The sequence below is a fragment of the Microcaecilia unicolor genome, chromosome 7 (genome assembly GCF_901765095.1).
Source record: "Microcaecilia unicolor chromosome 7, aMicUni1.1, whole genome shotgun sequence".
NCBI lineage: Eukaryota > Metazoa > Chordata > Amphibia > Gymnophiona > Siphonopidae > Microcaecilia > Microcaecilia unicolor.
In genome coordinates this window covers 121,769,015-121,913,193 of record NC_044037.1, presented here as the reverse complement: position 1 = coordinate 121,913,193, position 144,179 = coordinate 121,769,015, and the positions used below count along the sequence as shown (strand labels likewise).

At 44.7% G+C, this 144,179-nt stretch overlaps 1 protein-coding gene across 3 annotated transcripts; it reads left to right on the top strand.

Moving 5' to 3' along the window:
• The first annotated feature begins 78,522 nt into the window (after positions 1–78,522).
• Positions 78,523–143,920, top strand: HCFC1R1 (host cell factor C1 regulator 1). 3 transcript variants are annotated; one of them, XM_030209524.1, is made up of 6 exons: positions 78,523–78,598; positions 91,852–92,214; positions 94,784–94,846; positions 104,949–105,092; positions 114,438–114,614; positions 140,684–143,920. In XM_030209524.1, exons 2-6 carry the CDS (start codon positions 91,901–91,903, stop codon positions 140,901–140,903), a joined length of 918 nt encoding a protein of 305 aa, XP_030065384.1. In that variant the 5' UTR covers positions 78,523–78,598; positions 91,852–91,900; the 3' UTR covers positions 140,904–143,920. The 3 variants fall into 3 exon arrangements, with proteins under 3 accessions (XP_030065384.1, XP_030065382.1, XP_030065383.1); XM_030209522.1 differs by having other exon boundaries at positions 78,530–78,744; XM_030209523.1 differs by having other exon boundaries at positions 78,530–78,758.
• The last annotated feature ends 259 nt before the right edge of the window (positions 143,921–144,179 follow it).

The window sequence follows — 144,179 nt, the reverse complement described above, 5'->3', positions numbered from 1 at the left end:
TATGGAGGAGGAGAGAGGGGGTGATTTTGGATAGGGAGGAAGAGGGTGAGATGCTGGATAGGGGAAGAGAGAGAGACAGGGAGATAGTGGATGGGATGAGAGATAGATGAGGTGAAGCTGAATTGGGTGGAAGAGAGAGAGAGAGCAATGATGGATGGGGTAGAAGAGAAAAAGACACTAATGCTGAATGGGGGAGGAGAGAGAGATATGGGGCAATTCTGGATAACAGGGAAGAGAAAGAAAGATGGGGCTGTGTAAATCGCCTGTATCAGAGGGAGAATGCCTCAGTGCTTTAAAAATGACCCCGCTGATGGGAGAGAGCGGGTGGAAGAGACAGAAGTAGATGCAAGACGCGCGGGAGGGGGGAAGAGGCAGAGAAAGCTATTGGCAGGCACTTGGCGCTTAGGCGCCATCTCTTCTAAAAATCCATTTGGGGGAGCGACCGCTCCCCCTGTGCCCCTCCTAGCTATGCCACTGCCTGAGATGCCTATGTATGATAACTGTGACAACATGAGAGAATGGTCTACAAGATCAAAGGTGGAAAAATGTCTAGTGAAATTTCTCTACCTCCACTCAGCATGATGCATCTGATGTTTTAAGAGGTGTAGTCCATCATGGAACCATGACCTATATGCTGGTGTGTGGAGGCAGATCAAGAACCATGCAGAGGCAACATGATCCAGTTAGGAGGTTAATGTGACCTACCTGGTATTAACGTGATCTAAAAGGGTGTATTCTGCATAATCAGGGTAAAAAAAAGGAGCAAAATAGGGACAGCAGAACTGCGTTCACAGTGCAAAGATTTCTGAACATCGGGCTTTGTGGTTCATAGCCCCTATGTGGTAAAGGAACCCTTAGGGAGAAAAAAAAACAAGGTAAAGATTGACCAAGGTACTGGGGTACATAGGTGGTTATAAAGAGACAGTGAGCTATCATTGAAGAGGGTAAGAACCAGGTCTGGGATATGCCCATCAATATGTGTTGGGAAAGGAATGTGTTGAGTTAAGCCGAGAGCTAATAGGAGAGAAAGGAAATGCCTATCTTGAGGGTGTTGTGGGTTGTTTATATGGAAGTTTAAGTTGCTTATAATGAGGAAGGATTTAAGTGTGGAGAGCAGGAGATAGGTACCAATTCATGCTCTTCTTTGCTTATGAGGCACCGATAGGCCACCCATGAGATCGGCTAACCCATATGTCAAGTTAACTCTGACAATTTGGGATAGTGCTCGGGTGCAACTTCTACTATTACAGGTAAGGGTTACTCTAGATTGCTGTATATTAAATTAAATTAAGTGTTTAAACCAGACTTTATGTAGTGGCTTTTTAAGCTATGGAGGAAGAAGAGTTTATGTTCCTTGAGTCAGCTTCTTACAAAAGACAAGGAAGAACTTAGATCTGAGCAGTTAAAGGAGGAGAATCAGCTCTCATATAGGGTTTAAGGTGGTATATACATTTAAAAATAAATAAATAAAAATTACCTGGAAGACAAACATTTTATGGTACAACACTTGATGGCAACACTTGATACATTTTGAAGAGTTATACTGTAAGAATATGGGGACTAGGAGCTCAATGTCCAGACTCTGTTTTGCAGCTTTCCTGGCAGATGGGTAAGGTGGCCTTTGTTATGGCAAGGGATGCAGATGTAAAGGAGGAGGTAGGAGAAGAGGGCTGTGGGAGGTCTTTAGAGCCACAGTTGAAGTGACAATGTTTGCCAACCTGCTAAAGAGATAGATATATGGGCTTTATCATATTTTAACCGGTGGTTATCTATCTATCTATCTATCTATCTATCTATCTATCTATCTATCTATCTATCTATCTTTTTTAAATTACCTGGCCAGGGCTGGCGGCCCTGATCAGGTGAGCCAGAGCTGACTTGGACCCAGAGCAGTCCCAGGTTGGATTGGGACATTCCTGGACTGATTCAGGGCTGGTCCAGGTGAATCTAAGCTAAGTTAGGACTCGTTTCGGGTCCAGAAGACTTCTGGGGGCAGCTAGCATCTGAGTCACTGCAGGCATGACTGATTGCACTGCTGTGCCTGCCATGAATGCTGAGGAGCCAGAAGAGGGCTGGCAGGCAAAGGCAAGTCTACAGGAACTCTGATGCATGTGTGGCAATGCACTCTGCAGTACTGGTAGGCTCAAAATGAAACTGGGGCCTAAATTGTTTCAGTGTATCTGGCAGGCTGCCATGAAAGGTGTGGGCAGCAGCCAGCAACGAGGAGGTCCAACTGGACCAAATGTTTTGATGGTGACCACCTGAGGAACATCCTAGGAGCCAGGTAGGTGGTTGCCTGGGCTGCCCAATATTTACGTTAATTTTTATGAGCCACTTTTTTTTAATCTCTAGGGTTGGGATCCAGAAAGCCCTTTTCAGTGATAAACTAGTAAAAACTATGGGCCTCTTTTATCAAACTGCACTAGCGGTTCCTGTACAGCAATGCCAATATGGCCCATTCAAAGCGAATAGGCTTTGTCAGCATTGCTGCACCGGGAACTGCTAGCATGTCCTTTTAAAAGAGGTAAGTCTATGGAAGAAAGGGAATTCAAATTGGAGATTTTGAGGCCTTTTTAGTAAGCCATGCAAAAAGTGACTGGTGCTGTTTTTGCGAGTGGGTTTCCCATGTGCTGAGGCCACTTTTAGTGCGGCAGTAAAATGACTGCAATTTCTATTTTCTCCTTAATGGCCATGTGCTAATTTCCCAATTAGCGTGTGGCCATTAGCACATGAACCCTTACTACCACCTATTTATTAGCTGGTAAGGGCTCCTGTGCTAACCCCCTGCTAATCCGGCAGTCATGGCAATTTACTCTCACTACCTGATTAGCCAGGGCACACCTACTCTCTGTCTCCAAACACACACTCCATGCTAAAAAATATTTTATATTTTTTAGTGCAGGATTGGCACATGCTGATCCCAGAACTACGTGGGTGTCTCGTGGTAGTGCCTTTTTAGCATGCGGTAAGCTCATGTTAGTGCTTACCACTCTTTGTAAAAGGGCACCTTTGTCTGCAAACTAAGTTCCATTCATGCAAAAAATTAAGAGAGATTCCAAGTGCATGCTTCTGATTGGCTGAGGAGGCCAAAGCAGGAGTAGTGATGTCACTTGTGTGACACAATTAGGGAGAAGACCTGAAGATCTGATAGAGGTTAGACATATGCGAACGTGTCTCTGCTGTCTAAGAGAAATAAATAGAAATTGTGTTGGAAAGTCTGGTAAGTGACTTGAAACTGTTGCGCTTGACACAGTTGAGTGATTGTATGAGGAAATCTGGTGAAATTTTTAAAAACATTAATAGAGTTTAGGTATGCTGCTTGTGAGAGTGTTCAAAACTGTTTGAATATTACCTTGTGCTGCCAGAAAGCATACAGGAATTACTGTGAGAAACTGCCTTAGTGAACCTTTGGCTGAGAATCATTTTAAATAGAAAATCCTGTTCTGATAGGGCTGGAGGCTATATGCTAGGCTCAAGGACAATGGAAGCTGCAAGCCTATAAAAGGTTTCAGTCTATAAAAGGGCAGACCTATAAAGGGTTCTCTCTTTTACAGTGAGATAAATCAAATGAACTCTGTGTGACTGGACTCCTGTGAAAGTCTGCATTTGTACTGGTAATCCTAATGAGAAACAAACTGACAAGTGCTCTTCCTTAGTTTAAGGAACAGTTTCTAGCTTAGAAAAATCATGGAAAGGGATTTTTTAATTATATTTGCCTTTTATATAGCTAGCAGGCCCATAACAGTCTCTAATATAAATAATCCCAGACAGTGACCCTGCTTAAATAAGAAAGAAAGGGAGATAGAATTTTTCTCCTTTTTGCTGGTATAGTCAGGAATGGAAGAAGCAACATTGCTGGAACTGAGCCCAAACTCAGGGTTCAAGCAAGGAGCCATTACAAGTGGAGCATAAACACAGAAAAGGGGACTCTGTAATAATAAAATGGGGATTCATACTTACCTGATTTACAATTCTAAGTTATACTTACCTAGGAAGAAGAAATGCAGAAGTTCTGGGGTATTTGTGAGAAACCTGGAAACACAAAAAATAACACAAAAAAATCAACTGTTAGGGAAAGAGAAGTAGGTTGGTAAAAGAAAAAGTGTAAAAGGGAAAAAGAAAGCAATCAGATATTTATCTGACACTGGAGAGTTGTGCTGAGTTATATTGGTTATGAACGAGCAGTTCTGAATAACTCGATCTGCAAGAATTCAATGATATGATATGACACAGTATTCATAATCCATCAACTCCCAACAAAGTTGGTTCACAGCAGATTACAACTCATTAAGAATATCAATAAACTTCAGTAAAAAATGAATTTTCAGGTTTTTGCAAAAAGAAAGATATGTAGGCAATTTTGTGTTTGAAAAGCATTTAGAAATTGTAAAAGAGTTCAGCTGAATTTTATTTTGATATAAAAAAGCTGATTAAAGTAAAACAGTTAATGTATTGTTAATAGTTAAGATTTAATTCATTAAGCAATTTTGGATTTTTGAGTTACAATCGGTATCTCCTTTGGGACTTAATGAGAGCATTGAGTGGAACTCTATCATTTGATTACTGAGAGAGCATCTTTTGACTATGATCACTTTGCTTGTGTCATTGGGTCATATGTTGTTCATGTATTTCTATTCATTCTCACTTGCAGTACTATTATTATTCTTATTTTATATTTTGGTAGATGTAGATAGGATTAGTTAGCAGGTTATGTTTTTCTTTTTTTTTTTCATTTGTTTTCATACATTTTTCATATTCACTTGCATTTAGATTTATTATAGTATTTCATGTATTTTGGTTGAGATTTAGTTTTTTTTATTATTTTTTTATTTTTGCATTTCAATGTAGTTTCAGAATCATTACGCTGTATATTTCAGTCTGCAGATTTGGTTGCGATAAGTATGTTAATAAAGTTTTTATTTCAGTGACGTCATGTCCGTATAGCAATCCAGAGTGACCCTGCCTCTGTGGGAGCCTTTATTAGTTCTGCAGCAGTGGATTCCTAACAAGGCTGGTGGCAAATTCAAGGGAGAGACAGCCCTAACCCAAATCCTTGAGTAAAGTTTTGTCTGAAACCCGTGGCATCGGAGGGGGGGAGCGATGCCAGGCAGGGGGTGGGGTTTTTGTTCCCACCCACTTTAGGATCAGGCCCACCCAAAATTAGGCATCTAGCTACACCCGTGGTATAGAGCTTAATACATTTTATTGTTGGCTAAATCAGACTCTAACATTATGTTTCAGATACGGTTTGATAACAACAGTGTCCCCTCTTTAGACATATAGATTACTTTTCAAGATGGTGTGTTCTCTACAGATATCTACAGGAAACAAGTGATTGGAATATCAAAGTTTCCACAGTAGATCATTAAAAACAAATTTGCCTTTTAGTCAGTTTCTGAGGCTTAAGCATTCATTTTATAATCCTGCATCATATAAAAAGCTACCAAAGGAGATGTGTGACAGGTTCAGAGAAAAGGGTTATCCTGAAAAATGTATTGATATATGCCACCAGAGAACAGCCAATATCAGAGGCAGACTGACCATTCGGGGAACTGGGCAGTGCCCCAGGGGCCAGAGACTCCAGGGGGCCCAGTTGCACTTGCCCAATGCTACCACTGACCAAAGGAGCCCACTCTGTGGGTGCTTGAGCACCCCCAATATTGAGAAAATTCCTTGTATGTGTTCAAGGAAGGGTTATTTCCACTGGGCTTAGCACCCCCAATAACTTTGAAAAGTTGGCTCCTATGCCACTGACGCTACTGCACACTACAGCTGCCCTAGTGGTCTAGTGGCCGCCACTGCTGTACACTCTAAAAAGAAAAAAGATAAAGCTGCCGGTACCGAGCCACTTGCTGCAACACTGACAGCGAGGCTCTGCTGGAACCTCCCCCACTGCAGCAGGAAGTGTGTCACAGGCAAGGTTCCGGCAAGCCTCGCTGTCAGTGTTGTAAGCAGAGCCCCACAGCTTTGTTGTGGGGGAAGGGACTCTTCAGAAGGCCAGGACGGGGATTGTGGGGGGGGGGGGGGGGGGGGGCTTTCAGGGCCAGCAATAGTTATGCAGGTCCCAGTGCCGGAACCTAAGTGGCTTAATTTAGAACAGCTTTTGAGTTGTCCTAAATTAACCCACTTATCTTTGCAGTTGCCGGCATGTGCATAACTCTGGGCTCCTTCCTAACACTGCCCCCAGTACTGCCCCTGACTTGCCCACTTTTTTTTTGGTGGCAGTCAGAGGCGATATTCAGCAGCACTGCCCGCTTTAGTGTCACTGAATATCGGGGGGGGGGGGGGGGGAGGGTAGGCAGTGACAAGCGATTTAAGCAAACAGGAGCCTCTCCTGCCCGCGTAAATCGCTTGAATATTGGCTGGAAAGAAAACAAGAACATTTATATTGCTACTTTTACAGAGCCACCTGAATCATTGAAATCCTGCAAGAAATTGATATGCTTTAATTATATAGCTTGGCTCAATAGCAAACTGTGGTTGTCTGTGGAGGGCAGCACTCATTCAAGTCTTCCTCAGTGCTCTATGATTTTAAAGAGATGAACAAGTGCATTTTCCTAAAAAAAAAAAAAATATTTGAAGGAAGAGGAAGTTAAAATGTACATTGCACAGTATCTTTAAGAGAAGAAGCCAGCATTGCTGTATGAGGCCTTTTCATTAGTTGCTGGGTGAGTACTTCTCATTTTCTAACTTACCATCCTTAGCAGGTGATATCAGGCTCCTTACCACTGGTTCATCTGTACGGTGTTCTGGACTTCATAGACTTTGCAGTTTCATCCTGCTGTTGCTGCTGGGGTGGGGGTGGGGGAATCTGTAGCTATATTTTCTTTGTAAATTTCTGATTACTGGACTTCTTTTAATCCCTGCCTCTACCGTCTGGATTGCAGTTACTGGGTTTTGAAGTTGTCATCATTATCAGATTTTTTTTTTTACACCATGGACTGCTGTGTTTGGACCTTTTCTCCACTGACGTTCTTTGACAGCCTCTATGTTGTTCATTAGTAAAGATGTTGTCCTACTCTTAAGAGATTGGACATTTGTCTTATTAATGTTGCTACTTTATTTTTTTTATAGTTCAAAAAAAGAACCTAACATAAAATTGACTGTGCTTTCTTTTACCTGTGTGGCTACTTGTACTTTCCATGGAAGCCATGGCCTGTAGTGTTGATTCCAGGGCTGTCCATGACAATCCTAAAAACACCACCAGAAAGGCATGTATATCCTGACTAGGGAGCACACATGCCCTAGTTTGGATGCCATCCATGGCCTACACTGGGGCTGCCAAAGGTGCTCAGAAAGCAACAGTAGAAAGACATGCTTGTCCTTTTTAGGGGGCATCCATGACTTCCTGTGGTTCTTCAGGGGTTTCTCAGGACCCAGGCAGAATAACCTGGAAGCAACACCAGTCATGCCATCTGACTGGTGTGGTGGTACTCCAAGGTACCTGTGGGGGCACATTAGGGTAGGTGGGGGGACGGACAACAACAGGGTACCTGTTTCTATTTCTGGTGGTAGAGGCATAACATAGTACCTGATGTTGTATCTGGATGTATCTGCCGGTACGTCAAGATCCATTTCTGGCCATCTTCAAATCTAAGCTAAAAGCCCACCATTTTGATGCTGCTTTTAACTCTTAACCCTTATTCACTTGTTCAGAACTCTTATTTTATCATCCTCACTTTTAATATTCCCTTATCTCTTATTTGTCCTGTTTGTCTGTCCTAATTAGATTGTAAGCTCTGTCGAGCAGGGACTATCTTTTCATGTTCAAGAGTACAGCGCTGCGTACGTCAAGTAGCACTATAGAAATGATAAGTAGTAGTAGTAGATGAGACAGGGGTACAACAGGCACCTGGAGTTATCTCTGGGTAGATGGGGCATACCAGCCCTTTTTAGTGTGCTTCCTATCAATCATCAGACCGATCCTTGCTGTTCTTCCCTTCTGATTTTACAACTCCGAAGGTGAAGTAAAGATTATGTGGTAAACTAGAAGTAAATACCTGTGCTAACATTTAGCACACTTTACTGCGTAGGAAGTCATTCTGTATGCAGATTATTGGCATACATTTCTATTCTCATTGTGCTAAGATTAGCACAGTGATGTACTTTAGTGCCGATATTTTAGCACATATCCTTGTTTCACTGAAAATCATACTAGGACACAAAAAATATGCACTAAAACCCTGTGCTAAGGGTAGTGCACTTTATTACCTCAGCCTGCATAGCCTGGCCATCAAGAGACTGAACCAGGCCTGGGGCAGGGCAGCCACCGCCAGGCCCGGGGCAGGGCCGCTGCTGCCCCCCCAAATCGTCGGCTGCTGCTACTTCCCCGATCGCTGCCACCACCCCACCCCCCAAATTGCAGCCGCTACCAGAACAGAATTGAAGTACCTTGGCTGGCAGGGATCCCGAGGCCCCACCAGCAGAAGACGTCTTCTTCCTCCAGCGCTGACTGCCTGCCCCTGTGGCTGCTTTTCCTCTCAGGGCATGCTCAGTTTCAGCAATGAGCAGAAGAGCAGCGCTGGAGGAAGCTCAACTTGACTGGCTAAGTGCATTGCAAGGACTGAGTTAAGAACCACTGGTCCAGAGGTTTTCATGGTCTCTTTCTCCTCAAGCATTCAGGATTCAAAGGTTGAGTTCCTGGACCTGTGAGAATATCTGGATTGATGACTTAAAACTAGTGGCTCTAAGGAGCAGAACCCAGGAAACTGCTTCAGAACCACTGGCTTGCACACTGCATGGAAGCCATACATGAGAAGAACAGTAGAGAAACCATGCTGGTATACCAGACTCTTGGGATAAATCTTCAATAAATCTACAATGCTTTCCAAACACAGATTGATCTGTTTAAATTTTCTAGGAAATTACAAATTATTCAAACTTTTTCAAAAAATGATATACCATACACAGATGTCTCTATTGCCAAGAGAACCTCAAAATGGATGCCTCCAGGACAACAAGATCCACTTATTCACGCATACATGGAATATGTGCAACGAGATATTGTCCTTTTAGAGAAAAAGAAAGAAAAAAGATTTTACAATCTGTCTAAGGAACAGTGGCGTTCTGTGGTTCACTGCCACCCGGGGCGGATCGCTGCTATGCGCACCCCCCCCCCCCTGGCTGCAGGGCAACATGGCACCCCCCCCTCCCACCGACCCAGTCACCACCTATCTACCAGCTCTGTCCACCTGGCACTTTGCGCGACTCTGCGCTGCTGTAAAAGAAGAAAATCGCCTCGGCCCTTCCCTCACTGTGTCCTGCCCTCTGATGTAACATCCTATTTCCTCGAGGGCGGGACAGAGTGAGGGAAGGGCCGATGAGGCGATTTTCTTCTCTTACACCACACAGCTGCTGGGTGGATAGAGCTGGTAGGGACTCACTAGCAGAGCACCCCCCCCACCCGTTGACACCCAGGGCGGACCGCCACCACCGCCCCGCCCTTGCTACGCCACTGCTAAGGAAGAAAATGAAGCCATTCATTCACTGTTAATGAATCATGCAATTGTGATCAAACCTGCTGATAAAGGTGGGGGGATAGTTATACAGAATAGAACAGAATATGTGACAGAGATTAGAAGGCAGTTAGATGACAGATGTTACTACACTCCACTTGACAAAGATCCAACGGTTACTATTCAGAAGGACATAGATGAAGTGATCACTTTGGTAGCATCAAGAGGTTTTTTGACCAACAAAGAAAAGGATTTTCTAACTGTCAAATATCCAACTATACCTACACTATACACCTTACCTAAAATCAACAAATCTTTAACTGATCCCCCTGGCAGACCCATTATGTCAGGCAATGCATCAGTCCTTGAGCCCTTATCTGTTTTCATTGATTATTTCCTCTATCCTTTGATACCATCCATAGAATCCTATGTTAGAGACTCTGGCCATATGATCCAATTACTTGAAAATTTTGATGGTGATCTCACAGATGTCATATTAGTAACATTAGATATAGACTCCCTCTATACAAATATCCTGCAATTAGAGGCCATACAGATATTTAAAAAATCATTGCAAACTAGAACCTCCAATTTCCACATTCCAAATTGGTTCATCACTACATTAGCAACCATAGCTTTAACAAAAAATTATTTTTGCTTCCTAGGAGAGTTTTATCTCCAAATCTGCGGCACCACGATGGGAGCTGCAATGGCTCCCGATGTAGCAAACCTCTATGTAGCAAATTTTGAAAATATACATTTAAAAGATCATCCATTCTCAGGTAACATCACGTTTTACAAAAGATATATTGTTGATATTTTTCTGCTTTGGAGGGGAGATAGGAATCGTTTAGAACAATTTTTCAATTAGCTTAATAATAGAGATCCACATTTGAAGTTTAAACTCAATACTGACGATCATCAGATTAGTTTTTTAGATTTATTAATTCAGAAAAGAGAATATGGTTTCGTGACTACTTTATACAGGAAAAGTACAGACAGAAATGCATTTTTACAATACACCAGCTTTCATAATTCATCACTCAAATGCAATCTGCCTTACAGTCAATTTTTGAGACTCAAAAGGATATGCACAGAATTTGATGAGTATGAAAAACAATGTGCAATTATGAAACAAAGATTTCTTAAGAGAGGCTACCCTGAGAAACTTATTAAAGATGGTTATACTAAGGCAAGCATTAAGACAAGTGGAGAATTGTTGGAACAACAGAGAGAAAGAAAGAAACCTGACGTAGTATATACCGGCTTGAGATACTCTCACTTAGCCAGTCAAATACAAAGAAGTATTAGAAAGCATTGGCACTTTTTAGAAGGACATGAGAGTTTTAAAACTAAGGACTTGGTGGTTGCTTATTCGAGGAATAAAAACATTAAAGAGAAGCTGGTTCCATCAACACTTCCTGACAACTCAATTGATACATTTCCTGCACTTAGATTTGGCCATAGACCGTGTGGCCGCTGCAGCATTTGCCCACATGCAATGACAAGTTTGGTATTTTACCATCCGCTCACTTTGAAGGAGTACAGATTAAACCACTCCTCGGACTGTAATACCTGTGGAGTGATCTACATCATTGTATGTCCCTGTCCGAGGATATACGTAGGAAAGACTAAGCGAGAGATCAAAACACGAATCATTGAACCCAGAAGCTGCATCAGCCGTCAAGTTGTGAGTGCACCTTTAGTGCAACATTGGAAGGATAACAATCATGTGATTGCTGATTTAAAATTCTTGATGTTTAAAGTTCTAAAAAGCAAATTATAAACAAACTCAAGGAAAATCTCTTTCTAAATTCTCTGAATCATCAACAATCAAGAGTGGAAGAGATGTATGTTGAAAATGTCACCAGCTCCAATTGTGACCAATATATATAATTAATTAATTAGAGTGTTGTTGCCTCAAGAAGCCCTCGGCTCTATTTGAATTTGAGCTCACGGGGGCTGGGTAGCTTCATCATTGGCAACAACACATTGAGTGTAGCGATTTTATCTAGCTGTTATTAAATTGCATACTTCTTTTTTTTGTCTTTTCCTTATTTTTAGATTTTTATATATACAATTTTCAACCTGTGGTAAATCGTCTGTAAATTTAACATAAAACAGCTACTTAGCTTTTTATAAACAGATCCTTCTTACAACTCGCTGCATAAATGACGCGACCTCGACCAACAGTGGCCAGCGTTTCGTTGTCTGCATCAGGGTCTAACGGTCTGCGTGCAGCTAGAGAAAAACAAATTATTAAATCAGAACATGTAGGCAGTATCTTGTATAATCATGCTCTTCACTTTCAGCATATATTCAACCACCTTCGTTGAAGGATCTACCATCTACAACAGATCAGCTGAAAGTGAAGAGCATGATTATACAAGATACTGCCTACATGTTCTGATTTAATAATTTGTTTTTCTCTAGCTGCACACAGACCGTTAGACCCTGATGCAGACAATGAAACGCTGGCCACTGTTGGTCGAGGTCGCGTCATTTATGCAGCGAGTTGTAAGAAGGATCGGTTTATAAAAAGCTAAGTAGCTGTTTTATGTTAAATTTACAGACGATTTACCACAGGTTGAAAATTGTATATATAAAAATCTAAAAATAAGGAAAGACAAAAAAAGAAGTATGCAATTTAATAACAGCTAGATAAAATCGCTACACTCAATGTGTTGTTGCCAATGATGAAGCTACCCAGCCCCCGTGAGCTCAAATTCAAATAGAGCCGAGGGCTTCTTGAGGCAACAACACTCTAATTAATTAATTATATATATTGGTCACAATTGGAGCTGGTGACATTTTCAACATACATCTCTTCCACTCTTGATTGTTAAAGTTCTAAAAAGACCATGGAGAGGTGGCGATTTTGACACCCAGTTGCTTAGAGAGGAGCAGAGAGTCATTTTTGAATTAAATTCATTGAGCCCACAGGGATTAAATGCAGCCTTAGAATTGGTACACTTTCTTTAATCTTCTATTGATTCTAAGAGCTAGGTTTATGGTGTCCACATCCATACGTTTTTTAAAAAAAGAATTTTAAATATATTGTGTGTACAGTCAACCAGTCTAACTTTTAGTTTTTTATAAAGATACCCTTCTAGATCAATCCAACAATATAATCCTCATTATGTAATAGGTTTATGTGATTTTTTAATTTGCTTTTTGTTCACTCTCTATTATCAATGAATGTAACCTTTTCTATATAATCATTGTTCTAGAGGAATATCTATATACGGAGCCAATTTATATTCTGCATTAATAACTATCGGTTGATCATAACAATTGTTTCATCTTTGATGATCTATATGTTTACAAAATTTTATTGATGATAAAAACTCTTTACAAATGAATCTAGTCGTATGCCTTCTACAAAACACACATCACCGTCAAACCACAACCATCTATATATTGATTCCCGGGCCAGCGTTATTATAGTTTCATACTATATATGATAGTGGGGATGGGACGACTTTCCTATGAAGAGAGGCTGAGAAGGCTAGGGCTTTTCAGCTTGGAGAAGAGACGGCTGAGGGGAGATATGATAGAAGTGTATAAAATAATGAGTGGAATGGATCGGGTGGATGTGAAGCGACTGTTCACGCTATCCAAAAATACTAGGACTAGAGGGCATGAGTTGAAGCTACAGTGTGGTAAATTTAAAACGAATCGGAGAAAATTTTTCTTCACCCAACGTGTAATTAGACTCTGGAATTCGTTGCCGGAGAACGTGGTACGGGCGGTTAGCTTGACGGAGTTTAAAAAGGGGTTAGATAGATTCCTAAAGGACAAGTCCATAGACCGCTATTAAATGGACTTGGAAAAATTCCGCATTTTTAGGTATAACTTGTCTGGAATGTTTTTACGTTTGGGGAGCGTGCCAGGTGCCCTTGACCTGGATTGGCCACTGTCGGTGACAGGATGCTGGGCTAGATGGACCTTTGGTCTTTCCCAGTATGGCACTACTTATGTACTTATGTACTTATACATTGATATAATGCTTACTACAGATGTGGATTACATTTCTTCATATAGTTATTGCACTAGATGACTACAGTTTCTCACTGTCACAATGGTGACTATTTTCCTTGGCTGGGCTCACCTCGCCCTCTGGTGGCTAGAACCGGTGGCTGCCATAGACTGTCTTGCTGTCTCCCTACACATTCCAGATTTTCATTCCACTCTGGTCCAGAGATTCTAGCCCTCCAGACTTGGTAGGAAGTTTGCCAGCTAGCCTCACCCTTAGCTGCTTGGAGATTCCTGCAGCTGAGCCTCTGCTGCTGATTGCCTTTATTAGGCACCTGGCCCTTTCAGCAGGGCCTTTGCATCTAAGTGTCGCGTCCGCCGCTCCCTCAGGTGGTTCCTCTGCTGGGCGCGGGAGCCGGGGTCCTTCGCGGCGGGGGCCGGCCCTCTGGAGGCTGCGGCGCGGAGCTGGGACTTGCCGCTGCGGTGGCCGCCGGTCCGGGATCAAGGTCATGGGCCGGCAATCGCGGCTGCCGGGCTCGCGATCACCGGCGATGGGGGCAGGATAACTCCTGGGAGCCAGCTACCAATGTACATGCCCCGGAGTTGGTACGGGCCTTCCATGATCGCTATTCTCAAAAACCAGGACCCAGGAGGAAGGGGGCATCCGGGGGGGATACTGTCGTGTCCGCCGCTCCCTCCGGTGGTTCCTCTGCTGGGCGCGGGAGCCGGGGTCCTTCGCGGCGGGGGCCGGCCCTCTGGAGGCTGTGGTGCGGAGCTGGGACTGGCCACCTGGTCCGGGGTCGAGGTCATGGGCCGGCAATCGCGGCTGCCGGGCTCGCGATCACCGGTGATGGGGGCAGTGCGCGCGCCAGTGGGGAGTTTGGCGCCGAGACGCAATGGCCGGTGTCTCTCTCACTTTCGGGTGTGGGAACCTGTAGCACCTCCTCTGAAGAGTTGGATTGGGGGGCTGGTGCCGTGTTCCCGCCTGGAAGGTCAGAAGGAGCCAATCAGAGGGGTTCTATTAGTGGCCAGGTTCTGATTGGCCGGCCATGTCGGCGGGGGCTGGGCAGCTGAGGCAGACGGTATTTAAGGAATAGGCCTAAGATAGGACCTTGCTTCAGGTTCTGTTTCCCGAGGCCAGTCTCCGTGTGTTCCAGTGTTTGGTTTGTTTTCCTTGCTCACCTGGTTTGACCTTGGCTTTGCTTTTTGGACTTCTCTGCTAGCTGCCTGCCTTGACCTATCGCCTGGTTTGACTACGCTGTGAGCTATCTGCCCTGATCTGTTGCCTGTTTCTCTTCGCTGTGAGCTGCCTGCCTGTCCGGTTGCCTGATTTGGTCTCTTTGGGTTCCTTCCTGCCCTCCTGGCTCCTGGTTCCAGTATTGGGTCAGCTCGTCAACCCCGCGGTTCGAGAAGTCCCGTTGGCCGCCTGCAGCTGGGGGCTCAACCCTCGGTGAACGGCGGTCGCCGCGGGTGAAGACTTGGGGTTGCACGGCTGTCCTCTGAGGTCCTTCGGGGCCTTGCGGGACCTAAGGGCTCACCATCTCGTCAGACAAGACACTAAGGTCCCTGGTATGTTGGTGTGTTCTGTAGCACTTCTGGTTATTCTGTTTCTTGTCTGAAATCCTTGCTTGGTTCTAGTCTAGTCTTTGTGTAGTTAGCTTGTACTTTGTTGCTTGTTTTCTAGTCTTGTTTCTTGTTTGTATTTCCTTGTCTGGTCCCTGGTTAGTCTGTGTGTAGGTTAGCTGTTAGCTTTTTCTACTAGTTCCCTCCTTAGTGGCTGCCTTGGCAGCTTTCAGTCCTTCTGTTATCTGTCTTTGTACCCTTTTCAGTGGCTGCCTGGCAGCTTTCAGTTCTTGTCCTTTAGCCTGTCCACTTCCTGCCTAGTGTTGTATTGTCTGTCTGTGAGTCCTAGCCCAGTATTCTGTCTTGCTTCCAATGTATATTCCTTTCCCCTCTGACCCTCAGTCCCTGTTCAGCCTAGTTAGTATCCAGTTCCTGCCCTGTCCTGTAAGTCCTGCTGGCCACCTGCACCCAGGGGCTCAACTCCTGGGGAAGGACGGTCAAGTGCAGGTGAAGTCTAGCTGTTCCTGTCAGAGTTCTGCCTTGTCTCTGGTGTGGGGTGGTTTTGCCTGCCACTGCCGCTCTATGGCAGTGGTCCAAGGGCTCACAAACCCAGTGTTTCCGTGAGAAGCCTAACACTCACTACCATATGCTTTGAGACATGCACTCCAATGCAGACCGCCGATGTTTTATACACTATTAGTTTTATGAAGTTTGCTTAAATAAATCCCTTCTGATACAAGCAAAGATAAAGTTTCAAATATGTACCTGCAGGTTTGATGTATAAAAATTTTTTTTATATAAAAAAAGTTCAAATTTACATTTTTCTATTTTTCATTTTTAATATTTAATGTTTACTTTTGATATTAGCATGTGGGGCACATTTTTCAGTTGATATGTTTTATAATATTTGGTTTATCTGCCCACATATTTTACCCTGTGTTTATTTATCTATCATTACATTTTTGGCATCAGTGGTATTTTCTGTATTATTAGATATTGATCTAATGTACATCAAAGACTTTTTAACTTTACATACAATTGATGTTCCATATCTACGATTAAGTCTTGGCACTGTCTATACGTTAGGTTACCTCTCGTCCATGTGTTTACTAAAAAACATTTGGACATCTCATATATATATATATTTTTTTTCAAGTATCGTTAGTTATTATTTTACATTTTTTTCTGTTTGATTTATGACGCTATTTGTCCTTCTCATAAATCTTTGCATACCATCTTTATACAATCTTCTATTTTCAGTAGAAATAGATTCTATGTGACGTACACTCTCGTCTGCAGCATGGGTCTCACAGGAAGCCAGTAAATGCATAATTCATTAGCAGCTCATACATATGTAATGTATTGCCTTTAAATCAGGTGATACTGGTGTCACTTCCTCCTTTGCGAGTTCTGTTTCTACAGTCTTTGCAAGTGTTGGTTCACTAGGTAAGTCACCTCTCTATACGCTATATAGATTAGATATTCATCTCTCATTTGGCTGATCTGTTTAAAGTACAAGTTCTTTTTTCTGTTACTCTGATGTTGGTGTTCCTCACCAAGTACTTTGGTGCGCTTTTTCTGCACAGTGCTTTTTAATGTTATATATATGCTTTCAGCATTAACCTACATTCTCGTAAACTAGAGGTATATAAATAATCCAGCACAGTTTTTATAAGCTTGCTTTTAAATGTTTTGTACCTCTACAGTGTTCAGTGCTTAAATACATTGACACTCCGCTCTTTGTATATGCGCAGAGTGAATACCTGTGCCTCCGTCCAGGTAAGAGAAATGGTTGTACTGCTCTTGTTGTTGTTTTTAGATTACATATACCGCCATGGGTTTTCGGTATATTTTTTAAACGCAGAATTGATCATTCAGTTTTAATCTTACATAGTTTTGGTGTCTTTAAATTGATGTTTGAGCTATGGCTAGTCTCTACATAAGTTTTATATTGCTTATGCTTGCTCTCAGTTTGCATTCGTATAGTGCAATACCTCCTCAAACTTTCATCTGGCGGCATTCTTAATATTGCACTTCCTTTGTTTCTTAAAAAAAAACATTCTTTAAAAGATTATTTTACAAGGTTTTAACCACTTTTTTTGTGCTGCAGTTTCCAAGTTCATTATTTAATTTGTATTCACAATTTGTTGAATCGTTCCGTTACTTACTGTCTGCTATTAGCACACATTTTTTTGTACATTTGGCAATACACTAGCAAACATGTTTGTTTTGAATTATTTTATATGTGTTGAGTTTTTTACAACATTGTTTCTGTATAAATATGACATTATTATTTTTCATCAAGGTTTACATTATGTTATGTTTTTATTTTATGCTTTACTAATATAGATTTTACTATTGTTCTTTAACAATATATGTACATGTTTATATACATTTTATATATAATTTTCAATATACTTTTAATTTATGTATATGTTGCCAATTGGTTGCTTTTTATTTTGTCAAATGTTTTCAATCATGTTGTATTTTTGAACAGTATTATATATGTTTTCATTATTTATCTCTTCACTCATAGAGTTCATTACTTGACCCCTGATGTAGGCGCTTACATGCGCCGAAACACGGACCGTGTCGGGTCGTCTCCTTAATTGCTTCAATAAAGACTGTTGGACTATATCTCCAGTGGTGATTCATCTTTGGTCAGCCTCTACTTTTGTCTGCTGTGACTCTTTGTCGTAGAGGGATCCCCTGCTTTGTTCGCTGACACTCTAGGCTGACCACACAGCACCCAAAGGAAAAGGGAAGTCACCTAAAGGAATACACAAGGCTATGCTACACACGCTTCAATTTAAAGATAAATTACATATCTCTAACAGTAGCTCCGCCAGCTCATTTTTTAGTTCTATCAGTACCCTTGGATGAATTCCATCCGGTCCAGGAGATTTGCTACTCTTCAGTTTGCCAAACTGCTCCATTACGTCTTCCAGGTTTACAGATATTTCTTTAAGTTTCTCCGACTCGTCAGCCTCGAATACCTTGTCCGGCACTGGTATCCCACCCAAATCTTCCTTGGTGAAGACCGAAGCAAAGAACTCATTTAATTTTTCTGATATTCCTTTGTCTTCCCTGATCGCCCATCCAGCGGGCCAACCGATTCTTTTGCCGGCTTCCTGCTTTTAATGTATAAAAAATAAATGTTTACTATCAGTTTTCGCCTCTAATGCTTGAAAAAGTGGAAGCCTTCTTAGAAATGGGGCTGAGAAATTTTGTGTTTTAATTTCATTTATTTTAATTTCCTCTATACTGCCTGCAAACACTAAAGTTATCAAAGTGGTACACATGTAAATTAGACTTAACCAGAAAAATCCACAGTGGGAATCATGGTTCCTCATAGGAGGCTCTTGAATAAACTTGTCAGGCTGAAGTTAGGACCCAAAGTGGTGAACTAGATTAGGAACTGGTTGACAGACAGACACCAGAGGGTGGAGGTTAATGGAATTAATTTGGAGAAAGGAAAGGTGAGTAGTTGAGTGCCTCAAGGATCGGTGCTGGGGCCGATTCTGTTCAATATATTTGTGAGCAATATTGCTGAAGGGTTAGAAGGTTAGCTTTGCTTTTTGCAGATAATACCAAGATTTGTAACAGAGTGGACACCCCAGAGGAAGTGGAAAACATGAAAAAAGATCTGCAAAAGTTACAAGAATGGTCTAATGCTTGGCAATTAAAATTCAGTGCAAAGTGAGTAGAAATCCAAGGGAGACATATGTGTTAGGTGGTGAGAGGCTGATATGCACAGACAGGAAGAGGGATCTTGGGGTGATAGTAGCTGAGGATCTGAAGGTGAAAAAACAGTGTGACAAGGTGGTGGCCATAGCCAAAATGATGCTAGGCTATATAGGAAGAGGTGTAACCAGCAGAAGAAAGGAGGTGTTGATGCCCCTGTACAAGTTGTTGGTGGGGCCCCACCTGGAGTATTGTGTTCAGTTGTGGAGGCCATATCTTGCTAAAGATGTAAGAAGACTTGAAGCAACTTAGAGGAAGGCAACAAAAAATATGGGCCTTGTGCCAAAAGTCATATGAGAAGAGACTGGAAGACCTGAATATGTATACCCTAGAGGAGAGAAGGGACAGGGTAGATATGATACAGATGTTTAAATACTTGAAAGGTATTAATATAGAAACAAATATTTTCCAGAGAAGGGAAATGATAAAACTAGAGGAAATTAATTGAGGTTGTGGGGTGGTAGAATTAGGAGTAATGTCAGAAAATTCTTTTTCACGGAGAGGGCAATTGATACCTGGAATGCCTTCCTCAGAGGAAGTGGAGAAAGAACAGTGGTGGAATTCAAAAGGTGTGGGATGAACACAGAGGATCTCTAATTGAAAAATGGATGGTATAATAAACAAAGGGTTGCATGTGGGGGCTCAGCAGACAAGATAAGGTAACAATGGTGAGATGTATACCTGGGTGCATTTTATGAAGTCCACTGCAGTACCCCCTAGGGTGCCCTATTGCTTTCCTGGGATGTCAGGGGGACCAGTCTACTAAAAATGCTAGCTCCTCCTACATCCCAATGGCTTGATTTTGTGTGTTTTGCACTTGGACATTTTTTTTTTTTCAAAAATGGACCAAAAAACAAAACGTCCAAATCACAAAACTTTGTTCAAAACGGTATTTTCGAAAAAAAAAGAGAGACGTTTTTGTTTTTGAAAATGGCCTTCTTTCCTAGTCAGTTGGACTTAGACATCATATCGAAAATGCCCCTCCACCTAACTCTCTTTCTTTGGGGTTAGTACCTTCTACTTGAAAAACCACAGTCATATGTCCAGTTTTAAAGAATTCCTCCCTTGTTGCCGCCACTGTTTGGAACTATAGACTCGTTTTTTACATTCCCTTTCTGGCTAAACTTACTGAAAGAATTGCTTTCTTGCAATTACTACAGCATACTGAATCCTCAAATGTTCTGCACCCTACTGTCAGGTTTCTGTCCTAGCCATTCCACAGAAACAATTCTTAAAGATATTGATTTTGCCTTCAACCACTGTGATACTATCTTGTTGGCTTCCCTTGATCTTTCTGCAGCCTTTGACCTTATTAATCACGCCCTTCTTTTTTCTAAACTGTCATCCCTGAGTATTTCATGAACTGAGCTTTGCTGGATCTTCTTCTTACTCCAGTACATCTGTAAGGTTCTAAGAACTGAGTCCCTTTTCACTCCCTTGTGGTGTCCATCAGAGCTCAGTACTTTCTCAATTACTTTTCAATATCTTTCTCAGCCCTTTGGCAACGTTAATTCAGGAATCCAACATCAGATCCTACATATATGCTGATGATATCCTTCTAGTCATGACACAAGACCCCTACATGTATGAACCTCTTTCCAGTACCGTTTGAACTCAAATTGACCAATGGATTTATGCTATCCGCCTAGTGCTTAACCCATCTAAGTCCACTACCCTCTGGATTACAGGTTGGGCCAACTATCCTCCCATTTCTCCTACACTCCAGGTTTCTACACTAACCCCTGTAGAATCCATAAAATACCTAGGTGTAATTCTGGATATGAGTCTCTCTTTTGGTCCCCAAATCTCCTCTGCTGTCAAATCATGTTTCTTTCCCTTACGGACTATTCGCGCCCTTTGTCTTTACCTTGATGATAAGTCCTGTGTCACACTTCTCTATGCCCTTGTATTATCGTAATTGGACTCAGTTGACCAATTGTAATATCATCTATTCTGGCCCTTAATAAAAAGTATCAGTCAGTTCAGAACATAGCTATATGCCTCCTTTGCCACACATGTCGCTATGATCATATCACTCCTCTTCTTAAGCAACAACGTTGACTCCCGATCCCTTAAAGGATCCAACACAAAATTCTGACAACACCTAGGGTTCTCTATTGTAGGATTCCTTACTTTCTTCCCTTATTGTCCCCTATTGGCCTGCCCGCAACTTATGTTCCTCTTTTGGAAATCAGTTATCAATCCCCTCTGTCCATTTGTCACGATTGGTATCTACCAATCTACCAGGCACTCCACATTTCTCTACCAGGCACTCTCTCTCTCTGCAACTCTTAGAGCAGAGGCTTCCTACCTCCGTTTTAGGACATTCCTGAAATCTCATGTTTTTTCTTTAGCCTCAGTGTATGAGGTACACTGACGCAGGTGGGAACAGCCTTTTCATCTATCTCTTGTTTGATTTTTTTTTCTTTTCTCTTTCTCTCTCCTGTCCTGTCAAAACATTGTAGTTCTTTTCCTCCCTCATAGTTGATGGTTTTATTGATTTGTAAACCGCTTTGTTTCTTGCCCTAAAAAGTGGTATGTCAAGAGCCAAATAAATATAATATAGTGAGTCAGTTGAACTGCTTCTCTCATAAAAATGCATTGTGGACTTCGGGTAGGAGGCTCCATTTTCTTGTCCCCTTCCCCCAAACCACATACAGAAACTTCACTGTACAGTACAGGAACTTCCCCCAGGAGCTCACCTCTTCCCTTCTTGTGACTAGAGCTGCCTTCCAGTGCTCTGCCTCCAGTCCAGTACCTTCTTATTGACTGGTTCCTACTCCCAGTCTCTGCTGTTATTTACAGTGGAAGCAGACAAAGCAGGCTAACTCATACAGAGAAAAAGGATTAGAGAAATGCAAATAGAGATTTTATACTCCTGAAAAATGTCCAGACACATTATACATACTTGTAGCTTCTGGACATTACTGCCAAAATCCATTGAATTCTGAAAAAAACCCAGACACTTGTAAATGCTATCCTCCTGAATCCTGAGCACATCCCTAAACATTCAGTTGCACAAAAGGTAATACACTGGGGATGGGGGCACCCCTACATGTGCATAGATTGCCAGTTCCTTATTCTGGCCCTGCCCACACACCATATATTAGTTGGCAGCATATATATAGCGACCAGTAAGAAAGCAGTATGATTTAGCCAATAGTGGAAGTAACAGCAAAGAAAATGAAATATATATTAGAATGACTAAAAATGCAACCCATTAGGGACAGGGAATTATTTACAACCTGAGCGTCTGTGTTTCTATGGAAGAAGCCAATTTAAGGAACTGCATCTTTCAAACTGCCTCAGATACCCTTTATCTTAGGTCCCCCAGATGAGGGGCTGGATACTTAAGGAGTGGAAAATATTACTAAAGATTGGGGGGGGGGGGGGGGGGGGAACGGGACAATATTTTTCATAAGAAGCTGAAAACCTGGTTATTTTCTGAAATAGAGTAGTTGGATTGGATGGACTGTTCTACTTCCATAATAAGTGAAGTTAAAAATCTACCTTCATTAATAAGAACTGAAAGTTTAAAATAAAGATGTAAATCAGTTCACTAGATTAATTTATTATTTTTTTTAGGGGCCCTTTTACTAAGGTGTGCCGAAAAATGGGTTGCGTTAGTGTAGGCATGTGTTTTGGGCGCACGCAGATCCATTTTGTAATACAGTGTAAGTTGCTTTGGGTGATCTAAATTTTCAATAAGGTAGAATACAAATGTGAAAATAGAATAGAATAGATAAGGGCCATCTTCCAACATCATCTTTCACATACCCTGGTTCCGGTCAGCAGGACACCATATTTTGTGGAACAAATCTCTTTAGTCTTATGCTTTATTTTTAAAGAAAATAAACCCCAAATAATAAAAGAGCACTCAAAGAGACCTTGGAGAACAGATAAACCAAGCCTACTGTTGTATCAAAGATTGGGGTTCAGATAATAGAGATAAAGTATAACTCACATTGCAGCTTTGCAAGTCTCAATTGAAACCAATCTTAGATGGGTACCCAATACAGCCATGGATTTGACATAATGAACCTTAATATAACCATCTAGTATAAGACCTTTTTAAGCAAGACAGGGGAGAATTAATCTGGTATCAAATTAGAAAGTGCCACTGTGGGGGGGGGGGGGGGGGGGACGGACGTGATGCCTGCCTCTGAGTGAGCTGCAACAGGGGCAAGCAGAAATCAGCTATAAAGCTATTATTTGAGCAGTTTAGAGTGGTAGATGGTATGAGTGTTGCTCTTTGTTTTTCTAGGGGTTTTGAGCAAGTAAACTAAAAAAAAAAGCGTTAGGCATGGAGTGGAAGCTGTAAGAGTTGATATTGTGGTTGTTCTTTTGAGCTGTGTCTTCTCTTTTTATGGGCTGCTTCGCCTGTCCACATGCTGTTCTTTCTTGTGCTATTGTGTGACTTGTCTTAGTTTCTTAACCCTTTTGTACCTTTTTTGCACCTGTTTTCTTGACATGTAACTTTTGCTGTAACATTTCAAAATAACTTGTAAATAAAAAAAAAAAATAGTGTCTACTTGGCTGCAACAAGTCCATCCTGTTTGGATCAAATGAAACAAAAAGTTAGGTGGACATTTTGAGGGCTTTAGTCAACTTCAAGTAGAAAGCAAGAGCTGCCTTAAATTCAGACTGTGAAATGCTTGTTCATCTTTGGGTGTATGGAGCTTCAGAAGAAATGTTGGAAGGATGATTGACTAGTTAAGGTGGAAATTCAGCACCACCTTAGGCAGAAGCTTGAGATGTTTGTGCAGTACCACCCTATTATGATGAAATGTAGTATAGGGTGGATACATCACTAGACCCTGGTGCTCACTGACTCTGCAGGCTGAAGTGACTGCCATAAATAAATATGACATTCCAGATAAGGTAACTGAGCTCACAAGAGTTCAGAAGCTCAGCGACATTTTCATCTATTCAGTAAGTACCACATTAAAGTCTCAAGACACAGTGGGTGGCTTAATGGGAGGCTTTAACTGAAAAAGAAAAAGCCTTGTGTGAATCTGATTAGAGCTACAAAAGTGAAGGAGTTTCCTTCTACATACTAGTTATAAATGCCACTTGCACAGAGGTGTATCCTAATGAGAGGCTTTTTTAGGGCAGACTCTCAAAAAGATGTAGAAGGCATTCAAATAGTTTGTGTGTAGATCACGAAAATGGATATAAAGCCTTGCTCTTGCACCGGATGGTAAACCTCCTCCATTTAAGCCCATAAAATTTCTTGGTAAATTCCTTCCTAGAAGCCACAGGTACCCAGGAAGCTCATTGGAGAAAGGAAACAAACTATATTACAATTTAGCATCCAAACTGTGAGAATTAAAGATTGGATGTTATGCTGAAATAGCATTCCCTATTTCTTCATGATTCCCCAACCAGATGGTTTCCTGATGATTAACTTTTAAAAGGGTGGATATCAAATTGTCTCAATCAAGGTGGAGCTACAAGGATCATAGTTTTTTAGTCCCCTCTGACTTTGAGATTTTTACAAACACAGGCAGTGGAGAATATGCATTCAGACTAACCGTTCCTCAAAGAAGGAAAAAGCCTGCAGTTCTGTAACAGAAGCACCAAATCTTCCTGTTTAAAAAGGATACGTGGAGGGACATAATCGAACGGGGCGCCCAAGTTTTCCTGAGGGCATCCTCGCAGGATGTCCCCGCAAAGGGGCAGGGAAACCCATATTATCGAAACAAGATGGGCAGCCATCTTTTGTTTCGATAATACGGTCAGGGACGCCCAAATCTCCACATTTAGGTCGACCTTAGAGATGGTTGTCCCTAGAGATGGCCGTCTTCAATTTTCGGTGATAATGGAACCCGAGGACGCACATCTCAGAAACGACCAATCCAAGCCCTTTGGTTGTAGGAGGAGCCAGCATCCGTAGTGCACTGGTCCCCCTGACATGCCAGGACACCAATCGGGCACCCTAGGGGCACTGCAGTGGACTTCAGAAAAAGCTCCCAGGTGCATAGCTCCCTTACCTTGTGTGCTGAGCCCTCCAACCCCCCCCAAAAAACCCACTCCCACAACTGTAAACCACTACCATAGCCCTTAGGGATGAAGGGGGCACCTAGATGTGGGTACAGTGGGTTTCTGGTGGGTTTTGGAGGGCTCCAATTTACCACCACAAGTTTAAGAGGTAAGGGGGATGGGCCTGGGTCCACCTGCCTGAAGTGCACTGCAATACCCACGGAAACTGCTCCAGGGACCTACATACTGCTGTCATGGAGCTGGGTATGATATTTGAGGCTGGCATAGAGGCTGGAAAAAATATTATAAAATTTTGTTTAGGGTGGGAGGGGGGTTAATGACCACTGGGGAGTAGGGAGAGGTCATCCCCAATTCCCTCCAGTTGTCATCTGTCATTTAGGGCACATTTTTTCAACTTGAGAAAAATCATGTTTATTACATACTGGAATTAGGGACTACTTTTGGGTTAGATTGAACCTGGAATAATTTACGATAAACCCTAGAAACTCTAGCATCTGGATAATGGTGAGCGTGATTTTTGTCTCCATGGGGCTATGTTTCCAAATGACTAAGTTTTGTGCATACTGTAAAAGTAATGAACATCGCTCTGAAGCCAGGGTATGTGAAATACCAATTTCAGTATCTCAAATTTACTGCTATGATTGCTGTAGTTCTTTCATCATGCCAAAGGCAGCTTCCTTTTGGAGTTCATAGATGTTACATGTATAGGCAGTCAGTCCAGATGTGCTTGAAATTTTTTATAAGCCTGTTCACTCCAAACAATGGTAAATGTTGTGTCTTTCTGCCATATTTTCTTGGCCTCAGACTGCATTTCTTGGTACCTGAGTATCTTCTCTTTCTCCACATGATTCACTGAGTAATTGGGACTGATGCAATGCTGTTTATTTATTTATTTTTAAAAATGTATATTCCATCTATCACTAAGCAGCTTACATAATAAAAACATATGTAACATTTTAAAATCAAACAAAACAGATCTAACACTTCTGTTCTGGTATGTTCTCTTTACCACTATATCCAACTTCCTTGTATCCAGCTTTTATTGGTCATTCTCCATAATTTTTATGGTCATGATCCCAATACATTTCTGTCACAGTAATGTAACGCTTATAGAGTTTTCAATGATGAGATGTGCCACCTATTGTGCCTTTTTGTATAGAAATTATCTGCCATAAGAACTTCACAGCCAGCTCGAGATGAGTAACTGTTTCTAGTTCTTTCTTACAGAATCTACAGATGCTGTACAAGATTTTCTATGATTGCTGTAAATCATCTCATTCATAATCTGCTATCCTAGGCTGCAGGTATCAATCACTCATTCATGGGTTTCAATTCACCTCAGCAAACACCACAGAAGGTGAACTCTCCACAGGAAAACCAATGAAAGGCAAAACACACAGTGGATCCAAAAAAGTCCTCTCACAATGAGTGTCTTCCTGAACAAGGTCTTTATTGACAGTAGCAGAAATGACCCGACACGTGACGTGTTCGGCCGTGAGGCCTGCGTCAGGGGGTCTAGTATTATCTGTAGAAAAAGTACCTTGTAGATCAGATGAAAAAAAGCCATACATTTCGTTTCACAAAGCAGCACAGCGTTTTCTTGTGTACGATATCGTTGTTAGCAGCTTTAGTGCTTTTTTTCATCTGCTACTGTCAATAAAGACCTTGTTCAGGAAGACACTCATTGTGAGAGGACTTTTTTGGATCCACTTTCAATTCACCTCTCCATAACCATTTCTGTGTCCAACTTTGATCAATGAATAGCTCATAGTTACTCTTTGCAGCCTTAGATGTTAAAGTCAAGTCGAGCAGCATGCAGGTCCCTGAAGTACACAGTGGAGGACCCAGGTCCCTATCTCCTTCTACCTGTCACACTTGTGGTGGAAACTGTGACCCCTCCCAAACTCACCAAAACTCTACTGTACCCACATACAGGTGCCCCCTTTTTTTGGGTGGGTTTTGGAGGGCACAGGGGACACAGATAAAGAAGCAAAGGTGAGATGTGTACTGGCAGCATTTTTATGAAGTGCACAGAGTGTGCTCTAGGGTGCCCCATTGCTCTCCTGGGATGTTTGGGGGTTAGTCTACTAAAATGCTGGCTCCTCCTATATCCCATTGGCATGAGTCATCTCTACGTTTTGCACTTATTAGTTTTGGTTTTTAAACAGACCAAAAAACAAACCGTCCAAAGCACAAAAACTTTGCTTGAAACAGTATTAAAAAAAAAAAAAGATAGACATTTTCTTTTTCGAAAATGACCTTTTTTCTTATTCGGATTTTGGATGTTTTCTGCAAAACATCCAAAATCGGACATAGACGTCATATTGAAAATGCCCTCATAGTAACTATAGGACTTTGCAAGTCTAAGTGCTTTGAAAATGAGCCCCACAGAGGGGCATTTTCTATACAATGTCTAAGTCTGACTTTGGATGGTCTGAATAGAAAAGAAGGTCATTTTCAAAAAAGAAAAATGTCTATCTTTTTTTTTTTTTTTTTCAAACATACTGTTTTGAACAAAATTTTATGATTTTGGCGTTTTGTTTTTTGGTTCATTTAAAAAAAAAAAAAGAAGTCAACTACAAAATGCACAAAATCAAGCCATTGGGAGTAGGAGGAGCCAGCTTTTTTGTAGACTGGTCCCCCAGACATCCCAGGAAAGCAATAGGGCACCCTAGGGGCACTGCAGTGGACTTCATAAAATGCTCCCAGGTACACATCTCACCATTGCTCCCTTATCTTGTCTGCTGAGCCCCCCAAAACCCATCCAAACCCCCAACTGTACACCACTACCATAGCCCTTACGGGTGAAGGGGGCACCTATATGTGAGTACAGTGGGTTTCTGGTAAGTTTGGGAGGGCTCACAGTTTCATCTACAAGTGTAACAGGTAGGGGGAGGTATGAGCCTAGGTCCACCTGTCTGAGGTGCACCCACCACTAGACTACTCCAGAGACCTGCATGCTATTTTAATGGACCTGAGTATAACATCTGAGGATTGCATAGAGGCAGTCAAGTAATGTTTGTAATCACAATTTTGGGAGGTGGGAAGGGGTTAGTGACTACTGGTGGAGTAAGGGGAGTTCAACCCTGATTCCCTCCAGTGGTCACCTGGTCATTTAGGGCACCTTTTTGTGCCTTATTCGTTATAAAAATAGGTCTAGCTCAAAATGTCTTAATTTTAGTCCTGGACGGTTTGGTTTTGTTCCATTATGGCTGAAAAACATTCAAGTGTTAAGAATGCCCAGATCCCACCCTTAACGCATCCCTGACATGCCCCCTTGTGATTTGAATGCAGTTATGATGGACTTCATAGAAAAACATCTAAAACTTGGTTTTGTGAGAAAAACATCCAAATGCAGATTTATGCCACTTTCTAAACATTTTTCTCTTTTGAATATGAGCTCCAAAGTGTCTAAAGGTGCACAAATCTCATTTATTAAAAAATCTTCAATTGGCTCAACATGGGCTGTGTTTCGGTCAACTGGCTTGCATCAGGAGTCTGAATATTAATTGCTGAAATGATCAGAGCAGGATAAAATCCCAGAAAAATTCCTAATATCTGATTACACCAGACTTATTGTGGAAAAAAATATCACATCTTCATCCACTGAAAAAAAATATTTCCTCCTATTTGTATTAAAAGTATTTCCATGTAACTTCCTTGAGTGTCTCCTAGTCTTTGTACTTTTGGAATGAGTAAAAAATTAATTTATTTCTACTCGCTTTACACCACTCAGGATTTTATAGACCTCAATCATATCTCCCCTCATCCTCTCTTCTTCTTTTCCAAGCTGAAGAGCCTTAACCTCTTTAGCCTTTCCTCATATGAGAGGAGTTCTATCCTGTTTATCATTTTGGTCGCTCTTCCTTGAACCTTTTCTAATTCCGCTATATCTTTTTTGAGATACGGTGACCAGAACTGAATGCAGTATTCAAGGTGCATTATAGTATAGAAAATACTATAATGCACCAGAGGCATTATAGTATTTTCGGTCTTATTCATCATCCCGTTCCAAATAATTCCTGGCATCCTGTTTGCTTTTTTGGCTGCCGCCACACACTGAGCAGGGGATTTCAGCATACTATCTACAATGACACCTAGATCTTTTTCTTGGTTGCTGACCCCCAAGGTGGGCCCTAGCATCAGTTAACTATGATTTGGATTATTCTTTCCAAAGTGCATTACTTTGCATTTGTCCACATTAAATTTCATCTGCCATTTGGATGTCCGGTCTTCCAATTTTCAAAGCTTTTCCTGCAATATTTCACAGTCCGCACATCCTATATAATAATTCTCACCTCCAATGTTCTGAGGCTGCCTGGAACCCTGGCTCCCTCGGAGGTGGTCTGCTATGTGCGGTAGATCAAACTGACATCATGAATCCCACACAGCTCATCGAATCCAATGAAGTGCCACTGATTGGCTGTGTCTCAGGTAAGTCACCAGCCCGACGCCCAGCAACAAACCGCGACCCAGCCAGCAGCAAACAGTGACCCAGGCAGTTTCCCTACTCCACGTGTTTCCCTACTCCTCCCCCTGCCTAGGAATCACTCGAGACTGGCTGCCAACCTCCCGAACCACCCGCGCACACTAACCGCCCTCAAAAAACCGCCGCCGCCCTCCCTCTCCTCTCTAAGTCTGAATTCGGACTGTCAGAGAGGATGAAGAGGGAGGACAGCGAGAGAGCAGCTGCAGTGAGTGTCCAATGTGGAGGAGGCAGGTGAGGGCTCAGGGCGGGGGGCGGGGTCCAGTGGCGACTCGGAAGAGGGGGGAGGGAAAGAGCAGCGGGTCTGACTCCAGCGCAGCCGTCATCCCCATTCACTCAAAACAAAACAAGCAAACCTATGAGATGCTGCAGGACGTTTAATAGACAGGAGTGGAAGTGAGCAAAACAAGTGTACGGTAAGCAAGGAAGCCCATTGGTTAATCTCTGTTTCCACTCCCCTACGCAGCCGTCATTGGTATACACTCAAAAACAAGCAAACCTAGGAGCTGCTGCTTCACATTGTCATTTTAAAATTGTTGTTCCATACAAATAAGTACCTGTATATAATATGTAAGCCGCATTGAACCTGCTATGAGTGGGAAAGTGCGGGGTACAAATGTAAGAAAAAAAAAAAACAAGCATAAAGCTGTTTCAGCTGGATAGACAGTGCCTTAAAACATGGAGGACAAAAGGAGGGGGAAGACAGACAGACCCTGCAACTGGGAAAAGGGAGGGGGGACCCTGCAACTTGGAAAAAGGGAGGACGGAAGGAAGGGAGGGGGACCCCCCTGCAACTGGGAGACAGACCGGGGGGGGCAACGACCCTGGAATTCGGAGGGAGGGGGGACCCTGGCACATACTCTCATTCTCACACATACACACGCACCCAGTCTCACTCTCTCTCTCTCTCACACCCACACTCGCACATTCACTCTCTCTCACACACACTCTCTCAAACATACACACTCCGAGGAAAACCTTGCTAGCGCCCGTTTCCTTTAAAACAGAAACGGGCCTTTTTTTACCAGTGTTTTAATAACTTTTAGTTTTGTGTCATCTTCAAATTTAATCACCTCACTCGACATTCCAATTGCGATATCAATTATAAATATGTTAAATAGCACTGGCCCAGTACTGATCTTTGTGGCACTCCACTGTTCACCTTCCTCCATTGAGAGAAATGACCATTTAACCCTACCCTCTGTTTTCTGTCCAATAACCAATTCCTAATCCACATCAGAACCTTGCCTCCTATCCCATGGCTCTTTAATTTTCTCAGGAGTCTCTCACGAGGAACTTTATCAAAAGCTTTATGAAAATCTAGATACACTACATCAACTGGATGACCTTTACCCACATGTTTATTCAGACTTTCAAAGAAATGAAGCAAATTGGTGAGGCAAGACTTCCCTTGGCTGAACCCTTGCTGACTCTGTCCTATTAAACCATGTTTGTCTATGTATTCCATAATTTTATTCTTTATAATAGTTTCTACTATTTTGCCCAGCTTTGACATTAGGCTTACCAGTCAGTAATTTCCCAGATTACCCCTGGGATCCTTTTTAAAAAATCGGCAGCCAATGCAAGCTCTTTAAAACAGGAGTAATATGTTCTGACTGACTGGTCCCCTGTCAAAACCCTAGCCACTGAGTTCTGTGCAATTTGTAATGCTTTTATTGGAGTTCTCTGAAATCCTAATAACAATACATTTGCATAATCAAAACACAGAGTAATTAGACTCTGTACAATGGTTCTGAAATTATATGGTTTCAACAGATTCTTCAGTCTCCTCACTAACTGGTTAAAATAACATCTTTGACAATTTTACTTACATGAACTTTCATTGTTAAGCCTTCATCGAGCATCACACCCAAATTCCTCAGATTTTATATAATAGGTATTAAATCATTCTCAAATTGAATCTTATTCGCAATGTCATCTGAATCGTAAGTAGCTAACAGCAAAATCTGAGTCTTATTGATATTCAGTTTAAGGCCATTTGCAGACATCCAGCAATTAATAGAACATAATATTAACTTCAGTCTGTTAAATGTATCATCAATACCTTTCTCAAAAGGAACAAGAACACATAGCCTAAACTGAATTCCAAAACAGTTTATCAGTCAACAGAGAGGTACTAGAAAAACATGAAAAAGAACAGCAGACAAGCATGAACCTTATGGAACACCTGTTAACAATAACTGAGATCCTGTCATGATACGTCATTCCCTTCTACAACACTAAAACTCTGTCCTTCGAGGAAAGATTTGAACCATTTTAAAACTACACCACTTATACCCACTGATTGTAATCTATTTATCAGAATAGTATAATTTATAGTGTCAAATGCAGAAGACACATCAAGAATCACCAATAAAAAATGTTGTCTATTACTAAAACCAGTACGTATTACATCAAACAGCGATAATAATAATGTCTCAGTGTCATTATCAGTGAGCGAAAACCAAACTGGTTTGCATCCAATTTTGAAACCATTTTTAAACATTTCAGCAAATTCATTCAATAATAAGGGACAAAATAAAACAGGGAACTTTTCTTAATAAGGGCTCTATACAGCTGCCCATTTCACTCAACAGAGCTTTCACAGGAGCAGATTCCCGCAGTGTTGTATAGTAACTACGTAACTGTAATTAGTTACTGTACTTAAATAAAAAGATTTGTTACTTTTACTTGTAAAGAAGTACAGAAAGCATTTGTTACTTTTACTTAAGTAGTAATTTCACCAATTTTTACCATCTTTAATCAGTTACATCTGATGCTTGCAGTAAAAAGTAACACAAAGGGAGATGTAAATGACATTTCCTCAGTAAACCAAATGAAAAAGCAACACTAGGAACAGGATTTTGTTATTGCAAACCTCATCATGCAAACAGTGGATCATCTCATCTTTTTTCTTTTGTGTACCCCGCGCTTTCCCACTCATGGCAGGCTTAATGCGGCTTACATGGGGCAATAGAGGGTTAAGTGACTTGCCCAGAGTCACAAGGAGCTGCCTGTGCCTGAAGTGGGAATCAAACTCAGTTCCTCAGTTCCCCAGGACCAAAGTCCACCACCCTAACCACTAGGCCACTCCTCCACTTAAATTCTGATGTTCAGTTATATAGCCTATAAGAACAGTGGAGTTGCCTGTGTTTGATGAACTGATTACTGGACTCCAGACAAACAAAACAGTGATGAGTTGGGTCCTTTTAAACCGGAGATGAAGTTGAAGCTAGTAGCAATTCTTGGTGAACAGACCTATGTCTGTACCACAACAGATTGCTGGTCATCCTATGGGAACTTTTACATTGGGGTGACTGTCCATTGGATTGTTAAGAGTCTTTAGAGAAGAAGTTTGCTTGTCTGGCTTTAAGACTGAAAGGTTTCCACACATTTGACATTCTTGCATCAGTTCTTGAAAATATTCAAACAGAGTTTGCCATCAGACGAAAAACTGTTGAAACAACATAATGATTCCAACTTTGTGAAAGCCTTCTCTGTAACTGGACAGCATGACGATGATAACAAAGATTAAAGCTGAAGATGCAAGTGATGAATTAGACAGCGCCAATTCTAATGCCGATGATAATGACAATAATGGTGATAAAATATTCTTTGCTATATAAAAATCAAGTGTTGTAGAGGTTCCCTTGATTGTAACTGCAGATCCAGTCAGAAGACATCAGTAATATTGTAATCTGACCTGTTTGAAGGAACTTTTTATCAGACTGAACAATCCACTTTCTGCTAGTGCAGTTGTTGTACCTTTTTAGCTGTGCTGGATTAATGAGTGTGTCACATCCCTCACCTATCCAGCGACGTGCCTCTGCGGCTCCGCTCTGCCTCGCACCCCTCGCAGACTCCCTTCACCGCCGCCAAACCCCGGGAGGGGAAGTTCAGGCACCAGACTGTGTGGCGGGGCCGCCACTCCCGCCGTTAGACGCTCTGCCGCGGCCCGGGTCCACGGAGTCCGCTCCTGAGCGCGTCCTGGGTTCGGCGCGGGAGCAGCGGCGCCATCTTGGTGGCCTTGAGGGCGGGAGATCTTGCTCTGCCTCCGGCGGCAGGGATTGGACCGCCACACCTGGGATCCGCCCCCTCTCTTGCTGCCAGCCAATCCCAGGTTGCTCTCCCCAGCTGATTCCTGTTGCTTCCGAAGGTGGTAGCTATTTAGGAGCATCTCCCTCTGTGCTCAGTGCTTCGGCTTCTACTTCGATAGAGGGGCTGGTGCTTCATTGTGACTTATCTTCGTCTGCTTCGCCTGACCTGATCTGACCTTGCTTGAACCTGACTACTGCTTTGCTTGCCACCTGCCCAAAGACTTTGCCTTGAACCTGACTAATGCTTTGCTTGCCGCCTGCCCAGAGACTTTGCCTTGAACCTGACTACTGCTTTGCTTGCCGCCTGCCCAGAGACATTGCCTTGAACCCGACTACTGCTTAGCTTGCTGCCTGCCCAGAGACTTTGCCTTGACCCTGACTACTGCTTGGCCTGCCGCCTGCCTAGAGACTTTGCCTTGAACCCGACTCCTGCGGCCACAGCCAGCGCTACCCCACGGTTCCGGAAGTCCTGTTGGTTGCCTGCATCTGGAGGCTCAACTTCCAGGGAACGGCGGCCGCCACAGGTGAAGACTTGGGTTGTTTGGCTGTCCTTTGGAGGGCCGGTGCCTACCTTCTTGCCAACCCTCCAGCTGGACCCAAAGGCTCACGAGATTTCCATACCGGACAGTGTGACAGTCATTTTCAAAAATTTAATTTTACTAAAAGCAAAGTGGATTGAATTGTAGAGCAATAAAGTTGTTGGGATAAAAATGTTAACAATAGCTGCATTCATTGTAGTGGCAGTACTTTTACTTTTTACTCAAAAAGTATTGTATTAGGCAATTACTTTTTACTTTCACTTAAGTAAAATTTTTTAATGTGTCCTTCACTGTACTTTTACTTAATATACATTTTTTAAAACTTTTACTTAAGTACTTTGACCCAGTCAGGCAAGCACTGTGCATGATTTATATGCAAGCAGACTAAAACAGCATCTGGCCCCACTATTCCTCACTACCTTTATACACTAACCACATCAAGAGTGGCCCATCCCAAAGCTGGAGGTTTACCACCACTATGCTGGAAGTTTCTCTCTTAGGCCCCAGCCATGTTTAACACCAGCTCTGGAAGATATACATTCCAAAAATTGGCATACTCTAATCACTAAATAGAAAATACATTTTTTCTACCTTTATGGTCTGGCCATTTTATTTTTCTAATTGTGTTGGTTCCAGTCTCTGGTTTCTCTTTTCCTCTGTCTTCTCTTAACTCTCTTTACAGGGCCTCCTTGTCCATTTGACATTTTTTTCTCTTCATATCCACAATCCATCTTTTCTGTGGTGCTATCTACCCTGTCCAATTATCTCCTCTGTGTCCCTGCCCCTATCCTCCCACCATGTTGAACATCTCCTCTCTCTGTGTCCATATTCTTGCCCTGTCTAACATAATCCTTCTGTGTACCTGTCACATTTGTGACTATTTTCTTGGTTTGTGTTCCTCTCGCACTCTGGTGGCCAGAACCGGTGGCTGCCATAGACTTTCCAGATTCTTTTCGGTCCGGTCCAGATATTGTAGCCCTCCAGTCTTGCTTGGAAGTTTGGCAGCTAGCTTCACCTGTAGCTGCCTTGAGATTGCTGCAGCTGAGCCTCAGCTGCTGATGGGCTTATTAGCCACCTGGAAACTTTCTGCTTTGCCTTTGCAACGCCAAAGGTCCAGGTTGGCGTTTGTGCTTAGTGCACTTCTGCCTTGTCTTGCTTAGCCTTGTTTCTTAGTTAGTGTCCCTAGTCTGTATTCCTTGTCTGTTTGAGACCCTGTACCTTGAACCCTGTTCTAGCCAAGCTTGTGTTTGTTTCCTGCCTGCTTGAGACCCTGTACCTTGAACCCTGTTCTAGCCAAGCTTGTGTTTGTTTCCTGCCTGTTTAAGACCCTGTACCTTGTACCCTGTTCTAGCCAAGATTGTGTTTGTTTCCTGCCTGTTTGAGACCCTATATCCTGTACCCTGTCTAGTCAAGTTTGTCTTGATCCACTCCGTCCAGTAAGTCCTGCTGGCTACCTGCACCTGGGGCTCAACCCCTAGGGAATGGCGGTCAAGCGCAGGTGAAGTATTGTCCAGTCATGCTAGTTCCTGTATCCTGCTTGAGAATCCTGTATCCTGTCCAGTCCTAGTTGGTGGGTTTTTGCCTGCTGCTGCTGCTCCTCGTCAGCAGCCCAAGGGCTCACGATTCCAGACTATCCGTGAGAACCTGACAGTACCTATCCCCCCCTCATATGTCCAGCATCACGCATGTCCCTATGCTCCTACCACTTGCCCTCAGGCCAGCATCTCTCCCTCTCTCTTCCTCCCCCCAGTATCTCCCTCTCTCTTTTCTGCCCATCCTCTCAACTCCCCTCCCCCAGCCAGTATGTCTCCCTCTCTTTTCCCTCCCTCCTGCCCCCCTCCAAGGGGTCTGGCAAGTGTTCCCCTCTCTTCCCTCCCTCCTCTTCTATCTCCCTCCATATGAATCCAGCATCTCTCTCTCTTCCTCCTCCTCCCCCCCCTCCTCTCTCTTCCTCTCTCTCTCTCTCTCTCCATTTCCTTCTCCTACTCCCATGGCCTTCATGGTCGTCCAAACTTGTTTGTGATTGGTAACACTGCACAGATGCTGTTGCTTCCGGCCAGTGCAGAGTTCATTCTTCTACTACATCCCTCCCCCCAGAAACCAGAAGTAGTGTTAGAGGAGGCGGGACAGGGCAGAAAAAAGGCCTTGTGCTGGCTGGAAGGAACAGTGTCTCTGCAGCGCTACTGGTCACAAACAAGTTTGGAGGACCACGGGGCGGAGAAAGTGAGAGAGGCTGGGTCATGGGAGTAAGAAAAGGAAATATTGAAGAGAGAGATACCAAACTGCCTGCTGGGAGCAGAGAGCTGGGAGCCAATGCATGAGATGGTTTATTGTTTATTATGTTTAATATACCAGTCTTCATGGGCAACAGCAGAGCGGTGTACAATAAAACTGTTAAAAACAGGAAACATGAAAGGAACTACAATAATATCAAGAGGGATAGAAAATATAAGGAAGAAAAGAAATGCACTGTGAGGAAATAAAGATAAAAGAGAGAAGAAGGTGGAATAAGAAACGCTGCCAGGCCATAATGGACATAACTGGGGATGGATGGTCAGTTGATTATGTGTCAAAGGCAGCTAAAAACAGTTTGTCTTCAGCCCCAATTTAAATTTGGAGTAGGACAAGTCCATCATAAGTTATTAGGGAGAGAGTTCCAGAGGGATGGTACTAGATAAAATAATGCTGATGACTGGGTAGATTCATGTGAACAGTAGATATAGGAGAAAACAAGATGCCGATTGTCTAGTGACTAAGAGTATGAGAGGGGATATAAGGGATGATATGAATGAGAGATATGATCCACAATAAGAGTCTTATGAGCTAAGGTGAGAACTTTAAAATCTTGTCCAGCAAACAACTGGCAGCCAGTGATGTTGTTTTAATAAAAGACAAAGGTGGTCAAAGCAACCTGCGTGACAGAGATTCTGATAGCTGTATTCTGAACAGATTTCAATCTTCGTAGAAGGAATTAAGACAGGCCAGCATAGATAGTGGTACAATAGTTAAGTCACAAGATTATTAGAGAGAGCAGCAATGTAACTTTGGGATGATTGATCCAGAAATGAACAAATTGCATGGAATCGCTGAAGAGCAAAGAAGTAGGATTTCACCACAGCATTCACCTGGGGGTTCAAAGGTCATCTATTGTCAAGTTGTGACTCCAAGAAATTTGAAGTGAGCTACTAGTGCAAGTGGGTTACCAGAAAGGAGTGGGGATATTCTAGGAATAGCGAAGTGGCCAATTATCCAGCAACCAACTGTTTTGGAGTGGTTGAGTATTAAGAGGTTATCAGATAGACACTTGGAAATCTTAACCAATGAGGATTCTAAGATGGACATATCGGGGGTCAGGGGTTGAGTATAGTGAACTAAGAGAATATTGTCTGCATAGAAATAAACAGAAAGCCCTAAGTCTTGGATAAGAATAGCAAGAGGAATCAAATAGATGTTAAAAAGTAAAGGAGTGAGAACAGATCTCTGGAGGATTCCGCAGAAGAAAGGATGGTTGTGGGAAGCAGAAGTAGCAGTAACTACTGAGAAGGATCTGTTAATCAGAAAGGAGGTAAACCAGTCAAAGACTTTTCCTCTTATATAAATGTCTTGCAGATGAAAAGCATGATCAGTGAGGTTGAATGCTGCTGTCAGATCTAAGGAGACTAGTAGAGCAATCCTTCTTTTATCCAAAGCAAACTGGAGATTAATGAGACGACTGGTGAGAATTGTTTCAGTACTATGTCCTATTCTAAAGCCAGACTGCTGGGGGTGAAGAACATGGGTGTCATCGAGGAATTGTGTGAGATCAGGGTACTTAAGCGTGTGAGCTATAGAAGAAGCTTGAATGCGTGTGTCACACACTGAATGCATGTGACTTGGCATGTCTGTAACCAATTTATTGGGGCATGAACTTTCAAGGACTAGTGTAGTTCAGGAAGTAGGTCAATGTATAGGAAATGGATGGTGGGTGGAGAAGGATACAGAGCATAGAAAAGGCATTGCAAGTGCAGCATGAACCATACCAAGATGAGTGAACAGTTCACACACAATATCCAAACACAAGGAGAGTGAAATGCACCACTGATGGGGGAATTCATCAAGGTGTATTACAAGTTTGCCTTTTGCCGCTCCTTGATTTTCCGCCAGATTCAGCAACCTGCGGGATCCAAGTACTCCAGGTTGCCAAATCCCGTGGTAAATGAATAATGCTACTTGCAAGCCACCTTGCATGCAGCGTTACTCTATGTGCCTGAGAGCATCAGGCCACAAAATTGTATCCTGATGCTCCCGGGATATCAGAGCAGGGTTCCCATCCTAGCTTCTGGGCCACCCCCGGCTTAAGAGTCCCTCCTAACTGAAGACCCCAGTCCCAACCCCTACTCCTGCACGTTAAATTAGTCCTTGCCCCCTCAACATCATTGGTGGTCCAGGGAAGGTCTCCAGGGTGGAGCGATGCCCAGTCACTCTTGCCCAGTCTGGCGCTGCATCCAAAATGGTGCAACTACTGCCAGGGGTCATATTTTCATATAAGCACTTACTGATAGCTAAATAACACATCTACACCTATTCTCCACCCCTGAAACGCCCCCTCCAAAATATAAATACAAAAATATAAATAATGCATGCTTAGCATGTGCAAAAGGTTACTTACTGAAAAATGCTTTAATGTGTTTTGGAGTAAGCATTTCACTTGCGCTAAGCATGCATTAGGGCTTAACGGCCTTTAGTAGACATATCCTCATCTCTACTTTAGGAAGCAGGTGAAAACTTGGGTCTTCTCCTAAGCCTTTATTGGAAGAAGCAACTAGCTAGGTTGCAGCAGAGGGAAGACCCAGGGGATGGCCAGAGGCAGCCTATCATGTTGCTACTGCAGCCGCTGGTGACTGAAGTAAACTTTATAGGACTACAGGGGAGTGAGAGAGGTGAGATAGCAGTGCTGGACCCATGGGGAGTGGGACAGAAGAGGAGAAAAGATTGGACTGGGGGGGGGGGGGAGAAATGCCAGCCTAAAGGAGGGAGAGATGTCAAACATGCGGGGGAGGGGGGCAAGCACACCACCAAAGCAAGCTGGCTCAGAGCGCCATTATTTCTTGAGCCAGCCCTGGTTTACTCTATCTTATCTATATGTCCCACCTTTGCTTACACCTTATAGTGTCTGTTAAGATGTTTTATATGTGTATTGTGTTGACAATTTAAGTAGCATGCTATGCCATAATGTGTACTGTTATTTGAATATTATTTTCTACTGAAATTGCCTATTGCTTATGTCCAGATCACTCTTGCTGTACACCGCTATGGGTGAATCTCTTTAAAAAGGAAGTAAATAAATAAGGGCCCTGTTTACTGTTTACGCTGTAGAAACGATAAGCTTTTAGCACGCGCTAATGCTAGAGATACCCATATATTCCTATGGGTGTCTTTAGTGTTAGCGCACACTAAAATGTTAGCACGCCTACAGCGCGGCTTAGTAAACAGGGCCCACAAAAGGAAATAAAATTAATGTTATAATTTTTGCAAATGCCCTATTTTATAATTCTTATCTTTTGTTTTTATATATAAATTTTTGCCAATAACTATTTAAGTATTTATGTTTATTATTTATGCATGTTGTAATGGTCTTATATTTTATTTTTATATTTTTAGTTGTGTCTTTTGATTTCCCTTGAAGCAGCCCACAGGTGAAATGTGGTCACATTAGGCTTTTTAGTAATTCAATGAAGATTTTAAGGGCCTCTTTACTAAACTGCACTAGCAATTCCCAGTGTGGCAAATGCACCATAGCCATTCATTTTGAATGGGCTGTGCCACATTTGCCGCTGAGGCACGGTTTAGTAAAAGAGGCCCTAGGTGTCCTTGGTGTTTCTCGCTTTCCTTATGATTGAAAAGTGCAGGGCAGGGTGTAGGAAAGGAGTGATAGCAGTATAGTTCAGCTGTCTACTCTGGTGAGTGAAACTAAAGAAAGGATGGTCTGAGAATAGTTACGGTCCATTCACATATGTAGGATTCCATGAGGCTATTGTCTCTATTCAGGCCTAGGGTGATGTGTTAAGCTTTTTGAATAATTCCAGTCTAGGCGGTTTCACCTGCAGTGCTCCTTTGAAATTTCTTTGCAGAAGGATGACAACTTTAACGCCAGATAGAGTGCCCTGGAAGGCTAAAACGTACTCCTGGTAGTTTTTGAATGCTGTCATTTCTAATGTCAGATTTTTTTGTCCATATATGCACACAAAAGGTACTAGGAAAATGTAATGCTACTTTTATGCAATTCCTGAGGTGTTCCTGAGGGTGGATAACAGATGGGATCAGCACTTCTGTATGTATCTTACAAGTGCTGATTCTGACACATAGAGGCACAAAATTATTCCCACCTCAAAGCAGGTTTAACATTATGGAGGACTTTTCAGGGAGGCAATTTTATAAATGCACATCTATTGCCTTTATTTGAAATAATTTTTATTGTAACATGACAGCAAGAGAACAGTTGCACATATTTACAGGTCTCAGATACCTTCTGACCCCCGCTGTCCAAACTGAGAGATCCAAGAGTAACTACAAACATTTTCTCCCTTAACCCCCCTTCCCCTCCCCCCACCCCTATGCTGCACGGAAGCCTGACCATCCTTCAATGGAATATCCGATTTCTAGCAACGGGCTGCAGCAAAGAACCAAAGCGCTCCCAACATTGGCAAAAACGTTTGCCTGCAAATGAGGAGGTCTCTGAAAAGTTCTGAGCCTCCATAACCAGCAAAGAAGTAATTTGTGTCCGCCAAGACGAAAAGGTAGAGGTTGAGGGCTCCCTCCAGTGTTGCAAAATAGTCTTTTTTGCCATCAGCACCAGTCTCCGGAAAAAGTCTAAGAGGCCCAGTGGCGTGGGTGTCGGTAATTGATAATTTCAAACATAATCTGGGGGCCCTTGTGGAGGGTGCATCCCCACAGTGCCTCAGACTCACGCAACACTTTTGCCCAAAAGCCCTGTATTCTGGGACACATCCAAAACATAAGACCTAGTGAGGCCGGGGTACCCAGGCACTGTGGGCACTCTTCTGAGTTCGCAAATCCTACCTTGTGTGCTCGTTGCGGCGAGATATAGAGCCTCAGAAGAAATTTGTAATGTAATTCCCATAGTTGGGCATTGCAGGTGGTTCTATATCTGGTGCAAGCAGGTTTGGATGTGCTGGCTGGACAGTTGTGTTGACAAGTCCAAGTTCCAATTCCTAGCCAGCCATGCATAATCCAACTCTGATGAAGACTCCTGCAGATACTTGTGATGAAAGGCTAAAGGCACCAAGTTCTGAGAGTTCAGTGTGAGTGCTTCACTCAGTGTCTCCTGAACATCTTCGCACAAGTCTTCCCAATGCTGTAGTTGAAAATGGGCAAAAAAGTCTCTGGGGGGCAGTTGATAATGAGTGCTCGGCACCCCAAAGGGTTGTAGTTTACCATCCTCCGTAAGCAGCTGGAACAGGTACTGAATCCCCAGAGTCTCCCAATGAGCAAACACCAATGAATCAGTTCCTGCAAGAAAGTCTGGGTTGTGTCTGATTGCCAAGAAAGGAGTCGCCACTGCCGAGAAGTGGTGGCGTCTGCACAGCCATCTCCAGACTGCTCGTGCTGCACGAATAAACAGGTTATAGCGTAGCTGTGGTGGGGAGCACTTTGGTATTGTGTGTATCTGCCAGCTGAAATGTGCTCTGCAAAAAAGGTTAGGCTCTAGTCCAGAGAAAGAAAAGTCATTTACATTCCTGTACCAGTCTTTAATATGGCTCCTTGTGCAAGCTACTGTTAGGTGTCTTAAATTTAACAGGCTTAATCCCCCATGTGACTTGGGCTTCTGCAAAATTGATATGGGTATCCGAGCCCTCTTCCCCACCACAGATATATCTGCAACATTTTGTTCAGTGCTTTTTCATCCCTAACCCGCAAGAACAGGGGTAGCATCTGAAAAACGTACAACCACCTCGGGGTCCAGATCATATTGAAGAGTGCTATGCGCCCCAGCAATGAGACCGGGTAGGCTCGCCACAGGTTGAGGGTCTTCTGAAGGGAGCTCACCAAGGGACGAATGTTGCAGGCATATAGAGTGGGCAAATTGTTTGGAATAATAACACCTAGATATTGGATCCAGCCATCCGCCCAGGAAAACGGGAAGTCCCCGTGCCACGAGCTTTGTATTGTGGGGGGAAGAAGGAAGGGCCACAGACTTAGTAAAGTTCAGTTTGAATCCCGAGAGAGTGCCATAGTCAGAGATCAATCGGATTAAATGAGGGATGGAGGTTTGGGGGTTCATGAGAGTTAACAATAAGTCATCTGCAAAGGCCATAACTTTGATCTCTTTATGTTGTATTGTGACCTCCTCCAGTGCTGCGGTATTACGTAGGGTTCCGAGAAGTGGTTCAAGCATGAGAAGGAACAATAGGGGAGAAAGAGGGCACCCCTATCTTGTACCACGAAGGATGGGAAATGAGTCAGTGCGGTGCCCATTGACTAGCAAAGCTGCTCTTGGGTCCGTGTACAGTGCTGACACTGCCCTAAAGTACCAGCTTGAAACCCCTAAATAAGTGAGGGTGTCAAACAAGAATTGCCACTGTACCCTATCAAATGCTCGCTCAGCATCCAAATTAGTCACCACCAGAGGAATCTCTTTCCAATGACAGAGGGAGAGGGCCATCAGTAATTTGCAAATATTACGTACAGACTGACGCCATTTAACAAAGCCCACTTGTCTGGGTGAATGTACTCTGGCAGCCCTCTGCCAACCTGTTAGCCAATAGCTTAGATAGTATTTTGACATCTACGTTTATAAGTGAGATTGGGCAATAGCTCCCCGGCACATCCCTGAGATGGTCCGGCTTAAGCAGGAGACAGATTAATGCCGTGTTTTCATGTCTCAGAAATCCCTGTGTTTCAATCACCTCTCCAAGATAGTCTACAAGGGGGCCCAGTATTTGAGTCTGCATCATCTTATAAAACTCTCCTGTGAAACCATCTGGGCCTGCAGCCGAGTTTAATTTTAAGCCTTTAATCACTTTTTGCACTTCCTTGGCAGTGAGCGGTGCATTGAGAGCATTCACAAAGTCTCCTGTAAATCTGGCCAACCCCGACCTCTCTAAGTATGCCTGGATGTCGGACAGTGCCACCCCTGTTGTCTCAGGACTAGCATACAATTCCTGAAAATGGGTTACAAAGGTCTCTGCCATCTCTTTCAAATTGGATGTGACCCGTCCCGAAGAGGTCTTTATAGCTGGTATGTGCCGGGCCCCCCCCCCCCCACTCCCTGACCACCTTAGTGAGCAGTACGCCCATTTTATTCCCAAATTTAAAGAATTTCCGCTTTGCTCGTACTAGCAACTGCGAGGTGTGTTCGTGAATGTGGGAGTTCAAGGCTACCCTAGTGGCCTGTAGGGTGTCAAAAGTGGTGTCAGGGGGGGGGGCCACGTAGGTCCATTTCGCCATCCTCAATTTCTGCTCCAACGTTACTATATCATGCGCTAATCGTTTTTTGCGGGCACTAACATATGCGATGATATGGCCCCTTAGTACAGCTTTACCTGTAGGCCAAAACAATACAGGGTCAGTCATATGCTCTTGATTATGCCGAGCAAATTCATCCCATTGTTGTTGGATGTAGGCTAAGAAGTCTCTGGAGTGATACAAATACAAGGGAAAATGCCATCCCGAGTTTTGTTGCGCAGCTGAGGCTGCCTCCACATCCACCCTTATCAGGGAATGGTCGGAGATCTCCGGGCCAATCACTGCTGACAGTACCTGGGGAAACAGGCCGCTACTCACAAATAAGTAATCCAGGCGAGAAAGGGACTGATATGCCCAAGAGGTGTGCGTATAATCACGTTCCTTGGGGTGTAAAAACCTCCATGGATCTAGCAGGCCTAAAGCCCTGCACAACCCTTGTAATTCACCGCCCCATTTGAGCATGTAGTGCCCTAGAACGATCTAACTCTGGGTCTAATACCATGTTCATGTCCACCGCAACTATCAGTGGGTGGGTCGTGTATTTAAGGCATTCCTTTAGGAGGAGACTGCAAAAAAAAATGGTTTTTAACATATTTATAAATGACCTAGAGATGGGAGTAACTAGTGAGGTAATTACATTTGCTGATGACACAAAGTTATTCAAAGTGGTTAAATCGCGGGAGGATTGTGAAAAATTACAAGAGGATGTTACGAGTCTAGGAGACTGGGTGTCTAAATGGCAGATGATGTTTAATGTGAGCAAGTACAAAGTGATGCATGTGGGAAAGAGGAACCTGAATTATAGCTACGTCATGCAAGGTTCCACGTTAGGAGTCACGGACCAAGAAATGAATCTAGGTGTCGTTGTTCACATTGAAACCTTCTGCTCAGTGTGCTGCTGCGGCTAAGAAAGCAAATAGAATGTTAGGTATTATTAGGAACGGAATGCAAAACAAAATGAGGATGTTATAATGCTTTTGTATCGCTCCATGGTGCAACCGCACCTCAAATATTGTGTTCAATTCTGGTCGCCGTATCTCAAAAAAGATATAGTGGAATTAGAAAAGGTGCAGAGAAGGGCGACAAAAATGATAAAGGGGATGGGACAACTTCCCTAAAACATCTAGGCTCTCCAGCTTGGAGAAGAGGCGGCTGAGGGAGATATGATAGAGGTCTATAAAATAATGAGTGGAGTGGAACGGGTAGATGTGAAGGGTCTGTTCACACTTTCCAAAAATACTAGGACTAGGGGGCATGCGATGAAGCTACAACGTAGTAAATTTAAAATTAATTGGAGAAATGTTTTCTTCACTCGACATGTAATTAAACTCTGGAATTCATTGCCACAGAATGTGGTAAAGGCAGTTAGCTTAGTGGAGTTTAAAAAAGGTTTGGATGGCTTCCTAAAGGAAAAGTCCATAGACCGTTATTAAATGGACTTGGGGAAAATCCACTATTTCTGGGATAAGCAGTATAAAATGTTTTGTACTTTTTTGGGATCTTGCCAAGTATTTGTGATCTGGATTGGCCACTGTTGGAAACAGGATGCTGGGTTTGATGGACCGTTGGTCTTTCCCAGTATGGCAATACTTATGGTTCCCGAGGGACCGGGCTGTATACCCCAACCAGCACCAGTTCTCTACCATGTAAATTCAGCATTATCCCAATGTATCAGCCCTTGTCATCTTGAAATAGTTGTTTAGCTGTGTACTGTAGGGATTTATGTAGTAATATGGCTACACCTCCTCGCCATCCCACAGAGGGGGAGCAGAAAACCTGCCCCACCCACTGGCGCTGCAGTTTGGAATGCTCTGCCCTCAACAACCTGGTCTCCTGTAGACACACTATGTCCGCTTTATGGCGTTTTAGGGCCCCCAGGATTTTAGCTCTCTTTACCGGGGAAGTAATGCCCCCCACATTCCAAGATATTGTGAGGAGTTGGGAAAGAGAGGAGTTGGTAGTGCCAAAACCGGGATAGGGAGAAGTTTTCCCTTTAGACTTAATGAATCTCACTCTCCAATTTCTTCTAGAGGAAAGGTGTGCCCTCTAGTGGCCAAGGTGCCAGTAAGACTACTAGATAAGGGAAGGAACTACCATTCCCAGAAACCATCAGTACACATACAGGACTCCCAGGAAATAGAGGGAGGGGTGAATGATTGGGAAATGAGTTCAGATTAGGGGAATGAGCAGCAGCTGGGGGAACCCTGGGTGGAGGAAGCCATGGAATGGAATAAAGAGGAAGGAGAGGAGGGAGAGTGCATGGAAGTCTCAGGTTTAGCCCGGGCTTTGGTTGAAAAGGTAAAAGGCTTTGTGGCCTCAGTTTTACCCAGACTGTTGAAGGCTGGAGAGAAGAAAATGGTAAACTGGGGAAGGAACTTGTGGAGGAAGCTAACCAATTAACTATCTGAAGACAGAAGATAGTGCTTGTGAGGGTTATGCTATCATTGAAAACATGGAGGGATTCACTGTGTTTTTTTGCCTTGTTGGATTTAAGACTGAACTGTGTTAAAGAGGTGAATGCTGGAAACTGGGACTGTAACTTTCTTTGTTGATTATGGAACTAAACCAAGACTAATGTAAATATAGAAAAAAAAGAAGCCTTTTCCTTGTCCCCCCCCCCCTTTTTTTTTACTGAGAGGGGGGCATCTTGCAGATGACAGGAAGGTACAGAGGTCTCAGGGCAGCCCACAGATGCCAGAGGTGTGCTTTGACTTTCTTTGTTGAAGTTTTAACCATAAAATGTTACAAGTTGTGAGTTTCCTGGTTAGGGTTTAAAAAAACAAAACAAAACGCTTTCACACACACTCTGAAGCAGTAAGAGGGTGTGGTGGGTTGAAGAGTCAGACAAAGGAGCTTACTATTGAAATTCTATGAGTGAAACTGTGGGAGGATGGGCAGTGAAACCTGTTACAAGGCTCCTGATTTGCTGTCTGAGGCCCCAGGGCAAGCTGGGAACTAGAGGATGGGCAGTGAAATCTGTTACAAGGCTCCTGATTTGCTATCTGAGGCCCCAGAGCAAGCTGGGAACTAGAGGATGGGCAGTGTGGAAGGCAGCCAGTAGGAACCAGGATCTGCAAAAGGGCACGGATTTGGACCAATGAGGTGGCAGGAGGCAGTCTGACCCATAGATTGGCGCGAATTTCAAGCCAATCCAGGGGACAGGAGGGGTGGAACAAAGAAAAAGATTTGCAGTCCAGAGGCAGCCTGGGAAGAAGAAAGACGAGCCCAAAGGAGGCTGAAAAAGCATGCTCTGAGAGGGGAAAAATCGGATCCAGGCAGGAGTGTGCAAGCTCAGGGACAGAGAAGGACATGCTCAGGCAGGAAAAGGCAGCTGCAGGCTGGATGAGAAGGAGATCAAACCCAAGCAGGAGTGAGCTGCAGGCTGGAAGGGGAGGACCCACTGACGAGCCCCTGATGAAGAGAGAGAGAACTGGTGAGTCCTGAAAAAGGGCCGGGCACTAAAGCAGACAGGAACAGGGGAGGAGGGAGAGAAGGGATCTGGAGCGAGCCGGGGGCAAAAGAGGAGCAGTAGCAGTAGCCACAGAGGCCATTCTTCAGACAGAGAAGCAGAGGAGGAAGAAGGGAAGTCTACCCAGCGCATCCCTCCGTATGTGTTTTTGCCTGCCCAGAGAGAAGAGAGAGCCGGTCGTGCGACTGCCTGTCCCGTAAAGAAGAGACCTACCCGGAAAGGGAAGAAGCCCCACAAAGAGAGAGAGACAGAGAGACAACCCCCCCCCCTTGCACTGAGTGCCCAGACTCCAAAGGAACTTTTTTTAGAGTGTCTGCCAGCGTGAGTGTCTGCCTCAGGAGGATCCAGACAGAAGCCTGCTGGTTTGAGTGCCCGCACCGAAGACAGCCTGCCCTGGGGGAAGAGCTGCCCAGCCTAAGCCTCGAGCCCTGTGAGGGTCTGCAGTTAAGAGCCTGCTGCCTTTAGGAGATTTAGCTTAGCAGTCCATCAGTGTGAGTAGAGGATGGGTGTATAACAAAGTACAAGAAAAAGGGGTCATGCTTTGGGAGGGCTAGATAGGAATTTCCCCTGCTTATCTTTTTATTTGAATCTAGTTAGCCCACAAGGTCCTTTGCCAAAGAAAATACTGGTTGAGGTTAGTACACACACCGAGCACAGAGAGTCAGGATTTTCATTTTTGGAGTTTTTTGAGTCAGAGCAGTAGGTATCCTGCAGTTCCTGAGCCGGTGAGCTGACCTCGCCAACCGAGGAGACGTGGATGTGAAGAAGACCAAGGCACCCAACGCAAGAGAGCGGCGATGCTAGCGAAGATTTGATATACCGGTAACATTGTTGTGTGCACACAAACTGAAATATATATATATATATATATATATATATATATATATATATATATATATATCTCAGATCTGAGTACACTAATTGGAGCTGTGTGCATGTTTGGGATGTTTTGTGTTATTGCAGAAGTGGGGTCGGGGTCTTGGTAACTGTGATTGTAGTTTTGAATATGTTATTGTCTTTATTTCCTTTGTAACTTATCACAAAGTATTTAACACCTTGCACTATTTTTGTGCAATACTAGCAAACTTTAATAATTGGTACCAACATTAAGGAGCATAACCAACAAGTGTTTCTATTTATTTTATCATTTAATAAACCATTTAATATTTTTTTTCTTGTCAAATCCCTTGGCTGCGTGGAGTTTATTTGGGAACCCTATTTGAAACTGTGACATTCCTATATATTTATTTCTTTAATTATTGTAATTTACCTGCTCCACGACTAGGGGGTTTACACTAAGGCTGTATTAAGGAGAAGGTAACACAGCCCACTAAATAAACCTTTACTTTACTTTAAAAGACGGTGAGCATGCTGAGATTTTGTCTGACCCTGCTGCTGGGCTGTAGAAGGTCAGAACCACAGCAAGGTGGCAAGAGCCGGGACGCCCTGCCCCCTTCACCGAAAGGAGAAGTGGTTTGGATTCAGTATCCCTTGATGAGACAGCCAAGCTAAGCAGGGTTTGCCCTTGCTCCTGGGTGGAAGGAGGACCTGATTACAATATATATCTAACGTGTCTCATTTTCTGGATGTCCGTTATCTAGGGGTCACAAGTCTGAACAATTTACGAAATCCCCGTTCAACATACATCACCAGGTGCCCAGCCTCACCCAGTAGTGTTCCCGCATCCCCCCCTCCCCCCCCCCCACACCAAATACGCAGCTACATTCCAATTCTACGAGATCTAGTCCCCTCCACTCCCATGCAGCACCCCAGTCTCTCCATAACTTCCAATCTCCCTTCCCTGTCTCACCACCCCCCTCCCTCCCATCCCCATCTATTCCCAAAACAATTCCCACCACACGCATGTGATGAAAATAGGAGATCCACTCCGATGTTACGGGGTCCTGCACCCCAATCTGGTATAATAGCCTGCCAACAGTAATCTGTACATTTAGTAGCTATACTTGTCAGTCCAGATCCTGCCCAGATGCTCAGGTAGTGAGGGTCGCAGTCTCCCGAAAGTCATTTAAACATTGCTGTGCTGCCTTAGGTGAATCAAATGCCTTCCACTGTCCCTGATGGAATATCTTTAACAATGCTGGATAAAGAAACATAAAGCGGGCTTTGAGCTCTTGTAGTTTCGTGCAAAGGGGGGGGAAACGGTGTCTTTTCTCCTGCAACGCCCTCGAGTAATCTTGATAAATCTGTACTGAAGCTCTATCATATTTGAGAATATCACGTTTTTGCCGAAAGCCTCGTAGGATCTCCTGTTTGTGTATATAGTTGTGCACTTTCACCAACACCGCCCAAGGCCTGTTACCTCCTTCACGCATACGGCCCACCCGGTGCGCTCTTTCCAGACAGAGAGGGCCCATGCTATCTGAGAATGCAAATTGTGTGTGGAGCCACCTCTCCAACAGTTCTAGAAGGTTCCAGTCCATTAGGGATTCAAGTAGGCCAATCAAGCGCAAATTACTTCTCCATGATCGATTCTCTAAATCGTCTATTTGAGCTTCCAAGGTTTTAACTTGTTTCTCCAGTTGCTCCATTTTTTTTGTTGTCTCTGTCCCCACGTCTTCCGCCACCGAAACTCTGTCCTCCAGCTCTGTGGTTCTTTTGTTGTGTCCACCAACATTGATTCTACTTTAATGAGCTGGTCAAAAAGCTTATTCAAGCGCGGTTCTAGAGCGCGACCTATGGCTTCCGTGATTTGTTGTAGCTGCGTTGTTGAGAAGGCTAAGGCCTCGGAGTGCTCAGCCGGGGCCATCTTGTCTTCACAGGCGCGGAGCTTTCATGCTCGGGCTTTTGGTTTTTAGCAGGCATTTTGCTCACAGGCGCCACCAGGATCTGTCCATCCACTGCCTTGGGGTTTCAGCATGAAATTTTCACTGAATACTTCTGAGGCAGCTTCTAAAACGGATGATCGGGGTGCGGGAACCCCAGAGAGAAACGAGCACACGTCCGCTCCCCTCCACACATCACTTGGACCTCCATCTATTGTCTTTATAAAATAGATAAAAATCAACAAACAGAGAAAACCTCCACTTATAATGGACCAAAACCCAAAACCACCAATAGTGGACAAACAACTCCATTTTATGCAACTGTTGAAATTGGTCAAACAGATACTTGTAACCATACTTCTAAATATGTGCAGCAGGAAAACACTTAACTTTAGCAGCAGAAGTGATCCCTACAGAGATCCATTTCACCTCCCAAGCTTCTTCAGGGGATTTCTACACCCTGCTAGTGTTCTTAACTCATTACAGACATTCTGTGAGTCACAGCAGCTGAGCCGCTCTATGAGACAGAATGTCCGTAATGACTTAAGAGCACTGGCAGGGCGTGGAAATCCCCTGAAGAAGCCTGGAAGTTGAAACGGTCCTTTAGGGTTCACCTCTGCTGCTAAAGTTAAGTGTTTTCCTGCTGCACAAAATTAGAAGTATGGTTACAAGTACGTGTTTGACCAATTTCAACAGTTTTTATATGCAAATGAAAAATATAAAAAGAAAATGTTTAGCACGCAGATATAATTATTTTATAAGAGAGCATAACAAAAGACATTCTACACTAGAGAGTTGCACGGGGACAGAAATCTTACCCATCCCCGCCCGTCCCTGCTAGAATCTCACCCATCCCCACCTGTCCCCACTGGAATCTTACCCATCCCCCGCAAAAATTTAATCCATCCCAACCCGTCCCCGCAAGAATTTAACCCATCCCCATCCATCCCCGCAAGAATTTAATGGTACATAAAAGAAAAGTCTGGTCAGCTCCCTCAGTCTCTCTCTGGATTTGAGCCACATCACTGTAGGCAAGGAAGGAATGGAAGCTGAAACTTAGAACACTCTGGTGTGTAACCTCCGCTCACAGGACAAAGCCCTTCTCTCAGTACCCTTCTCCACCACTGCCAACTCCAGGCTCCGCTCATTCTGCCTTGCCTCACCCCATGCCTGGAACAATCTTCCTTTACCCATACACCATGCCCCCTCCCTACCCATCTTCAAATCTCTGCTTAAAACGCACCTCTTCAATGCTGCCTTCAGCGCCTAACCGCTCGAGAAATATAGAATGCCCCAATCTATCCAGATTAACTGTTCACTCGTCCTCTAGATTGTTCACTTGTCTTTAGATTGTTCTCTTGTCTTTTAGATTGTAAGCTCTTGAGCAGGGACTGTCCTTCTATGTTTAAATTGTACAGCGCTGCGTAACCCTAGTAGCGCTTTAGAAATGTTAGTTAGTAGTAGTAGTAGTAGTGTGCACATGTAAGATTTGTCTCTGATTACTGGTGCTGTATGCTGAGAGGTCACCACTTGCACGCGCCAGTAGGTCAGGTGACATCTGATGCTCATGCCTGTGTCAGAGCTGAGGTCTGCTCATCAGCCTGGGAGCAAAGAGGATTAATTGTAACATAGTGACAGCAAATAAAGACCTGAATGGTCCATCCAGTCTGCCCAATAGTCACATTCATTATCAATTCATGATTAAATCAAGAGTGTGATATTATATACTTGATTATGATCTTTCTTTCGTGTTTCTGGAACATAGACCATAGAAGTCTATCTGGCAGTGCCGTAGCGAGGGCGGCTGACACCTGGGGCGGGTCGCCGCTGCGCACCCTCCCCCGGAGCGTGATCTTACCTCGTTTAGAAGCGAGGGGCGGGTGGGAGGGCCGATCCGCCCCCGAGTCCATGTCGCTGGGAGCTGCATCGGCTCCATTGGTTCCTTGCTCTCTCTGCCCCGGCACAGGAAGTAACCTGTTCCGGGGCAGAGGGAGCAAGGAACCACGGAGACGACACCCCCCCAGTGGTGTGCACCCGGGGCGGACCGCCCCCCCCCTTTCCTACGCCACTGCTATCTGGCCCTATACTTATGTTCCAGCTGCTGGAGTTCTCGCTTAAGCCCACTCCAGTCTATTCGTCTTCTCATTTGTGGGGATACAGACCGTAAAAATCTGTCCAGCACTGTAATTATGTTCCAGCCACTGAAGTTGCTGTCTAAGCCCTTTCTAGCCCATCCTAAACCAGACTGCCATATATTAGACACAGACCATACAAGTCTACCTGGTATCGGCCCTAGTTAATCACAGCAAGAGTCGCCATCTAAGTCAATTGACACATCCACACACATGCAGCCATTTAAGGTTAGGATTTTTATAACTTCCATTTTCTAATTAGAGATCCTCTGTGTTCATCCCAAGCCTTTTTGAATTCCATCATCATTTGTGTGTCTCTACCACCTCCTTAACGGAAGACTTTCCATCCCCGCGGGAACCCCGCAGGACCTGCTTCCGTCCCCACGGGAACCCTGCAGGACCTGCTTCCGTCCCTGCGGGAATCCCGTTCCCGTGCAGCTCTCTATTCTACACTATAAAGGAGGTTTTTTGACCAATGAAAGAAATTGTGAGCTGTGTTGATGATATAGCTGGCATATGTGATAGAGCCAAAAATTATATCGTCACTTGATGACCACAGCCAGCTGAGGTCTTTTTTCCTCATTTCTTTAATATTTTTAGAGTTCAATGCAGAACTGTATTGTTCCTAAGCTGGAAACCTGCATTATATTGGCTCCTCACATATACAATCTGAGTTTTTTTGGTGAGAATAAGGTGTTTCTCCACTATCGGTGGTTTTGGCCCTTTATAAAACAGAAGCAATAAATGTGCCTGTGTGCCTTTATAGCTTAAGCACACTGTTGTAAAATTATCCTCATTATATCATTCTGTTTTTGGTTACTTCCTGCCATTGATATGACTGCCCGTTTTGGGTACCCTTTGCAGCAACCATATCCTACTGTAATGTTTTGTACCAGTTATGTTTTCTCTTTCAATACCTCCCTTCCTTATGTATCTTAGTTATAATTATTATTTATATAGGTAATTATTATATGAATGTTAAATTTGATTTTTTTTCCTTTTAATTTGATTTCTATATTGTTTATATTTATATTATTGACTTTGTAACCTAGGCCATCCTTCCCTTTAATTTCTCTTTGTATCATTTTATTTCAAATTATAAACTGCTTAGCTGTTATGATTTTGCAGTACTGTATATTAAATAAACTTGAACTGTGAACTTTCCTCCCATGATTGAAGCTCTCCTCCTTTTCATCTTCAACCTGTTAAGGAGGCTACTTTTCCTCCTCTCCTGTCATGTTCTCTGTTGCCTCATTCCTTCCTCAAAGGGCATCACTCATATCTTCTTCTCTGCCCATTCCCCCACTGACTGCTTCTCATCCACCCTCCCCTGCCCTACTTACACGGCTACCAACTCATCTTCCTTCCTTCCTTCCCTCACTCACATCCCCCATCCATTCCCACTTTCATGAATGCAGCTACTGCAGTTATTGCCTGTTCCACTTTATTCTCTGCTGCTCCTTCTCCCATTTCAGAGCTGACACTCATCCTCCTCCTCTGATACACTTTCTTTGGTGCTACCCCTACTCTTTCCCGTTTTCTTCTCTGCCCTCCTACCCAATGTCCTCTTCTTCCCTCTCCAAGATTAATACCTCATTTTCTCTCACTCTTTCTTAGCTATCCCCCTCCTCTATATGGACACAGATTCTCTTCCTCTCTCTTTTGGGCAACACCCCACCCTCTTCTCCCAACTTTTGACCAATGCATATTTCCACTGTCACTACTCCTCATATAAATCCTCCCCTGCCATGGCTACTGAACTGCCGTATTTTCTTCCTTATCATCCTACCCTGTGGCCATCTCTTCTCACCTTCCTCATAGCTGCTTCTCTTCTTGCACCTCCCCATTTCCCCTATTCCTATCTCCATTACTCCAGCCCTACTCTTTGTGGAATCCTATCCTGGTGGCATACAGCAAATCCCCTCTCCCCTGTAACAAAGAAGTTCCCCTGAACCCTTCCAAACATCAAGACCCCCTCCTGATCCTTCTTCAAATAAGGATGACTCCCTCCTAATCCCCTCCTAAGAAATATTCCACCTTCCCAAGAAAGATGTGTTCTTCAATCCCCATTTAAATAAGGATGTCCCCCTTCTGATCCCCCTTCAAAAAAAAGATCCCCCCACCCTGGCAGGCCCCCACAATAAAAACCCATTACTCGATCCCTAAATGAAACTCCACTTCCTCCCCCCCCCCCCCCCCCGAGAACTCCCAGGACCTATCTAGAAGCCATCCATGGTTGGCTAGTGGGCCAAGGTGTGAGCGTTACTGCTCCACTCCAGCCTAGTCTGGTTCAGGCTTCAAAACAGTGGCCACTGATGCCCAGCAGTAGTCTCATAGCATGACTGTGAGGGGTCATCCATCCATATAAGGGAGGATCTCCCATATTTGGATAACCCCACAAGGTAGTACCACAAGACTATAATGGCCGCCATTTCGAAACCTGAGACAGACCAGGCAGCAGAGGAGGACTGCTCGCACACAAGCCCACTATGGATGGACCCTGGGTAGGTCCCATGAGTTCTTGGGGGGGGGGGGGGTCAGTTAGGGATCAGGTGATGGGTTTTAGCTGGCAGAGCCTGTCTGGGTGCTGGGTCTGCTTTCTTTTAAGGAGGATAGGGAAGTGTCACGATTGTGACTGTTTTCCTTGGCTGTGCTTACCTCGCCCTCTGGTGGCCAGAACCGGTGGCTGCCATAGACTGTCTTGCTATCTCCCTACACATTCCAGACTTTCTTTCCGGTCCAGTCCAGATATTCTAGCCCTCCAGACTTGGTTTGAAGTTTAGCAGCTAGCCTCACCCTTAGCTGCCTTGAGATTCCTGCAGCTAAGCCTCAGCTGCTGATGGGCTTTATTAACCACCTGGAAACATTCTGCTTTGCCTTTGCAACGCCAAAGGTCGCAGTTAGTTGGTGTGCTGTTAGGATCACTTCTGCCTGCTTTGCTTGAGCTTCCCTGCTTTACTCTTTTGGATTCCCTGCTTTTCCCTTTTGGTGCTGTTAGGAGCACTTCTGTCTTGTTGGTGTGCTGTTAGGAGCACTTCTGCCTCACTTTGTCTGAGCTTCCCTGCCTTTCCCTTTTACCTTCTCTGCTTTTTCCTTTGGCTTCTCTGCTTTTTCCTTTTGGTGCTGTTAGGAGCACTTCCGCCTTACTTTGGTTTGTGCCTGTATGCGTTGTCTTGGTCCCTCTAGTGTTTGCCTGCCTTGTGTTGTTTCTCTAGTCCCCTCTGCCTTTACCTTCAGTCCCTGTTTAATCAAGCTTGTTGCTGTATCGTCACCTGAGGGAGTACCCTCAGTCCTGAGTCCTGGTCCCTGTTTAGTCAAGCTTGCTTTAAAGTCCTATACCCTGTGTGAGTTCCTGCATCCCATAAGTCCTGCCGGCTGCCCGCACCTAGGGGCTCAAACCCCTAGGGAATGGCGGTCAAGTGCAGGTGAAGTCTTGCTCCAGTCCTGTGTTCCAGTCTTATAGTTCTAGTCCTGTGTTCCTGCTTGCTTATCTACATCTGCAGCTTCTGTCTTGTTTGTTTGTTAGTCCAGTTCTGGTTGGGGGTTTTTGCCTGCTGCTGCCGCTCAACGGCAGTAGCCCAAGGACTCACATACCTCTAGTATCTGAGACCGTGACAGGAAGGGGGCATCTTGCTTTGAAGGGGCATTGGAAGGAGGGGTGTCTTTATTTGAAGAGGGCATCCTTATTTGAAGGGGGATCAAGTGGGGAGGCATCTTTCTTTCAAGGGGGATCAGAAGGAGGGGGTTTGAATTTCAGGAGGGGATCAGGTGGGCAAGATCATTGGTAGGGGGAATGGATGGGGGGGGGGCCCGAACAGAGGAGTCCAAGGTAGATGTGCTGCATCCACTGCCTCCTCTTGAAGTGTCGGTATTTGCAAGCAGTGCGTAGTCATGACCTATGTGCTAGATGTCATTGACAGCCCACCTCTGCTCCACCCCTGTCATACTTACTTTCCACCCTTACCAGTGTTATTCAGTTAGTGCAGGATTTTACCTGTACTGGCTGTTTTAACATGTGTTTGAGGCGTGTTTACTAAGTTGCATTATGCAGCTACGTAGCATGGGTTTTTCTGTGCATTAAACTTTAGCACAAACCTGCACTAAGTTTGGTCCTGGGGCAATACAAAGTGAAGTAAGTTAACCAAGGTCACAAACAGCATCTGTGAGACTTGAACCCTGGCTTCCTGGTCCCATGCTAATACTTATTCCCTTACATCCACAGAGCTACTAAGTTACCCATTCCAAGAGAGAGACTTTTTGGCTGGTCCTGATTTTAAACTTACATTCCAAAGCAGAAATCCAGGACCGGCCAAAAAGTCTCCTGGCATGGGTAACTTGACAGCTCTGTATCCATTGCCATATAATGGAAGTGGACTGAAAGTCAGCTGGGTTTTTCTGCAATTCTGCTTCACACCTAAGAGAAGTGTGAAGATTTCCAGTGGGCCCTGAATCTCTACTTATTACAATACTCCACATTCCTCATCTCCTTTGCCCCCCCCCCCCGAACACACTTACTAGAGACCAGGCTTGAGAGCCGCAAACAGGCCAGGTTTTCAGGATTTTCCTAATGAATATGCATAAGAAAGATTTGCATGCCCACCACATCAATTGTATGCATTTCTCTCAGGGATATCCTGAAAACCTGGTCTGCTTGCAGCCCTAGACCTTTCCCTCTCTCCCCCATAGCTTAGCTACCTTTCTCTGTTACCTCACATCCCAAGTAGTGATTCTGTCCACTGAAATCAGTACTGCAGGTCCCATAATGCACCATGATCAGATTGGCAAAATCCAGGAGTGGCCAAAAAATCTCCTTCCTGGAATGGGTAACTCATTCTTTCCTGATTCTGCACAGCTCACTGTGTTTTTCCTCCACCTCCTACCACAACACCACCAGGTCTTACTCAGGGAGGTTTGATTGAGAACAGGAGATGCCATGATGTCAAAAAGTTGAAGCCACTTAGGTTAATCTATGTTTCCCCTTCCTCGCGCAGCCGTTGTTTTGCGTACACTCAAAACAAGCAAACAAACCTATGAGCTGCTGCATCCACAGTCATTCTTTATTGTTGGTAGCATTTTATTTAATCTCACTTATATTTTCAAACATGCCAGTTTGTGCAGCATACAGATGTACACAGAGGAAGTATAACAACAGAATAACTTTTCATAGGTAAAGTAGTAATTTGTTATAAAGTGTAATCAGCGTGTCACTTGGAGGGGCTAGTTATAACGTGTTATATTCATGCAGATATTCTTTTTCTCCTGGTAAAGGGCCACTAAAACAGACATCATGTTATGAGAATCAGGTGGTCAACATTCAGAGTTTCTATCTATTTATTTACTTATTTATGGCAGTTATGATTTATCTTTTTTATTGAAGACAAGTTATCCTGTACGACAAAAATACTAAGCGATAGTTATACACTCAGATTTGTGAGTCCATATCACAACAGGAGTAAAGAACATCAACCATATCCACAACTTAATACAGATTTTAATAAATTCCCCTACCTCCCCAAACAACCCCCTACCACCCCTCTCTTCCCCCCTCCCCCCCAATTACCAAATTTCCCTCCCTCCCTTTACAGACCCTCCCCCTCCCCTTTCTTATGCATTGCCTGGGAACTATTAAGAGTTCAGCAACCTACTCCTGGCAGCTGGGGTCAGTGTGTCTAACAATGGGTGCCAAGTATCTAGAAACCGCAGACCAGGTCCAGAGTTAAAGTCATGCACCCCCCATCCTTTCGACTCTCAACAGCAGGATCATACGAGTCCGCCACTGGGAATAGGATGGGTAAACGTAGGATACCCACTCCGACAGTATCACTTGCATGGCAACTATTATGGTTTTGTGCACAAAAGTTGTAAATCCTTTCGGTATTGGTCGGACGAGCACAGGGTGGCCCAGCAACAAACCTGGGTCATATTTCCATCTGGCCTGCCAAATATGAGATACTTTCAGGCTCATTTTCAAAGCACTTAGCCTCCCAAAGTTCCATAGAAACCTATGGAATTTAGCCTCCCAAAGTACTTTGAAAATATGCCTCATAGTGTATTATCTGCTTCCAATAGCTGACAATACCTCTGTACCTCCAGAGCATATGCCCCAGAGAGGCTCCAGGCTCCTTACATTTGGGACACTCCCCCCACGGAGAGACCCCCATATGGAAAGCCCTCCTAGGAGGAATGTACAATCTAAGTGCCACTTTATACTGAGTTTCCCAGTGCGAAACCATAGAAGTGTGTCTCCTCATAGTCAAAACATGAGTTTTCAACTGTGATATTGTAAAATCCATCGGAATGTCCTGCTTCCACTGGGCTAACAACTTGGCATAATCAGGTTCTTGCACTGTGTATCTAATGTGCCTGTGGTAAAACTTGAGCGGTACTTGCTGTTGTGCTGCTAAGGAAAATGCTGAGGCCAGTTCTTCCTGAACATCTTCCGCTAAATCCTCCCAGGGCAAGGACTGGATATAATGCTTTAACTGACTGTAGTGAAACTCGTCCGAAGGGGCAGACCAAATTCCTCCTGGAGCTCCTGGAATGACTTTATCCGTCCTTCTGGAGAGACTACATGCAGTAAGTATATCATCCCTTTCCGCTTCCACCTTTGGAAAGCTGGATATAAATGCCTGGTGGGAAGGCAGGGTTTTCACAAATCGTAGGAACGGGGTAGTTTTTGCACAGAATTGATGCAATTTACAGACCCATTGCCATACAGCTTTCGCTGACCTCAGAATTCCTGTCGTTTGCAATATATATGGCAAGGGAGGCCCCTGCCGTATGCAGATAGTTACTAAAATGTGTTTCAGGATACAGATGCATTTCTATGGAAGTGGCTGTATAGTCCTGGGATCCACGGAACCAGTCATTGATATGTCGCATTCCACTTGCCACTGTCATATACTTGATATTTAATAGTCCCAGGGCCGCCGTACTCCCACTGGAACACTCAATGCGTAATAAGACAGACGTGGCCTCTTCTTCTTCCATAAAAATTTTTGTACCATTTTTATCAGCTTCTGTTCATCAGATTTTTTTAGAAACAATGGGAGTGACTGAAATGTGTAGAGCCATCTAGGGGCCATAACCATGTTAAACAGTGCAATCCTTCCCATCAGGAGAAGTGGCAACGGCCCCTAGGCCTCCAACTGTCTATTAGTGTCTCGCAATAATCTCTGTACATTTGCACATATAGTTGTGATAAATCCCTAGTGATGGTGATTCCCAAGTATTTCAAGGAGGTCTGTGTCCATTGGATGGGGAAAACTCTCCAGCCAGGTTATTGGTTCTTCTGGCAACACTGGTAAGGCTATAGACTTATGCAGATTTAAACAAAACCCTGAATATCTCCCATACTGCTCAATTAACCGCAGCAAATTTGATAAAGTCTTAGCGGGCTCTCTCAAAATTACTAATAAATCATCTGCCAGATTAACCCCCTGGAGGTCTGGGGCTGAAGAGACCCTCCGCAGCAACGGCTCCAAGGACAATATAAATAATAAAGGGGACAAGGACAACCCTGTCGCGTACCCCGGCTTAATTGGAACTCTGGCTCTCTGACTCCATTTACAACACTCCCGCCTTAGGTTGACAATAAAGTGCCTGAACTGCATGCGTGAACCACCCCTCTGTAACCCATGGCAGCCAGGGTCTGGAGCATGAACTCCCACCCCACCTGGTCAAAAGCCTTTTCAGCATCTAGACTCAGGAGCAGGGTGGAGGCCCCAAGCTGCTGGCTGGCCGCCATAGCCATCAAGGTCTTCCTGATATTATGACCGACTGACGGCCCCTAACAAACCCCAACCTGTTCCTGACTTATCAGGGATGGGAGATATTCTGCCAAACGCTCAGCCATCAGCTTTGCCAATATTTTAGTGTCAACATTTAGCAAAGAAATTGGTCGGTAAGATTCAACATTATCCAAAGGCTTCCCTGGCTTGGGTATTAAGGCTATGAGCGCTGAGTTGGCATGCCTCGGAAATTCTTTTTTCCCCACCACCTCCTGATAATATTCCAGCAAGGATGCTAGGGCCTCCCCTGACAGAATTTTATAGTACTCCCCTGAAAATCCATCTGGGCCTGGGGCAGATCAAAGCTTCAACTTTTTAATCACACCCTGCAGTTCTAACATTGTTATCGGTTTGTTCAGGTTCTCCAATTGCTCCCCTGTTAGTCTTGGGAGCCCAATCTGAGTCAGATATTCCTGCATTTTTTGTGCCGAGGGAGACACTCTGGATTTATATAATGTTTTAAAGTACTCTGTAAAGGCCTGCCCGATCTTTCGACTATCTGTTATCAAGTTCCCTTTTGCATCCCTCAATGTAGTCACTGTCCTTGGGGCTCCCGAATTTCTAATCAGCCTACCTAACATTCTTCCTGCCCGGTTACCAAACCTCTGCAACTTATATTTGTAAAACAGGGCGGACTTCATCTCCTTTCATGTAATAAGCTATTTAACACTGCCTGGGTAGCTTTTAGATTCTCTAAGTTAACTGGTGTGGGGTGGTGAAGATGTAATCTTTTTGCCTTTTGCAACTGGCGCTCCAAATTCAGGATGCCTGCCGCTTTCTTCCTATTTTTCATACTACAGTAGCCTATAATGGCACCCCGCAGGAACGCCTTCGAGGCCATCCAGAACAACTCAGGTTGATGAACTGCATGCCAGTGATTGTCGTCTATATAGTGTTCCCAACTTTGCTGTACGTGTGCCCGTAATTGTAAATCTTGATGGAGGCCCACTGGGTATCTCCACCCCCTACCTCCCCCAGCTGCCGCAGAGTTAACAAGGTCTAACCACACCATAGCATGATCTGCTACTTCCTCTGGGCCTATAGATACTGCAGCTATTAAGTGGAATAAGGAGCGAGCACACAGAATATAGTCAATCCTGGCAAATGTGCCATGGGCCCTCGACCTGTGCGTGTAATCTTTCTCTCCAGGGTGGAGTATCCTCCACGTGTCTACCAGGTCGAGGGTCCTACTAAATGTCTGAAATTCTTTGGCCCACACTCCTCTGTACTGAGAATCTTTTGTACTAGAGCAATCCTGCCTCGGGTCCAAGACCGCATTAAAGTCTCCCACTACAATCAAATCCCCACTATTACTCTGTAAGCATTTCCCAGCTAGGTTGGTAAGGAAGGCCAGATTGTGATTGTTAGGTCCATAGAGGACCAATAGCAAAATGACTCTACCAGATAACCATATTTTTAGCAATATGTGGTCCCCCTGGGCCCCTTTGTCTATTACAGTTGCTTTATATGGGAGCCCCTTTCGAAGCAGCACCGCCACCCCTCCTTTACGACTCTGGGAGGACGCCGCAAATACCTCCCCCACCCAATATTTCTGCAGCTTAGAGTGTTCTAAATCTGTGAGGCGTGTTTCCTGCAAACATGCATTATCAGCTCTATGTCTCTTAAGTGCTGAAAGGATCTTGGATCTTTTGATTGGGGAGCTGATACCACCTACGTTCCAAGATACAATTCTAGTGGTCATCCCTGGAACCTCCCGCTCCCATTGACCCTACAATCCTGGGATGCTGCAAGGCCCTCCAGCCCCAAATCCACCCTCTGCAGATACAACTCCATCAGATCACTTTTTAATTCTGCGTGATACTGCCCCCTACACTGTCAAAACATCCCCCCTAATCCCATAGCAAACAGATATTCCCTCAGAAACCTTAAGCCCTTTACCCCAATCCCCCTCATTCCCCCCCCCCTCAAAACTAACCCATTTGCCATATTCCCAAACCAAAACCGGGAATTAGCACCTAACGTGTCAAGAGCCCTCCACTCCTGCCTGCTGAAAACATTTTATAGCTATTACTGCTACAGAAAGAAAATGAAAACATTTTGAAACCTACTCTCCATAGAGTTTATCATTGTTCTCAGTCTCCTTCCAGGATACCTTGGTCCTGGAGCTTGATTTTTGCATCTTCCAGTGATTTAAACACTTTCCATTGTCCATGCACCAGCACTTTCAGTGCCGCTGGGTATTGTAGAACAAAACGAATTTGTTTCTGGACCAATGCAGTGCATAATGGATGAAATTTACGTCGCCGCTCCTGGACACCTGGTGAGTAGTCCTGAAATATCAGAATTTGGCGGCCTTCATGTTTCAAATCTCCTCTGCGGATCTTGAACCCCTGCAGCACTTCCAATTTATGCCTGTAGTGAGGAGCCGCGCCACCACCACTCTAGGTCTTTCTTGATTTTCCCTGTTACGGCCCACGCGGTGCGCTCGCTCGATTACCAGGGGCCCAAAGCCATCCGACAGGGCCAGCTCCTTTGATAACCACTCCGTGAGCCAGTCAACCAAGTTTTTTTCAGGTACTTTTTCTGAAAGGCCCACGATGCGCACGTTGTTCCTGCGGGAGTGATTTCAAGGTCTTCTAATTTGTCCATGTGCTCTTGGAGCTGTTTTTTAATCTCCCGCAGGTCCGTGCTATAGCCCTGGGAATCATCTTCCAGGGCAGATACCCTGGTCTCCAAATCCTCCGTTCGGGTCCCCAAACCTTCCAGCTTCGTTTGATAAGAGTCCAGCTTTTGATCCAGTGCGTCCCACTTGGGTTGCCAAGCATTTGCCACCGCAAGCATTAACTGCTCGAGCTGCGCCGCTGTGAATATTTGGTTCGCCGAGAGCGGATCGTCCGCCATCTTGGATTCTGTTGTTGGCGTTTTACTCTTTTCCGTTTCTTTCTTCCCAGTACGCAACGCCATTCCAGCAGGGGATTGTTTAAGGTATTTGTCCATATGCTATATAGAGCTCAGGTTTCTTTTTCCTGCTTGCGATTTGCAGTATTTTGAAGAATTATAGAGTGAGGGCTCAGGAGCTGAGGCAAAGCACGTCTGCTCAGCTCATCACGTCACGTGCTCTCCTTTTATGGCAGTTATATCCCACATTAAACATGAATTAGGTTGAAACATGGGAGCATTTAAACTTTTTTATTTCCTGTGCCTGGATCAAAAGAGAAAGATAGTTTGTGGGAATGTGTTCCTTTTATTTTGTGGAATGCAGTGGTATATTATAAAAATGCACTTAATATTGTTTATTATAATTTTTTAAAAGAAAGATATTAAATAACTAGTAAAAGAGGCCCGTTTCTGAGCAAATGAAACGGGCGCTAGCAAGGTTTTCGTCGCCAACACCCCCCCTCCCTGGCCAACCCCTTCGTTGTTCTGCCATTGCTCCGCCCCCAACGTCATGACTTTTGACGCGAGACCGGGGCCCAGAGCGATTTCCCACACCCCGCCTCCCTGGCTCCCTCCCTGCCAACCCCTTCGTTGTTCTGCCATACCTCCGCCCTCGAGGGCGGGGCCCGGAGCGATTTTGGTGGCTTCACCACCACGAACCTTCGAACCTTTTTGAAGGAAGTCAGGGCTTGGCTTCACTGACGTCAGTGTCCTCAGAACGTTGAAGGTGAGTTTTATTATAGTAGATGAGTGCAGAAGTCCAGAGTCAGTCTAAATGTGCCAACATTTTCCAATTCTATTATATTTCTTTCTTCTTCGAATCAGTTTTCAACAGCATTTTCTCAGTTATTACCCAAATGCGAACACAATTATAATGTTAATAAGTTTCGGATGTTACTGAATTATATTATTCTGTCTCATTGTATTAACAGTTTTGTCACAGTGTAAGTCATCATAAGGACAAAATATAAGAAAACCAATGGACTGCATTAGGGGATTATAGCCTATTTAGTTATGGTTAAACAAATGAGAGATCTGCATGAAAGAAAATATTTGTTTATTATTTTGACTTATGAAAACCACGTGTCCCTGAAACATGCTCAAAACAGAATAATCCAGATGAGGTGAAGATGTGATGCCTTGTGTCCTAATGATAGAAGAGTTTAATTTTACTTTCGATATTTATAACACCAGGCTTCCCAAAGCAGATTATAACAGTTAAAATGAACCCATCGACATTCAAGATGGCCGCGGCTGAGGCATGACCAGTCTGTTGTTCTCGGAAACATACCTGACTTTGGATATGCCAAAAAGAAGGGGCCGTCCCGCTTCCATTGCCCCTCAGCAGCATATTCCTTCTACTGGAGGAATTCAATCGCATTTTCAGAGGACTATTGGTCCCGATATCTTCGGTGGAAAGCCCGCTGAGCGGCACCCGAGTGAATGGAGACTCGGGTGCATCTCCAGGGCTAGAGCTTTCGCTCAGCCCCGAAGCAAGAGTACCTCCCCCACAACCTTCGAGATGCAGCACTCCACTGTTGGCGCCCCCTATGTCATTTTCCTTGCCAGGGATGGATGAGGAGAAGCGGGAAGCGGTACAAGTAACCGGAGCAATTCGAGCAGTTGTGGAACAGAGATCCCAGCTGGAGCCTTTATCAACAGCTGGAACGCCAAAGGAAAAGGAGGCTGAAAGTTTGGAAAAGACAGAAAAGACGGCTATGACGGAGGTACAAATATACACAATTTCCTACTACTATACTTAAACCCAAAGAAGTTACACTAGACTCTTTATGGTCTTTAATTCTGGATCTTGGCAAGGCACTAAGCCCTCAAATGCAAAAATTATCACAGGATTTAGTTTTATTGGAACAAAATACAAAAGAAATGGATTTGAAATTAGAAGTGGTAAAGCAACAAGTTAAAGTACATGATGAAGATATTAAAAGTTTACAAAAAATACAGATTTAACTCTCCTTAGGAGAAAGACTGAATTTTTGGAAATTCAATTAGGAGCAACAATCTACGTTTCCTGAATTTTCCGAAGCAATTGATGGTAACCCCAAGAGAAATGCTGAGGAGATATTTAAATGAAGTGCTAGGAGTAGCTGAAGAAATTATACCTCCGTTTTCACAGATCTATTATTTGCCTTCTAAAATTCATGTGGAACGTGATAATCAAGATTTAAATCTATCAGCAGTACTCGAATCTTCAGATAATGAAATAATTCCATCAACACTGATTGCAACAGTAGCTCTAGCCCCTGATAAAAACTGGATAATATCATTGTTTTTTAAAAATAGAGAAAAACTGTTTTTGGGACAAAAATACAAATCTTTCCTGACCTTGCAAAAGAAACACAAAAAAGACGACAACAGTTTTTTCTGATGAAACCTGGTGTTCTTCAATTAGGGGCTACATTTTTTTTAATGTTTCCGTGTAAATGTGTAATTAAACATCAAGCGGTTAAGTACGTCTTTTTTGATCCTGCTCAACTAACAGCTTTTTAACATCTAAAAATAAGTAGTGGGGCTTGATATATTAAATATGGAACCGATTAAGGTAAAATGCTAGCTATTTCCTTTAAAGATGTTTTCAATTTAATTATTAACTCCATTATGTAACACCTTGGATCCAATATAGAGGACTTGAGCAAATAAGGCAAAAAATATTTTCTTTTTTGGTAAAAAAACTCGTGTTGTGATATAATTTCTGCTATTATTTTCTTTTCTGTACAAGTGTATACTTGAAAATAATTTAATAAATTTACAAATAAATAATAATAATAAAAATAAACCCATCAGTAAACAGGATATCTTCACTGAAATTTGGCCATGTATTACTGTACTGTATAGAACAGTGTAGAAAAATGAGCACAAAATACAGTCTTATTAGTGCTGTTTCCAGCAGCTACAAAAATTTTGAAGCTGTTTTAGTGATATTCAGTTTTGATTTCATGATATTTATATCTACATATGGGATGCTGTCAAATAAGTAAAAAACAATCTTTTGTCCACCTTTTAAGGTACTGCCTATCCAACTAGCTTTTGACTTTTCACAGATGGACCACGCATATGCAGTCCATTATTTCTAATAATCTTTTACTATTGCTGTCAATAGTGTATGCTATTGTTTTGGGTGTACTTGTGACTCCGCTTACTAGCTTCAACCCATATAATGGACTAGATAGCCTCATACCTCATCTCCTGTTCTCAATCTAACCTCCTGGTTTCACTCACTCCTACGGAAGCAGAGCCCGTATGGACAGGGCAGGGATGGAGGACAAATCCCATGGAAACAGGGCAGGGGATGGGGCCAAACTTTGTCCCTGTGCCATTTTCTACTTTGAAGCCTGTTAATGAACTGGACAGTTATTTATGTTTGAGTAATGCCTACAATGATATTTTGATTTTTTGGAAACACAAGCAAACATACTGGCCACAACTAGCAAAGTTTACATGGGGGATCCTGTACATCTTCCTGCCAGCATATCTTCTAAGAAGATATCTTCTATTGCAAGAAGGACTGTGGAAGACAGGAGAGCTAGACTGAAGTCTGACATTGTTGATGACTTTAATCATCCACAGATTGACAGATTAAAAACTGTAACAGTGCTTCATAGGGCATATTTTTCCCCTCTAGGGCATACAGAATGGGTTGTATTTTATACCCCTGGACTTTTTAACAGTGTGAATTAGGATTTCTTGGTGTAGTAATCAATAGAAATAAAACATAGAAAGAAAATAAGATGATACCTTTTTTATTGGACATAACTTAATACATTTCTTGATTAGCTTTCGAAGGTTGCCCTTCTTCGTCAGATCAGAATAAGCAAAAGTTGGTAGATGAGAGTATATATAAGTGAAACATCAAAGCATTTCAGTGACAGTCTAACAGGATGGGGTGGATAGGTGAGAGACAGGAAGAGTCGGGTGGATGAGGGACAGGGAGATATGCATGGAGATAGGAGGGTGCCAAAGCAGTAATTTTACGGTTTATAATGGGCTACAAAACCCAGATCTTTGTTATGTTCTGTCTGGTGGGTGTCAAAATATTTAATCATTCTGACTTCAAAGGTCTCACGTTCCTGTATTGTTTTAAAGTTCCCTTTCAGGATTCTTACCATGAAATCACTGGTACAATGTTCCGGTTTTGTAAAGGGCTGCCCCACAGAGGTGACATCCTGATTGGTACTAGCATTTTTCATATGGTGTCTATGTAAATTAAATCTCTTCTTTAGAGATTTAATTTACATAGTAGCCTAGTGGTTAGTACAGTGGACTTTGATCCTGGGGAACTGAGTTTGATTTCCACTGCAGCTCATCATGACTCTGGGCAAGTCACTTAACCCTCCATTGCCCCTGGTACAAATTAAGTACCTGAATATATGTAAACTGCTTTGAATGTAGTTACAAAAACCTCAGAAAGGTGGTATATCAAGTCCCATTTCCCTTTCCCCTTACTCTTGGTGCAGTAGAAATCAGCTATTGTTGGGGTTGGAAGGGCAGAGGGGTGTGCTGGTAAATTTTTAACAACAGGCTCTTTCTCCGGACGTAGCCAGATCTGCAGTTGGAAGGGCCAGGGTGGCGGGGGGGGGGGGGAAGCAACACTTGCCTCTCTCTCCTCCCTCCCTTCGTGCGGGCATGCTAGGCATACCTTTGCTGGCAGCCAATAAATGGACTGCCACCACTCCCAACGTCTTGCTCTGAGCAGCATACTGGAAACAAGGAGCGGGGAGCAGCAGTAGTCTATTTACTTGGCCGGCAGGGCTCAGCATCCCCACCAGCAAAGTAAAAGATAATTCAGCAGGGGGCCCAAGCCCACATTTTGGGAGCCAGTTGTTAAGTAGCCATGGAGGGCCCTACTTTAACAACCGGCTCCAAAAATTCTTAAAAACCGGCTCTTGCGAGCCTGTGAGAGCCTGCTCCAGCACACCACTGGCAGAGGGTGATGGTGGGAAAGAGGGTTATTATAGCTGCTGGTGCCTGGTTGTTATTATTGTTTTCTATTTGTAATTTATACACAACAGTTGCACAACATATTGTTCCTTTTTATACTTTAATAAAAGGACTTAAATATACAATCATAAGTGCTTGAGGCTTCTGCAGATGAGGACGGGGGGGGGGGGGGGGGGGACGGGACGGGACAATATCTGTCCCCGTGTCGTTCTCTACCTTTCTCCAAAGACAAGCAGGCTGATATTCTCACAAGTGGGTGACGCCACGTCGGCCCCGGAGGATTTTAAAGCAAAATCTCAAAATCTCTTTACGGCGTTCCGTCGCGCGAGCGATCGTACTGCGCATGTGCGCACACCTATTCCCGCTCGCCGAGCGGACACGCCCCTCAGTTTTTCTTTTTCCGCGTCTGAGGAGACACGGAGTTCGTTAGGGCTTCGTGTTTTCTTCAGGTCTTCGGAGTAAATCTCTTTTTTATTTTTTCATTTGTACTTTTTATGGCAGGCTCATTGTGGCTTATATATACAGGTATTTTTTGTACCTGAGGCAAGAAAAAATTTAAGTAATTGCCAGAGTCACAAGGGGCTGTGCCCTCAACGAAGCATATAAGCTTCTCTTTTTCTTTTTTCTTCTAGCCAGCAAATAAAACAAGCCCACATTTTTTGATCCATTTATTAAACTTAAACAAATTGCTCTCGAGAGCTGTGAGAGCCTGCTTCAGCACTACTGTCTTTGAGCCTCACAAGTGGTGAAGGTGTATGTCACAGGAAAAACCAGGAACCTAAGCAGGTGCATCCCTGGTTAGCCACTGAATGGGCAGCCTGGTGACACAATATCAGTGGTGTAACCTTTGAAGTGAGTCTCCACCCGTCTCGGCGTCTCCTGCTCTGCAGGTCATTCGGACGCATCGGCGGAAGTGTCTTGGGCCGGATCATCTCCCTGTGAAGCGCAAGTAGTGTCTCAAAGTACCGAGACGTATTCTACTCTGCCAGGGATGCCCAAAGGACCGGATCATCTCCCTGTGAAGCGCAAGTAGTGTCTCAAAGTACCGAGACGTATTCTACTCTGCCAGGGATGTCCAAAGGACCGGATCATCTCCCTGTGAAGCGCAAGTAGTGTCTCAAAGACGAGACTTATGCTACTTGTCAGGGATGCCCAAAGGAGTTTCTGGAGTCCGACAGAGACCGATGCACGCTGGGTATAGTTATGCATCGAGTAGGTCTCCACCTGCCTCGGCGCCTCCTGCTTGGCAGGTCATTCGGGCGCATCAGCGGGTGTCGGTACCATCGGTGCCCAGAGCTTTGCTCCCTCTGTTATGGAGGTATTCGGGCTTCAGACATCAGTCGGTGCCGAGAGCGTTGCTCCCTCTATTATGGAGGTATCCTGGCATTGGACGTCGATACACCGCACCCATGACGCCCGGTGCCGATGGTGCTCGGCGCCGGCAGTGCCCATGGCGCCCGGTGCCGATGCTCCTCGGTGCCGGCGCGCCGGTGGCATTCGGCGCCCGTGGTGCCGATGGTGCTCGGTGCTGACGGTGCCGGGTGTCGTCGGTGCCGGGTGTCGTGGGTGCCGTCGGTGCCGGGTGTCGTCGGTGCCGGGTGTCATGGGTACCGTCGGTGCCGAGTATCGTCGGTGCCGTGGGTGCCGTCGGTACCGAGTATCATCGGTACCATGGGTGCCGTCGGTGCCGAGTGTCACCGGTGCATCGGTACCGAGGAGTATCGGTACCGGGAACATTGGTACCATGGTCGGTGCCATGGGTCCCGTCGGTACCGGTACCATCGGTACCATGGATTCCGTCGGCACCGGGTATCATCGGTACCATGGGTACCATCGGTGCCGAGTGTCTTCGGTGCATGGGCACTGTCGGCACCAGGTATCACCATCGGCATCAGATATCATGGGCACCATCGATCACAGGTATCATCGCCCATCGGTACCGAGTATCACAAGTACCATCGGTATCGGGTATCGTCGGTACCATGGATAGTTATCATGGATACCGTCGGTACATGAGTACCGTCGATACAAAATATCATGACCAGGTACCATCGGTACCATGGGTGCCATTGGTACCAGGTGTCTTGAGCACCGTCGATACCATGTGTACCATAGGTACCGTCGGTGCTGTTGGTGCCGAATATCATGGGTCCCATCGGTACCACATGTCAAGGGTCCCTTCGGTACTAGGGTATCATGGGTACCATCGATACCAGATATCATGACTATCATCGGTACCAAGTACCATGGGTTCCATTGGTACCGGGGGTCATCGGTCCATGTGTATCATCGGCACCGTCGGTGCCATGAGTACTATCAGTACCATCGGTCACATCTCTGTTATGGAAGTCATCTGGCAGTCTGGTTTCGATTCCCTTGCATTGCCAGATGTTGTCCTTGGCTTCGAGACCATGGGTACCATTGGATGCCATGGATGCTACCGCCTCCCGCGGCATCTAGCTTTTCAACTGGTCTCCTTCACCGATGCTGCCTCTGGTATGGGTGTTCGCTCGTAGAACTTACCGTGCCTCCATACCTTGGCTTCCAGGCCCAGAAATGCATGTTAAGAACAGCCATTTTGCTACAGGAGAACATATTTTTCCATAGCTGTTCTGTAGAATTGTATGTATGACAGTTGCTCTATACTGGTCAATGTTTGCATCTGAGCTGCTCTGTTTGAGTAGTTGGCTCAGTTCAATGATGGTTCATCTGATGAACATGAAGGTCATGGGGTTTTCTCTGCTGAGAATCCTCTAGATCCTCTATTTGTCTTGACACATTACAATAGAGATTGTCAATCAGCCCAATGCCAGATGCTCGAGGTCCTGGACTACCATCTTCAACTCAGAACTGATAGCAGTTCTAAGAACTTGCTTCGGCGCCCCCGAGGCCAGAGCATACATCCTTAGCCTCCTTTGGAGAATGGCGTACCAGGCTGGCATGATCGCGTCCAAGACCAAGTCCTGCCAGATCTTTATGAACATTCCCACCGGAGTAGGCTACATCTTTTTTTTTCCAAGTGTCACAAGTTCCTGTCCAATGACGTTTTCATCACTTGTATTGTAACACCTAGATTTCTGCTCTAGGTATGGTGATGCGCAGACTCTCATGACTGTGTGCCTCTCACCTGGAGGAGAAGACTCAGCAGAAAATTGTTGATATGCTGTGCATACACTTCCTCATCTCGGAACTTCTTTAAAGAGATCAGCACGCTCGTTCTAGTCAGCGGCGTGCACCTAATCAGGCTCCTGCAGCTATTCCGCAGGAACCAGAGAGGGGTTTTGGAGTGGCTCCAATTCAGCATAGCCACTATATAAAAAAAAAAAAAAAAAAAACAACAAATGTCCGTACCGGCCAAGCTGCCTGTCGGGGGGGAAGTTCAAATATTCTCCACCACAGGTGACTTCTATATCCTCCAACCGGGGGGTTTTTTCAAATAGTCCGGTTAGGATACATTCTCAATCTGGAATCAAACCCTCCACATTGTTCATTGGAAGTTTAATCCTTTAGCTTCCATCAACAGTGAGTACTTGCAGAGGAACACTCTGCCTTTCTCAGTACCAATGCAGTCGAGCCTGTTCCACAAGGGTAAGAAGGATTGAGTTTCTATCCCAGGTCCTTCCTTGTGGGTTCCGTCCCATCATAGACATAAGGGGCAGGATGATTTCCCTGGGCATCCTTCTTCCCATACTTCAGGAAAACGAATGGTTATGCTCTCTGGGCTTACAAGATACTTCTACTCACTTTGCGTCCAGAGTATGTTTTTCCTAGTGCCTAGCTGTTGTTGCAGCGTATCTTCATGGACTGGGAGTGCAAGTGTTCCCTTAACACGTTGATTGCCCGTCTCAACAGATTACAGCACAGTAATATTGAGACTTCTAGACACATGGCTTCCACAGTTCACGTCACTCCCTTGACACTTTTGCACATCTAGAGGATGTAACCCAACTGTTCGCCGGTCTTCGGGATTCCCCTCAGAGGTGGTTAATTCTCTCCATTTTGATTCTCAGGTGTCCAGTCCACCTTACTCAGTCAAAAGCTGCTGACGAAGGTTGCATCCCTCCTGGCTATCCAACCTAATTATTTTAATCAACCACACAATCGGGTTGTGATGTACTCGATAACAAAGGAGTACTGGATCTTGTCCTCTGCGTCAAGATGCCATGCAGATGTAGCGGTGGGCTCGCCAACGCGGCTTGTTTTCTCCAAGCCATTTATCTAATTGGCGTAAACAGCAGTCTGGCCGACAGGCTGAGCAACTTAGTTCAATCACAAAGTTCCTCAGTTCTGTTCCAGGCTGCAGGTTCACGGCAGACTACCATCGGATGCCTTTCTCCTTCTTTGGGGGACAAGTTTTCTGTATGCGTATCCTACCATACATCTGGTGGAAAAGACTTGCTGATTCTCAAGCAAGATTGTGGAGCCATGATTCTCATTGCTCCTTTCTAGCTACGTCAGATATGATTCCCTCTTCTTCTGGAGTTGGAATGTTTTCCAGCTCTCATTACGCAGAACGAGGGGGCATTTCTACATCCCAACCTCCAATCTATGGCTCACACGGTCTGGATGTTGAGAGTGTAGGTTTCGTTGACTTTTCCAGAAGAGTGTCTCCCGACTCTTGCCTGCTTCCAGAAAAAGATTTCACAAAGAGGTGTTATTCTTTTCATGGAAGAGGTTTACCGTCTGGTGTGACAGCGAGGCCCTAGATCCTGCCTCTAGTCTTATACAGACCTTGCTTGAGTTCTTTCTACACCTGTCTGAATCTGGTCTCATAAGTACATAAGTACATAAGTACATAAGTACATAAGTAGTGCCATACTGGGAAAGACCAAAGGTCCATCTAGCCCAGCATCCTGTCACCGACAGTGGCCAATCCAGGTCAAGGGCACCTGGCACGCTCCCCAAACGTAAAAACATTCCAGACAAGTTATACCTAAAAATGAGGAATTTTTCCAGTCCATTTAATAGCGGTCTATGGACTTGTCCTTTAGGAATCTATCTAACCCCTTTTTAAACTCCGTCAAGCTAACCGCCCGTACCACGTTCTCCGGCAATGAATTCCAGAGTCTAATTACACGTTGGGTGAAGAAAAATTTTCTCCGATTCGTTTAAATTTACCACACTGTAGCTTCAACTCATGCCCTCTAGTCCTAGTATTTTTGGATAGCGTGAACAGTCGCTTCACATCCACCCGATCCATTCCACTCATTATTTTATACACTTCTATCATATCTCCCCTCAGCCGTCTCTTCTCCAAGCTGAAAAGCCCTAGCCTTCTCAGCCTCTCTTCATAGGAAAGTCGTCCCATCCCCACTATCATTTTCGTCGCCCTTCGCTGTACCTTTTCCAATTCTACTATATCTTTTTTGAGATACGGAGACCAGTACTGAACACAATACTCCAGGTGCGGTCGCACCATGGAGCGATACAACGGCATTATAACATCCGCACACCTGGACTCCATACCCTTCTTAATAACACCCAACATTCTATTCGCTTTCCTAGCCGCAGCAGCACACTGAGCAGAAGGTTTCAGCGTATCATCGACGACGACACCCAGATCCCTTTCTTGATCCGTAACTCCTAACGCGGAACCTTGCAAGACGTAGCTATAATTCGGGTTCCTCTTACCCACATGCATCACTTTGCACTTGTCAACATTGAACTTCATCTGCCACTTGCACGCCCATTCTCCCAGTCTCGCAAGGTCCTCCTGTAATCGTTCACATTCCTCCTGCTACTTGACGACCCTGAATAATTTTGTGTCATCGGCGAATTTAATTACCTCACTAGTTATTCCCATCTCTAGGTCATTTATAAATACATTAAAAAGCAACGGACCCAGCACAGACCCCTGCGGGACCCCACTAACTACCCTCCTCCACTGAGAATACTGGCCACGCAATCCTACTCTCTGCTTCCTATCTTTCAACCAGTTCTTAATCCATAATAATACCCTACCTCCGATTCCATGACTCTGCAATTTCTTCAGGAGTCTTTCGTGCGGCACTTTGTCAAACGCCTTCTGAAAATCCAGATATACAATATCAACCGGCTCCCCATTGTCCACATGTTTGCTTACCCCCTCAAAAAAATGCATTAGATTGGTGAGGCAAGACTTCCCTTCACTAAATCCGTGCTGACTTTGTCTCATCAGTCCATGTTTTTGTATATGCTCTGCAATTTTATTCTTAATAATAGCCTCCACCATCTTGCCCGGCACCGACGTCAGACTCACCGGTCTATAATTTCCCGGATCTCCTCTGGAACCTTTCTTAAAAATCGGAGTAACATTGGCTACCCTCCAGTCTTCCGGTATTACACTCGATTTTAGGGACAGATTGCATATTTCTAACAGTAGCTCCGCAAGTTCATTTTTTAGTTCTATTAATACTCTGGGATGAATACCATCAGGTCCCGGTGATTTACTACTCTTCAGCTTGCTGAACTGACCCATTACATCCTCCAAGGTTACAGAGAATTTGTTTAGTTTCTCCGACTCCCCCGCTTCAAATATTCTTTCCGGCACCGGTGTCCCCCCCAAATCCTCCTCGGTGAAGACCGAAGCAAAGAATTCATTTAATTTCTCCGCTACGGCTTTGTCCTCCTTGATCGCCCCTTTAACACCATTTTCGTCCAGCGGCCCAACCGACTCTTTGGCCGGTTTCCTGCTTTTAATGTATCTAAAAAAGTTTTTACTATGTATTTTTGCTTCCAACGCTAATTTCTTCTCAAAGTCCTTTTTTGCCCTCCTTATCTCCGCTTTGCATTTGGCTTGGCATTCCTTATGATCTATCCTGTTACTTGCAGTTGGTTCTCTTCTCCACTTTCTGAAGGATTGTTTTTTGGCTCTAATGATTTCCTTTATCTTACTGTTTAGCCACGCCGGCTGACGTTTAGTCTTTTTTCCCTTTTTTCTAATACGTGGAATATATTTGTCCTGAACCTCCAGGATGGTGTTTTTAAACAGCATCCACGCCTGATGCAAGTTTTTTACTCTGCGAGCTGCTCCTTTCAGTCTTTTTTTCACCATTTTTCTCATTTTGTCGTAATCACCTTTTCTATAGTTAAACGCTAGCGTACTTGATTTCCTAGTTTCACTTCCTTCAATGCCAATATCAAAACCGATCATATTATGATCACTGTTATCAAGCGGCCCTCGTATCGTTACCCCCTGCACTAGATCATGAGCACCACTAAGGACTAAGTCTAGTATTTTTCCTTCTCTTGTCGGCTCCTGAACTAGCTGTTCCATGAAGCTGTCCTTGATTTCATCCAGAAATCTTATGTCCCTTGCGTGTACAGATGTTACATTACCCCAGTCTATATGCGGGTAATTGAAATCCCCCATTATTATTGTGTTGCCCAGTTTGTTTGCGTCCCTGATTTCCTTTAACATTTCCGCATCCGTCTGTTCGTCCTGGCCAGGCGGACGGTAGTACACTCCTATCACTATCCTTTTCCCCTTTGCACATGGAATTTCAATCCACAGTGATTCCAAGGAGTGTTTTGCTTCCTGCAGAATTTTCAATCTATTTGATTCAAGGCTCTCGTTAATATACAATGCTACCCCTCCACCAATCCGATTCACCCTATCACTACGATATAATTTGTACCCCGGTATGACAGTGTCCCACTGGTTATCCTCCTTCCACCAGGTCTCAGAGATGCCTATTATATCTAATTTTTCATTTAGTGCAATATATTCTAACTCCCCCATCTTATTTCTTAGGCTCCTGGCATTCGCATATAGACATTTCAAACTATGTTTGTTGTTCCTAAGTACATCATGCTTAGTACTTGACAGTATTAATTGGCAATCTTTTGTCTGATTTTTATTGTTATTTAAAGATACCCGATCTACTAATATCTCTTTTGCAACCTCACTATCAGGATACTCTATCTTCCCTGTTATGGTGATATCTTTGAAAGATACCTTATCCCGAACCATGCTCTTTTGAGCGACTGTCGGCCTTCCCCCCATTTCTAGTTTAAAAGCTGCTCTATCTCCTTCTTAAACGCCGATGCCAGCAGCCTGGTCCCACTCTGGTTAAGATGGAGCCCATCCTTTCGGAATAGGCTCCCCCTTCCCCAGAATGTTGCCCAGTTCCTAACAAATCTAAAGCCCTCCTCCCTGCACCATCGTCTCATCCACGCATTGAGACTCTGGAGCTCTGCCTGTCTCTTGGGCCCTGCGCGTGGCACAGGTAGCATTTCAGAAAATGCTACCCTGGAGGATCTGGATTTCAGCTTTCTACCTAAGAGCCTAAATTTTGCTTCCAGAACCTCTCTCCCACATTTTCCTATGTCATTGGTACCCACATGTACCAAGACAGCGGACTCCTCCCCAGCACTATCTAGAATCCTATCTAGGTGACACGTGAGGTCCGCCACCTTCGCACCAGGCAGGCAAGTCACCAGGCGATCCTCACGTCCACCAGCCACCCAGCTATCTATATGCCTAATGATCGAATCACCAAGTACAACAGCTGTCCTAACCTTTCCCTCCCGGGCAACATTTGGAGATATATCCTCGGTGCGAAAGGATAATACATCCCCTGGTGGGCAGGTCCTGGCTACAGGAGTACTTCCTACTTCACCAGGGTGATGCTCTCCTTCTAGGAGACCTCCCTCCTCCAAGGTAGCACAGGGGCTACCTGACTGGAGGTGGGACTTCTCTACAACATCCCTGTAGGTCTCCTCTATGTACCTCTCTGTCTCCCTCAGCTCCATCAAGTCTGCTACTCTAGCCTCAAGGGAACGGACATGTTCTCTGAGAGCTAGGAGCTCTTTGCATCGGGCACACACATATGACACCTCACCAATTGGGAGATAATCATACATGTGACACTCAATGCAAAAGACTGGATAGCACCCCTCTCGCTGCTGGACTGCTGACTCCATCTTAGTGTTTTTTGAGTTTTTCCGTAATTTAAAACTTGCTAAAGTATTAAGGATATCAGCCTATCACTAACTTACAGTTCCTCCTTTAAACCCCAATCTTCAAGTTCCGAAAGCACAAGCAAAATTTGTTCACTTACCAGAGAAATATCCTCTTCTCCCAGAACTTATTAGAAGGAAAGCTTTCGGCGCGCGGGCACCTTGAGCAGAGGCCCCGAGTGGATCGGAACGGACCTGGGAGTCACTCTGGCGAAGGCTCCGAGGATATGCAGATGAGCTGCAAGTCCTCCACGGCACCTGAGAAGGCAACCGGTGGGAGAGCTGGGCACCTCTCAACCAAGAAAAGGCTTACCAGGGGTTAGGCCGAAGCCAGCATTCCTCCCCCTGAGGGTCACCTGATCCTGGCTAAGAAGTACCTGGTAGCTCAAGACCTGGTAGCTCAAGACCAACTCGGTCAGTATTCATCTTCGTGCAATAAGAGCTTATCATCAACGTGTAAAAGGTCAGCCTTTAGCTGTCCACTTCATGACGTTTACTTCTCCCACAGTATTGAGAGAATTCCTTGTATGTGTCTAAGGGGGATTATTTCTGTTGGGCTTAGCACCCCCAATAATTTTTACAGTTGGCTCTTATGCTTCGGTCAGAGCCCCTATCACTCCTTATTCAGTATCTTGGGGTCTCAATGTCGTTTTCATCCAGCTGCTGCAAGCTCAATTCGGGCCACTGGATTCCTGCCATCTGAAGTATTGGACCTGGAAGGTCATTTTCCTTGGTGGCTGTTCCTTCAACTCGAAAGGTCGGTGAGCTTCAGACTCTAGTAGCTCAAGCTCCTTACCTTACTTCTCATCTTAACAGAGTAGTTCTTCGCATGCAGCCAAGGTTCTTACGGGCGCTGGTATCAGAGTACCATCTGATCCAGTCAATTGTCTTGCCAACATGCTTTCTCCCTCATCTTACAAGCCCTGGCGAAAGCAAGCTGCGCACTTTTTGCGTGGAGCAGACGAGCTCCCTCGCAAGGTCCGCCCAGTTGTTTATTTCTTTTAATGCCAGTTGCTGTCGGAAACCGCATCATTTCTTCTTAACTGGCAGATTGCATCTCCTTCATTTTTGTCCAAGCTGGACTGACTCTAGAGGGCCATGTCACGGCTCACAAAATTAGAGCCATGGCTGAATCGGTGACTAATCTAAAATCAGTCACTATTGAAGGGATCTGCAAAGCTGCGGCGTGGTCATCAGTCCACACATTCACATCTCACTACTGCCTTCAGCAGAATAGCCGACGCGTCAGTCGGTTTTGGGCAGTCGGGGCTGCAGAACTTCTTTGGGGTTTAGAATCCAACTCCAACCCTCCTAAGCCCATGTTTGTTCTGTTCCAGGCTACACTCATTTAGATGTTTCTTCTTTTCAGGTCAATTTTTATTCTGGCCTCGCCGTTGCGAGACTCTATTGACCACTGTTTGTTGTGTAAGCCTGAAAGCTTGGGATACCCCACTTGTGAGAATATCAGCCTGCTTGTCTTTGGAGAAAGAGTAGTTACTTACCTGTAACAGGTGTTCTCCGAAGACAGCAGGCTGCATATTCTCACAAACCCTCCCACCTTCCCCTTTTGGAGTTGTCTCCTCCATCTTTTGGATATAACTGAGGGGCGTGTCCGCTCAGCGAGCGGGAATAGGTGTGCGCACATGCGCAGTACGATCGCTCGCGCGACGGAACACCGTAAAGAGATTTTGCTTTAAAATCCTCCAGTGCCGACATGGCGTCACCCACTTGTGAGAATATGCAGCCTGCTGTCTTCGGAGAACACCTGTTACAGGTAAGTAACTACTCTTTCTCTTCCACCCAGGGCCCAGGGGTTGCTGCTTACATCCTTCCCCCCCAACTTCCTTCCTCCTCCTCCCCTTTCAGTTGTTTTTCTCTTCCCCCTTCCTTCCTGCTCCTTCTAAATGCAAGAGTAATTTGTATCCCCTCTCATCTTCCTGCTCCTCACCATTTACTTTTCCTAGAATTCTTCTTTTCTTTTCTCCCCTTTCTGCATTTCACGACCGCCCATCAGCTTGCTAAACATCGTCGTCCTTGATTTCCTCTCCGAAGCTACTACTTCGTTTTCTTCTTATCCCCTACTACAAGTGCTGCAAAATTGGATGGCTTTGTAGCCTGGTGTTCCGGCCAATTCTCTGATTCCAAGCCTCATTTTCTGGTATTCCAATAGCCTCTCTCTCAGTGCGTTCCAAGCCTCACTCTGGTGCTCCAATAGTCTCCCTATATTCCAAGCCTCACTCTGGCGTCACCACCTATTTCTTTCTGTACGTTTTAGAGCTTTGTGGTACTCGGTGATCGATCAGGTGGGTGTTGTCAACGTGATGACTACTGCCAGCTACATCAGAACCGGAGTTTGGAGGCTAGAGAACAAGGTGTCAAGATAAACCACCTCTTCTGCATACATAGAAACGTTTCCCGAGAGAGAGTGGCTTTAGACGTCTCAAGAAAAGTAAAGAAGGCTGGATATCTTTGATATATAGATTTGTTTTATGTGCAGATTTAATTGATTTTATATTTGTTTTTATTATATGTATATATAAAAGCAGGTATTGGAAAGTGCAAGGTTTGGGTTTTTTGTGAAATACACGCTACAAACGTGGAAAGACTAGTTTGTTAAAGAATATTTTTTTATTTAATTTCATATATATTGCCTGCAAGCTCAAAAGGCTATTGAAGCTGTGTGGTATTTTGGGGGAGCTATAGCAGTAGTATTCAGGCTTCTGCAGAAGTTCACACCGGTCTGTTTAACGGGGCGAAAAGAAGAGACTTGACCAGAGAGGGAAGCATGGGGGAGCTGAAAGCATGAATCCCTCCCTCTTTTTTTTTTTTTTTAAATTTAGTAGCTAGGAAGCAGTTTCTGATTCTTGTCGTCCTCGCAGGAGAAATGCCCACTGGGGTTTCGTGGCTCTACATTCTCTAGGTATTGCTTTTAAGAGGCTGCCAGCGCTGGACTGGCAAGACCAGGCAGTTGCTTAAGGCAGCAAGCAGCTTCTGGGGAACAGGGAACATCAAACAGCACCCGCAGTCAAAGCAAAACAATAAGATCCTGACAACTACACACCCAAAAAATAATTAATGTGCACTTTTACTTGCAGGAAGAGTGGTTAGTTTTCAAATATGTTTATATGGAAAAAATGTAAATGGGTTTTAGAAATTGTACTCATTTGTGTGCAGTGTGTGTGTGTGTGTGTGTATATGTATATATATATATATATATATATATATATATATATATATATATATATATATAATTTAAGAGCATGCTGTCTTAAGGAAGAGGAGATAAGGGGCATGAAAGTAAATTGAGGGGGGCTGAGGGTTTGCTTAGGCATCCAGGTCTCTTGTGCCAGCCTGCTACCAGTGCCAGCAGGGGTTTTGCTGTTTGATCACTTATAGGCTGCTGAACTGCTGTGGGATCTTGAAACTTTCCTAATAGTGCTTATCACAAATATTATCTTAAAATTAATCTTGGGATTTTTTTTCTTTGTGTCTGCTTTTTCACTGTGGGCAGAGAAGTCTGTGCTTATGTGTGTGGTCTGCAGCACTGGCCGTGGACTGCTACAGAAGTCGCACAGAGTCCTTTCCTTGCTTAGAGTGGATCTCCAGCCCATTTTTTTTTTTTTGGTATGGTAGTGGGTTCATCAGCTTCCCCCAAAAAACCCCAGGTCATTTGTCTTACTAATAATAATTTGGTTAATCGTGGTTTCAGATCATAAGTAAAAGCTGAGGCTGTCATGGATTTTCAACTCTTGGTGAAGTTATATAGCTGATGAGATCATCACTTGTTTGAATCTACAACAAATGCAGAGGTGAGACAGGCAGACAGTTTTTCAAAGCTGATAGGGAAATACTTAATATATTGCATCCTGCCTGTTCAGGTATGATCTATTGCACTTCATACTATTTCACGCCTTCTTTTCCCAGCACATTCTGCCTCTACTGCCGCTACCAATTCTCTTGTCAGTGTTGGGTTGCTTAATACTCACTTTCTTCTCTATAAAGGGCTTTTGGTTGCATATCTTATTTCCTATCATGGTCTGTAATTACTTTGTCTCACAGAAATGTAGCTCAGACCGGGCAAAGCCGCATTCTTACTTGAAGCATCCCCTCCTGCCTTCAGTTTCTGTTTTTATAATCAACCTTCCAAGCGTGGGAGGAGAGTGGGGGGATTTCAAAGCAGACTTGAAAACCTTTCTTTTTAAGGACGCTTTTTCTATTGAAAGATGATGCCTTTCCTATTATACCAGTTCTAGGGCCCTTGTGGTTCTGCTGTGACTCTGAGAGAAAATGCATTTACCCTGATGTTCTAACCCTCCCCCTTTCCTATCTGTATTGTAGTTCTAGCTCCCCCCCCCCTTCTGTATCATGTCCTGTCTTGAACTCTATTCTTCAATTTTAGATTGTAAGCCGCCTCGATGTAATTTCTATAGGCGGGATAGAAAGTGCTAAATGAAACTCCTTACTTCAGCTACTTTTGTGCCTCCTGCTCTCCCATTTTGACACTTGGGTTCTTCACCGTACTTCTGATGCCTTTACTTTGTTCATTGCCCTGATTATCAAACTCCTCCTTCCCTCTTCTGCCTTTGTTGTTGAACTTTCAGTGCTTCTTGCTGGTGTCTTTGACCTGTTCTCCCCACTCCTTAAGATCTCTGTGATAGGTCTGCTAGAATGCAGGAATAACTTACTGGAAGACAAATCGCTGATCTGAGGCAACTTTTCATTGTTGTATGGTTTGAAAGTTCTGGGCCTTGCAGCAAAATTATACTTGTTGCTATATAGAATAATTCGTACATTTAATGTAAATAGATGTCTTATAGACATGTCATTGCACATATAGAAGAGATTATATATAGTTATATAAATGGATTATTTTCTAAACTTGGTATATCTAAACAGAATATAGCACAATAAAGTGGATTTGTTATCACTATGATGGTGTTTTATGATGTTGGTTTGTTGGCATCCCTGATTATTTTTTTCGCCTCCTGATACTCTGTTTTCCTGCTAGAGGTCTTCCCAGCCCCAAATTCGCTCAGTTAGAAACCACTAGACACAATGCCTTCTTTTTTTTTTCTCTCTCCTCTCACATGGAATTCACTACCCCGTTCTCTCTATAGTGACTTCTTGCTTAAGTTCTTTAAGGTTACTCTGAATACTTGGCTTTTTAAGCAGGTTTTCAGAGACTGATGAGCCCTGTGAGATTCCCTGGTGTGTGATTGCTGAGACCGTTAAATGTACCTCTATTTTAATATCTTGCCGTCCTATACTCTCACTTAGTGTGAATGTACGCTTTTCCTGTCATTAATGGAGTTCCTTTCTTTTCTGAACATTTTAGATTGTACACTGCTCTGCTCTGCCTTTGCAGTTAGAGAGGTATAGAAAGTTTTAATAAACCAAAAGCTAACAGTTGGACTATTTTGGGGCTACTTTTTGGCTTGAACACTCTTCACCATCAGGCAACCGTGCCCACCGCTATGATCATCATTGCTACAATTCACTCACATCTATGATGCTGCTGCCTGCTTTTGCTTCTCTCCTCGCTCAAAATTTTATTCTTTTTCCTTTTCCCTTCCTTCCTCCTTCCCTCCCTCCTGGAACCACTTAAGTACATAAGTAATGCCACACTGGGAAAGACCAAGGGTCCATCGAGCCCAGCATCCTGTCCACGACAGCGGCCAATCCAGGCCAAGGGCACCTGGCAAGCTTCCCAAACGTACAAACATTCTATACATGTTATTCCTGGAATTGTGGATTTTTCCCAAATCCATTTAGTAGTGGTTTATGGACGTCCTTTAGGAAACCGTCTAACCCCGTTTTAAACTCTGCTAAGCTAACCGCCTTCACCACGTTCTCCGGCAACAAATTCCAGAGTTTAATTATGCGTTAGGTGAAGAAACATTTTCTCCGATTTGTTTTAAATTTACTACACTGTAGTTTCATTGCATGCCCCCTAGTCCTAGTATTTTTGGAAAGCGTGAACAGATGCTTCACATCCACCTGTTCCATTCCACTCATTATTTTATATACCTCTATCATGTCTCCCCTCAGCCGTTTCTTCTCCAAGCTGAAAAGCCCTAGCCTCCTTAGTCTTTCTTCATAGGGAAGTCGTCCCATCCCCGCTATCATTTTAGTCGCCCTTCACTGCACCTTTTCCAATTCTACTATATCTTTCTTGAGATGCGGCGACCAGAATTGAACACAATACTCAAGGTGCGGTCACACCATGGAGTGATACAACGGCATTATAACATCCTCACACCCCAGATCTCTTTCTTGGTCCGTAACTCCTAACGTGGAACCTTGCATGACGTAGCTATAATTCGGGGGGGTTTTTTCCCACATGCATCACCTTGCACTTGCTCACATTAAACGTCATCTGCCATTTAGCTGCCCAGTCTCGTAAGGTCCTCTTGTAATTTTTCACAATCCTGTCGCGAGTTAACGACTTTGAATAACTTTGTGTAATCAGCAAATTTAATTACCTCGCTAGTTACTCCCATCTCTAAATCATTTATAAATATATTAAAAGCAGCGGTCCTAGCACAGACCCCTGAGGAACCCCACTAACTACCCTTCTCCATTGTGAATACTGCCCATTTAACCCCACTCTCTGTTTCCTATCCTTCAAGCAGTTTTTAATCCACAATAGGACATTTCCTCCTATCCCATGACCCTCCAATTTCCTCTGTAGCCTTTCATGAGGTACCTTGTCAAACGCCTTTTGAAAATCCAGATACACAATATCAACCGGCTCCCCTTTGTCCACATGTTTGTTTACTCCTTCAAAGAATTGAAGTAAATTGGTCAGGCAAGATTTCCTCACACAAAAGCCGTGCTGACTTGGTCTCAGTAATCCATGTCCTTGGATGTGCTCTGTAATTTTGTTTTTGATAATAGCCTCTACCATTTTCCCCAGCACCAACGTCAGACTATAAGTTCCCGAATCTCCCCTGGAACCTTTTTTGAAAATTGGCGTTACATTGGCAACCCTCCAATCTTCCGGTACCAAGCTCGATTTTAAGGATAAATTGCATATCACTAGCTCCGCAAGCTCATTTTTAAGTTCCATCAGTACTCTAGGATGAATACCATCCGGTCCAGGAGATTTGCTACTCTTCAGTTTGCTGAACTGTCCCATTATGTCCTCCAGGTTTACCGTGAAGTCAGTAAGTTTCTCCGACTCATCCGCTTGAAATACCATTTCTGACACTGGTATCCCACCCAAATTTTTCCTCGGTGAAGACCGAAGCAAAGAATTCATTCAATCTCTCCGCTACGTCTTTGTCTTCTTTGATTGCCCCTTTTACCCCTCGGTCATCCAGCGGCCCAACCGATTCTTTTGCTGGCTTCCTGCTTTTAATATACCGAAATTTTTTTTTACTATGTTTTTTGCCTCTAATGCTATCTTTTTTTTTTCGTAATCCCTCTTGGCCTTCTTTATCTGCACCTTGCATTTGCTTTGTGTTATGATCGTGGTCAGAACCCCTCTCAAACTTACCTTTTTCCTGGGGGTCAGCTTCTTAGCTGGCTTCTGTTTCTTTTGTCTGTCCTTTCTGAGCTAGCTCTCTCTCTCTATGCTGGCAGCTTCTAGCAGCATGACTCTAATTGTTTACTAGAGCTGTGTGTGTGGACTGAGTTAGCTCTACCTCTCTTTGGGTGTACTGGCTTCAAGTGCTTCACAGTGCTGCATTGGTGTGGGCTGGGCCTCTCTGGGTTTCAGTGTGCTGTCTGCCTGGGTCTAGGGAGTGTGACATCATCAGGGAGGGCCTTGATAAGGCAGTGGTGTTCTTCCCTTCAGGGCCTTTGCAACGTTTGCTTTAGGTAGGGTGGTGCAGTGTGCACTTCTGACTGTGTCTAGTTTCCCTGCTTGCTTTTGCTAAGGTCAGTGTTAGTGCAGTGTGCACTTGTGACTTGTACGTGTTTGGCTCTCCTGCTTTCCCTGTTACGGTGAGAAGCACTTCTGGTAGTGTAGTGCTGGAGTTTGGTGCTTGGAGCACCCTTGTTAGTTTAGTGCTTAGGAAGCACCTTAGTTGTTTGTGTATTTGGCTTTCCTGCTTGTTCCCTTGTGGCTTCCCTGCACTCCTGTTAGTGTAGGGCGTAGGGGCACCCCTGTTAGTGTCTGTTAGAAGCACTTCTGTGGGTTTAGTGCTATGGGGCACAGCTGTAGCTTGGTGCTTAGGAAGCACCTTTGCTAGTTCTTGTGTTTTTTTTCTTCCTTGCTTTTCCCTTGTGGCTTCCCTGCACTTCTGTTAGTGTAGGGCGTAGGGGCACCCCTGTTTAGTTTCTGTTAGAAGCACTGCTGTTAGTGTAGGGCTTAGGAACACTTTTTTGCCAGTTTAGGATTTAGGAGCACTTCAGTTTCAAGCTTGTTCTAGTCCTGGTCCCTGTGTCATCCGGTTTCCGGTAAGTCCTGCCGGCCACTCGAACCCAGGGGCTCAACCCTTGGGGGGCAGTGGCTCAGTGCAGGTGAAGCTGTACAGACCAGTCCAGTGTGTGTTCCAGTCCGGTGTGTTCCCGTCCAGTGTTCCGGACTGTGTCCTCCAGTCCGGGGGATTCCAGTCCGTGTGTTCCGGCTTGCTGGGCGGTGCCTGCAGTCCCTGCTGGTGCCGGTGTGCTTGGCCAGCGTTGGTTGGTGGGTTTTGCCTGTTGCTGTCGCTCCTCGTCAGCAGCCCAAGGGCTCACGTTTGATCCAGAGCCTGGCCCCGCGGGCTCTGAACCTGAGAACCTGACACTTTGACACTCCTTATGCTTCTTCTTGTTGTTTTCAGACGGTTCCTTCTTCCATTTTCTGAAGGCGTTTGTTGTTCTGAGTATTGCCTTCAGTTATGGTTGCCGTATCTCAAGAAAGATGTAGCAGAATTAGAAAAGGTTCAAAGAAGACCGACCAAAATGATAAAGGGGATGCAACTCCTCCCATATGAGGCAAGGCTAAAGAGGTTAGGGCTCTTCAGCTTGGAAAAGAGACGGCTGAGGGGGGATATGATTGAGGGCTATAAAATACTGAGTGGTGTAGAATGGGTAAAAGTGAATTGCTTTTTTACTCTTTCAAAAAGTACAAAGACCAGGGGACATGATGAAATTACATGGAAATAGTTTAAAAACAAATAAGAGGAAATATTTTTTTCACTCAGAATAGTTAAGCTCTGGAACTTGCTGCCAGAGGATGTGGTAACAGCCATTAACTTATCTGGCTTTAAAAAAAAAAAAAGGTTTGGAAAAGCATATAGTCTGTTATTGAGAAGGACATGGGGAAGCCAGTGCTTGCTCCGGGATTGGTAGCATGGAATGGTGCTACTAATCGGGTTTCTGCCAGTACTTGTGACCTGGATTGGCCACTGTTGGAAGCAGGATACTGGGCTAGATGGACCATTGGTCTGAACCAGTATGGCTATTCTAATGTTCTGTATTTTTCTTTCCTCCTTTTCAATGTACTTCCTGCCCCATCAATGTTCATGCTCTTCCTTGGCTGCTACTCGTTTGACTTAAGCTTTGCTTAGAGTCTGCACCATTTCTGCTGCAAGAATGAACCTCCATTAGAAACCAAAGAACTGCGGCCTAGTACCGAAGCTTGTGAGGCTTGTCATATAAGAGAATGCAAGAAATGGAGAGGTGGTGGGGATAGGCCGCATCTGCGGAATGCTGGGAAAAAGAAAGCCACAATAGGTGGCAGGGAAGGAGAGGGCATCAACAGTGGATTGGAATGGGGGTAGGGCTGGAGGAGCTAAAGTGTTAACCAAATGATTGCTAAGAGGCGGACCTCGTTAGAACAAATGAATAAAGAAGAGACAAGTAGGCAAAACTTGTCTTTGAGAAGTTATTGTGCCCTTTACCTCTAAATGTCTGGAATCCCCCCCCCCCCCACCACCACCACATTAGAGCCAGAATTGAGTGACAGTTTTGAAATAACACAAAATTGCTCTGTGCTATTTTAACCTTTCTGTATTGCACACTTTTTTCCTGCCATCTTAATTCTAGCTTCTGCTCATTTTTTAGATTCTTTTTTTCTTCTATTTTATTTGCCTTTCTTTTATTATATATCTAAGGCAGTGTCTCCAAACAAGTTGCTTTGTGCATACCATAACGTGAACGAACCACACTTGTAAATCAGGGTGTATTGGGTAGGATTGCGAAGTGCTCATCTTAGTACTTGCATTGTGCCAAACATATCTGCCTTCTGGAGGATGTAATATGCAAAAGCAACAAAAAAAGAACAATTATTCCCCTATGAGAATATCCAAATGTACAAAATGTGTAGGGTGAATGCCAAAAAAGAAGAAACTTCAAAGAAAAGGGTTTCATAAGGCAAAATTATGTATATATGTAATACTTTTCAAATATGATAACATTAACATCTGCTTGAGCTGGCTTGTTAAATTCATTCAGATATTGTTGACTGATGCAGGCATTTCCACTGAAATATAGCACCCTGTTGAGTCCTTATTTTATCTGTTGGACCTTCTCTTGATTTTGAGAGCATCATTGTTTACAAGCTGGACTTTATAAAACTTTTACATAGACACACAATTTTGTCTTGTGGAACCAATTTCTTTTGAGGTTTCTTTTTTTTTTTTTTTTTTTTGCATATATACAGGTAAAACATCAAGATATGCTTGGGAGTTCTTTTAAATTAAGCCAGTGGCACTTAATACAGGGTCTGATGTTTAGTGATTTGGCCCTAATGAGCTGATATCTTCACCTGCTCCAGAGCAATTAGCTATATTTACTGTTATTCATTAGGGATTACTGTAAGCATCCATTTCAGAGCCCTGAGCTAACTGCACAGTGGCCTTAGCTATTTATTATTAATACCTGTTCCTTGTCATCAACAGCAGATGCATCCATTAACTGATGGGTTGTATCCGCCTACCAGCAGGTGGAGATAGAGAACACTGAAAGCACATGGTGTTCCAGGACCCCCAACCCCCTCTGCCTTCAGTATATCTCTATCTCCCAGCAGGTGTGGACGTTGCTTCTCAGCTCCTGGATTTCTGCCTGGGGTGGCTCCTGTGTTTTGCCAGTAGAGCAGGGGGTGTTGTGGCTGGTGGTGCCCACTTTACAGGCATACTTGTTTTTCTCTGTCCCTGCCTTACCCCATTCCCCCTCCTCCTGGAGTTCCTCTGTGGTTGCCTGCCTCTAACTCCTCACTGTAAAAAAAAAAAAAAAAAAATCTGAGACTTTCTCCAGAGCTCCTGGTTCGGTGCAGCTTGACCGCAGCTCGTTTGACTCGGTCTCCTGAGGTGAGAGTGGTACCTCCGGGGAGGTTCCCGCTGACAACGCTCTGTGCAGGGTAAGTTTTGGCGCGAAGGTGCCATTTTGTTTTCTGTGTTTGATGGCTGCTGAGGGGGTTAAGCGCTGCTCCCACTGTGGGAAACGCAGATCAGCAGCGGGGCTTTGCAGCTCATGCTGCCTAGATGCTAATGCTGGTACGAGCATGGCGGGCGGTGATTCTTCCCGCCCACCGGAGTTGGCAGCGGCCGCCATCTTGGAAGCACTGCGTGACTCGACCCTCTCGGTTGAGGAGGGATCTGAGTGCAGGGGGACGCCTCGTTTCGAAGTTTCTAGAGGCGCTTTTGTCTCCGCTTCCCCCAATGTGGGCGTGGATGTACAGGGTGAGTTTTTCTGCCCTGAATTTGTGCTGCTGATGCATAAGGCTTTTATGTTAAAAAGAACACTGCCTGAGGCTCCTGACAATTCCTGTCGGTCTGGGTTGCCTCCGGTTCTTTATAGCCCAGCGTCTGCTGGAGACTTTATTTCTTCCCCCGAGCTTTTGGCTGACGCTAAGCGTAGATGAGTGAATACCCCATCTGAGGGGGACCCTCTGTTCTCCCCCATGGTCTAGTTTCGGTGAGTCTGAGGGGTCTGGCAGGCCCTCACGGACGGATGATCCAGATGAGGGTGGCTGCTTGCCACAGGTGTTGGATGACTCTAAAGCGGTTCAGATTTTCCACCGCGATGAGATGCCAGCTCTCATTTCTGATGCCTTACAGGCCCTTTGTATTCAAGATCCTGACGAGGGCGCTGCCTCTTCTATTAATCCTAGGATGGCTAGCACTAAGAAGCCTTCTTGGGCTTTTCCCGTGCATGCTTCCATCCAAGAGTTTACTTCAGCTCAATGGTCTGACCCTGAGGGTCCCTTGAAGGTGGCCAGGGCTATGTGTCGCCTTTACCCCCTCTTTGGGATGCCTAAAGTGGATGCTTTAGTCACGGTTGTGACTAAAAAGATTACTCTCCCGGTGGAGGGAGGGATTGCATTGAAAGATATGCAGGACCGGCGGCTGGAATCCGTGCTGAAGCGGTCCTTTGATATCTCGGGCCTCTCCTTACAGGCGGCTATTTGCAGTTCCTATGTAGTCTGGGCCTGCCTTTCCTGGTTGCAGCAGGCAGTTGAACAGCCCACTGATGGAGCGGGTTCCCTCGCTGAGGTCGGCCCGCGTAGGGAGTCTGCCCTGTCTTTTTTGGCTGATGCCCTTTATGATCTGATCAGAGCTTCGGCTAAGCGGATTCGGCAGACGAGAGTCGACTTGCCAGAGTTGTTACAGTTGTTCAGACTCTGGGCTGGGTAGTCAATATGCCCAAAGGTCACCTGACCTCCTCTCAGTCTCTCGAGTATTTGGGGGTCCGGTTTGACACGGCTTCGGGGTTCGTTTTTCTTCCCCACAGCAGGCGGCTCAAGCTTCAGAATCAGGCCCGCCTGCTCCTGTGGATGCCTCGCCCTCGAGCTTGGGACTTTGTTCAGCTCCTGGAATCGACGACGGCCACCATAAGAGGTGGTTCCCTGGGTGAGAGCTCACATGAGACCGCTGTAGCTTGCTCTGCTTCAGCAATGGTCTCTGATTTCCCAGGAATACCAACGCAGACTATGGTGGCTTCCTGCGGCCCTGCGCAGTTTGGATTGGTGGTTTTCCGACAGCAGGCTGCGGCAGGAGATGCCACTGGCTCTTCCTTTTTGGTGTCTGGTGATTAACGGATACCAGCCTTTAGGGCTGGGGAGCTCATTGCCGGGGATGCTATGCTCAGGGTCTGTGGTCCACCGTGGAAGCAGGATGGTCCATCAATCGCTTGGAACTGAGAGCGATGTTTCAGGTTCTTCTGGCCTTCCACAGGACGCTGAAGGGTCTCCCTGTCAGAGTTCTGTTTGGAGAACACGACAGCAGTGGCCTACATCAGTCGCCAGGGCGGCACTCAATGCAGTGCCCTGGCTGCGGAGGCGTCTCAGATTTGCGACTGGGCCGAGCGCCACCTAGAGCTGCTGTCCATGGTTCACATATCCGGTCAGAGCAACATGCAAGCCGATTTCCTCAGCAGACATCAAATTGACCCGGCGGAACAGGAACTGGCAGACGAAGTTTTTCTTCAGATTTGTGCCAAATGGGGGACTCCAGGCTTGGATCTCATGGCATCAAGTGTAAACGCCAAAGTCCCTCGCTTCTTCAGCAGAAGGAGAGATCCTCGCTCGGCGGGGTTGGATGCTCTGGTTCAACCTTGGCCCTCTGGCCTCCTTTATGTGTTCCCTTCTTGGCCCTTGATAGGGCAAGTTCTACTTCAGATTCGTCTGCACCGAGGATTGGTGATTCTCATCGCCCCGGATTGGCCAAGGCGTCCGTGGTACGCGGATCTCTGGCAGATGCTGGTGGACGTGCCTCTTCCTTTGCCTCGGGTTCCGAACCTGTTAGTTCAGGGTCCGGTGACTATGGAAGATCCTTGCCGCTTTGGTCTTACGGCCTGGCTCTTGAGAGGGCACAATTGAGGGACAAGGGCTATTCTAATAAGGTTATTGCCATGATCTTGCAGGCTTGCATGCGGTCTACCTCTGAGACTTGTGCTTGAATCTGGCGCACTTTTGAGGTGTGGTGTACGGCAAAGTCTATCTTGCCAACTCTGGCAACACAGTCTCGCTCTTGCTGGACTTTTTGCAGGACAGGCTACAAAGGGCCTGGCCTACAATTCCCTTCGAGTTCAAGTGGCAGCGTTGGCCTGCTTCCAGAGGAAAGTCTCCGGATTGTCCCTTGTCCGGATATTCTCTGTTTTCTCAGAGGCGCGCTTTGTCTCCGTCCTCCTTTTGCGGTCGCCTTGTCTGGTTTGGAACCTGGGGCTTGTGTTGAGGCGCTCCAGCGATCTCCATTTGAGCCTCTTAAACGGGCTTCTGAGAAGGATGTGACTCTCTCAAGACCAGTTTTTTTTTGTTTTTGTTTTTTTTTAGTGGCAATGACGTCGGCTAGAAGAGTGTCTGAGCTTCAGGCTCTTTCCTGTCGGGATCCTTTTCCGCAGTTCTCGGAATCTGGGGTAACTGTTCGTACGGTGACTTCTTTTCTGCCTAAGGAGGTTTCAGCTTTTCACCTCAACCAACCCATCTTTCTTCCTTCCTTCTCTGAGGAGTTTCCGGACTCCTTTGGGCAATTGCGCCTTTTGGATGTCCGCAGGGCTCTGTGGCAGTATCTGCAGATGTCAAATGAGTTTAGGAATTCTGATCATTTATTTGTTCTGTTGGCAGGTCCCCGACGGGGGTTTCCAGAGTCTAAGGCCACTATAGCCTGATGGCTTAAGGAACTCATTTTTTTCTGCTTATCTGCTTTCAGGACGGTCGCTGCCTGAAGCGTTTAAAGCACACACTACAAGGGCAATGTCCTCTTCGTGGGCTGAAACGGTTGTTTGTTTTTTCTCTTCAGGAGATCTGTCGTGCGGCTTCCTGGGCTTCTCAGCTGTCTTTTTCGTGTGGCATTACAGGCTGGATGTGGCAGCGCGGCAGGATGCGCATTTTGGAGCGCAAGTGCTTGCTCGCAGAGTTGCCTGTTCCCACCTTATTTTGGGAGTGCTTTGGTACATCCCATCAGTTAATGGATTCATCTGCCGTTGATGACAAGGAAGGGAAAATTAGGTTCTTACCTTGATAATTTTCTTTCCTTTAGTCACAGCAGATGAATCCATGAGCCCTCCCTGACTGACTTTAATTTTTGTACAGATGTTGCATTCAGACGTGCCTCATCAGGAGTACTTGAAGACAAGCTATCAGTGTTACTACATGCTGTTTTTATTGCAGTAGGTTGATAACATCCCTCCTTTGGTTATTGCCCAGGTTCTGGGGCGTTTGTTCTCTGTGAGGAAAGTTTGTTTATATTGCCTTTTTTATTCACTCTGCATTGGAAATTTCATATACTGAAGGCGGAGGGGGTTGGGCGTCCTGGAACACCAAGTGCTTTCAGTGTTCTCTTATTTCCACCTGCTGGTAGGCGGATACAACCCATCGGTTAATGGATTCATCTGCTGTGACTAAAGGAAAGAATTATCAAGGTAAGAACCTATTTTTCCCCTCTGTATCCCCACACTATTTTCATATTTCCCAATTGATTTGCCTGCTTCTGCACTAAATCTGAGGTCCCTTACCCTTGTTTCCTTGTTTAGTGGGTTAAATTCAGCGTTCTTTCCAGGGTTCTGAGTTTTTTTAATGCTTGTATTAATAAGGTTACTAAGTTTTAAGGATGCACCAAAATTGTAAGCTAACCTTTTTTTCATTCAGTGTTACCAGAGCCACAAATTCTTTCTGTTTGTATTTTTTAAGGTGACAGCATGGCCTTAACATGTGACTTTATGTAGCCTGGGAAGGCCAGATGGAAATACCCAACAGTCAGAAGCCAGCAACTACTTTTCAGGCATGTCCCATGAGGATCTCGCCAATTAGAAGAATGAATGGCCACCACACTGTACCAGAGTACTGGCAGCCAAACCTAGAATTTCATGGGCAGCAATTTCAGGCGTTTGTTCAAAATGGTTCTAGTATCTACCCTGCTCCCTACCCTAAGTTGTGCCCAGGCTTCCAATGCTGGGGCTCCTCACCTACAAAATGGAGACAGGAAGTGCCATCTGAGATGCCGTGGATAGGGAGAAGCCAAGGAGTGCAGAGCTTCAAGGGATTATCACTTTGGTGAGTTGTGATGTAATATAAGCAAGGAGAGTGTCTAACAAAGTTTGTGTGTGGGGGCAGGGGTAGAGGAGGTAAGAATGGGGCAGAGAAGCAGTGGTGTAGCCACAGGTGGGCTGGGTCCCCCACTTTGGGTTCAGGCCCACCCAACTGCAGCACAGCTGTGTGATGTAGCTGGCAGGAATCCCCAAGCCCTTCCAGCATTTCTCTCCTCCCACCCAGACAATTGCAGGTCTCTTACCTCCATTCCTTCAACCCCCCAGGACCTTTTAAGACCTTTTAGTTTTTCACCAGCAGTGAGCAGTGGCTCATATCTGCTGCTTGTGCCGGCCCTGAGCTTTCTTCCTGATGATTTCTTGGTCCTGTGAACAGAAAGTTCCATCACAGGGAAGACTTGGGTGCAGCGCAAGCAGCAGGTATGAGTCACTGCTCGCTGCTGGCAAAGAACTAAGACCCAGATGCACTAAAAAAACCCAAAACGTTAGAGCCCTTCCCTTACCGATTCCCTTAGCGAATCGGTAAGGGAAGGGCATGCAACAAAGAATAGGAATGCAAATGAGCTACTCATTGTAGCTCACTTGCATTCTCTGTTCCATCGGTAAACAGTCGGCCAGTTGGCTGGTGAAGCATACGCAGAGCAGCCAAGCGTTATGTTGGCCGCTCTGCGCATGCCAAGAACGTTGAGCAGCTGATTCTTATAACATGATGTCTGTTTTAGTGGCCCTTTACAAGGAGAGAAAAATCTCTGCATGAATATAACACGTGCTAGGGTGTCCCTATAACTAGCCCCTCCAAATGACACAATGATTACAATTTATAACAAATTACTGCTCTACCTATGAAATGTTATTCCGTCGGCATGTGGATGCAGCACCTCTTAGGTTGGCTTGCTTTGTTTTGCGAGTATGGCGATGACGGCAGCGCTGGTAACGGGGAAACTGAGACAAACCTAATTGGTTTCAACATTTTGACATGGCTCCTGTCTATTAAATCTCCTTGTTTAACACAAAGGCACGCTACAAAGAAAAGAGTCCCTCCCAACTCCCAAGAAAGCCACAAGCAAATGTCCAATTAGGAGCAGGCACGTTTAGCAATTCGGCAGCAGTCTTACATCTGGGACTTGACTGGTCTGGGTTTGGGACCACCTCGGGAGGAGGGAGGGAGCGGAAGCTGTGTGTGTGTGTCTGGCTTCCTCCTCTTGTTCATGTTCTTGTCCATGTGCTAGTGGGCAAAGCAGAGCAGGGTTGCTGTCTGGAAACAAAACCCTTCTGTGAGGTGTGAGCAGAATCATGCTGCTGCTGCCTGCACGGAAAACCCTCTTGCTGAATGTGAGTAGGAACTGCTGCAGGTTATTCTCTAAAAGACGGCCAAAAAGGAAGTTTTTATTATTGAATGGACGTCTTTTCTTTTTTTTTTTTGAAGCGAAGCTTTATTAAGCTCCGCTTCAAAAAAGACGTCCATTCAATAATAAAAACTTCCTTTTTGACTGTGCTTCACTCAGCTGAGAGACCCGGAAGTCTCTGAGCCAATCCGGTCTCTCAGCTGAGTGAAGCACAGTGAAGCAGCATCGGAGCCTGTTTGATTTTTTTTTTTTTTTTTTTTTAATATAGTGAAGAACGTCCATAAAGGACACTCCTGACGAGCACTTGGGCTGTTTTTCAGGTGGAGCACTCCCATAATGGCCATCCATGATGAGGACTTGGCCGTTCTTCCCCCCCCCCCCCCCCCCCCATTTTTTTTTTTTTTTAACATTTTATGAAGTTTTCCAATCCTGCGCAGCCCCAACGAGAGGTACAGACCTTTCGTTAGATTTTCCAGCGTTAAGGCATCTCATTACAATAGGGGTTTCTACACAATTTGCTCATCTGCATTCCGTTTTCGTTAGCTGCTACCGTCGTCGGAAAAAAGTATTTAGTGCATGCCAGGGTTTACTACTTGCTCGTTAAGTTTAGTGCATCTGGCCCTAAAGGACTTAAAAGGTACTAGGGGGGATGGTTTTGGGGGAGTGGAGGTAAGAGAAACCCCTATTATCTTGGGGGGGGGGGAGGGAGAGATGTCAGATGAGGGTGGGGCTCTCACACCCACCCACTTTGGCCTCAGGCCTGCCCAGAATTAGGTGTCTGGCTACGCTCCTGCAGAAGAGTATCTTCTGGGGAACATAGGGGAATAAGTGCTGAGAGTGAACAATGCCATCTAGGGGGAGTGAGTGTTGGTAAGTTTTATCTAAGGGATGAACTAGATGGGGAGATGCCCTTTAGGAGAAGATACAAGAGTAAGTGTAAATATGTTTTTATACGTATATATGCATTTTATTTGACTAAAGTATGCACAAAGGTTTTTATGACTCGAGAGCAGGTATTTTCAACCCAGTCCTTGGGACACACCAGCCAGTCAGGTTTACAGGATATCCACAGTGAATCTGCATGGACTACCTTCATTGTATGCAAATCTCTATCTCTCATGCATACTCATTGTGGATATCCTGAAAACCTTGAGTGGTGGTATGTGTTCTGAAGATCAGGTTGAGAACCACTGATCTAGAGCAGACACTAATGGCTTCTGTATTTTGCAGCTCTTCCAGCAGCCTAGAATCACCTCCAGTGATGGCATTTAAGAGAAGGCTAGAGAAGGAGGAGTGAGTATTGCATGAATGCTAATCATTGTGCCAGTGGGATTTGACAGCTCTTCTGAGAGTCCTGTTTCTGGGACTACAGAGTTAACATCTTTCAGACCTTCTGAGGATTCCTTTTCTTATGTGCAGGCCTGAGGTCTATTAGGTTACCTAAAGACCCCCTGTCTGTATGATTGCAGACCTGGGAATTGACAAATCACCTGAGGATCCTTTAATGTGACTATAGACTGGATATGATGTAGTCTGTAGTCAGTGCTTTTTTGTAGGAAAAAAAGGTACCGGTACTCATGGGCGGGGCCACTACATATGACTCCGCCCCTATGATAGCCATACCCATGTTAGCCACACCCCTTATACCAACCATGGCGCATATAAACAGGCATCATTGATAGCTCTTCCCTCCTCCTCCCCCCCCCCCAGTCCCCACCCACTAGCAGAATGGCAGGCATACACAGTGTTATTTGAAAATCAGGTAAACTCGAGTCGAGAGAGACAGTGGAATGAATGACCAAGGCACATTCGATACTAAGCTAAAAACAGCAAACATTACAGCAACAGGTGAAAAAAAAAAGAATGGTGTGTTCCACCTAGGTTCTGACATAAATACGCACACACACAATCATTTCATGTTTTCATTTTGTGCTAATTTGTCTTTTCACATTAATTGTCATCCACAATTGCAGGGCCGTGCCGATGCGGTAAGCGGGGTAAGCGCCGCAGGGGGGCGCCCACCTCTGGAGGGCGCCGCCGCAGTGCTTACTCTCGCCCCGCGCCGCCGAGGCCTTTAAATCTTTTACCTGGTCGCAGCAGCATCAGTGAAAGCGCTGCCGACGTCTCCCTTCCCTTGCACTCATTGGTTCCCTCAGTGTCCCGCCTTCTTCTGACGTCAGAAGAAGGCGAGAAGAAGGCGGACACTGAGGGAACCAAGAGTGGGAAGGGAAGGGAGACGTCGGCAGCGCTCCGCTTTCACTGACGCTGCTGCGACCGGAAGTAAAAGATTTAAAGGCCCCAGGGCGCGGAGGAAAGAGCAGAGAGGCATAGGCGCCCCGTATAAGAGGCTTGGGGAGGCTAAGCCTCCCCAGCCCAACCATGACCTTTAAAACCGGCTCCGGTCCCCACCTGGCAGTGTCGACGGCGTCCCTTGTGCCTTTGGGCAGCTTACCGACACATGCAGCACTTCTCTTGTTTCTCCTCTTCGTTGCCGTCGCGTAGTCGCCCCCCCCCCCCACTTCACGCGATTCGCGAACCGCGCTGCCGCTTAGCACTGCTTTAAAAAAATTTTTACACGTCAGCAGGAACAGGCTGCTTCAGCCAATCCCAGGAGCCTTCCTTCAGCCCTCAGGGGCGGAACACGCTGAAGGAAGGTACCTGGGATTGGCTGAAGCAGCCTGTTCCTGCTGACGTGTAATTTTTTTTTTAAGCAGTGCTAAGCGGTTCGCGAATCGCGTGAAGGGAGAGGACAATTTGCTGGAAATGGAGGGGAGGGGAGAGAGAGGAGGATTGCTGGCTATGGATGGAGGAGGGAAGGGCAGAGAGGGACAAGGATGGACAAGGGGGCCCAGGGAGAGGACAATTTGCTGGAAATGGAGGGGAGGGGAAAGAGGAGGATTGCTGGCTATGGATGGAGGAGGGAAGGGCAGAGAGGGACAAGGATGGACATGGGGGCCCAAGGAGAGGACAAATTGCTGGAAATGGAGGGGAGGGGAAAGAGGAGGATTGCTGGCTATGGATGGAGGAGGGAAGGGCAGAGAGGGACAAGGATGGACATAGGGGCCCAAGGAGAGGACAAATTGCTGGAAGTGGAGGGGAGGGGAGGAGGATTGTTGGCTATGGATGGAGGAGGGAAGGGCAGAGAGGGACAAGGATGGACATGGGGGCCCAAGGAGAGGACAAATTGCTGGAAATGGAGGGGAGGGGAGAGAGGAGGATTGCTGGCTATGGATGGAGGAGGGAAGGGCAGAGAGGGACAAGGATGGACATGGATGGGAGGACAGGACCCAGGGAGAGAGAAGAAATTGCTGGAAATGGATATAGAGCAAGAAATGAAGAAGAAAGGAGGAAAGTAAAGAAATAAATGGAAAGGAAGCCCTGGAAATGGAGTTAAGAGGACAGATAGCAGCAGACTCAGATACTGGGCCAGCATGATCGGAAAGAGAAAGTCACCAGACAACAAAGGTAGAAAAAAATCATTTTATTTTCATTTTAGCGTTTGGAATATGTCTACTTTGAGAATTTACATCTGCTATCTTATTTTGCAATGTATAGCAATTTGTTTCTAAGAATATTGCTGACAATTCCTGTCAGTGTAGCAAGTGGTGAGCGATCATTTTCACCGGGGGGGGGGGGGGGGGGGGGGCGCCAACTGATAGTCTGCAGGGGGGCGCCAGAGACCCTAGGCACGGCCCTGCACAATTGCAGCCCATTACAACCTCAGGTCAATGGTAGCAGTAATCAAGCAGTCATTCACAGGATCAAGGAACTCCAAAGAGCCGTCTAGAAAGGCAAACTAATTAGCGAGTTAACTAACACACTGCGCTTTTAGTACATGATCAGCTCTCAAGAACCTTAAAAATACAGTTTATATTCCTGCCTCGCGCCACCTTGCTGAAGCTACACAACACAGGCAAAGCACAAAACCTGCGCTTTACCTTGTCTAAAAGCACTCGACTACTCATGCTTTTCCCTAAAAGTTACGAAAACTTGAAGTTTTAAGAAGAAGGGTATGCGGCTGCCGAGGAACAGCCCTACTCCTCACCTGGGTCAGTGCTCTGCCAGCCATCTTTGCTCGCCAGGTGCAAGGCTTACAGTGGGCTAGATAGGCTCTCTTCCACTCCACTCTCTATTTACCCGAAGTCGCAGCAGTGAAAGCTGCAAGCAGGCAGGCTCACCTCCGACCTTCGCTTCCCTGCCCTCTCAGCGTCCCGCCCTCGCGGAAAAGAAATCCGAGGAAGGCGGGACGCTGAGAGGGCAGGGAAGCGAAGGTCGGAGGCGAGGCTGCCTGCTTGCAGCTTTCACTGCTGCCGGTTCACCGCTGCGAGTTCGGGTAAATAGATTTCCAGGGGGCAGAATGGAAGGTCGGAAAAAAAGGTGCCGGTACGCTGTACCGGCACAAAAAAAGCACTGGTACTAGTGCAGAGAGACATAACATTTTTGTGAAATTGGGGCTAATGGAAATAGTGCAGAGAGACATAACATTTCTGTGAAATTGGGGCTAATGGAAATAATTTAGGAAAATTGACGGTTTGTTTTCCTAGATCTAAATTTACTACTTAAATACAATGTATTATTTACAATTTAACATACCAGGAGGGTCATTTCAAAAATATTTCCACAGGTAAAATACTGCTGTACCAATTTAAATAAACTTGTATGAAACTACCCACGTGATATTTGGATAAACTTATCCATGTGCATAATTTTGAATTAACCTGCAAAATTTGTACATACCAAAGAGTGAGTGTGGAAGAGCAGCCTAGTGGTTAGAACAGCGGGTTGAGAAGCAGGGAAACCTGGGTTCAAATCCTGATGATGTGTCTTTTAACTTTGGGCTTGTCATTTCATCCTCAATGCATTGGCGTCTCTAATGTTTAGCGCTTGCCCAATTTTAGCACGTGCTAACTTGAGCGCGCCTTCGTGAAAGACTCCCTAAAGTACATAAATATTGCCATACTGGGCCAGGTCGAAGGTCCATCAAGCCCAGCATTCGTTTCCAACAGTGGCCAATCCAGGTCACAAGTACCTGGCAAGATCCCAAAACAGTACAATACATTTTATTCTGCTTATCCTAAAAATAAGCAGTGGATTTTCCCCAACTCATTTTAATAATGGCTTATGGGCTTTTCTTTTAGGAAGCTATCCAAAACTTTTGTAAACCCTGCTAAGCTGACTGCTTTTACTACATTTTCTGGCAACAAATTCGAGTTTAATTACACGTTGAGTGAAGAAATATTTTCTCAGATTCGTTTTAATTTACTACTTTGTAGCTTCATTGCATGCCCCGTGCCCCCTAGTCCTAGTATTTTTGGAAAGAGTAAACAAGCAAGTCACGTATACCTATTCCATTCCAATTATTTTATAGACCTCTATCATATCTCCCCTCGGCCTCTTCTCCAAGCTGAAGAGCCCTAGCTACTTTAGCCTTTCCTCATAGGGAAGTCGTCCCATCCCCTTTATCATTTTCGTCGCCTTTCTAATGCCACAATATCTTTTTTGAGATGCGGTGACCAGAATTGCACACAATATTTGAGGTGCAGTCGCAACATGGAGCGATTTTATAAAGGCAATATAACGTCCTAATTTTTGTTTTCCATTCTTTTCCTAATACCTAACATTTTATTTGCTTTCTTAGCCACCACCACCACTGTACACTGAGTAGAGGGCTTCAACATATCTATCAACGATGATACCTAGATCAGTTTCCTGGTCAGTGACTCCTAATGTGGAACCTTGCATTACGTAGCTGTAGTTCGGGTTCCTCTTTACCAAATGCATTACTTTGCACTTGCTCATATTAAACATCTGCCATTTGGATTCCCAGTCTCCCAGTCTTGTAAGGTCTTATAATTTTTTACAATTCTCTTGCGACTTAACTTTGAATAACTTTGTGTCATCAGCAAATGTAATTACCTCACTAGTTACTCTCATCTCTAGATCATTTATAAATATATTAAAAAGCAACGGTCCCAGCACAGACCCCTGGGGATCCCCACTATCTACCCTTCTCCATTGAGAATACTGACCATTTAACCCTACTCTCTGTTTTCTATCTTTTAACCAGTTTTTAATCCACAATAGGACACTACCTCTTATCCCATGACTCTCCAATTTCCTGTGGAGTCTTTCATGAGGTGTTCTGTCAAATTCCTTTTGAAAATCCAAATATACAATATCGACCAGCTCACCTTTATCCACATGTTTGTTCACCTCTTTAAAGAAATGTAATAGATAGAGGCAAGATTTTCCTTCACTAAATAATCCATGTTGGCTTTCTCATTAATCCATGCTTTTGAATATGCTCTGTAATTTTGTTCTTTATAGTAGTCTCCAATTTTGCCTGGCACCAATGTCTGGCTCACTTGTCTATAATTTCCCGGATAGCCTCTGGAACTTTTTTTTTTTTTAAAATTGGTGTTACATTGGCCACCCTCCAATCTTCCAGTACCATGCTTGATTTTTAAGGTAAATTATGTTTTACTAACAATAACACCCCATTGGACAGATATTCTGGTCCCCTTCTCTGATTGGAGGAACTAGATGGGCTGTCTTTTGTGTTCAGGTGATTTTCCTGCAATCCCCAGAGATTGATCTTATGGTTCACTAGGGATCTCTTATATCGCTGCCTGTGGGGGCTGAGCCTAATTCTGGGCTTCTAATCCCACCCTTTTCCCCATCTTGGGTTCTTCCTAATTGATGTGACATAGATCCCGTCGCAAGCATGTGTGCATGTTTGCTTTGAAAATTTGATAAAATTTGTTGTCTGCTCGTGCTTTATTTTTTTATGACTGCATACATTTATAAAGTTATCCCCAAAACTGTAATGTCTTGGGATATGTGTAAAATATAAAAGAGCCTTAAATTTCCCAATAATTATTTGTATATTGTTACTGGTAGTAATGCAGACTCCTGCAGCCTTATAGCACATATCAGTTTTTGTCAGCTCAGAAAGCAGAAACAAATATAAAATAATTTCTTGTTTCTTTTTTCCTCTTTTTTTTTTTTTTTTTAATTAAAGGGAAGTAGATATTGTCTGGACATAAGCTAATTTTCTAAAAGATTTTGTCACTCGTAAATTCCATTTTACACACTTTAAAAAGGCTTTTATATTTGTGGGCCTCCAAGCTAAGAAGTGATAGGAGAATGTCAAAGATAGCTAATCCTTTTGTGGCCCATTTGTTACATACATGGGAACTTTTGCAACATAAATTTAAAAGGGGTCGAAAAGTATCTACTTTAGCGCTGATAACGCAGGAGCCCGAGTTTCGGGCGGGGGAAGGAGGAGGAGGAGGAGTATTTAAAGATTGGAAACGAAAGGGATTGCAAAAATTTCGGGATTTATTTGAGGATGGGGCAATGAAGCCATTTGGGGAACTCCAACAGGAATTTGGGCTGCTAGAGACAGACCAGTTTGCTTATTTTCAGATTAGGACGTTTATGTGGGGGCAAGGCTGGCTGAAAGAGGATTATTTAGAAGGGGAAATAGGGGAAAACTTGTGGGACACGTTGGGCTCTGGGAGGAGAGGTATTTGAGAGGGGAAGAGATGGGTAAATTATCCTTCATGAGGGCATGGGAAAGAGACCTGCAAGAGGAAATAAGTTGGACAAAATGGAAAATGTTATGCACAGAGGTAAAAAAAGCATCAATATGTGTGCTTATTAAAGAGAGTGCCTACAAGGTGTTAAGTAGATAGTACTACACACCAGATAGGGTTAAAAATATGTATCCGAATGCTTCGGCTGAGTGCTGGAGATGCAGAATGGAAACAGGAAGTTATTTCCACATATGGTGGGCCTGTATTTCTGTTAGAACATTTTGGGAGGACATAACCAAGAAACTAACTTTAGCCTTGCATGGGGCATTCCCAATGGATCCCAAATGGTGCTTATTGGGCTGGGGAAATAGGCCAGAAGTGGGAACGTAGGATTAAAAGCTCTTTGAGCAGGGACTGTCTTACTTCTATGTTTGTGCAGCGCTGCGTACGCCTTATAGCGCTATAGAAATGCTAAATAGTAGTAGTAGTAGCCAAAACAGTAATATATATGTGCAGCTATTAAAAACTGGTTAAAAGATAGAAAACAGAGAGTAGGGTTAAATGGTCAGTATTCTCAATGGAGAAGGGTAGTTATTGGGGTTCCCCAGGGCTCTGTGCTGGGACCACTGCTTTTTAACATATTTATAAATGTCCTAGAGATGGTAACTGGTGAGGTAATTACATTTTGCTGATGACACAAAGTTATTCAAAGTCGTTAAATCGCAGGAGGATTGTGAAAAATTACAAGAGGATGTTACGAGTCTAGGAGACTGGGCGTCTAAATGGCAGATGACATTTAATGTGAGCAAGTGCAAAGTGATGCATGTGGAAAAAAGGAACCCGAATTACAGCTACATTATGCAAGGTTCCACATTAGGAGTCACCGATCAAGAAAGGGATCTAGGTGTCATCGTTGATGTGTTGAAACCTTTTGCTCAGTGTGCTGCTGCGACTAAGAAAGCAAATAGAATGTTAGGTATTATTAGGAAAGGAATGGAAAACAAAAATGAGGATGTTATAATGCCTTTGTATCGCTCTATGGTGCTACCGCAACTCGAATATTGTGTTCAGTTCTGGTCACCGCATCTCAAAAAAGATATAGTGGAATTAGAAAAGGTACAGAGAAGGGCGATGAAAATGATAAAGGGGATGGGACGACTTCCCTATGAGGAAAGGCTAAAGCGGCTAGGGCTCTTCAGCTTGGAGAAAAGGCGGCTGAGGGGCGATATGATAGAGGTCTATAACATAATGAGTGGAGTTGAATGGGTAGATGTGAAGCGTGTGGTTACTCTTTCCAAAAATACTAGGACAGGGGGGCATGCGATGAAGCTACAATGTAGTAAATTTAAAATCAGAAAAACATTTTCTTTACTCAACGTGTAATTAAACTCTGGAATTCGTTGCCAGAGAATGTAGTAAAGGTGGTTAGCTTAACAGAGTTTTAAAAAGGTTTGGACGGCTTCCTAAAGAAAAAGTCCATAGGCTATTATTAAATGGACTTGGGGAAAATCCACTATTTCTGGGATAAGCTGTATAGAACGTTTTGTACTTTTTGGCGATTTTGCCAGGTATTTGTGACCTGGATTGGCCACTGTTGGAAACAGGATGCTGGGCTTGATGGCCCTTTGGTTTTTCCCAATATGGCAATACTTATGTTTGTACTTATAATAATAATAGTCTCTACCATTTTGCCCGGCACCGACAGAAGACTCACCGGTCTATAATTTCCTGGATCTCCTCTAGAACCTTTTTTAAAAATCGGCGTTACATTGGCCACCCTCCAATCTTCCGGTACCACACTCGATTTTAAGGATAAATTACATATTACTAACAATAGTTCCGCAAGTTCATGCTGATCCCAGTCACATCCACACCTTTTTTTGCCAGCTTCCCATCCTTTTTTGTGGAGTCTGATCTTCTTCCACCATTGCAGCTTCTGTCTCCTGCTCCAACTGTTATGTATTTGTTCATCCGTGCATTTGCAAATGAGTTATCACGAGTCTTTTTTGATAAGTTTTACTGTTATGATTTTGATACCACAGAGGAAGAGACATTCTGGATAGAAAATGTTTTGAAAGTGTTCTTTCATTGTCATGATCTACTTTCATAGTGGACTTTTTTTTTTTTAATACATAATTATTTGGCAGTTTTTACAAAATAGTTTACTAGAATGACTGACTGACTGACAATGGCAAATTCTGTAAGCTACAGCATGTGAAATGTTACTCAGGATGATCCTACCATTAATAAATAATTAAACAACCCCTTCTTTTTAAATATTCTGATCTCGGTGCTAAAGTTAGAGGGTGATTTTCTCAGAAAACATCATATTATAAATTTTCATAATTCATATTTTAACAAAATAGTTTTCAAAAGAGTAAAACAGATTTTATGTTGCTTATCCCAGAAATAAGCAGTGGATTTTCCCAAGTCCCCTTAATACTAGTTTATGGACTTTAGGACCATCCAAACTATTTTTTTTAATAACCCTGTGTACATAAATATTTAGTGTTGTAAGGAGCAGCTGTAACAAAATTGAAAGCCATAGCTTAAATTTTTTTTTCTTCTGAAAGAAAATCCTTCATGAAAGCATTATCATTGATTTTCCCCTCCCCCTCCCCCCATACCAATTTCTAGCTTTCCCAAAAGAAAAAAACAATGCAAAAATAATTTGGGGGTGTGACGAAACAGTGGGCTTCTAAGCCTGAAAACTGTGGGTTTCTTTTACAAAATCACGCTAGCGATTCCCACACAATTGAGAGGAAGCTCATAGGAGTTGAATCGGCTTCCTTTCATTTGCCGCACCGAGAATCGTTAGCGCGGTATTGTAAAAGAGGCCCTGTATTATTTCATGAACTGTATTTTGCTTAATTGGCCAGCAGATGGTGCTTGTTTTGAGTCTTAAAGCTGTTGCATAAAAAGACTTCCTCTTCTCCAGTTTCAGCGTATGGAAAGGCAATCTGCAGTACCATTGGGCAGCTACTTTCAAAATTGATTCCCTGGGCTCTGATTGGCCCTGGATTTCAAATCTAGCCTGAAGGTACTGGATTTTCTCCAGTCTCAGCCAGGGAGTGGAGAGAGAGAGAGATCTCTTTACTGAGGCCCTGTAAGCAATTATGATATGATATGATATAACCTGCGAGCAGCTATATTTCCTGACCTCAAGTACTACTCAGGTAGTAAACAAATGTTTAGATAGTTTTATAATTGATCCATATTCAGTTATCTGTTATTGCTTGCTGATTTCACCTTTTTTCTGTTCACTGTTCAAGTTCTGTGACAATAAACCTTTTTTAGTTTGACTGCTGTCCTCGACTGACTTAAGAATCCTGGTTTGTGTTTTTGAGTCTGTGGGTGCTTTCTGGGAGCTGTGGAACTGGTCCCATGTCCTAGAAATCATCAGAGAATAACTTGAGTGGGAGACTAGCTCAGAGGCAAGCAGGACCCAGTCAGTGGGTGGAGGGTGATAGTATAGAACACGAGCGTGCAGGCAGGGCAGTGCTGGGAAGACCCTTCAGGTGGCCACAGGGTAATCCCAGGTGCGTGCTGGACGTTTCACGACGGGTGGGGAATTTTTTGGGGGGTCTTCACATTAGTCTCAGGCCTAGAATATGAGGAATTGCTAGTGTCCCCTTGTCTATGTAACTACAGACCTAGGATCAGACTTTCATACCCTGTTTGCTTGTGAGTGGTAAGATCCCACTGCGTAACAACCTAATGATAAACCATCTAAACCTCGTTTTGCCTTTACGCCTGCAGACATAGATGCTGACAATGGAGAGATTTCTCTCTGAGATCCATCTGTCTGGAGCTGGAAGGGACCATTAACCTGAATTCTCCTCTTATTTTCTGCTTAGGGAGCCTTGTAGCAAACACCTGGTGACCGAGGACATGATGGCTGACCGTTTCAACCACTTAAGCTTGGAGAATGACCATACCTACAGTGATAATGGTTTCCTGCCACAGGCTTTTCAAGAGTGGAAGTGTTCAACAGACCAAAAGTAAAATGCATCAGAGGGGGAAGGGTAAAAGAGGTGTGGGCTGAAAGTGCACAAGCCAGGGAATAGGGTGCGAACTGATTAGATGGTCTAAGGGTGAGGAGAGGGATCCAAGAAACACTCCAGTGGTGTCGGTTAAGAAGGAAGTTGCTGAGAGCCAGCCGAGGTGTTTTGGTTAAAGGAGAGGGAAGGAACTTGGATGTCTTTGGAGGGTTAAAGGAAGGAGCAGCAATAGAGATGAGATGTCCTGCAAGGTAGTAAATAGGGAGGGAAGGGAGGTTACAGAAACCCTAGGAGGAGCTGGTTAAAGAGGAAAGGAGGGAATCAAAAAGATGACCCTGGGGAAGAAATGGTGGGTGGTTTAGAGGAAAAGAGAGACAACTGGGAAATGCTCCTGGAGAACGGAGAGGGGGCAAGAGAAGCCCCTAGATGAGTGAAAAAGGGCAAGGGTCAGAAGTCTATTATAAATTGCTTTATTCTTCTTCTTTTTCCTGGTAATGCAGGATAAGGATCAAGTAATGGAAAAAAGGTAGAGATACATTATTGTAATTTGCCACATTGCCATGAGAAAATGCTATACATTTAGTCAAACATTATTCAAGTGCCAAGTATAAATGAATTAAGATATCACTCTATCGTGTTCAAGACCCAACAAAAATAAAAGATGTCTCTATCCTACACTGTTAAGTACTAGCCATGACCTTGCACAACAAATTGTTACCTGAAACTAACAAGTGCCTCTGAGCAAGAAACATCCTTCTTGCTTTAGACCAGTGGTTCTCAGCCCAGTCCTTGGGGCACACCTAGCCAGTCAGGTTTTCAGGATGCCCCCAATAGATTTGCATGCACTACCTCCATTGTATATAAATCTATTTCGTGAATATTCATTGTGATTATCCTGACAACCTGATTGGGTTAAGAAAACCCTGTTTTGGACAATACCTGATTACAATAGATAAGGAGACTGTCTCCTTATCTCTAGTGTGTGCATGTATATATATTTCTCCGAGGACAAGCAGGCTGCTTATTTTCATTGATGGGTCGACGTCCACGGCGGCCCAGGAATGGCAATTTTTCACAGCAAAAATAGTTTGCCAGAGCCTTCCGGTGTGCGGGGTGTGCGCACCGCGCATGCGTGGCCATCTTCCCGCCCGTCGCACGAATGTCCCCGCTCAGCTTTTCTTTTTCCACGGTGGAGAGTGGCTGCTTTGCCGGTCTCTCTCCTCAGGCCTAGAGAAAAGAGTCTTCGTTTTTGAGAGTTTTTCTCCCTCTTTTGTCTTTCTTTTATCCTGCCTATATTAAAAAAAAAAAAATCCTTTATTTCTTAGTTTGTCCCTTTAAGTTTCCTTTCGTTTTTGTCGCGGCCTTCTTAGGCTGCGGGTACGCGCTTTCTCTATTTTGTGTCCTTTTATTTGGCACAATCGTGAATTTTGACTTCGCTGCTGCTATTTTTCCATCCATGTCATCAAGGACTCCCAGTGGCTTCAAGAAGTGTACTCGGTGCAATCGGTCAATCTCAGGTACTGATCCCCAAGTGTGGTGTCTTCAGTGCCTTGGGCCCGACAATCGCCCAGACACATGTAAGTTGCGTCTTAGCCTTAAAAGGCGGACACAAGCGTCGAGAAGAAAAGCTCTTCAGGACCGTCTTTTCGTAGCTTCGACCGGTTCCTCGGCATCAAAGTCGGCGTCGATATTGGCACCGAAGATGGCATCGACTTCAGGAGCGCAGGTAATGGCTGTCCGGAGACCTCCACATGCTGGGAGCAGTGAGCCGTCGAGTGGGTCTCCACCTGCCTTGAAGTCTCCTGCTTTACAGGCCCCCCAGGACCGACCACTCGGACCCAACCCCGAGGAGGCATGTGGATTCCACGTCCTCCTTGTCGGTACCGAGGAGTATTGATGACGTGCATCGAGCGAAGGCGAAGAAGCATCGTCATCGGTCTCCTTCCAAGCACAGTGCTGGGAGCTTCGGGGCATCGAAGGATTCGGCACCCGTGAAGCGCTGACGCGGGGAGGTCCACCCACCCTCCATTCAAGAGGTGTCGGTGCATGGTCTTCGGGCAGCCCAGTACCACCTCCTTGACCTCCACAGATTCTGACCCCGATTCTTGCACCGACCCCGCAGCCTTGCTCAACAGCGACTCTAGATGAGCGCATCCAAGCCATTCTTCCTGGTCTTCTGGAGGGGTTGCTGTGTCAGTCTGCTCCGGTACCGGGGGTGCTTGCGCCCTCCGTACCTTCGATGGAAGCGGCAGCTGGCTCTATGCCTGTGGTGAGGTCTCTGATGCTGGTGCCGCCTGCTGCATTGGCTGCTACCCAGGTCAACTCCCCGTCGACATCGCTGGAGGGAGCTTCATCGCTGCCGGCGTGGGAGTTGACTTTTCGACATCGCCATCGAGGACATGGTTCCTCGGCATCGAGACGGGCTCGGTTTCGGACTGCATGTTAAGGAACTCTTGTCCGATACCGATGAGGATGCCTCATGGGATGAAGCGGAGGACCCCAGGTATTTCTCTTCTGAGGAGTCTTGTGGTCTTCCCTCTGATCCTATTCCTTCACCAGAAAGAAAGCTTCATTTGTCCTGGAAATGTCTGTGGCTATTCCCTTCCCTGTGGTATCTGAGGATGAGCCCAGGACTGAGATGCTTGAGGTCCTTGACTATCCTTCGCCACCTAAGGAGTAATCTATGGTTCCTTTGCATAATGTGCTCAAGGAGACACTTATGCGGAACTGGATGAAACCATTAAGTATTCCCACCATTCCCAAGAAAGCTGAGTCCCAATATCGGATTCACGGAGAACCTGAGCTGATGAAGTCACAGTTACCTCACGACTCTATGGTTGTGGATTCCGCTCTCAAGAGAGCCAGGAGTTCTAGAGACTTTGCCTCGGCGCCCCCGGAAAGAGAATCTAGAACCCTGGACTCTTTTGGGAGAAAGGCGTATCAGGCTTCTATGCTCGTGGCCAAAATTCAATCCTACCAGCTCTACACGAGCATTCACTTGAGGAACACGGTGAAGCAAATGGCGGACTTGGTTGATAAGCTCCCTCCAGAGCAGGCCAAGCCTTTTCAGGATGAGGTCAGGCAGCAGAAGGCGTGTCGTAAATTCCTGTCCAGGGGTGCTTACGATTCTTTTGATGTTGCATCCAGAACCGCTGCCCAAGGTATAGTGATGTGCAGACTCTCATGGCTGCGTGCCTCTGACCTGGACAATCGAGTCCAGCAGCGGATTGCGGATGTCCCTTGCCGGGGGATAATATTTTTGGTGAGAAAGTTGATCATGCAGCGGGAAACTGCTATGGACAATCTCTCCCGCCGGATGCCTTCTGCTACTACCTCATCAGGTAGACGATTTTTCCGAGGAAGGAAGAATGCTCCCTATGCTTATAACAACCATAGGTACAATCCTCTTTCTCGACAGCCTTCTCAGGCTCATCCCCAGCGCGCTTGTTCTCGTCAACAGCGTGCGCCAAGACAGGCCCCTGTGGCTCCCCAGCAAAAGCAAGGGACGGGCTTTTGACTAGCTCCAGCTAACATAGCTGCTATAAAGGTGTCCGTGCCGGACGACTTGCCGGCCAGGGGGAGGTTAAAATTTTTTCACCAAAGGTGGCCTCCTCATAACCTCCGATCGGTGGGTTCTTCAAATAGTCCGGTTAGGATACTCCCTCAATTTGATCTCCAGACCTCCAAATTGCCCACCGGGAACTCAGTCCTTCAGCTTCCAGCACAGGCAGGTACTTGCAGAGGAACTCTCCGCCCTTCTCACCGCCAATGCGGTCAAGCCCGTTCCATCAGGGCAAGAAGGGCTGGGGTTCTATTCCAGGTACTTTCTTGTGCAAAAGAAAATGGGGGTGGGGGATGTGTCCCATCCTAGACCTAAGGGCCCTGAACAAATTCCTAGTCCGAGAAAAGTTCAGGATGGTTTCCCAGGGCACCCTTCTTCCCATGATTCAGGAAAACGATTGGCTATGCTCTCTGGACTTAAAGGATGCTTATACACACATCCCGATACTTCCAGCTCACAGGACGTATCTTCGGTTCCGACTGGGAGTGCAGCACTTCCAGTATTGTGTACTACCCTTTGGTATGGCGTCTGCGCCCAGGGTCTTTACAAAATGCCTGGCAGTAGTTGCAGCATCGCTACGCAGACTGGGAGTGCATGTGTTCCCTTATCTCGACGATTGGCTGGTGAAGACCACCTCAGAGGCAGGAGCTCTACAGTCCATACAGATGACTATACTGGAGCTACTCGGTTTGTTATAAATTACCCCAAGTCCCATCTTTTCCCTGTTCAGCAACTGGAATTTATAGGAGCTCTGCTGGATTCACAGACAGCTCGTGCCCATCTTCCAGATCTGTCTCTAGTTTCCATGGCCAGAGCATCTCAGCAGATCACAACTCGGCAGATGTTGAGACTTCTAGGCCATATGGCCTCCACAGTCCATGTGACACCCATGGCCCATCTTCACATGAGATCAGCTCAATGGACCCTAGCTTCCCAGTGGTATCAAACTGCAGGGGAACTAGAGGATGCAATCCAGCTGTCCACCGATTTTCAAAATTCCTTTCAGTGGTGGACAATTTAATCCAATCCAATTTGACCTTGGGACGTCCCTTTCAAATTCCTCAGCCACACAGTGCTGACCACGGATGCATCCCTCCTGGGGTGGGGAGCTCATGTCGATGGGCTTTCACACTGAAGGAGTTTGGTCCCTCCAGGAAAAAGGTCTTCAGATCAATCTCGTGGAGTTGCGAGCGGTCTGGAATGCTCTAAAGGCTTTCAGAGATCGGCTGTCCAATCAAATTATCCAAATTCAGACAGACAATCAGGTTGCCATGTACTAAATCAACAAGCAGGTGGGCACCGGATCTCGCCCCCTGTGTCGGGAAGTCATCCAGATGCCGTTACGGCATGTTTCTCCAAGCCACATGTCTGGCCGACAGATTGAGCAGGATAGCGCAACCTCACGAGTGATCGCTTAACTCTGGCGGCGTACACAAGATCTTCCGAGAGTGGGGCACCCCCTCGGTGGATCTTTTTGCCACTCAGGTCAATCACAAGGTCCCTCAGTTCTGTTCCAGACTTCAGGCCCATGACAGGCTAGCGTCGAATGCCTTTCTCCTTCATTGGGGGAAGGGCCTTTTGTACGCATATCCTCCCTTACCTCTGGTGGGGAAGACTTTGCTGAAACTCAAGCAAGACCGCGGAACCATGATTCTGATTGCTCCCTTCTGGCCACGTCAGATTTGGTTCCCTCTTCTTCTGGAGTTGTCCTCCGAAGAACCGTGGAGATTGGACTGTTTTCCAACCCTCATAACTCAGAACGAGGGGGCGCTTCTGCATCCCAACCTCCAGTCTCTGGCTCTCGCAGCCTGGATGTTGAGAGCGTAGAATTTCTTCCTTGGGTCTCTCTGAGGGTGTCTCCTGGGTTTTGCTTGCTTCCAGGAAAGATTCCACGAAGAGGTGTTACTTTTTCAAATGGAGGAGGTTTGCCGTCTGGTGTGATAGCAAGGCCCTAGATCCTCGCTCTTGTCCTACACAGACCCTGCTTGAATATCTTCTACACTTGTCAGAGTCCGGTCTCAAGACCAACTCCGTAAGAGTTTGTCTTAGTGCAATTAGTGCTTTATCATCAACATGTAGAGGGTAAGCCTATCTCTGGACAGCCTTTAGTTGTTTGCTTCATGAGAGGTTTGCTTTTGTCAAAGCCCCCTGTCAAACCTCCACCAGTGTCATGGGATCTCAACGTCGTTCTCACCCAGCTGATGAAGCCTCCTTTTTGAGCCACTGAATTCCTGCCATCTGAATTACTTGACTTCAGCTCATACAGTCAGTGAGCTCCAAGCCTTGGTAGTGCATGCTCCTTATCTCAAGTTTCATCACAACAGAGTAGTCCTCCGCATGCACCCTAAGTTCTTGCCGAAGGTGGTGTCGGAGTTCCATCTGAATCAGTCAATTGTCTTGCCAACATTTTTTCCCCGTCCTCATACTCGCCCTGCTGAACGTCAGTTCCACACCTTGGACTGCAGGAGAGCATTGGCCTTTTACGTAGAGCGGACAAGCCCCGTCAGACAGCCCGCCCAAATGTTTGTTTCTTTTGATCCCAACAGCAGGGGAGTCGCTGTCGGGAAACACACCATTTCCAATTGGCTAGCAGATTGCATTTCCTTCACTTATGCTGGGCTGAATCTTGAGGGTCATGTCACGGCTCATAGTGTTAGAGCCATGGCAGCGTCGGTGGCCCACTTGAAGTCAGCCACTATAGAAGAGATTTGTAAGGCTGCGACGTGGTCATCAATCCACACATTCATATCTCACTACTGCCTTCAGCAGGATACCCGACGCGACAGTCGCTTTGGGCAGTCTGTGCTGCAGAATCTGTTTGGGGTTTAGAATCCAACTCCACCCCCAGGCCCATTTTTATTCTGTTCCAGGCTGCACACTCAGATGTTTCTGCTTTAGGTCAATCTCAGTTATGTCCGCGCCATTGCGAGGCCTAATTGACCTTCTTTGTTGTTTTTGAGTGAGCCTGGGTGCTAGGGATACCCCATCAGTGAGAACAAGCAGCCTGCTTGTCCTCGGAGAAAGCGAAGATACATACCTGTAGCAGGTATTCTCCGAGGATAGCAGACTGATTGTTCTCACAAACTCACCCTCCTCCCTTTTGGAGTTGTTCTTCCCCTTGCTATTTTGATCTGAGCGGGGACTCTCGCGCAAAGGGCGGGGAAGATGGCTGCGCATGCACAGTGTGCGCACCCCGCGCGCCGGAAGGCTCTGGCAAACTTTATTTTTGTTGTGAAAAATTGCCGTTCCTGGGCCGCCGTGAACGTCGACCCATCATTGAGAACAAATCAGCCTGCTGTCCTCGAAGAATACCTGCTACAGGTATGTATCTTCGCTTTCTCCGAGGACAAGCAGGCTGCTTGTTCTCACTGATGGGGTTTGATTTTGGACTCACTTTTTTTTTTTTTTAATATGTTGCTGACCCATTTAAGATGTAGCCTGGGCACATTGGACTACAGCTTATTCATTTTACATGGGAGTCAGCAAGCTGCGAATACCTGCTACAGGTATGTATCTTCGAGATATATATTTCTCTGAGGACAGCAGGCTGATTGATCTCACAAACCTGCCCTCCTCCCCTTTGGATATATATATATGTCTCGAAGATACATACCTGTAGCAGGTATTCGCAGCTTGTTGACTCCCATGTAAAATGAATAAGCTGTAGTCTAATGTGCCCAGACTACATCTTAAATGGGTCAGCAACATGTTAAAAAAGAAAAGTGAGTCCAAAATCAAGCCCCCCTGCCTCCCAGTGTTGAACCCCTCTACCCAGTACAGACCATTCCCAGTTGCTCCTTCCTTCACTTGTTTTGGGATTCAAAATGGCATTGGTGACCCCTAGTGGTAGTTTCTGATATTATTATTAGATTGTCATGTTTCCATGTAAGGTTCCTTATATGGAAACAACTAGAGATTACTCCTACCTGGTCCACTAGGTACCAGGAATTTTCAAAGCTAGGTCCTAGGGGGTCTTTGGGAGAGTGGGGGAGGACTTTAGGTGGGAGGTTCAACACTTTGGGGGCATTGGGGGGGGGCTTGATATGGGAGGATGGCTGCATGAAAGGGTTTGTGGAACTTATAGGGAAACCTATAAGCTTAGGAAGGCCACTATTTCTTTGCATTCAGTAGTCCTTCTGGCAGCCCCTAGAGCCAGCTCTTTAAATGTTGAGCTGGTTGCATATTCCTCCCAATAAGACATGTTTGTTATTTATTTCATTTGATATTCTGCAATATTACAAACAAGCTCACAGCAGATTACAACAATCAAACTTGGTATAAAACAAAATATAATAATAAAAAAAAGGTTACATCCAAAATAAGTATATATCACATTCATACCTTCCAAAAAGTATATATACTGCTATTCCATATCCATAAATTTCTCCTTTCTCCTTATCTAAAGGAAGATAATAGAGGGGGGGGGGGGCAAATAATGGGGGTAACTCTCATAGCAGTCAGGGCAAATAAGTGTACCCAATCTCTATAGAGATATTCAGAATGCCTCTGTTTTTGTGATACTGGAGTCTGCTTCCCCTCCTTGTACTGTGTTGCTGTTTGAATGTCCTTACACTCCTCCATTTTGGATTCTTTGTTGTACAGCTACTGTGTGCATTGCCTCTTAAGCACAGTTTTCAAAGTGATATATCTGGCTACAAAGGGGTCCTTTTACTAAGCTGCGGGAAAAAGGTGGGCATGCGGCAGGGAGCACTTACCGCCACCCACTGAGGTGGCAGTAAGAACTCCTGCAGTAACCTGTCAGTAACCGAGCACATGTGGTGATGCCCAGTTACTGCTGGGTAAAAAAAAAAATGTTTTTCCAGTGCGCCAGAAATGGTGCACGCTCAAACCTTTATTACTGCCAGTGGCTGCATTGGGCCAGCAGTAGTAATGAGTTAGCATGCGGTAAGCCCACGTTGGGCTTACTGACACTTTGTAAATGGGCCTGTTAGTGGTTTGCCCATGTAATTCAGTTGTCTGAAAATTGACTTCCTCCATTGCAGTTAAAAATATGCTTGTTGTTACACAGCATGCATATCTCTAGCTGCATTGAGATTTAGAATATTGTGTATAATTCTGGAGACTGCAGGATGGAGTCGGTCCAGTGAGCGACTACTAAAATGGTCAGTGTTTTTTGTCATAGTGTGTGGAGACAGACTTAAAGATCTCAATATGTACACTTTGGAACAAAGGTGGGAGAAGGGAGATATGATAGACATTTAAATACCTATACGACATAAATGCACAGGAGGCGAGTCTCATTCAATTGAAAGGAAGCTCTGGAATGAGGGGGCATAGGATGGGGCTGAAAGGGAATAGATTCAGAAGTAACCTGGGGAAATACTTCACAGAAAGGGTGGTGAATTCGTGGAATTGCCTCCTGGTGGAAGTGATGGAGTCGAAAACAGTATCTGAATCCAAGAGAGCTTGGAAAAATTACATAGGATCTTTAAGGGAGTGAAAGGAAGAGTAGATAGCATGGATGGAGCAGACTGAATAGGCCATATGGTCTTAATCAGTCTATATTTTTCTATATTTCTATGAGAGGAAGCAGTTCCAGTCTCATATTTATCTGGAGGATTAAAAATCGGTATATAGAATGCTGGAAAAGTGCAGATTGTGACTTTAAAAATGCAAAACTTGCACCCGATTTCTGTCTGTCTGCAGTTTCAGAATGAATATGTGTATACTTATGCTTTTAAAATTGATGCAAAGTCTGTGGATTAAAAATACCCATGGATTTTGCCTCCGGTTTTCAAATTGTCCCTCAATGTCTCTTGCAGGTCACTTTCAGTTCCAAGCGGAACAGAAGCAGGAGAGGGGCGAGAAGAAAATGTGGTGCTGGAAGGGGAGTTCTCCATGGGTGAGGCCCCCACCCTCATCTTATCTACAGTGCTGCAGGAGAGCCTGAGGGAGCCTGGACTGAAGAACATCCTACCAGAACAAGTACAGTATTCTCTGTAAGTAATTAGTGTGTGACAGAAGGGGGTTATATTGAACTTCAGTACTGTGGGTACTAGGGAAGAATGACAATAGTAGTTATATTCTCTGTGAATTCAGAGGCCACAAAAGGAGTAAAATACTGACCAATATTCAGCCGGCGGCAGTCTGCATTATTTTTTAAACGCTGACCGTCGCTAGCTAAATTAGCCCTGGATATTCAGTTCTGTTATCAGTACAAAAGAGGCAAGTAGGATCCACAGTTAGTAGTAGCAATAGAAGAGAGCAGATTGCAGGAGGTGAACTTAAAAGTGCTTTTATTAAAATAGCCGTACGTGGCCACGTTTCGCCTATGGAAGGCTGCGTTAGGGGCAGCAAACTTAATCAGACAAGGCATAAATTAAAAAAAAAACAATACAAGAACAAGTAAACTAAAAACAAGTAAATAATAATCATAAAACAAATTATATCCATAAATAGAGCAAATGTAAATATATTAATTGGATCAATTATACAAAACACAAATGCATAATTATAAATAACATGCAAATCATATTCCTAGAATGAATGATAAAAACATATGAGCATAAAAACAGACACTGTGCTTTATTTGTGAGGTAAACTGTAAATCTAGTTTTTAAATTCCTGATACAATTAGTGTAGTGAATTATGCATAAAAACTCATAACTTGTCTCAGTGAGCAACAAGGATAACAGGGAAACATACCTAAAGGGGAAATTGAAAACTACACCTCCTCTTAGTAAAAGCAAGGATGCTAGCAAACCTACAGATTTATAATAGCAGAGAGTCTATTAATGATCCAAAAGCAAGCAAACACTGTCTTTCCAAAGATAGCAACAACTTAACTGGCTATTAAAAAAATAGGATTTACAACCACGGCACTCCTCCCCAGAGAGTCACTTGCAGCAGTTTACCAAGCCTGATGTGCTCCAAGCTTATATGCAAATCTCAGAGGTCTAGGTATTTTTCTTAAAAACAGGATAAAACTAAATAAAACACCTAACTACTTGAGTAACCAAAGAAAAATTAGGGGCCCTTTTACTAAGCAGCTTATACGCATCTTGCATGCGTCAATTTGGAGTTACCACCCGGCTACCGTGCGGCCTGGGCGGTAATTTTTGTTTTTTGCGCGCGTCGGAAAATAATTTTTTTTTCCAGTGTGCAGTAGAAACCAGGTGGTAATCGTCATTCTATGCACACAGACGATTACCGCACGGTTATCGCATGAGACCTTACCGCTAGGTCAGTGGGTGGCGGTAAGGCCTCGGACCCAAAATGGACGCGTGCCAATTTTTATTTTGCTGCACGTCCATTTTCGTCAAACATTTTTAAAAAGGCCTTTTTACAGGTGCGCTGATAAATGGATCTGCATGCGTCCGATATGCGCGTCTACACCAGCGTAGACTATTTTTTGGTGCACCTTAGTAAAAGGACCCCTTAATCTTGTATTGATAAACTGCTAAGAAATCAGAGCATAGCCGCCGCTAAAAAGCATAAAAAGTGCTGTTTTTAATTAAAAATGAATCGTTTTTCTAAAAGCTTCAAAAACTTCAAATAAGCACAACATTCAACAGAAAAAGATATGCCCACCTGGAATTGATAAATTTAACCAACATCACTGCTTAAAAATGCAGTAAATATTTTATGCGTTCTAGCAACCATTTTATGCTTTCCAGCGATATGGCAGTGATGTCATTGGAATTGGTGCATATTCAAAAACTATGTGGAAGTCTGGTGCATGCTATAGTTATATGTAAAACAATTAAAATTTGCAAAAATTCAATACAGAACATACATTTTTGGTCCTAAAAGTGACGTTGAGGGGCATTTTCGATATGACGTCTTAAGTTTGACTTTGGACGTTTTGCAAAAAACATCCAAAATCTGAATAGGAAAGGTCATTTTCAAAAAAGAAAAACGTCTTTATCTTTTGTTTTCGAAAATCGTTTTTCTGATTTGGACGTTTTGTTTTTTCCTACCATCTCTATGCTGATGACTCCCAAATCTACCTTTCTACCCCTGATATCTCACCTTGCATCCAAACCAAAGTTTCAGCGTGCTTGTCTGACATTGCTGCCTGGATGTCTCAACGCCACCTGAAATTAAATATGACCAAAACCGAGCTTCTCATTTTCCCCCCCAAACCCACCTCCCCGCTCCCCCCGTTTTCTATTTCTGTTGATGGCTCTCTCATTCTCCCTGTCTCCTCAGCTCGAAACCTTGGGGTCATCTTTGACTCTTCTCTCTCCTTCTCTGCTCATATCCAGCAGACCGCCAAGACCTGTCGTTTCTTTCTTTACAACATTCGTAAAATCCGCCCCTTTCTTTCCGAGCACTCTACCAAAACCCTCATCCACACCCTTGTCACCTCTCGTTTAGACTACTGCAATCTGCTTCTTGCTGGCCTCCCACTTAGTCACCTCTCCCCTCTCCAGTCGGTTCAAAACTCTGCTGCCCGTCTCATCTTCCGCCAGGGTCGCTTTACTCATACTACCCCTCTCCTCAAGACCCTTCACTGGCTCCCTATCCGTTTTTGCATCCTGTTCAAACTTCTTCTACTAACCTATAAATGTACTCACTCTGCTGCTCCCCAGTATCTCTCCACACTCGTCCTTCCCTACACCCCTTCCCGTGCACTCTGCTCCATGGATAAATCCTTCTTATCTGTTCCCTTCTCCACTACTGCCAACTCCAGACTTCGCGCCTTCTGTCTCGCTGCACCCTACGCCTGGAATAAACTTCCTGAGCCCCTACGCCTTTCCCCATCCTTGGCCACCTTTAAATCTAGACTGAAAGCCCACCTCTTTAACATTGCTTTTGACTCGTAACCACTTGTAACCACTCGCCTCCACCTACCCTCCTCTCTTCCTTCCCGTTCACATTAATTGGTTTGATTTGCTTATTTTATTTATTTTTTGTCTATTAGATTGTAAGCTCTTTGAGCAGGGACTGTCTTTCTTCTATGTTTGTGCAGCGCTGCGTATGCCTTGTAGCGCTATGGAAATGCTAAATAGTAGTAGTAGTGGTCCATTTTCAAACAAACAACGCCCAAGTGCAAAACGCACAAAATCAAGCAATTGGGATGTAGGAGGAACCAGCATTTTTAGTAGATTGGTCCCCCTGGCATCCCAGGAAAGCAATAGGGCACCCTAGGGGGCACTGCAGTGGACTTAAAATGCACCCAGGTACACATCTCACCATTGCTCCCTTATCTTGTCTGCTGAGCCACTCAAAACCCACTACCATAGCCATTACGGGTGAAGGGGGCACCTGTATGTGGGAACAGTGGGTTTCTGGTGAGTTTTGGAGGGCTTACAGTTTTGTCCACAAGTGTAACAGGTAGGGGGAGGTTGGAGCCTGGGTCCACCTGTCTGCAGTGCACTGCACCCACCACTAGACTCCTCCAGTCTTTATTAAAGTGCAGGATGGTACATTTTATCACAAAAGCAAACATTTATACAGCCAGTAATCAACAGCTGAGGATCTGAAAAATCTTACTAACAACAAATAATCAGCAGCATTGCTTTCCAAACACATGAAGCAACCTGCCCATTTTCTGTTACCCAACAGACTCCCCCCTCCCCCCCCCCCCGGAGTCCCCTGAGAGCCAGAGAACAATACCTCACATAAGCACCATAGGGTGCCTGACGATGCTGCTTGCCAGAGGACTGAAGCCCCTGGTTCTCCCACCTGGCCATCTGCATCATCTTTGCGGTCCAACGCTGTAGCGGTGGCGCCTTCTCCTCCACCCAGTGCATGGTTTTCCTAGTCAGCATTAGCGCCACACACAGGAACCGACACTGGGAAAGGGAGATCCCCTGCTTACACAAGTTGGAATCATCCCCAAAAGTAGAAACCGATAGGACCCCTCCACTTGTATATCAGTTACACCCTTCAACAACTCAAGCACTCCTGCCCAAAACTCTTGCAACCGCTAGCACTCCAGAAAATGATGAATCAGGGTGTCCACCTTAGTTTTGCAACGCACACATTTATCATCCTCCCAGAGGCCCATTTGCTTTCCCTTAGCTCTGGTGATGTATGTGTCGTGCAAAAGTTTAAATTGTATCACTTGCAAATTTGCACTGGATGAAACTTTAAAAGACAGCACAAAACATGCCTCCGACATCTCCTCCCCCAACTGTTCCCCCTACCATTGCGCCAGCTGACCAGTACTGGAAAAGGGGTGATGCTCCCTACCCATTGCATACCAAATAGCTAATTTATTTGCTTTGGCGGATACTTGACAAAAAAGCTTATCCAGAAGAGTAAACACTAAACCTCGCTCCCTGGAAGAAGTCAAAGATGTGCAGTAGAGCCTCAGCTGCAAAAAGGAGAAAAAATCTGATTTGAGATAGCTGCCACTGCTTTTTTGCCTGGTCAAACGACGGGAGGACACCTCCCTCCGGAGCTACAAATGACCCACATACCGACAATCCCCCTCCCCACTGGGAAGCAAGGGTTGTTACCACTGATAAGAAAGGAGAAGGCCCCGATGCCTCCCCAACATGACATCTTCACCACATCCAGGCCTTGCTCAATGGCCGAAGCAAGCAATGCAGCTTTCTCCCCTTCTCCACCTGCAACTGCAACAAAGTGAAGGCAGAGTATGGAGACAAACAGGCCTCCCATATATACCACGGGGCAAACCTACAAACCCCCGTGTGCAATTCATGTATCCATCTGAGCAATGCTGCCACATTATATAGATGTAAATCGGGCAGGTTTAGCCCCCCCTCTGTCCCAGGAGCGAGTCAATTTAGCATACCCAATCCGTGCTCTACGTCCCATCCAAATAAAGGACCCTATAATCCCCTTGTACACTTCCTCATCCCGTTTGGTAATCCAAATATGCAACATCTGCAGAGAGTATAAAAGTTTGGGAAACATAACCATTTTAACTAAGGCTACCCTGCCTAGCAACATTAGTGGCAAGTCTTTCCACCGACGACATAAGGATTTAATATGCTCCAACTTATCCTGAACATTCTTATGATAAACCACCTCCATGTCCCTATGAAGATAGACTCCCAAATACTTTAATGCGTCCGACGACCACGCCAGGGGAAAGGCAGACAGCAGCTAACACGCACATGGGGAGGAGATGGGCAAAGCCTCAGAATTTTCAAAGTTTATCTTAAGCCCCGAGAGAGAGCCAAATTGCGTAATAAGAGACACCAGTTTAGGGACAGAGTCCAATGCCCGATCTAAGTATATGAGCATTTCATTGGCAAACAGGTTGATCCTAAACTCCTAAGACCTGACCTTAATCCCACCCAACTCTCTTGATTGTCTGATTTTTTTTTTTTTAATAGCTAGGGGCTCCAGGGACAACACACATAGCATGGGAGATAAGGGACAACCCTGCCTTGTACCTCGTTCCAGATTGAATTCTGGGGTCAAAGCCCCATTACTCAGAATCTGTGCTGTTGGACGGCTATACAGTGATCTGATACCCCCCCCCCCCCCCCCAAGAACTCCCCCATAATGCCAACTTGAGGGAGCATCCAAAACAGATAGTCCCACATTATTTTATCAAACGCTTTCTCTCCATCAAGGCTCGCTATTATAGCATCTCCTGAGGTGCCCCCAACATTCTGTAATGTCAACATTTCATGCAGGACATTAGAGGAAGCATACCGACCTGGGACAAACCCAGTCTGGTTTGGTGTATCAGCTCCGGAAGCATATTCCCCAATCTCTTAGCCAAAATATTAGCAAAAAGCTTAATATCCTGATTAAGGAGTGAAATCGGGCAGTACGAACCCAGCAGCTCCACATCCCTCCCTGGCTTGGGCAGCACCACAACATGGGCATGTGTCAGTCTCTTCCTCCGTCCCCAGAGGCACACAAGTGGTGACATAGTTCCTGAAAGTGGGGGCCTGATTTTTTTCCCACCTAAATTTTGTAAAATTCAGGGCCCGGCCATGAAGGCCAGGTGCTTTCGCCAGTTTGAGGCCTTATAGCCTGACATATCTCCAGCACTGCAATGGGAGCATTTAAGGCATCCCGTTGCGCCTGTGTCAGTTGCGGGAGGTTAATGTCCCTAAAAAACGAGTCCCTCTGTGCCTGATCCATCTCCCCTTTATCATAGAGTGTCTTGTAAAATCCTACAAAGGCCTTCTGAATAACCTCTGTTGCAGTCTCCAGCCTGCCCCCCTGCATTCAGATTTTGGTTATTACCTTCTTCGCTCCTCTCTGCTTCACCAGCGCAGCCAGCAGCTTACCCGTCTTGTTCCCCCATTTATACATATTAAACTTAGAGCAGCCCAAGACATCTCTGTGTATATCATTCAAAAGATCATTAATCTGCTGACGTACAGCATTGTATTCCTTCCTCACCCCCTCATCCTTAGTCAAGATTTGTTGGCCTCGCAACTTCTGCAACTGATCAGGTAGCGACAGCAGTTGCTTCTCCCTGTCTCTGCAAGCTTTCACTGTATAGGCCAAAATTTTTCCACTCAGTACCGTCTTACCCGCTTCCCAATAGGTGATGGGGTCTGCTGAGTCAGGGTCATTATCTGAACTATAATGCTCCCACTCCTGAATCAAAAACTGACGTAAACCATGATCTAAGTATAGAGTGGGGTTCATGCGCCACAGTCTCATCTTCTCCCCCTGCTGCCAATGAATATCCGCCCACACCAAACAATGATCCGAGACCGCCCCATCCTCTGTCAGCTGCCACCACTCGGGACAGTAAGGAAGAGTCCAGCAATATATAGTAAAGTCTCGCGTGCACTCATGCACCTGAGAGAAGAAGGTATAGTCGTGATTGTCAAGGTGAAGCACCCACCAAATATCCAAAAGATCCAACTCGCGCATGAGGAAATTCACCCCTCTCTCCCCCCAGTCAAGGACACAAGATGTACTAGCAGATGGGAGAAGGAGTGAGAGTACACATTAGGGGCATAGAACATAAAGCAATCCTCCTTCCCGCTACCTCCCCCACCCATACAACAAAGTGACCCTCTGGGTCCTGGATTAATTTGTGCAGAACGACCTGGTGTTTTTTATGGAACAAAATAGCTACCCCCCTTTGTCTGCTATTGAAGGAAGAGAATGCTAACTCCCCCACCCAGTTATGCCTCAGTTTGAGATGCTCCACCTGCGAGAGATGGGTCTCCTGCAACAACATGACATCCACCTTCATCTTAGCAAGAGAGGATTTTTATGCGTTTTATAGGGGAATGGATACCATCTACATTTAAGGTGCCAAATCAAATTACTCATAGGTCAACAAAACAGTTGTGACAATGCCCAGCCCTACACAAGTATCAAGTCGACTTAGGAGGCGGCGTCCGAGCTGTGCCCCTCCCCACTCTCTCCTCTCATGGTGCTTATTGGTCCCTATCATAGCAAAGAAATGAGAAGAAGAAACAACTCCCATTGGCTCCCGGACACCCAGAAATCCAATCCCACTCCTCTCCACCCCCCCACCCCCGACCATAAACCTACATATATATACCACACTCACTATCTCCATCATCCATCCCTTTTCCGCACACACACCCCCAACCCCACCTGCCCCCTACCCACTAGTCCTCTCCTATGAACACCCAGTGTTACAACTTCCCCTTATGGAAAGCCCCTTCCCCCCCCCCGCCCCCCCGAACCTGAACCCACCAAATAAAAAAAAAACATACAGTGCTAATAACTTGCCGCCACCTGACACATCAGGCAACACTTCTGTGCAGTCTATGTTCCTGAAAACATTCAAATCACATACTACATTGCAGCTCTTCAGTTTGCCGGTCAGAGGCACATGGCCGCCACCAGCTATCTTCAGCACAGCCATCTTCGACGCTCTTTCTTCATCGGTTGCAAACATCACCGCTCCTCAGGCGGAGGAACCAACACAACCCAACCAGAGATGCAAGTCCACGAGTCAGAAAAATTTGCACACCCTCCACCGTGTCCTCTACAGCAATCGTCCCAGAAAGGCTTTGAGCTCCTCCGGTGTTTCCATAAATAATGTGGCACTATCATGCACCACCCGCACTCTCGCAGGATGTTGCAGAGAAAATTTGACTCCTCTATTAAATAGTTGTGAGCAATATGGCAACAAGTGCCGGAGATCTGAGACGCACAGTGAGAAATCTTGAAACATCAGTACTTTATGTCCTTGGTAAGACACCTTTTTCTGTTGCCGCCATTTAGACATAAGTAGAGATTTTTCAGCATAATTGAGGATCTTGGCAATTATCGGACGTGGCCTGGTGTTTTGATCTCGGAGCACTCCCACGTGGTGCACTCGCTCTACCTGCATCTTCTGCCCCTCCACGTCCAGGCCCAGCTCCCGAGGCAACCAGGACTCCACCAGATCCCAGAGCTCTTTATCCTTCACAGACTAAGGCAGCTCCACCAGCCGAATGTTGTTATGATGACTTCTGTTCTCCTAGTCTTCCACTCTCTCCTCTAAGATTTTACAGCGTTTCTCCAGCTCTGTTACTTGAGAGGCCACAGCAACTGCGGCATCTTCCTGCTGCGAGATCCTGTCCTCCGCCCGCTGCATGCGTGCGTTCTGCAGGGCCACGCTGTCCCTAAGCTCGTCCGTGGTAGCTTGTAATTTGGACAACTTATCTAGTATGTCTGCCATATTCCGCATGATTTTTTAAATTGCTGCCTCTTGCAGTGTAAACACCGTCAGAGAGCCGGCGTCCCCTGACCCTCTTTGCTCTGATGCCATCTTGGCCGCGTGGATGCCTCCACACTCCCTAACAGGCTGCGGGGTCTTCGCAGGCATACCCGGAGCACTGACCTTCCAGAGAGCCCCAACTCCGTCAACTTGTGCCCTGTGTTGTCACCCCGAGCCGCTATTTCTTTGGTCTGTTACGGGGGGGGGGGGGGGGGGAGCAGATATTGAAGCCGATTGTGAAACAAGAACGGGGAGAGCAGCCAACAGGCGTCTGCTCAGGTCGCTGCCATCACGTGACCCCCTGCATGCTGTTCTAATGGTCCTGAGTACAACATCTGAGGCTGGCATGGAGACTGGCAAATAATGTTTTTTTTCATCACATTTTTGGGGGGTGGGTGGGGGGGTTAGTGACCACTGGTGGAATAAGGGGAGGTCATCCCTGAATCCCTCCAGTGGTCATCTGGGTATTTAGGGCATCTTTTTGTGCTTTTATTCGTTATAAAAACAGGTCTAGTTCAAAAGGTCTGTTTTAGTCCTGGACGATTTTGTTTTGTTCCATTATGGCTGAAAAACGTCTTAAGTCTTAGGAATGCCAAGTCCTGGCCTGAACAAGCCCTTAGCACGCCCCCTTGAGATTTGGACGCACTTCTGACGGACTTCATAGAAAAACATCTAAAAATAGGTTTTTAAAATACTGATTTGGATGTTTTTGTGAGAAAAACGTCCAAATGCTGCTTTTATGCCACTTTTAGACATTTTTCTGTTTTGAAAATGAGCCCAATAGGCTCATAGAATAAACTAATGTGATAAAGTTAAAAACCATATACGAGAGACCCTGGATAAAAATGAGGCCCAGTATAGAAAGGAGAGTGGCATATCGCATAAAAGACATTTTGGATTTAAAATAAGGACCATTGCAAATATAAACACTGGAGATCCATATAGAAACATAGAAACATGATGGCAGATAAAGGCCATATGACCCATCCAGTCTGCCCATCCTCTGTAACCCCTAATTCTTCCTGTTCCTAAGCGATATCACATGCTTATCCCATGCCTTTTTAAATTCTGGAACAGTCCTCGACTCCACCACCTCCACCGGGAGGCCATTCCACGCCTCCACTACCCTTTCTGTGAAATAATACTTCCTTAGGTTACTCCTAAGCCTATTCCCTCTTAACTTTGTCGTATTCTTCCTCATTCCAGAGCTCTCCTTCATTTGAAAAAGGCTCTCTTCCTGAATAAATGCTCTCCAGATATTTAAATGTTTCTATCATGTCCCCTCTCTCCATCCTCTCTTCCAGCGTATACATGTTGAGGTTCATAAGCCTGTCCCTATAAATTTTTGCATTCAAGACCGCTTACTAATTTCGTAGCCGCCTTCTGGAACGACTCCATCCTGTTTATCTCTTTCCGTAGGTGTGGTCTCCAGAGCTGCACGCTGTACACCAAATGAGGCCTCACCAGAGACTTATACAGCGGCACTATCACCTCCTTTTTCCTGCTGGTCATGCCTCTCTTTATGCACCCAAGCATCCTTCTGGCTTTGGCCTTCGCTTTTTCTACCTGTTTGTGAAAGCTTTAAGGTCGTCAGACACAATCACCCCCAAGTCCCACTCTTTCTTCACACACTGAAGCACTACACCCCCTCTACTGTACCGTTCCCTCGGATTTTTGTGACCCAAGTGCATGACCCTGCATTTTTTGGGATTAAACCTTAGTTGCCAAATATCGGTCCATTCCTCTAGCTTCGCTAGGTCCTTCCTCATGTCATTCACACCCTCCAGGGTGTCCACCCTGTTGCAGAGTTTCGTATCATCCGCAAAGAGACAAACCTTACCAGACAGCCCTTCCGCATATCACTCACAAAGACGTTAAAAACAGCCGGCCCTAGGACCGATCCCTGAGGTACTCCACTGACGACGACCTTTTATTCAGAGCAAGCTCCATTTACCACCACCCTCTGTCTCCTACCATTCAACCAATTTTTTACCCAATCAGTTACTCTAGGTCCCGAACCGAGGGCAGTCAATTTATTTATCAGTCGCCTGTGCGGAACCTTGTCAAAGGCTTTGCTGAAATCCAAGTATACCACATCAAGCACCCCTCCCACATCCAACTGTTTGGTCACCCAGTCGAAGAAGACAGATTCGTGGGACACAACCTGCCACTAGTGAAGCCATGCTGCCTCGGGTCTCGCATTCCATGTAGTTCAAGAAATGTCACAATCCTCCTCTTTAGAAGCGTTTCCATTAGCTTACCACCAAGGTCAGACTGACAGGTCTGTAATTCCCAACCTCTTCCTTACTTCCACTCTTGTGCAAAGGAACCACATCCGAGACCACTCCAGTTTCTAAGGAAGCATTGAAGAGGTCCATCGGCAGAGCCGACAGACCTTCTCCGAGTTCCTTAAGCACCCTCGGGTGTATCCCATCAGGCCTCATCGCTCTGTCTACTTTTAGTTTGGCAAGCTCCTCGCAAACACAGTCCTCCGTAAACGGGTCTTGGTCTACCATACATCCATCCCCTTTAGCCTTTGTTTTCTGCAGCCCTACCCCCAGTCTTTCATTCGTGAACACAGAGCTAAAATAATCGTTCAGCTTTTTCCTTATCTTCCACATATTTCTCTCCCTCAGCTTTGAGCCTCACAATGCTATTATGGCACTTCCTCTTGTCACTTGCATATCTGAAAAAGGTCTTGTCCCCCAATTTTACCGTATTAGCTATCTTTTCCTCCATTTGCCGCTTCGCTTTCCTGATAGCTTTTCCAGCTTCTCTTCGCTTATTTAGGTATTCTCTCCTGTCTTCATCTTTCTGAGTCGTCTTATAACGTGCAAAGGCTAGCCTCCTTTCCCTTATCTTTTTTTTTTTTAACTTTTTATTTATGCATTTTTCATAACCTTATACAAACAAAATTCAATCATATTTCCAACACTTGGTAAATAAACTTGTAAATGGCACATAATACAGGTATAAACCCAGTGTCTGCTTTTGAAACTGCACCCCCACCCCCGGGCAACTCGCTTGGCGTTATGCGTTCTTAGAGGATGCTGACCAAGTAGTATACAGATCCCATATCCTCTGGTGTTGGGCCAAACGCCCCTTGCTCAATGCAGTGAGTTTAGACATCAGTTGAATATAGTTCAATTTTTCCAGCACTACTGAAATGTCTGGCAGGTGGGGTTTTTTCCATGATGCCGCTAATACCAGCTTACCCGCTACAAACACCTGGGTAGCGAACTGATGTATGTATTGTTGAACCTCCTGTGGTCTAAAGTGTAGGAGACAGTATTCCAGTTTCATCTGATATTTCACAGCAGTCACTGAGCATACAAAATCCACAATACGTCCCCAGTACCGGCGTGCATGTTCGCACGACCACCATATGTGATGCATATCACCTTCATTTCCACATGCCCGCCAGCACTGTGCAGAGCTTGTCCTAAACATCTTAGCCAATCGGCTAGGGGTGTGGTACCAGCTGTATAACATCTTATGTCCATTTTCTACCAATGCGCTGGATACCGATACTCTAAGCAAGGATTTAAAAGCTCTCGCCCATTGTCTAGGATCATATGTAGTCCCCATTGCTAGTTCCCATTTATGCGTATAATATTCTACTGGGTATTGCCGGGATAGAAGAGCCTTATATATCCTAGAAATACCCCCTCTACCGCCACCATTTGTCATTCCCTTCTCCAATTGTGTCTCAGTAAGTTCAAGTTCCTCCCCTGCTGTGTGTTTAATGAAATCCTGTACTTGGTAGTAATGGAATGCCTGTAGCGGGGACAGCCCATGCTTCCCACAGAGTTCTGAAAATGAAGGGAGCGTACCTTCTTCGCTCATTTGCCCCAATTCGCACAATCCCATGTCTTCCCATTCTTTGTACACGGTATCTGGGCTTCCTGTGCCAAATTGGGGGGCAAATCTAAGGTATGTATGCCTAAAATAGGTGCGCTCCGGGAAAAATTGGTCTCTAATCTTATACCAGGTTGCCAGTGGCCATTGAGTAATGTGTGGACTTCTTTTTATTAATTCTCTCAATGTATGTTTTGGTAGCCATGGTATGGTCCACCTGCCAGCTCTGTTCTATATCCACCCAGATTTTCTCCGATTTCTGGAGCCAGATCGCTAAGATCCGCAAATGGGCCACACAATAGTATCCCTGAAATGAGGGGACCCCCCATACCTCCCCTGTCTCGGAATTGGTACATCAGCTCCCGGTTTACCCTTGGTGGCCTTTTCTTCCAAATAAATGAGAATACTCTGCCTTGTAGACCTCGAAAGAAGGCATCTGGTATTTCAATCGGTAAAGCCATGAATAAGTACAACAGCTTCGGGAGAACTATCATCTTAATAGCATTAATTCTGCCCATCCAGGATAATGTTAAACCTTCCCACCGTTCTAGCTCTTTAAAGAGTTCTCGTGTTTTAGGAGGGAAGTTATATTCAAATAAATCTGCCACCTGTCGAGTTATATTAACTCCCAGATACCAAATATACACCTTTTAGCCCATCTATAAGGAAATTGTTTTCTCAGGGTTTCTAATGTAGTATGAGATAAATTTATATCTAGTGCCTCAGATTTGTTGAAGTTAACCTTAAAACCCGATAGTGACCCATATGTGTGAATTTCTTCTCCCAGGGCTGGGAATGCTGACAAAGGATCTTTTAGGGTGAGCAGGATGTCATCTGCAAAGAGGAGTATCTTGGTCTCAATGCCTCCCCCTCTAAGGCCCTTAATTCTCTGGTTTGCTCTGATTCTGGCTGCTAAAGTTTCCATCACCAGAGCAAACAGCAGAGGCGACAATGCGCAACCCTGCCGTGTTCCTCTGTGTAAAAAAAAGGGCTGAGTCAGTGTCCCATTAACTCTCACTGCTGCAGTCGGGGTCTTATAAATAAGACGTAGCCATTCCACGTATCGCCCCCCGATGCCCGCCCTTTCCAACACTGCAAGGAGGAATGGCCAATGGACCCAATCAAATGCCTTCTCTGCGTCCAGAGACAGTATACAGAGTGGTGATTGGAGTATCTGAGCCCCTTGAATTACTTGCAGTGTTCTCCGTATATTGTCAAATGTCTGGCGTTCATGGACAAAGCCTGCTTGGTCTTCATGTATTAACTGTGGGAGGAAGATTTGTAGCCTAGTAGCCATAATCTTTGAAAAGATCTTATAGTCTACTCCCAGCAATGAGATAGGTCTGTAAGAGCCACACTGCTGGGGGTCCTTGCCTGGCTTGAGCAGAACCGTGATTGTGGCCAGGTTCCAAGTAGGTGGCAGTCCTGTAGTCTCATCCAATGAGTTAAAAACCCTTAGCAACAAAGGAGCTAGCAACCCTCCAAAGACTTTATAAAATTTATTTGTAAACCCATTGGGCCTTGGGGCTTTATCCAAGGCCATGCCCTTGATCGTCTGCTCTACCTCCTCCAGTGTGATTGGTTCCCCTAATTTTTGGTCAGCCACTTCAGGGAGTCTCGGGAGGTCCATATCCCTTAAATAGGTCGCTATCTCCTCATCACTACTGCCTCTTTCAATATTATATAAAGTTTTATAATATTCTCTAAAAGCTGATTCAAGGAAGTCTGAATCTGAGTGCACTATTCCCCTTTCATCTTTAAGTCCACCTATCATGTTCCTACTATTATGCTGCGCTAATTTATGAGCGTCTGCTAGGTTTATTGCCAAACTCAAAGTGTACCTGACGCACTCTCTAGTTTTTCTGCTATGTCTGCTAACTCTAGCTCGTGAAGCTGAGTGCAAAGTTCGTGGACCTGCCCTCTGAGTGCCAAGGGATTCTGGGCCTTCTCCTCTTGGAGTAGCTTCTCAGTGTGTGCTAATTTTTGGCGGAGAGCAGTTTCTTTAGCGCTTCTCTCCCTCCACCTCCTAAACTTCAAAGCTATCAATTGACCTCGTATCACTGCTTTGAGGCCCTCCCATAGCACTGTTGGAGAGACCTCCCCATTATCATTGAATTGAATGTATTCCTTAATATACTGTTCTATCTGAGTTACATTGGCTGGATCCATTAACAAGGCGTCATCCAGACGCCACTGCCGCCGCATTCTATTGGGACTTAATCCTTTGACTTGAACCAGCACCGGGGCATGATCTGACCAAGTGCGGGGTAGGATGGCATGTTCCCCCACTGCCCCCAGCATGGAGGTGTCTCCTAGCCACATATCAATTCTGGAGGAAGACTGGTGTACCGTAGAAAAATATGTATAAGCCCGCTGAGTGGGATTTTCCCTACGCCAATAGTCTATAAGTTGCCAGTGTGTCACAAACTCATGGAATTGTTTCCTATCGTGTTTAGCATAATTTGCGTTGCGAGTTGTATTATCTAGACGTGGGTTCAACGTAAGATTAAAGTCCCCACCTATTATCAGTGACCCCTCTGTGTCTGGTCAGTAATTGGTCTAGTTCTGTAAAGAAGTCTCCATGCCTTGTGTTAGGGCCATAAACATTCACCATTGTGTAGAGGCGTCCTGCCAGTGCAAAAACTACTAACAGATACCTCCCTCCTTTATCTTTTGTTACTTTCTTGATCTCCCAGGGTTTACCGCCCCCAAATGCTATTAAGACACCTCTACTTTTTGTATTGTCAGTGTTGGAGGCAAAGTGGATAATGGGGAATCTCTTATGTTTACATAAATATTCATATCTTGGTTTTAAGTGAGTCTCCTGTATCAGTCCTATGTCCACCCCCAATCGCTGTAGTTCGCGGAATAGTAGCTGTCGCTTCCTAGGTATATTCAAACCTCTGACATTAAGTGACAAACATTTAATATCACCCATCCTTCTTTAAGGGCTATGGATCCACCCCTGTACTTCCCCAGTAGCTTTGGTCATGATCCTGTATCCGACTCGCATTTTGTACCATATTGGAGTCGCTCCCTCCCCTCCCTTTGAGAAATCCCCTCCCCTTTTCCTTGCTATCCTTAAGTAGTTTAGGCACCACTATAAACCCCCGTGGTTGCCTAATCAGGGTGGAAGGAGTAGCATAGAACCCGTTCCCGTGTACCCCACAACAAAAACATAGCTCAAGCTACTTCTTATCCAAGGCTGGAGAGTGGCTCAACATATATAACTTCAAAATCAACTATATCGCATGTATCAATAATAAATCCAAGACAAGAGTCTGTGCCTCTTCAGGTGACTCGTGTGGAGGATTGTTGACGCTGCAGCCTCTTTGCACCTTTCCCCACCCACTGCCACTTTGGCAGGAGGGGGCGGGGGCTGGGCCTGGTTCCAGAATTGGCCTCCTGCCGATCCTCGGGTTCCACTGCTTCTGGGCAGATGTTTCGTGCTTCCGTGATAGACTGAATTTGGTGCGTTTTTCCATCCTTATAAAACACCAAGGCAAAGGGATGTCGCCACCTATATTGAATCTTTAAGTCTCTTAAATGCCTCGTGAAGGGTTTCAGTTCCCCCCTCCGTCTCAATGTCGCCGCTGCTAAATCTTGGTATATTTCAATGGCATATGAGTCCCATTTAAAATCCTGGGTTTGACGTGCCATCTTCAGCACTTGTTCTTTGAGTTTATAGCTAGAGAAGCACGCAATAATATCTTTGGGTTTGTTGTTGCGCACGGGTCCCAACGCCTGGTGCGCCCTCTCCAGTATTATTGTTCCAGGCTCCATTGTGTCACCATTAAGAGTAAACAGTTCATGCACAATTTTTTGGACCACCTGTTTGCTGTCTTGGTAGGTTGATGTTTCTGGCAGACCTCGGAATCGTAAATTGCTGCGTCTCCCCCGATTTTCTAAATCTTCTGCTTTGTCCAGCAACTACTGTTGTGTGCTCTGCATTTCTGCGATCTGGTGGTCTAGCGTGTCTATGGCTTCACTGTGAGCGTCTACCTGCACCTCTGTGCTCTCCAAGCGTGCTCCCAGCTCTTGGATTTCACCCCGTAGGTCTGCTCCCATCGTCGCCACCTCCGCATGTAGCGCTTTAAGGTCTGCACTGATGTTCTGCAGCCATTCTTGCAGGCTTAATTGATCCCCCTCCGCGGTTTCCGCTACCGTTCGCTGTTCCAGCGAAGTCTCCTGGGGTCTGATGCGTTCCGCTTGTGCGGACTCTTTCATTTTCTGCGCGGCCGCCATTTTGTTTTGTGGCGTCGTCGCGTCGCTAGCAAAAGCAAACCGTTTAAGATCCACTGCAGACCGGGACAGGCTCATGTGCTGTCGTTCCGCTGTCTTCCAGGCTATACTCTCGGTAAGTTTTGACTCTCCAGCCAGACATTTAAACTATATTTATTGCCGTTTTTGTCGAGGGGCCACCGGAGCTAACTTTTCAGGCATCCATACCTCTCGGTGACGTCACTTCCTCTCCTTTCCCTTATCTTTTCAGCTACTACATTCGAGTACTAGAGAGGCCTTCTTTTCCTCTTACTTTGATGTAATTTTCTAACATAAAGGTTAGTTGCCTTTTTAATATAGCTCCTTTCAGTCTTGTCCATTGTTGTTCTACATCCTTCAGCTGTTCCCATCCCACGAACTGTTCCTTGAGTAATTCCCCCATCTTGGCAAAGTTAGTTCCTTTGAAATCCAGGACCTTCAATCTCGAGTGAGCCCTGTCTTCTGTTTTAATATTGAACCATACCATACGATGATCAGTAGATGCCAAATGGTCCTCCACCTTGATGTCAGAAACGTACTCTCCATTCGTAAGCACCAGGCCCAGAACAGCTCCATCCCACGTCAGTTCCGTTACCCACTGCCGGAACAATTATTCCTGTAGGGAATCTAGATCTCTTTGCTTCTAGACGACCCCGCAGCCGGGACACCCCAATCAACATCCGGCATATTGAAGTCTCCTATCAGTAGTACTTCCCCTTTTCCTAGCTATCTTATGGATGTCTTCAATTAAGTCTCTGTCCATTTCCTTTGACTGTGAGGGAGGTCTGTATATCACTCCGATATAGATACATTTTCCTTTCCCTCTTTCCAGTTTAACCCACAGCGCTTCTTCCCTGCCCCACATGTCCTGCAGTTCTGTCACTTGGATATCATTCTTAGCATATAATGCCACACCTCCACCCTTTTTTCCTACTCTGTCCTTCCTGAATAGATTATAGCCAGGTATAGCAACATCCCAGTCATGGTTTTCCGTGAACCACGTCTCCGTGACCGCCACTAAATCCAAGTCCGCTTCCATCATTGTAGCCTCAAGTTCTAGAAGTTTGTTTCCCATCAATTTTAGTTTAAAGCTCTCTTTAGTACTTTAGCCAGCCTGTTGCTGAAGACACTCCTTCCCTTCCTTGACAGATGGACACCATCACCACTCAGTGCCTCTTGGAAAATCATCCCATGGTCTACGAAACCAAAGCCCTCTAGTCGGCAGCCACACATTTATCTCCAAGATGCGAGCTTCTCTCATTCGACCTTTACCTTCGACAGAGAGGATTGATGAGAACACCACCTGTGCACCTAGATGCTTCATCCTCTGACCCAAAGCCTCAAAGTCCTTGTACGATACATTTAATAGGGACCTGGTAGACAATACTTAGCTGTATCATTTGTGCCAACATTGATAGTAGCATAGGAGCATGGTCCGTAGGCTTGATGAGTCTAGGCAATCTTTCCACAATATCGCGAATCTTGGCACCTGGCAGACAGCACACCTCTCTGGACATCATATCTGGCCGGCAGATGGGCGCTTCAGTACCCTTGAGAAGTGAATCTCAAACCACTACTACCTTTTGCTTTCTTTGGGCCAATTTTCTGGCCCTGATGGCATTTTTAGTCATTGTTTCCTCCTGTTTTTTAGATGTTTCTAGTTATTCTACCTCCAGGGCTGTGAACCGATTCTTTAGCTGAATAGAAGAGACACTCTGGGACAAAAGTGAGGACCACTGTAAATTAAACAGTAAACAGGATAAAAAGTGGGGAAACTAGCTTTTATCTATCTAAAAAAAAAAAAAAAAACAATGTAAAGAATCATTAATTGGCTGGAACAAGGGGGGTAATTAATCATAGAATAACACTAAGGTCCAGCTCTTGATTTAACCGTCTTGGGATTACAGCATTGAATTGAAAAATAAATCTGTGTTCAATTCTTTATAAAAATTTTATCTGTCTCCTCCTCTCCATGGACTCTTAGATTTATTCGGTACAAATAATCTATAATCATCAAAAGCATGATTAAGCTGAACTGAATGTTCTACGAGGTTTTTCTAAACACTTTCTTTTTATAGTACTGTGATGTTTAATGTTAAATACAAGGCTTGATATACTGCCTATTAAATGTTCAATAAATCAGGCACTTAATGCTCCTTTTGTTGTACCAATGTACCTTAAGCCACATTGGTCATGTCACTGTCACATCATTGGAGCACATGAAGTGGCTGCTGTATCAGGAATTTAAAAAGTAGCCCCCTTGTTTACAAAGCTAGTGACTGTCCTGCGCTAATGCCGATACAGCCCATTCACTTTGAATGGACTCTGTCGGCATTGCCACGCAGCTTAGTAAATGGGGGTAGATTTATAGTTCACATCACAATAATGCACAATGTCTGCTTTTATGTTTGTATTATTATGTTTTTATTACTCATTCTATGAATATGATTTGTATATTTATAATTATGTAGTTATCTTTATAATCTTAATGTATTTACATTTGCTGTATTGATATAATTTGTATTATGACTGTTGATATAAAAACAAGTAAAATAAAAATGTTTTGGTAATTTATGCCTATTCAGTACTGGTTCCCACACATGGCTTGTCACAGAATATTCAGATATAACAGAAGTACTCTGGGGAATATACAGTCCGGTTTCTTGGTAAATACCAATGTTTTGAATATTTAGAAACTTACAAATGGGGGGAGGAGTCAAGATGGCGCCGACACGCTGAACGCTGTAAACCTGCTCAGAACAATTTGCTGCTGAACTTGATTTTCCTCAAAAAAATAATGCCCCACAAGCGAAAAGGGTTGGTGAGAGCCTTACCTTCTCAGGCTCTTACGTCCTCCCCGATGCAGCAAACTCTGGACGGATTTGCAATTTGGCGTCCACCAGGTGATTCGGGAGGAGGAAACCTGCTTGACGCCAGTGCAGGGGCACAGACGTCGCTGGAAGTTGAGACCTCTTTGTCTCCCCCGACTGTTGGTACTCCACTCTGCCCAGCCGCGATTCGGGAAGGGGTTGCTGAACTACAAGCTCCGGAAGTCGGAGGCGGTGTGGCCAGCGGAGAGGGCCCCCTCCCAGAGTTGGAATCGGCTGTTGAAGGTAAATCGACGCGGGAGACCCCGCCAAGAGTGGTAACGCTTGACATGCTTTGGCAATCAATGCAAAAAAATTTATTTATTTATTTATTGCATTTGTATCCCACATTTTCCCACCTCTTTGCGGGTTCAGTGTGGCTTACAATAAGATATGAATAGTGGAAATACAGTTGTACAGCTTGGTTATGGCTTACATTGTACATGTTATGCGAGAATCGAACTATCGTTAGGAATATTACAATGGGACATCAACATTGAAACATTGGAAGGAGACAATGGGAAGCTTAAGGGCAGTAGTAAAGCACAAAGACATATGTTGGGAGTACATATTTCTGTGAGTATATGTATGGGTGATGTGGAATTAAGGGGGGTGATACATTGATGAATAGTGAGTGTGGACTCTATGTGTTTTGGCTCTTTCCGTAGATTGTTTCAAACAGGTGGGTCTTCATTGATTTGCGGAAGGCAGCTTGTTCGTGAATCATTCTTAGGTTGCGCGGCAGTGTATTCCAAAGCTGTGTGCTTATATAGGAAAAGGTTGACACGTGTAGTATTAAAATGCAAGATCTAATATAATAAAACGCACCCTCGACGTTCTGAGGACAACGTTCTGAAGCCACCTGACGTCACTCCCAGGCTGAAGGGTTTGTGGATTTGTGGTGTGAAGCCTTCAAGCCAGCCAGCCAGCCGTCTCTGCCCCGCCCTCGCGTCAAACGTCATGACGTCGAGGGCGGGAAAAAAAAATCCGGTAGCGAAGCGTCAGGGAAGGAGGCGGCGCTCCCGACATCTAGCCTTCCCTTCGCTGTGTTCCGCCTTCTTCTGACGTCAAGGATGACGTCAAAAGAAGGCGGAACACAGCGAAGGGAAGGCTAGACGTCGGGAGCACCGCCTCCTTCCCTGACGCTTCGCTGCCGGAACCGCCACGGAGGTAAATTTAAAAAGAAGAAAAAAAACAAAAAGGGATGTTGGGGGGAGAGAAGAGGGTTACCAGTAAAGTAGAACAATGGGAGCGGGAGGGCAGGGGAGAAACGACAGCATGGATGCGAAGGGGGGGGGGGGGGGGGGAGAAAAGGGCGGACCAGGCTGGGACATGGGAGAGAGAGGAGCATGGATGCGAGGGGGAGTCATGGAAGGGAGAGAGGGGACTTGCTGGAAAAGGATGGATGGGCATGGATTGGGAGGGCAGGGCTCAGGGAGAGAGGGGAATTGCTGGAAAGGGATGAATGGAGAGGGCAGGGGACAGAGGAGCATGGATGGGCATGGATTGGGAGGGCAGGACTCAAGGAGAAAGGGGAATTGCTGGATAGGGATGAATGGAGGGGACAGATGGGCATGGATGGATATGGATTGCAGGGCAGGCCTCAGGGAGAGAGGGGAATTGCTGGATAGGGATGAATGGAGGGGCCAGGTGACAGAGGAGCATGGATGGGCATGGATTGGAAGGGCAGGACTCAGGGAGAGGGGAATTGCTGGATAGGGATGAATGGAGGGGACAGATGGGCATGGATGGATATGGATTGCAGGGCAGGCCTCAGGGAGAGAGGGGAATTGCTGGATAGGGATGAATGGAGGGGGCAGGGGACAGATGAGCATGGATGGGCATGGATTGGGAGGGCAGGGCTCAGGGAGAGAGGGGAATTGCTGGATAGGGATGAATGGAGGGGACAGATGGGCATGGATGGATATGGATTGCAGGGCAGGCCTCAGGGAGAGAGGGGAATTGCTGGATAGGGATGAATGGAGGGGACAGGTGACAGAGGAGCATGGATGGGCATGGATTGGGAGGGCAGGGCTCAGGGAGGGGAATTGCTGGAAAAGGATGAATGGAGGGGGCAGGGGACAGATGGGCATGGATTGGGAGGGCAGGGCTCACACTCTCTCTCTCATATACAATGTCTTTCTGACTCTCTCACTCACACACTCTGTCTCACACTGTATCACATTCACTATGTGCCACACAGTCACTCACACACTCGCTTGGTCTCATATACTCACTCTCACAGAGAATCTGTGTGTCTCACACACACTCTCTCTCTCGCCCACACACATACACTATCTCTCACACTGTGTCTCACATACACACTTGCACACACTCTCATTCTCACAAACACACTCATACCCAGACTCACTCTCTCTCTCACACACTCACACTTTCACTCTGACTCTCAAACAGTCACTCTCACATATACTCTCCCAAACATACACACTCCGAGGAAAACCTTGCTAGCGCCCGTTTCATTTGTGTCAGAAACGGGCCTTTTTTACTAGTTTAATAATAAATTCTACTCGAGACCAAAAAACTTGCTAATACTGTAGGCCAGCTATCTCAATCTTTGGATAAGCTGAAGCAAGATTTAAAAGATCAGGAAAAACACTCTCAGGAAGAAGCTGTGAAAACTAATGAAAAATTTATTGCAGTGATGAAAGATATGTCTATGCGTCAAAGGATTGAACAAATAGAAAACTATAATAGGCGATTGAACATGCGAATTCTTAATTTCCCCAAACCAGTAGGAATGTTACCATATGATTTGTTCAAAAAGTTTCTTGTGGAGAACTTAAAATTTTCAGCTCAAGATATTCCGCCGATAAACAAGATTTATTTCTTACCTACAAAGAAAGATCGAGAAGGTGTTTTGGAGGAAGCAGAAGAATTGAATGATATTTCACAGATATTGGAGGACTCTTTGTCCGAGGTGACAACTAGAGCTACCCTCCTTGTATCCTTTGTATTTGAACAAGACTTTGACGCTGTATTAAAACTTTACTTTAAAAATACACAGCAACAATTTTGTGGACAGAAATTGTGGATATTTCCTGCCATGACTAAAATCACTCAAGAAAGAAGAAAACAGTTTCTTGAAAAGAGAGAGGAAACCAGGTCTTTAGGGGCAACTTTCTTACTTGCTTATCCTTGCAAGTGTGTTATAAAATATCTAAATATAAAGTATGTGTTTTTGTACCAACACAATTGAGAGAATTTATAAATATGAAAAAGCTTGTCAAATGATAAAACCAACATAAAGTATTGTATGGTGGTATTTAGGGCTAGGCCTTTCCTTATAATTTTTTTTTCTTCTTTTTATGTTCCCCTGAACTATTTCGACTCCTTCCTCTTTAATTGTGGTCAAAGGAAGATATGGTGAAATATTAATGTTTTTCTTTAGTTAATTTTGTTTCCACTTGAATGATATGTATTAATCATATCTGTATTTCATGTCACAAGTATAATGCTTGTAAAGTTATGAAAATTTTCAATAAATAAACAATTTAAAAATAAAGAAACCTACCAAACTATAAAACATATATGCAATAAAATTTATATTATGGAAATACTGTGCAGCGTTAAATTATTGTGCTCAGTTTGCCATGCATGTAATTCAGCCATAAAATAGCTTATATCATGCCTCTGGGTATCTCCATCATAGCACCACCCTCCCTACCTACCAATTAGTAAAAAATATTGAAATCAGGTAAAATAACCGTTAATACTTAACTTCTGTGGGTTGTTTCATGTAACTTGCTATGAGTCGGTTTCCCAGTGGAAAAGATTAAACTGGTCATGCGCTGGCAATTAACTTGTTTTTTTCTTTTTTTCTTATTTCATGTTGCTTGTGTTCATATTTGTGATTGTGTTATAAATAATCATAATGTTTCACGTTCCCACAGAACAGAAGTTAAGTATTAACGGTTATTTTACCTGATTTCAGTATTTTTTTACTAATTGGTAGGTAGGGAGGGTGGTGCTATGATGGAGCTACCCAGAGGCATGATACAAGCTATTTTATGGCAGAATTACATGCATGGCAAACTGAGCACAATAATTTAATGCTGCACAGTATTTCCATAATATAAATTTTATTGCATATGTGTGTTATAGTTTGGTAGGTTTCTAAATATTCAAAACAGAATATTCAGAGTCAATTGTTATAGCAGTGCCAGCTAGAGCTTATGTGGGTCTCGGCTTAATATCAAAGGTTTCTACCCAGGAACTACAGCACCCCCACCCTCAAAGAAAATAGATGGCAGGCCCCAAGTACTGCAAGGCTGCTAGAGGTCACAATATCCATTTTGAACAGCTGCTGCACCAGGCAGGAGCGAGTGGGCATCACTCCTACTTGTTTGGCCTACTAGACAACAAGGGACCATCCAGGTAGGCCTGGGAGTGCCTACAGGGGCGGGGGAGCTCTGGCCTGCTATCTTTTTTTGTTGAGTGGGTGGGGGGGGGGGGGTTGCTGTGGTCCCTAGGGGTGAGAGAAGGGATTAGAAAGGTTGGGGGGCAGCTGGCACTTCTCTACCGCAACCTGGAGATTCAATGGGCAGTGGCCAATATTCAGATTGGTGCCCGGTTACATCCATAGCTAGAATTAGGACAACCTAACTAGTCAGCGGTCTGAATATGGCCACTAACTGGTTAGGCCCAGGGACCTTCCGGACTCTAACCGGACACTGCATGTGTGATCTGTGCTAATAATCAGTAGCACTGTATAGTTATGTGCCGTTGATTACATATTTATTTTATTTAAGTAAACCTGATATACCACCTTAACAGTTAGATCTAGATGCTATACAATAAAAACAACAAGTGCAGAACTAAAGTATATGTCAGGAAAGTGTCTACATTCATTCCACAAAGCTAGAGTAAAACAGCAGGAAGGTGAGAAGGGGGGGAGAACTTTTGTATTTAGGGGGGGGGGGGGGGGTAGGGAATAGCAGAGCAGGGGAGGAGAAACTGATCCTTCAGCAGCAAAACACCCTATGTAGTATTGAAGGCATGGTGAAATAGCCAAGTCTTTATATAGATGGTTTACATTTTTAAAATAAGGGTTCAGCTCTAATTTTGCTGATAGCCTCTGACAAGCGATTTTAAACAGCCAAAAGTCTTCCTTAGCCCTTTAACTCACTTTAAATATCAGGTAGATAGTGTCTAAATGAGATGATGGATATAACAGCAGATGTTTTATTTTTGAATGGAGTTGGGGGTCTTTACTGCGTCGTTTGAGTCGCTTTACAACACATCACAATGATCAGAAAATATCAGTTATCCGTATTCATTTTGCGGGCAATTTGGTAACTGGTCGCCTATGTGAGGAAGTCCAAAAAGTGGATTTTAGAAGGGCTGCGTGCCTTCTAAACTAAGTTTTCTGATCCAATCCCAGTAACACACACATTCTGACTCTCAAATTTACACCTGCTTTGAAGGTACAAATTTGGTACAGAATGCACATATATATCGCACCATCACCACCATTCCACCCAGACCACAGTCCTAGGAATGCCTGTGCACAGATCATGTAAAGTAAATGTATTTGTTTCTGTGCACATGTGCATATGTGGTTATGCAGTTCTATAAAAGCCCTTTTCTGCATGTGGAACAGGCTTTATGTATGGAAAATGCTTTATAAAACTGCCCCCTTTTTACAATCTGAAACACACAATGAAGTCTTCACACAGACGTACAGATGTGTATGCATGACCTGAATGACCAGGTTGAGTTGCACCCTGCCAAGAGAAGCTCTTCTAGGTACACCGGGAAGTCTGTGTTCTTGGAGTGATCCAAACAGAAGGAGACTGACTCCATCTGGGGCCTCTTCCAGCTTTTAGTAATAATACTTTTCATTGTCTTACATGTGTGGGAATTATCTTGTGAAGTGATTCTCTTCTCAGTCGTCTTAGTATTTCATGACACATTTACCATGTCTTGTGTTCATGAAATTGCTTCCACTTCCTATAGTTTGTGTAGTCCAGGCTTTGCCATCTTCGAGCAGAGGTTCTCAACAGAGTGCACAATGAATATGCATGAAATAGATTTGCATGCATTGCCTCCATGCTATGCAGATCTACCTTGTACATTTTCATTGTGCATATCCTGAACCTGACTGGTAAGGACAGGGTTGAGAACCACTATCTTAAAGGGTTAATATCCCTGTGAGCATCAGAGGAGGCTGCATTATCTGAGTATTTGGAAGAGGAGGAGAAAAGAGATCAGTTAATATGATTGGAACTAGGGACATTAGAAGAATTTACAGAACTAAATTTGCCAGTATATTGCTGATATTTTTTCTTCTCAGTTTAATATGATTGGAATTAGGGACATCACAAGAATTTACAGAACTAACTCTGCCAGTGTATTGCTGACATATATTTTTATTTTATTTTGCATTCTTTTTCCCTTGGCCCCTCTCTATTCCATATCATCACAGGAACTATCCTTGTATGGAACTAGTATTGTGGAAACCCCCAGGGAGCTTGATCCAGAAGGCCATCCATTCCCTGAGGAGACAGCAAGACTCTTCGCCAGAGAGCTCAAACAAGACTGGAATCTCATCCTCCTTTTTCTCACAACTGAACACTAATGACTTAGGAGCATCCCAGCAGAAAGGAATTCTACAGCAGGAGCTGGAGGACAGGATGGAGCAGTGAAGTACACAGGTGGACATGTAGGCTTCAGTCCCCTGCTTGCTTGCAGTAATATATTGGAACTTTGAAAATGCTGTGTTCTGTGTCTTGAGTTAAAGTTTCACTGAAGCAACATGACGTCTCAGTGACTCTTTAGAAAGACGCTGAGGGTAGTTCACCCTTGATACAGCTGGACTGCTGTTTATTACAAATAAACAACTGCACTAACCCAGAGTTCAAACCAGCTATCTAGTTAATTTCATGAGGGCTTGTTCAGCCATGGGTAGAACCTAGTTATTGTCCTGGGTGCTCTACCAGCTGGAAACAGAATCCTACTATTATCCCAAAGGATATATGAGCCTGTGAGAAGAGATGGGCAAAGAGGTACTATATAAAGTTCATCAATTTGATAACCGATTCATACCTAATTTGTCAGTTCAAACATGAAAATCACAATATAAAGGAGTCGGTAAATCTGATACATCACAAAAATGTATTGGTATAGGGGATTAACTTAAGTTCTACTCTTATAAGATTGGTACACATTTTTGCTGAATTTTTCTGCACACCAAAAGCACCAAATTCCCAAGATATAAATAAAATGAATTTTAAAAATACCACATCCAAACATAAGATGCAAATGCATTGCATTCAATGAAATATTTCAACATCACAGAAAAGATTGTATTTCAAGCCTACAGTCTTCCTTTCCTGAGCCAGAACTGGAATAAACAGAATACGTGTAAGGAGTTGTTAACCTAACCTTACTATCCCATTACAGTGATCTTTTCCTCGGTTCTTGGGGCCCCTTACCTCATTTTATAAGACTTTCATCATTCTGTTGTCAAGACAGTTTTACAATGAGTAGCCTGCAGCCATCTTATATTCCAAAGAATTATCACACACTGCAAATCTAGTGGAGAACATAGTTTCTCACTATGGTGCATCGCTGATAGATTTTCTAAATGTAGCAACTTGTAATTTTTGGACAAGACGATTGGTACCAGCTGTACACTATAAAGCTATCTTGTGAACAGGAAACCAAAGTCTTGCAAACCGAGAAGAGTAATTGTGAGAACAAGTTGTAAGTGACGGCAGATAAAGACCTGATCGGTCCATCCAGTCTGTCCAACTGTTGTACTCATTATTAATTCATAATTAAATCAACAGTGAATGTGATGTAAAATACTTGAACAAAATACTAAAAGATCAGTGGACGGAGATTGTAATGGTATTAACTCCTTTGGATGCATTCTGCTCCTAATTTTGTTTTTGAAAAAGATGGGGCCAATATTCTGCCTCTGGTGGTCAGCCACTAACATCCATGGGCAGAATTAAGCCAGACTTTCAATGCCAGGTCACGTCCAGGCACCAGTAATGAATATCCAGGGTTGGCCGCCGACCTGGAAGTTGTGAGTGCTGGCTGATATTCAGTGCCAGCACCCAAATAACTAAGCGAGCAAAGATAGGATTATACAAAAAGGCAGTCCTATCTGCCCTCTTAGCTGTGTGGGCACTGGCACTGAATATGCTTGATGCCCCATGTAACTACTGACTCTTGTCTGGCACTTCCCATGGACCACGCTGGTACTAACTGTGGACACTGAGCATGATTTAACCAGGCAGGAGTCTCTCATGTCCAGTTAAATCACTTTGAATATCAGGCTCAAAGATTTTAGGTTTGAGACACCAGTTCATCTGAAGGAAACATACCTTGTGTTTGGGATATGGTATTTTTAAGATGATTCTTTTTTTTTTTTCTTAAAAATAGGAGCTTTTAGTAAATACATTGCACAATTTATCTGTATATCAGTCCCATATGGTTAAATTGATTAAAGATAAATTTTAAAAAATTGTGTGCTAGTCACCTATGCTAATACATTTTAGTGGTGCATTAGCTCTGTGACCTCTCATATGCTCCCTCATTCTATATTTTGGCGTCAAACAATGCATGCAGAATACAATTGGTTGCACGCTTTGCATGGTGTGCTAGGCACACTGACTTATACCAGCTCCGGCCTCCCTAAACTTAACCTTAAGCGCCTTCAAACTGTGCAGAATACTGCTATTTGGCTACTTTCCCGTGCCCACAGGTTTGACCATGTTACCCCACTGCTTGCCTGTTCCCACTGGCTTCCTGTTCCTTTCTGAGTCCAATTTAAGATCCTTTAACGCAGAAGGTTCTGAACTTGGGTACCCACCTTAGCTCTCTGTTCTTATCTCATCCTATGTACCCTCTCGATCATTCTGCTCGCTTGTCCCAGTTAGCGTTACTCCCTGTTTCTTGCTCCCGCCTCAAATCCACTCAATGCTCAGCCTTCTTTTGTACCTCCCCCTCTCTGGAACACTCTACCAGTAGAACTCCGTAATAAGAAGTCCTATCCTCAGTTTCAATCCTTCGTAAGTCCTACATTTTTTTTTCAGGCCTTTCCCTTTCTCTCTCCCAGATGATTCTGCATTGCTGCCTGTTCTGGTTTTTGTCCTCTGGTTGCCCTTCCCCTGCTTTTCCATTCTCTCCATTTCTTTGAATTTTGTATTTTTGTACACTGCAGTGTTTTTCCATTTCTTTGAATTTGTATTTTTGTACACTGCTGTGTTTGTGAAGAGTGGTATATCAAGTGTTCACTAAACAACGTTGTCATAAGTGGGTTGGCCTAAATTGTGGCACACCAATGGCGCTTTGCACTAATATTTTATAAAGGCTTAGGAATTCCCTGAAGCCATTGTAGAACTGGTGCTAAGCACACCCCAATTGGTGCCAAGTTTTAGAATTGCCACCATGGTGATTTTGGTGTTTGAATTGAGAAGTTACAGTTAAGAACTGGTTATCAAATTGACGTAATTTTTTATACCACTTTACTTTCTTTTAGCAGTAACACAGTAGGAAGTGGTATAAATTTTATATACCTCATGTTTTATATTTGCTTTTGGCACACAGCTATGCCTTCTGTAATGTGTAGAATTGGTGATTTCTTTACACTGTACTGACTGTTTTACTTTGCTGTAAAAAGAGAGAGACATTTTTTTAATTAAAGGAAATGCTGTCAAAAGAAATACCCCAGGGCTTGTGCAATCATTCACATTTGCAAATATTTCAGTATGACTTGCTTTTCCTTCCATTGGTCATCAGTATCCTGCTGCCCTTTCCATGTAATGCCACAATTCTCAGTTAGGACTTTGCTGATATAGCCTTATATGTATGCAGGCTGGAAATTGCATTATTAAGAGGCTAGAGACACACTAGGCTAATCAGGAGGTAAAGTTGATATCATCTTGTTAAAAGCCTGGAGAGCAACTGAT

Coding starts and splice junctions, on each gene's coding strand:
- HCFC1R1 (XM_030209524.1), top strand. CDS start 91,901: ATGGAAATACCCAACAGTCAGAAGCCAGCAACTACTTTTCAGGCATGT. Junction 105,093..114,437: donor AAGTGTTCAACAGACCAAAA/GTAAAATGCATC, acceptor TGTCTCTTGCAG/GTCACTTTCAGTTCCAAGCG. Junction 114,615..140,683: donor GAACAAGTACAGTATTCTCT/GTAAGTAATTAG, acceptor ATATCATCACAG/GAACTATCCTTGTATGGAAC.